Raw genomic sequence first — 138,055 nt, forward strand, 5'->3', positions numbered from 1 at the left:
TCAGCCACGAATGTCAGATCCTTGAAAGCAGGGTTTAAGAAAGAAATCAGTTGTTCCCCATGTTCAGAAAAAAATTTTTAAATGGTCTGTAATAGAAAACAGGAGAAAAATAAAGTAGTCCATTCTCAGGCCTTAGCACAGATCACCAAAAACTGCAACTTACATGAGAAGGAAATCTTTGTGGAAATAAAAAAACACCAGCCAAATGAAAAAAGCAAGGGCTATTTATTTATTCAGAGCTTGCTAATGCAAAGGAGTCAACTGCTGTCACTCCAAGGCAGGCAGAAGAGCAGGAAAGTTTCATAGTCAAAAATGAGAAGACTTCAGGTGTGTCCTGAATGGAGGCTGCAGGCATGGGAATGCTGGAGACAGGCTAACTAGAAGTGGGGTGTCCTGGGCGATTGGTTGGAGGTGCATATTCAGCTTTCTCTAATTGGTCCTTGGTTAAAAACAGAACACAAATTAGGGAAGCTGTCAGTTATTAATCAAGTCCTGGCCATTTTGGACCAATCGTTACAGAAATGTTTGTTTACCCTTCTGGATTGTTTCTAGAGATAGCAGTCTGGCTCTTTGCAAGTCTGACTATAGTGGACTGGTTCCCTGGGCTGATTTTTGTAGATAAGAGGTTGGTTTCCTGCGCAGGTCAGTGCAGCTTGTGGGTCAGAGTTCTAGTTCTATATACAGCCTGGCCATTGTCCATTTGTATATTCAGTCTCATCTTTCAGACAAAGACAGACTGCTGTCTGTGGGCAGCTGAGCTGCAGCCAGCAAGGTGATCCCTAGCATTTCTAAGAGCCACTTTGGGAGACAGTAATCCCTACCACTTTGCAGAGAAGTGCATAAGGACACACCCGTTTGTGTGAGCATATCACTGTTAGCTTGACGCCCCAAGGTGGCAAGGAAGGAAGGGATGTGATGGAGTCCTACGAGAAGAGGAATGAAACTGTGCTCCATGACTCCCAGCCCAGCTGTAGGATGGAACCCCACGGGCAGCTCTGAATAAATAGTGATGCTGGCCCCACCCCACCCCTGAAGATTCTAATTTAATAGAGCAGGGTCAGGCATCAGTAGTTTTTCCAAACTTCCCAGGTGATTCTAACAGTGCAACCCAGATTGGCAGCTACTAATGAAAACTCACAAACCTTTGAGAGACGCTGGGAGCAAATATTTAGCAATTAGTGAAAATAAAATCAGGGTATGAAACCATGACCACTTTCTCAAGAAGCCCCTAATCTTTCAGTCTTGGAATGTTGGGCTTTAGAAATATAAAATACAGAGTAAAATTAAACTACAGTAATAGTTCAGATCGTTGCACGTAGGCAGCAGTCATGGAGTGTGAGCTTACCTACCAGAAATGAAAATGCTACAGGATCTAAACCCTGGGCATAAGGAACAGATAGGACTCTTAAAATTGCTGTAAAAACCACCAAACTACACTTGTTATGAGCAGCATTCTACATTTTTATTTATTTTTTTCTCTTCCTTTTTTTTTCTTTCAAAGATTGGCACCTGAGCTAACAACTGTTGCCAATCTTTTTTTTGTTTCTTCTTCTCCAAAAGGCCCCCAGTACATAGTTGTCTATTCCAGTTGTGAGTGCCTCTGGCTGTGCTATGTGGGAGCCTCCTCAGCGTGGCCTGAGTGGTGCCACGTCCGTGCCCGGGATCCAAACTGGTGAAACCCAGGGTCCCGCAGCAGAGCTCGCAGACTTAACACTCGGCCATGGGGCGGCCCCTCTTCATTTTTACTTTTAACCATTAAAAATTTATTTTTTCTATTTAAAATGCTATTTATTATAATATATTTCTCACGGATTGTGTGTGATGTGTTGGTGTGTGTGTATGTGTGTGTATATTCAGTCTGAGTTTGTACATTTCTCCAACACTTTAAACAGAATTCAGAACTGCATTTGGGGTGTGTAGACTCCAAACCTCAAAAGAATCATAACATACTCCACACACCTGGTCTCTACTTTTTGTTTCTTGTCAATTCTAAATTTTCAAATGTATCTGTTTATCTGAATTTGGTACAACACCACCCCCTGGTGGAAATCTATAGAAAAGAACCCACACGATTTCACTCGGGAACTTGAATTCTGTGAGGGATGATTTAGATGTTCTCATACACTGGTGTGTGCTCTCTCTCCCTCATTCTCTCTCCCAGTACAATGCTCTCGTCAAACAAAATCATATGCAAAAGCTCCATGAACAAAACACTAAAAACGGAGCTGTGCTGGGGGCTTTCTGTTTCCCACATTCTCATTGCCAACCCCACATCTCCCTCTAGGATGTCCAAAATAGAACTTACTATCATTAAACATAAGTCTCCTCCCAAAAAAGTTAAAATTAAAATCACATCTATTTCTTCCAAGCTTCCCTGCCTCAATGAATAGCGCCCCCTTTACCATCCTCTCAGGCCCAAAGCCCTCCCGAGCCTTCACAATACACGTGAGCAGATCAGAGGCTCCGAGTCAGCCCAAGGCAAGACACCAGGTTAGATTTACTTAATCCAGCAAGTCCCGAACGCATTTTATCATGAGACCCGTTCCCCTCCTCCCCAATACTTTTTAACAACTTGCAGAAAACTCTTTGGTGATATTTCATTGAGAATGATTGTTCCATTTTAATTAGCAAATTAGCTCTTTGGCTGCACATGCTATTCACTCTTCAGAAATGCTTAGGCAAAGTCACCCATCCAACAAGCCAGCTCTCAATCATGTGTGGTAATGGAAAGTTCGCCCCTTAGGTGATTGACCCCAGACAGCTATTGAGTTGATGCCATGCCTGTAGGCAACTTCATCCCTTTCTCCTACCATCATTACCAGCCAAAGGGAGGAAGAGGTTGCCAGTAGAACTAGCAGGAATCATGCTTTGTCTTCCATTAAATATTTAATAAGCTTGAATTGCATGATCACTGTGTAATTTTATTTAGAGGAATTATAATGTTCACTTGACTACAACCTAACAGCAACATGGGCAGCTCTGTAACTGACAAGGACTAAGTGTTTTCCATACGTTATCTCCTCCCGTGGATTTATGAGCCAAAAAGTGTCATAATCTCTACAATTTCCAGCATCCATACAAATTAACATAGATCCCAGGACACCAGATCTAAAAGAAATCTTACTTATTTTTAACAAAAATAGAGCTTTATGCTCTATGCCATTAGTGCTAGACTTATGTCTAATACTAGATTAGATTAGTGTAAGTCCTAAATCTGCCGATACATATTGCATCATTTTTAATTTTGAAAGCAAAGTCATGTTTAATTAAATTTTCATGCAATGGAAAAGTTATTTGAAGCTGTTCTGGTGCTGAAAGTGTATTTTGATCAATAGTCTGCGGGGCCATTTGCTGTCATTTCGTGTCATCTACAGCTTTGACTTGGGGGCGGGGCTCCCGAGGGCTTGGGCACACTCGTTCACCAGCCTGGCAGCCTCCAGAGCAGTTCCCCAGTGCATGGAGAAGCCCCCGCTCCCGTGGCCATAGTGGTGGACCACAGGCAGCCTCCGGCTGTCCTGGGCCAGGAGCTCTTTCTGCAGCCGGATGCCTGGCCTGGAGGGCCTCAAGCCCACCTTCTCCCTTATGTCGCAGGCTCTGTGGAGGGACGGCTCAAGAGCACAGCATCGGGAAAAAATATCTCTGCTAATTTCTGCATCTGGGGACAGATTCCAGTCTCCTTTTTGCCTAGTTCCACCCAGGGTTACGTTGGATGTACCAGGGTAAATATATGTCAGCCCACTCCCATCTCGGATAAAATGCTTCAACCAGGGAGCCTGAACTTTGAGCACTTGGCCCCTCACGGGGAAAATCGTCGAGTCTCCTGCCAGCTGTCTGCTTCCAAGGCCTGAACAGTTGACCACGATGTCGAAGGACGGGTGAAGCTCCCACAGGTCTTCTATTCGCTGGGGGACCATCAGGCCCCCGCTTCTTTTTACCCTGGAGAGAACGAGAGACCTGAGGTGAGCCTCAGCAGCTTCCTGCTCAACCCCTCACAGGAAGTGATGGACAGGATCACGGAAGCAAGGGGCCCCAGCAGCCAAATTCCAGCCAACGACTGCCCTGCATCCTAGGAAACTGGGGATTCCTAAAGATGAACCTAAATAAAAACGTATTGGAAAAATGCAAAACAGAAGAAATTGTATGCCTTGTCCTTCTTATGTTTAGTAGAGTTTCTGTATCATTCTACATGCTAAATAAATACCAAGTTAATCTGGCATTTTAAATACCCAAGCATTTCTTGTTTAAGCCATTTATTTAGCAGCTAAATTTACTGCCTGGGAAATTTTGTCTCATGTTGTTAACTCTGGCATGTTCCTTTGTATTAGTCTGGTCTCCCTAACTAGACGGTTGGGACAGAGTTCACACGCCCCCTCGTTACATTGACCACAGGGGTCAGCACAAGAGGAACACAGAAATATTTGCAGCTGGTGGACTAAATGACAGTTTAGTTGGTAATGATTTTTTTGGACAAAGTACATCAATAACAAAAAGAAATGGCTTATCTAAGTCCTGTATTCTTTTTTTTCAAATTGTGGTAAAATACATATAACATAAAGTTCACCATTCTGACCTTTTTTAGGCGTACAGTTCAATGGCATTAAGTTTAATACACTCCCATTGCTGTGCAACCACCACCGGCCATCTCCAGATCCTTTTCCACCTTGCAGAACTGAAACTCTGTACCCATTAAACAAGAACTCCCCGGTCCCATGATCTTACTCACAGATCATTTGTAGAAGATATAATATGGATAAAAGACTATCAGCAACTCTATTCAACACATGCAGGTTGGATGCCCGGATGTAAGGCAACACTAAGAGGGACCAGAAATGCGTGCAGCACACTGCCCTTCCTCAAGGACTGACCAAGGAGCTGGGAGGGGGAAGTGTAAACACCCAGCAGAATGAAGCAAGTTCCGAATGAGAGGTGCTGTAGAATCAGAAAGCACGGGTTTACGTCCCAGTTCTGCCTCACATTAGCTTTAAGGTCTTGATCAATTCTCCTCACTTCTCTGACCCTCAGTTTCCTCATCTGTGTCATGGGGGTGATACCTCCCTTGCCTGACTCAGAGGATGGCTGTGAAGTTCAAATGAAACAATTGGCATGACAGTACTTCGAAAGATATTAAGCATAATAAATTCTAGGGGACTGATATTAATAAATTATAAATTTCTCAAGGGAAGAGACTACGTCTTATGCCGCTATGACCCAGCTCAGGCCCCAATACCTAAAGGACTTGACATAAGTGTTGGCCAATACTGACGACAACATGAAATCCTGGTTTGAGTGTATGATGGTTAATTTTATGTGTTGACTTGACTGGGCCATGGGGTGCCCAGATATTTGGTCAAACATTATTCTAGGTATTTCTGTGAAGGTATTTGTGGGTGAGATTAACATTTAAATTGGTAGACTGAGTAAAGCCACCTGCCTCCCTAATGTGGGTGGGCCTCATCCAATCAGTTGAAGGCCTGAATAGAACAAAAAGGCTGACTCTCCTCCTGCCAGGCTGTCTTTGAACTGGGACGTCAGGTTTTTCCTGCCTTCAGACTCGAACTAAAACATCAGCTCTTCCTGGGTCTCAAGCCTGCCAGCCCTCAGACCAGAATTACACCATTGGCTCACCTGGGTCTCCAGCTTACTGACTCACCCTGCAAATCTTAGAACTTATCAGCCTCCATAATCATGTGAACTGATTTCTTATAATGAATATATGTGTGTGTATATATATATATTTTTTACATAATATATACACATATATTTTATATATACTATATAGATAGATATTAATATATACATCCTATTGGTTCTGTTTCTCTGGAGAACACTGACAAATACAGCACGACACCACACTGGCACCCTCTCTCTCCAACAGCTACAATTCAGGCCTGTTCCATGGAGAATCTGGGAAGCGTTGACACCAGAAATGCCAGAAGAGTCCTGTTACCCTATCTGCCCTTGAGAGAGCGGAAGCGGTCATGCCAGCAGCTCTGAGTACCATTTGCCTTCAAGGCCAGATAAAGAGAGGCTTAATGCTGAAAGGCAGCATAAGAAAAGGCAGAAACTTCCAGAGCATAAATAATAGGTGTCTGAGAAAGTGGTAAATGACGGCATGGTTTGACAGTTGATTTTAACTTAGCAAGGAGGAACTCTTTGAAGTGATTCTCATTTTCCACTCCTATGTTTTGACTGGAAAGTTCAGCTGAAACTTGCATTAAGATCAGCAGGAACCTGGCTGTCTTCTGACACTGGTTCTCATTTCTAGAAAATGCTGCAGGTGGATGAGAATGGGAGAGACCCACTGCTGCTCATTGCGTCATAGGCCCTGAGTCTAACGGCTCAGTTTGCTATTCTGTAAAGTAACAGCATTGGCTCCTATCACTGGCTTTCCAGCTTCTCCCTCATCTGGCTGAAGGAGAAGCTGCTGGAGGAGATGGGCCCAAGAGGTCTCCACCTTCTCAGTCTCTGCATCCCACCCCCAGCCCTGCTGCCCTGCCTCTGAAGTCTCTCCACCGAATAAGAACAGTTTGAGACCTCTGGCTTAGATTTCTTTATTATCCAACAAATACTCGCTGAGGGCCTGTACTGTGCCAGCGGTGCTAGGCTAGAAGAACTCAAAGGCTACCCCTTGCTCTAAGATCATAGAACAAGGTGGTGCACGTACTCTCAAACACAAGCTGTTATTTCAAGCAGCAATGCTCCGAATAACAGAACTTAAGTTCTAGGCACTGGTACTTTGTGCAACCTTGCTTGTTATTCAAAAATCCATGGGAGACAGTGTCTCGTTTACCTGAGGCGAGGAAACCAAAGAAAAGAATCTGGCAACATCCATACTTTGGGGCCACCCAGAACCCACAAGCCAATGGACTACTTTCTGGTGTAACTAGAAGTGGTTAAAAGAGAGACAATGAGGCTGGAGCTACTGTCTCGTCTGTTTTCTAAGTAAAATAGTTCATAGACGTTAATAGTATTTCATGCAGAAAATTTTATGGTCAGAAGTTTTCAACTCTCTCAGCAGAATAAACAAGTTGGGAGCTAAAATTATATTTTTAAAATATATAATAATAGATGAGTGTTTTTAAAGATAAGATAACTGTGTAAAGTTATTTTTATTCTAACACTGGCATAGACAGAAGAGTAAATGGGAATTTTGTGGCACTACCGACTAACATATTGCAGTGTGTTTGTAATCTTTAAGATAGTGGACACACAGAAAAGACTTTAAAAAGGAGTTTAGGATGGCTCTCCTCTTGACCAGTCATGTGGCCTTAGTCAAGTTACTCAGCTCTAAACTTGAATCCTCCATCCACAATTTGGAGATAATAATACTGACTTTATAGGCTCATTGTGAAAATAAAATGAGACAACATCTGGAAGAAGTCTAACACAGTGCATAACGCATTGAAGTCGCTCAATGAAGTATTTTTAATAAGAAAAAAATCGAGTTTAGGGATGCGTTACACTACTGTAAAATGCAAGACCCGATGTCTCATATACGAGTATGTGTGCCCTCCACACTCATGTATTACTCACATCGAATTATGTTTTAGAGCCTCTGTGAATGACAGTTGTATTTTAAAAAAATGTTTTCCATTGATCATTATTTGGGCATTATTTTTGTTTTGCTTTTAATGGATTGTGGATCCCATGTGTTGATATTTAAACATTATATTCTGTATTCCAACCATCCTAATTGGAACTCAGAATTATTCTCCTAATTCAGAGAAACAAGGGAATTTACCAGCCCTGGGATTTGAGCAAATTTCTTAAACTCACTGAACTTGTTTCCTCAACTATAACTTAAGGATAAGACTGCTGTGTTCACAGGGTTTTTATGACAATTATGCAAGAATTCAATAAATGCAAATGTCCTTCTTTTCCACTTCAAGGGCACTCTGCTGGTTGAGCTCCTGATGACAGTCCACCCCCTACCTGGAGACTTCTTAAACTATCATAAAGGATGAGCTCTTGGAAGGCCTGTCAGGCTTCCTGTACTGGGTCCCTCCTAGGCCTTGTATCCCAGGGAGAAACTTACTGAATGTGCCCAGGGACCAGTCATCCTTGCACTGTTGCAATGTGACCACATGGTAATGCCCAGTTGTTATTGTATATCCCCTGGGCAATGTATCAAGATGGCACCAGGTGTAGGAGGAGACTGTACCTGGAAGCTGGATATTAAATTGGGTGACCAGCACCTACGAGGTGCTTTTACAACCATATGAGGTAGTTATTCTGGAGGTTTTGGGTGACATGGTTGGGGGTATAAGAACCTTGGTGACTTTCCTCTTGGGGCTTCCTGCAACTGAGTAAGACTTCATCCTGAACAGAGAGAATACCATCACCCTAAACTCCCATGAGGAAATGGGGGAAGGGGAGATTCAAGAAGCTGTGCACATTCAATAGCCCCAGCCCAATGTCATCACCCTCAAACCTAAGAGGGTGCATTTTCATCAAACCTAAAGTCAGCCCTCTGCCGGACCGCATCAGCCTGACCCTTAAACACGAGGATAGCTGTCTTCAGGACCCTTCCTTCAATTCACTGGGAGTTTCAGCAAGGGGGGAAATTGAGCCAACTGTGCCACTGAGAAGAACAAGGGCTCCAATAAGCATTTCTTTAAACACACACACACACACACACACACTCCACCTCCCAGGAGCACAGGGCAGTCCCCTCATCCCCACCCTTCTCCTGGGACTAGAGGCAATTCCTGCACCCCATCTCCTGACCCCTGCCACAGCCCAAGCCATGTGAGAGAGAGCACTAAACAGGGAGGTGGGAGTTCTGGTGTGGAGACCTCACGCGGGGATGGGGGCCACAGGGGAAGGACAGGACCCTGGTGAGAGGGAGGGGCTGTGTGGACAGCAGCACCTGGCAGCAGGGGTTGCAAGAGGGAGGCACGACCTCGGAATGGGAGGGCAGAGCAGGAAGGGGGTGCAGCCCAGCAGGAACAGAACGAGGGGCGCAGCAGAGCCAAGATATTGTCCTGGAATCATCGTGCACCTGGAAGGTGCTGGCTGAAGCTTAGACCCTTATTATTTTTGGAACCTACTGAGTAGAAACCAGGGGAAAAATTTTTTTTGTCATTTAAAATTTCTAAGTGCTTTCCGTCTTGCCAAAGGTAGACATTTAACAGTTCCCTTGTTAACATTTTAACAGCTTGTACCTTTATTCTGGGAATGTTACCCAAATGGACCTGTGAGTTATGCAAATATAAAGTAAAAGCTCTCACTTAGGCATCTAAGACGGCTTTGGGGTGAGAAGGAGCATGATTGTGTGTGGGAAGGTCAAGATGCTTCTCTGCAGATCAGATTGCTTTTGGAAAATCTGTGTCTCGGCCAAGGATGGAGGGAGGAGGGGATGGCACAGTGTCCACTCCTAAGCTGGCTCCTTGGACTGGCTGGGGCTTCCTCTGTTAGAGGGCGACGGCCAGAACCTGAGGGGACTGATTCTGAGAGACTCAGCAGGGCTGGCCGAGGGGGGTGAGGGGGGAGGGTGTTCAGAGCTGGGAAGAGGACATTTCTCCCCATTTCTCCCAACCTCTGCATGGAGCCCAGCTCCTCTCTGACCCCGGGAAGGACCAATGACTGGACACAGGATCTATAGTTTAAAGTTTGGTGGAATGAGGCAAACAGCATTGAGTTTTTGAGTCCCTATGCGAGGATAGCTTGGAAAGGAGAGAAACAGTGAAGAGTTAGGAAGCCATTGCCAAAGTTGTGGAGAAATGCAAGGACAGCCAGAAGAGGATGGTGGTCGAGGACCTAGAGGGGAGGGCTGGATCTGTGAGATATTTTACATAAAGAATTCCTTAAACCTAGTCCTATTGTTATGTATTATTTGCATATTAGACATAGTCAATTAAAAAAATTAATTCTTGCTTCAAAACCCGAAGCATGACTCTTTATTAACAGTAATCAGAAAATTAACTATTTCCAGTCTATTTGTCTGAAGATGAGGGGAAGAAAATAAGAAAACAAATTTAAAATCTCAGTTGGCAAACAGTACTATACATATAGATCCAGGGGAAAACCCACTATTTCTTCACAGTGACACAATGTAGGTGTACCTAAAATAGCTTATCATAGTTAGAATTTTAAAAATGCATTTTAGGTTTATAAAGCAACTAAATATCTATACATATGGTCTGATTTTGACCTGACAGCCTCATCTCATCCGATGATCCTATTCTTCATTCATTCCTTTGCAATGCATTTTCTAGTAAAAGAAACTGCATTCTAATTCCCATTTCTCAGAATATCATCTCTGCCTTGTCCACTCCGGGAACTTGTATTAATCGGTCTAAGCCGTTCGGGCAGGGAGCCGCCTCTGGTCCCTTTGGGGAAGGAGGTATGGATGAGGCCCAGGGTTCCTATGGGCTGGGTGGTCCAGGAGGGGAGCAGCCGTACATCCTTAGTCCAGCAGGTGTGGTTTCAGGAAACAAGTTCACCTCTGCAGCTGCCTTAGGGCAGCTACTGAAGCCCCAGTGGAAGCCCCAAGAGTACGGCATCCTGCAGATTCCATCCACTCCCTGCTAACCTTGTTGCCATCATCAGAAAACACAAACACCAGCATCTTCCACCTTCCTGGCTGGTGCCCTCCCACTTCATCCTTGCGTAGCCAGGAGGAAAGAGGAGTGGTCTCGTTAGACTGCGTCTGGGACCATCTTTTGCCCATTGCTCCTCTGGTTAGGGTCTGGGCAGCAGATGCTGGGAGGGGGAGGAAATCCCTAGAGGCCTCGGAAAGGAAGGTGTGTGCTGGACACAGGGGAGCAGGGGTCTGCTGTACACAAGAAGGGACCGTGGCAAGTTGGACAGCGGTAAGGCAGGGACGGCCTGTACTCTTCCTGATGTACAATCTTTATTTCTGACCAACTGCTGAGGGAGCCACAAGAGTTTCTTTCTTAGGCACTACTGTGAGTCAGGCCAAATAGGAGAACAGGAGCCAGGGGAGATGGGAGATGGAGGGCTGTCCCAGAGAAAGTAAGAGAGAGGACTTATTAGATGAGCAGGAAGGAAAGTACAGGCAGAGAAGCCCAGTGCGGTCAGTGCTGTGGTCAGGGCTGTGGTCAGCGCGGGGCCTCATCAGGGCCACAGAATAAGGCCTGGCCTCCTGGAAAGAAAGCAATGTTCCTCAGGTATAGGGTCTCCAGCACAGAAACGGGGCCCCCAGCTTCCTGGATGTCATCAAAGGAAGGACATTCCTGGTTCCACTGGGGATGATTTATTTAGGTAGAATGCCTGGCCAAGAGACAGGTTCAGCTGACTTATGGCCTCAATGATTCATTTCCTGGAAGCGGCAAGTAAAAAGCAGCAGAATATGACTCCACTGGCCGAAGAGATAAAATATGATCCTCACGGCTGATGAAACCTCAGGGCGTTTCGTTTGTTTGTTCGTTCTGGGTATTATTGGATATATGGTTTCTGTTTTTGTGTTTGTTTTGAGAGGGAGATGATCCTTTCTGTTCCCTGAAAAATGCTAAAGATCTAGTTTGCGGTTAAAAACATTTTTCTCCTGCTTGGAAGTTGATATTATACTCCAAAGGATGCAGCTTAGGTTGAAGCCAGGGGGGTGCGGCCTGCAGAGTGAAATGCCCGTTTTTGAGCTGTAACACGGCAGGCTGAACACCCACATCATGTGGAAGGGGCACAGAAGGCCGCAAAACAGACCCTGGTGTGAGGAACAAGCAGAGACCGTGTGGCTTCCCAGCTGGGTTGCCTCGGTGGAGGAGAGTGGGGGGTAGCCCACAGAGTGAGCCCCGGGGGTGCCGCCCCCCACCATGACGCTGCCCTGCCTCCCACCTGGCCTGAAGTCCTCCCCTGAAAGGCTTGCCTTGGGCATAGAGGAGTCCCTACCCTATGAAGCTTCCTGCCAGAGGAAAGGGGACGTGTGGCCCACTTCCTTCTCCACGTTGGCCTTCTGGCCAGATGCCAGGCCCTGAGGGAACGGGGACACTGATCTCCACAGAAAGGAGGCCCGGCCTGCTGTCCGTGCAGGCCCCACGTTGGGGGTCAGGAGGAAGCATGACGTATCAGGGGCACGAGGGGGTGCTGAAAGGTGCGACGGGCAGTTGCTAGGACAAAGGTCTCCTTCTCATGACTTCCCTGGAGTATACCGTGTGCGCAGTCTGCCCGAGGCCCTCACGTCCCAGCCACCCCCATCCTCCACTGTCATGGCGGACGTGCATATCAAACAAATGGACTGGAAAAGGCCACCCCAGGACTCCGTGGGGGACAAGAGCAGTTCCTAGGACCTCTTCTCCCTGACTCTGTCACCTAAAACCAGACAGGAAAGAGCATGCTCCAAGGCACGAACACCAGCTGGCTGGTCATCAGGCCGATGGCATTGCGGTTAGGAAGTGGCTCCCACTGGCACAAAGTACCACTCACTATGGGGTTATTTTAAGTGGAGTAAAATGCTGACAGCAGGCTTCCAAGTAATGAGAAGGTAGTGGGATTTTTTTCCCAGGCCTTCATCCCACAGTTAGAGATTAGGCCTGAAAATGAGGTTATTATGGAAATAAGGAGGACTATTTTCTAGGTGATACTTTAGAAGCAGGCAGAACAAATCATTCAGATAATTTTTGCTTCCATGTGAAAATGGTTGAGGGTGGCCCCAGAGTGAAAACATTCATTCCTAGCCAGAGTGGGAGAGCAGCTGGAACGGCAGGCGGACCGGGGACTGGGCCTCACTCACTGTCCAGGGTGGGGACTCCCCCCCTCCCCCCCCACCCAGGGAGGGGCTTTCCACTGCTCAGGGAGCCACAGGTAAACTGGAAGTCTCATGAAGACTCCTCAGAGGAGGGGACACACAAATAGGAGTGAAGCTGGCTTCCTTGCTCCTGCCCCCTGCCACAGTGGCACCCCATCTGTCACCTCTTCAGGTGCCCTGAGCCTCCTGCTCCCTCTCTGCCCCATCAAAACTCCCCGCCTCCCAAGGACTTTATCTGCTATCTGCTGCTTAAAGCAAAATGAAAGCACGTCTCTGTCAATTTAAGTCTTCTGTCTAGACTTTATATCCAGTGCTTCAGTGATTACCCACAGGCTCAAGACTCTCACTAGCATTTAGAACTTACCCTGGCTAATCTGAGTTGTACCTTTCTTCCACTGGGCCACCTGGAGGACCCAGCTCTGGCCCTTCTCCAGGCATGCATGAGAAATGGACGTGTGGGGCTGACGGATGTGCTCAGCCAGAGCCCTGTCCCTTCACTTCCAGTCTGTGGGAGAGGGATATAAAGGACCTTACTGGGGCAATTGGCAAAATGTAGATAAGGACCACAGATTATAGTATCAATATAAATATCTGGATTCTTACCATAACACTGTGTTTATGTAAAAGAATACCCTTGTTTCTAGGAAATGCATATGGCAATATTTAGGAATAAACAGGGGTATAAATGGGGCATGATGTCTCCAACTTACTCTTAAAAGGTTCTGGAAACAAATGTATAAAGAAGAGAGAGAGAAAAAATGACAAAGAAAATCTTAGGAATCTGGATGAAGGGTTTACAAGAGCTCGTCCATTTCCTTTACTTCTTGTCCATTACCAACCCTGACCATGTCCTGGCCATCCGCACACAGAGAAGCCCTTGGCCAGCCCTTGGCAGTCTCTGTGATGGGAACAAACATTCTGCAGCGTTCTCCCTTACCCACCTCTTCCTGAACTGCCAGAGACCACAGGACTCCAGCCGGGTTTCTACAGACTTTCCTGAATGTTGAGACAAAACTCCAAGATACAATAGAAGCATACAATAGAACTGAGAGTAATAACGAACCTTCAGCCAAAGAAACTAAAAATGCCAAACATAATAAAACTCTCTAATGACACCTTATTTTTTATACTCAACATTTTGTACATGTTCTTCCATTTTGGTTTTTTATCATAGTCAAAAAAATTATGCACCATGTTGACAGTAAAGCTCTGCCACTTTTGGCATACCTAATAATTTCCCCTTATCTGAATTTAATAAAAAAAATATGATACCTCAACTTCAAATCACTAGCAGTAGCACTTGCAATTTTCTATTTCCAGTCATTTTTATAACATAAGGACAAAAATTAATACTCCATATCATTGGCACCCAGAAAAGATGCTGCTGCTGCTGAAACTTGAATGTTGGCTGTTGAGCAACTCCATCATGTGGGCTCAGAACGTTCACCTATCAGCTGATGCATGCAGGTTCAAATCTGGCATACAAACAGTGGTTTATGGGCCAGTGAACAAGGCACAAAAGTGTAGGTTTTATGAAACTGGAACTTACAAAAGTAAAATGTCCCATATAAACTGCCAAGACGTAAAAGTGAGAAGAGCACTTACAAAGCTACAAAAACATATTATGATGCCCCTGACATGAGCCTAACAGACTTAGGCTCCCTCCTCTGTGCCCCCATTCCACCCTCAAAACCTGTACTAAACCCTCACTATGTGTGTTACTGTAATTGTTCATTAACATATATAAACACACACACATATATACATACATACACACCATCACCCCCAGGAGACTAGGACTTCCTTAAGAACAGTGATGATATTTTATCCTTTTTTGACAGCTTCTAGCACAGTGCCAGGTATATTTAGGTTTTCAACTAAGAATTGTGGAATTAATGAATTATGTGAATGAATTATCCTATAGCCCACATCTGGGACCAGATCATTGTTGCCACTGCTTACCTCATGTCACTTTTCCGACATTTACATAATAGTTCTCATTGTTCCTATTCATCTACCAAATATACAGATTTTGGGATTGGAAGTGCCAATGTTTTACAACTTTCAACACGTATGCAATTTTCAGACTAAACTGAAGAGAGATTTATTGATGTATCTCAAATAAAAATGCTCTTGAGGGGGCTGGCCAGCCCTGTGACATAGTGGTTAAGTTCAGTGCCTTCAGCTTTGGCAGCTTTGGTTTGTGAGCTCAGATCCTGAGTGAAGACCTAGACCACACATCAAGCCATGCTGTGGCAGCAACCCATGTACAAAATGGAGGAAGATTGGCACAGATGTTAGCTCAGGGCTAATCTTCCTCAGCAAAAAATAAAATAAAATAAATGCTCTTGATATGTTTCCTAACTAACTGGAAACAGGAAACAGGAAGTCCTGAAAACCAAGCCAAAATGCAAGGTCAAGGCATTTTGGGCTGAACTTGGTCAGGAAGTAAATATCTAACTTAAATAAGCTCTCAGTTTTAGAGGTCTTCTTTGTAATAAAGAAAATAATGAAGCTATATTCTTTGTCACTAATGAGAAAAAAATTCAAAAATAATTTATAATAAGCCTAAGATTCTCTCATCTAAAGAACTAAAGTAAATCATACGATTTTACAGCCAGAAGTGTATTAAACTTCTCCATTTTATGGTGGAAGAAACTAAGATAGTGTTTCAATAAGTGAGCTTTACTGGGGGGAAGGAGACCAAATGGTGCATCAAGGTGCCCACTAGAACTAGAAGATGGAAGTGTTACTAGTGTGGTGTGACTCACTCCTTGTGACACAAACACTGTCTTAAGATTGTGTGACAAAGTCCTAGACATTTGTGAGCAACAAGATGCAATGCAAAAGAGCTCCAAGGGACCACAGAGAATTTTCAGCATGTATTTTCTGAACAGCTATGAAGTTATTTATGGCTATGACAGACAAAGGAAATAGCAAAGAGGCATTTCAACTGACCTTTTCTCCAACCATGGGAGGTAGACAGGGCCTTCACATTTCAGGGTTGTGAAAGCCTGACCAAACACATGTTGGGGGAATTTCTTCAGCTCAGCCTCGGTCATCTTTCGAAATCCCAGAACCACATCAGCCCAGAATGGCACTTCTTCAGTAGGCATGCTCCTAAATATCTGCCAACTCAAACAGATTAAGTGGAAAATTTTCCTGAAATTTTGTGAAATAGCACATTTCTAGTGAGCCCCGTGTGACATTCTCTAGGAATTTAAAAATCATATTCCTATATACATAAAGAGAAAGATCTATTCTTCCATTCTCTTAGGTTCATATAACTCAGTAGCTAAATTTAAAATATTCATGATTGGGGCAAATAAGACATTTCAAAAGTAGTGCGTCTCTTAAAGATTGAATTTAATTCTCTTTTTCTGAAAAGCTCTTGCTCAGATTTTCTGTATTTACTTACGACTGCATGTGTGAGGAAAAGTTTTTCTGTTTTGCATAGTGCTTTACATAAATTGTAAGCAAATTGTCAAAAGTTTAAAGGTTGGATTCAGTTCTGAACAAAATATCTAAATGGAATGAGCAATGGTGGGTGTACAGGAAGCAAGGGGGCAAATTAGGAGTTAAGTTGTAGGTCATCACTTCTAGCTCTCAATAAGAGAAGCCAAGAGCTTTCAGGGGGAGCCCTGTTATCATTACGTCACCAGCGTGGTAGGGGGTTGATGAGGCTGGAATAATATTGTTGTTAACAAGAAGCCTGTAATAGTGCTACCAATAGCTGCTAGGCATATCTGGATTTATAAATATTGGGTTGTTTTCATCAATAGGAATAAATGTTGTAAATCATGGCTGCTCTAAAAAAGGAAAATCATTGAACTGCTGTACATGGTTGCTAATGATGTGGTCAATAATGTACCAGAATTTATATCTCTAAATAATTCATTCAAAGCAGTCCCTGTGGAAGGTATAAATCTTGTTTGCTGCAAGGCTGTACACTGGGTCCTCTTGCTGTCTCATTCTGCACGCTCCCCTGGGCTAGATGGCCCTCTCCCTGCACCACCATCATAGGTCTAACACTCAGAAGGCTCCATCTCCAGCCCTCTTCTCTCTCCTGAGCTCCACCACCAGATCCAGACCCATGTTGCCTACTCCCCACTGGATAAGTCTGCCACCACGTCTCATACATTAACCTCTCACACACTCTTCCCCTACCCCTTTCCCCAGTCTTATCCAACTTGGAAAACAGCACCCAATCCACCATGTGCTAACACCAGAAACTCAAGAATCATGCTCAACACCCTCCTCTCTCATCCCCTACATGCCATCAACTATTGAGTCCCGTCAAATCTCCTCTTAAGCATTTCTCAAATCCATCCACTCTCTGTCCCCAGCTATCAACAACTAATCCATCCCATCATCATCCTCTCTTTCCACAAATCTGTTCTCCACACCACAAACAGAATACTTTTGAAATGCAAATATGATCAGTTACTTCACTGTGTAAAATCTCTCAATGGCTTCCCATTACCCTGGAGTTCTTTAGTCCTTCTACACACCTCTGTCACTCTAGACTCAGGTCTATGCATGTGCTATTCTCCCGACCTGGAATGCTGCCTCCTCTGTCCCTGACCCTGTCTCTGCCACCTTCATCTCTACAACATCACCAGACTAACCTACACTCATTTGGATGGTCTCCATTGAAACATCACTTTTTTCCTGGTGGCTTCTCACAACTTCCCAGAGCAAATTTATTCTCCAGTACATGCTTCCAGAGCACCCTGTACTCTTCCCTTGGTAATCTGTGTCTCATTTGTAACTCATTGGATATAGGACATTCCCTACAGACTATAAGCTGCATGAGGGCAGGACTACGTCTGCCTTTATTAAAAATTCACTCAAAACATATTTATTGAGCATCTACCATATGCCAAGCAGCATGAACTACATCGGTCATTTCTATATCCCTAATACCTAGGAGAGTACTGATACTGGTAAATGCTGATTAAATTGTTTGAAGGAATGAATAGATAAATAATGCTATATACTTACGCCAAAGAGGCACAGAACATTTGTGCCCTTGTCTTCACTTGACTGATTCAAATCTTTTTTGGAAGCAAGTGCGATAAAAATCATTCACGTGAGGGAGATAAATAACTCTCTTTTAGAAAAGCTTAAAGTACACTCTTTTTAATACCCTCAAGGGTGGCAAAGTCTTACTATTGGAAGTACATTTGCATTTTGGATACAGAAGTTTCTGAAAATTACTTAGAGTCAACATTTGTGCATTACACCAGGTCACATTGGTTTTGGACAAAAAAGTGTGACCATAAATCAATGAGAACAATTTTTCTATGTGGCTCATCAACTAACTCTGGAGACAGTTATAATATCAATCCATCTTCAGAAGGCACAGAAGCAAAAGTTGCTACTTTGGGTAGAGACTGTAGGAAATTAGTGATGTCAACATCATTTGGTGTTTGTGATGGTGAGGGAGGGCAAGAAGAGGAAAAGGGTAGAAATCTGCCTGATGCAGGTGTGTTCACAGCAGGAAATGACAGTAGATCAGGCTTGACCTCAGAAGAGAAGAGGGGAGGGTCTGGCCCCATGGCTGAGTGGTTAAAGTTCCCCATGCTTCACTTCAGCAGCGTGGGTTCAGATCCCGGGCACTGATCTGCTTCACTCATCAGCCATGCTGTGGCGGCATCCCACACACAACATAGAGGAAGAGTGGCACAGATGTTAGCTCAGGGCTGATCTTCCCCAAGCGGAAAAAAGAGAAGGATTGGCAACAGATGTTAGCTCAGGGCGAATATTCCTCACAAAAAAAAAAAAAAAAAGAGGAGAGAGGAGAGTTTTTTAAAACAGGAGAAAAGATGCAGTGGTTTTGCGAACTTAATAAAAGGCAGACATCCCTCCACTCTTCGGACAAGACCGTGTTATCACACAGTTTAACACAGATGCCATATGTGTTACACCGTAAATTAAAGACAGAAATTAGAAGTGACAGAATGGTTACTGATCTCTGTTTAAGAAGATATAGAAAGGTATGGTCATATTTTAAGTGCTAGTTATGTTAAACAGCACATAAATAGGATTTATTTTTTAAAATCTTTCACTTAATTATGCATGTCTCCTGAAATCAGATATTAAAAATCAAATATAAGTGTGCTAACCATTTCAGAAATACTTTTTCCTAAAAGGCACTTCAAAGGGCAACTTTAGTGACCTGCAAATTTACTTTTTGGAACATCTCATGCTCCAGGGACACCAAATAAATAAGATGTCCCTATCCTGGACATCTGCACCCATTCCAATATCACACTTGTTTGCTTTTTCCATCAGCCACATCATCTCACAGAATCCAAGCTTAGTATTTCCCTGCTATATGTTCTTCTAGCCATATTTGCAAATCACTGCATAATCCCTGAGGAAACTCAAAATAGTACCTGTGATGAGAAACTGCAAAGGTTGTTTATTGTTAAAAAGTCTAATACTAAAACTTGTTTTTCTTGAGTTCTTTGGTCTAACGCCAAAATGTTCTAAATCCTCCCACATCTAATTCAGCACTCGGCTCACAGCAGATACGCAATATTTTATGCTGAACTCTAAAGTCTGTTAAGATCATTCTAAATTCTAAAATAACATCAGATTTCCTCTCTTACCCAGACACCAGATAAACACCAGCATCTCCAGCTTCTGCAGAATTGGCAATTGAAAATAGGTGGTCAAAGGTCTCTCTAAACCACTGCTTCTGCTTGTGAACGGGTGTGTCTGTAATCACGGAGAAAAGCAAAGCAGAACAGAAAGGAAAACGATGATAATGACTATGCTTCACACAAGCTCCTTCCTAGAAAATGGGAAAAAATTAAGAGGAAGGGAGGACCATTCAGATAAAGTACCACATTGTGGTAGAGAATCTGTCAGCAACCAGAGTTTTGGATGTTGACACATGCTTTGGGCATCCGCTCATATAATGATTAATTGACAGAGGGGAAATTGATGACTCGGGGCAAAATCTGACATGGGAGCCAGCTGGAAAGCGATCTTTGGTACAAGGTGCATTCCAGAGATCCTCAAAGTGTCCATAACCAATCTGAGCAGAAGTTAGTTCACGGCTGAGGCATCCAGCCAGCCATACAGTTGAGACAATAGGAGAAAGATCCCCAGGCCTCTTTCCTGAGGGCTAAAGATGTGGTGGGTGACAAGGGGAGATTGGTGGGGCCCAGTCAACCAGGACAGAGAACAGACTGCACATCGATGGGAAGCCCAGCTTGCTAGCCCTTCTGAGACAAGGAAACAAGGCCGGCATTGCGGAGCTGAGATCCTCGGGAAGGGCTCCCCACAGCCTCATCCAAGGCTGCCATTACTGCCATCCCTCTCCACTCCATGAAGCATTGACCAGCTTAGAGTAGCATTCCCAGGGTCACCAGAGGCGTGCAGGGACCATACCAGGCACCACCTCTCTGTCAGAGTCCTGTGGACCAAGGCTCCCTATCCCCCAGGCATCCCTGCCAGAGCATAAGAGATTGGACCCAGACACAGCTTCTGGAAGAGTGCCAGGCCTGCAAGGGAAGCGATGAGGGTCAGGGTTCAAGACGAAAAATAATAGTGTCCAGTGTAGACACAGAGAGCAAGCATAACACACAGGCACAGACAAATCCACCTGTGGGGGAAGTATTTGGACACCTGATCCCTGAGGAAGGGTCATGAGGGAGAGCCCGGAATCAGGCCAGGGACTGGGGAACAGTAATCCTGAGGGGCAGCTACAGGAGGAGCCACAGAGGAGATGAAGGAACTGAGGCGGAGAGGATGCTGGTTCAGCTCTGCTTGGAGAGATGTCCCTGGAGTCCACAGCAGAGATGAAAAGGTCCCTGGAGATGTCCTGCTCCCCAGACAAAGCCCCCAGGTCAATGAGGGCGTTCCAGTGGCAGGGTTTTAAAACAATTTACTTGCTAAAGAGCCAATAAATATGTTTTTTGATAGTGGATCTGTGCTGTCGTCGCTAAACGTGTGCCCATGTGAACTCAACACTATATTCCAAAATTGCAGACTGGGGGCCGCTGGTTTAGAAATAAGGAAGAAATAAATAATAAGCTGCAAAGAGAACTAAATTAGATCTCATAAGGATTAAACCTCAATAATCTAGGCCAGTGTATGGGGCTGTATTGAAAGGCATCCCCTGGTTCCCATCCCAAACCTTAAAAATAAAACAGTGGCTGTGACTTGTATGCTGCAGAAGTCATCCCCCCAAAACAGACAATTCCAATTCAACAGTGGGTAGAGGAAACCTCATGACCTAATTCATGTTGAAGTGCTGGTAAAAGAAAACCGTAGCTGGAGTAGCAGTAATAACAATAGCAAATGCTGATATAGCATTTCCTGTGTCCCAGGCATGGTTCTAAACGCCTTAAACGTAGTAGCTTATTTAATCCTCACAACAACCCTATAGGATGGGTATGGTCCCCATGTGGTATTGACATTTATGATCACAGAACGTATTTACCACTGGGGCTGGTCTGAAAGAAGCCCAAAGAGAGGACCAGAGTCCTTATCTAGAAGCATCAGAGAAAAAGACCCGGATCCAAGGGCCCCAACCACCTGGGCAAAGGGTGAGCTCGGGCCTCAATGGCCTGGATGAGCCTGCTTCTTTGAAGATGATTCCATGACTATCAGCCAGCCCTCTGATAGCCTCACATGGGCCTGGTGCAAACGAAGGGGATCCTGGAAAGTGGACACAAGAACTCGGGTCACAAGAAAGGCTCCCGGTGTGAACTAGCATTCTGAAAACACACTAGGCTCCTGCGCTTGTTCCTTGCGAAGCAGCTCCCAGGAGGTACTCCACATCACGGGTGCTGCTAAAGCCAGGTTCCTGGACCTGCAACAAGGCCACTGCCCTTCCCACCCTGGCAAAAGATGGGTTTATTCTCGGTTAGGTGAAACAGGGGGTCTCTGGACTAGGAAACGCCAAGCACAGGTGAAGGCAGGGATACCGTACTGAAAACAGGAGAGCTAGGAAACCCATGTTAAGATGCAGCCCTCTTCTCCTCTCACCTTCTAGAATGCTGCCAGCCAGGCCTTCACCCTCCCCAGCCAGGAGATTACAAGCCTCTCCTCTGGGGAACAGGACCTGCCCAAGAAGAAGGACTCAAATATAATGACATCAGAGGTTCTCCAACTAAGCAGCCCCGCCATCTACTCCAATGAGGCTCACGACAACAAACCCCAGGCAAGCACTCAGAAATTCCCACCCACTGTTTAGGGTTCTATGCTTAAAAGTCAGCAGACAGGTAAAGATGACCGCATGGCTAAGGAAAACCAGCAAGATGAAAAATGAGAACATCAAGCAAAAAAATTAAAACACTTGGACACAAGAGAAACTATGCAGGGAGAAGAGACTTTTAAAACTATTACTAGTATCTTCAGAAAGGTAAGAAAAGATATTGCAACAACAGAACACAAATAGGATATTATAGCAAAGGAAAATTCAGAGAACAAAAAAGGGCTTTACAATACTAAAAATGCTGTGGTAGAAGGGAGCTGAAATAGTTCAGTTGGGAGAGCATTAGACTGAAAAATGCTATAGTAGAAATAAAAAATTCAGCAACAAGGTAAAAAATAAAATTGAGAAAATCTCCCAGAAAGTAAAACAAGAAGAGAAAGAGATAAAAATAGGAGGCCGGGGGAAGCTAAGAGAACTGAAGGACCTATCCAGGAGGCCCAGCATAAGAGGAATTCCAGAGAGAGAGACAGGTATCAGGAAGGAGAAGTCAACAGCTGAGTAACTCAAAAATGGCTTCTTGAACGGAAGAATGTGAGTTTCCAGATTAAACGGACAGGGCCATTTTCACAGACTAGATTCCTGTTCTTTGTAACTAAATCTTGTAACCATTTGATGGTTTAAACTATGTGCATGTACAACTTTGATTTAAAAAATAAAAACTAAAATGAAAGGAGAAAAAAGAGAGTGGAAATGCGCAGTGGAGACAGTGAGTACAAACCTCATTAGCTGCAAAGTGATTTTGGTTCCTATTTAATGCTCTTTCCCTCCACCTCCCATTTCATGAGAAAAATAGAGACTGCAAAGGATGCGTGGACATGTTTCAAAACATCAATGCATCTTTAAGGCTGAATACATGTTGACCGATTGTTTTTATACTGGCTTGGAAGTTAGGATAATTTTGTTTCCATTACAAGTAGTTTCTGACTTGATGGTCATTGCTGGTATCAGTGGAAGACTCAGTTACCAGTTGTGGTAGTGCTTAGTGCAGTTCACTGAGTACTGGCTGTCCATTTGAGAACCTGATAGAATTGCGCTTCCTGGCCTCCTGCTGGGGCGGGGGGGGGGGGGGGGGGGGGGGGGGGGGCGCGGAGCACGTGACTAGCACTGGCCAATGAGCTGTCATCAGAAGTGATGAACGTCCTTCCTGCCCAGATGAGACCCCCCGGGAGCTCCCTTCCTCCAGGTACAGGTATTGACATTCAAGATGGCGGCTGCTCCATCACCTTAGGTCCCTGGGTGACGAGCAGAACCCTTGGTGATGCGCAATCAACATATACTGAGAGCAAGTAATAAACCTTTGCTTTTTTAGCTGCTCAGATTTGAAGGCTGTTTTTGTCCTGCAGCATAACTCAGCCTTTGCTAAGAGATGAACCAATAAGATATTAAAAGGGCACACCACGCTTGCTTACGTGCACATCCAGCTGTCTTTGTCAACAGAATTCCACCAACATCCTTCTATCTAACATCTATGATGTCCGACAGAAGAGCTAAAATCCCTCTCACCTGGATAAGCGTGCGGAATAAGTATTCCGGCTGCCACATCACTCGTCGTATCGGGAGTAAACTTGTCTGCAATGACGGTAACGGAGCATCGTGGGACCAGCGTGGGAATGCACACGGCGGTCGAGAGCCCCATCAAGCCTGCGCCCACAACCGCAATCCGGACCGTATCCATGGGCCTGTGAGGAGGGAAAGCGTGGGCTGTCAACCTCGCTTTAAGGATTATTCCATCCAGTACAAAGTTTGGTCCGGAGGGTTCTTTCCTTAGGTCCACATCCTCTCAAAAATAAGACCTTTCCTGTCAGCGTTTCTCGTGGGCTAATGAGAGCTTTAAGCTCTCTTTCCATTAAATGTTGGGTTACAGGCAACCAGGACTCGACAGAGTTTTAGACATTGGGGCAAAACTGGCCTGAAGTCACCTTTAGAGCACAGGACAGGTAAGCGGGTTTGCATTTGTTGGGGGAGGGAAGGGGGGCGGGCATGTCTCCCATTCCACTCCTTTCCTGAACCACTTTCCCTGTGGGCACAACCTAGGGAAGGCTGATGAAGAAAGCGAGGCGACAAGAGCACCAGAGCTGCTGTCTCTGCTCTCAGGAACTTGCTGAGGAGCCGCCACTGAGAGGACACCACCCACGGGCGTTTAGAACTCAGCTCTTACTGTCTACAAGGTTGTTTTTAATTATAACAAGGTGACAGAAGGTTTGAACAGCGGAACCGGGCATCTCCTCTTCTGCTCCTCACTCTCAGCAGAAACCGAGGCTCCCCCCGCCTTTTCCCTGACTGGGTCGCTGCCTTTCCCATCCCCATCCTCCCCCACCTCGGAGATAAGATTCCTTGGTGGATTAATCGGGTGCTGATTCTGTAAACTGGGGAGGGACCCATGGTCTCCTAGCCTCACCTCCCTCACCTAAACCAGGCCAGGTGAAATCTTAATTAGCTCCTCTAGGTTACCCACTGAGGTTGTCTCGTAAAGGGGGCTTCTTTCGAGAGTCCGTGTGGAAACGCAGGCAGCAGACATCCAGGAGCCTGGGCCGGGCATCCGGAGACCGGCACCCAGCGTGGGCACTAGGGGATTGATGGAGACTCAACACCCTCTGCCCCGTGGCTGCTGAGCAGCAGGAGTCCCCCGAGCCCTGGTCCGCTGTCAGCTCCCCTGTCCACGCTTGCTTCCCTGCTTGTCTTTCCACTTCTGTTCTTGCTCTCTGCCTAACTCTCTCCAGGTCTCAGAGTTAAACTCCAGAGACAGAAAATGCAATTAGTCTACTTGGTCATTGCCATCCCTATTGGACGAAGTTCTAGCACCAGTCCAGTTTATTGGACTAAGCCAGCCTATAAATCTGCCCTTGGCACAGTTGCCCTTCCCTGTCTAATCAGCAATAGCCAGGGCATCAGGTCATGTGGCACAAATCATGGCCGTTTGCAGGTAAAGATTGACCTTTCCTCAGGAGGGGGTGGGGCACTTCCCTCTGCCGTGAGCAGGACAAAGCAGTGGCGTGGGCTCGGCTGTCAGTGCTCTCTTCCTGCTCTGAAGGTCTCTTGCACTACGATACTTAAATTAAAATCCTCCAAGGAGGCTTAATATGTGTAATTTCTATTTCTCAAACTGTATATGCATTTCCTGGGCCATTAGTTAATCCGATTGCTCCCTAATGGGCGGTCTAGCTGAGAAGGAGCAGGATGCCAGGGCAGAGGGAAGAGAAGAGAAGGGTCCAGGGAAGGGGCAGGGGAGAAGGCAGCCGCCTGTCCCCTAACTGGCTTTACTGTTTCACACTGGCCTCCCCTGCCCAGCGGCTTTCTCAAAATAGCTCTAATAAATTAAGTTGAGAGGGAAAGTAATCCGTGGCTGAGAATGACCAGCTGCCCGGGAGGAGAGAAGTGAGCCAGCAAGGTGGGTACATCTTGGCCCTGTCACCTGTGAACTGCTGTCACCTGATCCCATTAAGGCATACCCCCCAAACTCCCAGAGTATGCACAGAATGACCCCTAAGCCATAAGCAGGAGGATTCAAGTACCTGTCTCTGAAAAAGCAGCCTTGGAACCCACAGAAGGCTCTGGCACCAACACTTGTTTTCCCAGTGAGCAGTTGGTCTCGTGCCCTGAGAGACTGAGGGAAAGCAAAACTGCCTCCCATTGGGGAATTCACTACGGGCATTCCCTCTAATCTGACTCTCCATTGGCCTGTACGCCTGTGTCTTTGTCACTGATTCTCCTGAGAAAGGAGCGATTGACCTCGTCTTGTGAGCTCCTGGAGCTGTGGCTCTGCCGAGCCTTTGGCAGCTGGTCCACCCTTAGCAGCCCTTCTCTTCCTAGTTTACAAACCCTCCATCTCACCACCAGCCTGGGATTTGTAGGTGGAGTAAACGATGGGTGAACCTGTCCAACATCCAGAAGCTCCAGCTAGAAGCAAACACTGGTTTCCTCATTTGGTGCCCAGAATTAGCTGCCCCCTCCCACCAGTGCCTGGCTCTGCTGGGTTGGCTGGTGAGGGTGACAGTGGGGGTTGGGCGAGGGCAGAATAATGACCTGATTGAAGTTAAAAAATTATTCAGGAGATAATCTAGGATAAAAACCAAGCGATTCCTTAGCCTACATGTTCAAAGAAGGGAACCAACATTTTCTGGGTGTCCACCATGTGCTAGACACTTTACAGACAACAAGTTTGTTTACAAGGAGGCAGTTTGATGTATCAAGGAAATGACAACAATGTTGTAATTAACATGTACTTAGCGTTAACCATGTGCTAGAGATATGCATGACACCTTATAACACACCACGTGAGAGGTAGGTACTGTTATTTTTCCCATTCCATAGATGAGCAAATTGAGGCTCCAAGAGAATAAGGAAGGGCCCAAGGCCTCTTAAGTGGCAAAGCCCAATCTGAATGTCAGACTCCGAGGTTCAAGGTCTTAACAACCAAAGTACACACTGTGGTATCAGGAAATCTGTCTGTTTTACCTTGAGCAAGTCACCTAACTTCTGAGTTTCAGTTTCCCCATTTGACAATTGAGAATGAACTAAGATTTCTCTTGCAAGTTGTTGTGAGCATCTGCTGAATTAAGATATGCAAAATTCTTTGTAAGGTGGTATATATTATATATTTTATTGAGCACCTACAATAAAATCAATCAACAAACATTTACAGAGCAGGCACTCTGTCCAAAGCATACTGCAAGGACTGTGAAATACAGAAGGATTTCTAAAATCATGTTTTCTCCCTCAAGAAAGGAAACAAGGCAGGATAAGACAGTCCTCTAGTACGCAGCACAAACTGTAGGTGGCGTGAGAGCTCAGGAGAGAGGAGAGCATGGTGGACCCACGAGGCCAGTCCTGGGGAGAGGATGGGAAATGAGGAAGGCGCTGAAAAGTCAGTGAGACTTGGATGGACAAAGAAGAGGAGGGAGGGAAAAACCAGGAGGGAGGATGCTGTGAGCAAAGCTGCAGAGTCAGGATGTTCAAAGAGAGCTGAGGAAACAGCGGGTGGCTCCAGGGGGAGGTCTGTGCAAGAGCAGAGTGTGAAAGTGCTGGAAATCTGGTCAGATGGAGGACTGTATTTGAAAAGCAATGGGAGCCATGGAAGGTCCCTGAGAGGGCGTCTTCTTCTCCCTGCCCAGGTCAGGGCTCTGCTTTCCTCTGCAAAGCAAGAGGAGGAGGAAACATTTAGAAACGAAACCAAGAAAGCTGTGTGTGTACAGCTAACAGGGCTTTTACTTTTTGCTACACAGAACTGTAGCGACAAGACTTGAATGAGGGGTCATTCAAGAACTAGTAGGAAAACCACTTTAGGTGTCATTGAGGGTGAGAGTTAAAAGGGGCCTCTGGGACCGTCTAGCAAGATCTTATGTTGTCATTTCACAGTCGAGTGGATGAGGTCCAAAGAGTTGAAGTGATCTCCCTGAGACTGCGGCCGAGCTCAGCTTCACACTCCTCCCCAAGAATTTTCCAGAAACTTTTCACCTGGGCTCCAGAGGTCCCCAGAGCCTTGCGTGCGCAGTGTACTGGGGGCCTCCCTGCTCACCCAGCCGCTCCTGCTCTGCTGTCTATGGTTGTCAATGGCTTGTGAGGTGATAGCCTTGCTGGGGTGTTAGTCTGCCTGTAAATGAAGGGCCTCAGCCGACAGAGCTTGACTTCTTCAGAAGGCTATTAAGGAGGCAAGGCTCACGGAGCCAGGGATTCAGCCACGTATGGCTACAGGTTGGGGCAGGGAAGCGAGGAAGGAATGAACTCAGAAAGATGCAAGTCTCCGATACATTGGCTACCCCGACTCCGGGTGCAGAAGTGGGGCAGAGGCTATAATTGAACCCTTCCTTGCTTGTAAAATAATAATTTCAAGACTTACTGGAACATCTGTAAAAATCTCCAAAGTTTGATCCCCGATGGGGTAGGTGAGCCCAGGGAGAAGCAGAGAATGAATGCGAAAAATGAATTTACTGAGGGAACTAGCAGTTGTCAGTAAATATTGATGCAGTGTGGACTTTAGAGATAAAATGAGCAGCCATTACTGACTTCTGGCAAATTCGGATAAGACATGAACACCCACAACCCCCAAGACACCCTGTTGGGGAAAGTGATCACGGACTCTGGCTTCCATAGTTCAGCTTTCACAATCATAGATAAGAAAATACTCCTCTTCACCACTGCAAGAATTTACTAAGTACCCCTTTGCATATGTCATTTTACAGAATGAACTGCTTGTACTTAGTATGTTTTCAGTAAATATTTGATAGGAGTGAGAGAAAGGGGAGTCCCTCAGAACTGATCATTCAATTGAATACATTCAGAGAACATTTTCAATCTGAACGTCCCTCACAACAGACATTTTAACAGCAATTCAGGGGAGGGGGAAAGATTCAGCTTTTGTGGGGTCTGAAGTTTATACAGTTTTAAGAGTCCCCTTTAGGGAAAAAAACTACAAAATCATGAAAATAAGAATGCCTGTAATCACTTTGATGCATCTGACAGAAGAGAAATGTGACAGAAAGGAGACAGAGTGGAAAGAGACAGTGGTCTTGACTGATTGCAGTGAATATATTTTACTTTTGCAAAATTTATGAAATTTTGCAAAAACTTATGAACCCATTACTAAGGTCTCTCACAAGAGCCTGTGCAAGTGAGAGAAGTGAGCTTGAAGATTATGCTTCGTTGGCTTCACAGGAAGTCTTCCCTACAACTACCATAGGCCAAACCAATCAGCAGAACCATCTAAACTGCAGCGTCCACAAGGGGGAAACAGTGCATGTTGTAGGGCACAATCAACGCAGGACAGTGACAGCGTGATGGAGGATTGACAGATTGGCCCCAAATGTCCGCTGGCCAAGACCAAGACTAAACAGGACACTGACTACGCTTGCCTTGACCTAGTGGTGAAATAGTATACAGAGCATGGAGAAATAGCATTGCACAGTATCAGGGCTGTGCAGGGTGGCATTAAATAATGTAGATATAGTATTACATTTCATCTGCATAGTCCCATGAGGGGCATTTTATTATGATCTTGAATTTTCAAATGAGGGGGCTGAGATAAAGAAAGGTTGATTTGCTTAACTGGGAGGGCCCACAGCTAGGCTTTTTTTTTTTTTACCCACAAGCCTTACTGCCTCTCACACTTCACTGCCTAGTCAAGTCAAGTTGATGTATGGACTACAGTTAAACAGAGTTGGTAACAAGGTCACCTGCCTGAAGTTTACCTACTTGTATGAGGCTTATTCTCTGAGCTTTCCAATGCTATAGTAAAGTATTCCTTGAAATAGTTACCAGAGTCAGATCTGATGTGCTATGGCTATTCCAACTATCATAGATACATAACATTACTATTTTTCAAGTGTAAAATCAGAAGGCTGTGTATATTAACAAATGCCAGAGGAACAAAATGTGTTTGGTGTCCTGTATGACAAATATCTGGAACTGTTATGAGGAAAAGCAGAATTTTTCTCCCAATAAAGAAAGTTTTTTTATTTCCTTTTGACTTAAAAACATTTTTTTTTATCAAGGTTGCTGGATATAATAGCAATATACAAAAATCAACTACCTTCCTTTATGCGAGCAGTAGCAGTAGAAAATATATTAGAAATTTAGTGTTTCTATTTGTAATAAAAATATATACCTAGGAATAAAGGTAACAAGAAAAGTTCACGATTTATGGAGAAAATTATACTTCATTGAAAGATGTTAAAGCTGACCCAAGTAAAAGGAGAGATAACCACGATAATGGATAGAAGGGTCAATACCAGAAATAGGGTAAATTTTCCCTACAATTAATCTAAAAATTCAACTCAATTCAACTTGAAATCATGACAGGCATGCTCAGTAGTATCAGTGGGAGTGTGGGCCCCTGGGTTGCTGGTCTGCAGTGAAAATAAGATTTCTCACGAGCAGTGGAAGCAGAAAGCGTAGGCTTGTGGGCTCCCAGGCCAATTCAGGCAGCAGCCTCTTGATCTCTTGGTAACTTCTCCATTTTGTTCCATCAGTTCTTCCGACACTTTTGTAACCAATTCCCTGTATTAAATTCCTCTTTGCTTGAAATAGCTCAGATGGTTTCTGTTTTGCTGGCTGAACATTTACTGACACAAATACATACAAGGATGTTATGGATGGAATGCTGAGGTCATGAGGGTGGGGCCTTCATGATGGAATTAGTGCCCTTATGAGACAACAGAGAGCTCATTCTCTCCCTGTATGGGCACAAAGAAGAGGTCATTTGAGCACACAGTGAGATTGCGGCTGCCTACCAGCCAAGAGAAGAAGCCTCAGAATGAAGCCCACCCTGCCAGCACCTTGATTTTGGACTTTCAGCCTCCAGAACTGTGAGGAAGAAATTTCTGTTGTTTCAGCCCCCAGTCTGTGGTATTTTGTTACAGCAACTCAGTAAACTAATACAGAACATAAAAAGAAAGTCAAGAAAATATCAAATATTAACTAAGAGAAAAAATCTAAATGACAGTAGAAAAACAGGCTGATGATGAGGAATAAAAGAAAAAGAGACAAAATAAGAGATGAGAGAAAAATAAAGAAATGTCTTCCTCCTTTTTTCTCATATCCTCCTACTTGTTTTTTTTTTTTTCTTTTACAAAAGGAGAAAGGTTTTTGGTTTTATTATTGTACAAGTGGAAAGGCCAAGTGAAGAAGTGAGCAATTATCCAGGGAACTGAATTAATATAAAAAGTGTAAATAATTCAGGTCAAATCTCTTTTTGCCCCTTAGCAATGCTTTTTAAATGACAGCATCTATACACTTGTCATAATCTTCCTTTTACTTGCCTCTGCAGATAATATTACTACCTCATCAATTCTAATATACTGGACTTAAGACATATCCAACAACTAAATTTCAGGAGCAAAGAAAAAAATAATGACCTTCTGATGAAACCATAGTAAAGAAAAAACCAAAACCTATGGGAAATTTATGTGAAATGCACCTTGCTAACAGATAAGATTATGCCATAATTTTACAGTTGAAATGTTCAGGATGTTAAACCATTTTTGCAAAATATGGTTTTAAGCGAAGTTGGGGAAACAAAATTTAGTACTTAAAAAAAAAGAGTAAAATCTTCCTGAAACTTATTTTTGTAAGAAGGCAAGAATCCTAACGTTTTTTTTTTTTATTGGCAACACATCCAGATGGTACTTAAGTCAATTTCCTGGATGGTCTGCAAATTTAAAAAGTTTGCAATGCACTAAAATGCCACGGCTTCTCCAGATTAGGAAGGAGACTTGAGAGAATTTGGTAAATTTAGGAATATGAATGTGAGACTAGAAAACTCACTCCTGACTCCTAGCAGATGTGTGCCACTGGACTGAACCAAACTCAAGCACATTTCTCAGCACAGTCAAGCCGTCTTTGCTCAGGGTGTAGAAGGTAAGATATCTTCTCTGCACCTATAGTTTTTATGGTTAAATTATGAAAACAAACATTTTTTGACAGGACATTTCTGAATAAGACTTGAATTTAGGGCTACGATTCTCAAAAGAGGGAAAGGAATATCAGAAATAGAATCTTCAAGGAGCTTTTTTAAAAGAAATCCACTTTCACATGTCCCCTTTTCCCAGTCGACAGTCCCCGGGGGGAAGGAGGAGGCCCCTGGTACTGATGGGAGTAGGTGACATTCCCTCAGGCCTGCATGGTGGGGGTGGAGAGAGGTTGAGAATCAATGACCTAGAGGAAACAGTAAGGAAAAATATTTTGTGGCAATAAGAAAGCATGTAAAAAAATGAGAATTCTCATCTTGGTTTTTGTTTCTTTTACTTTTACAAAACGATAGTTTTAAAACTTTCTTACAAAATTTTTTTGTAAAAAGACGTATAAATGACATGGGGGAGATGAGAATATATTTCTCTAATACAAAGGCATGAAAGTAAACAATATTTCAGGTGCGAGACAGCACACATGGCACATTATTCACTAAGACCAGCATCCTCTGAGTGAATCACTTCTCTTTCTTCCAACGCAGTACTATTGGCTGTGGGAAGCAATTCGCCTGAACTGCTATCTTTCGCTGCATCCAGCTTGGCAGCCTCCTCCCACGTGGTTGCCAGAGGCTTCCCGAGCGTTTCTGGAAGCATCAGTGTCAGCACGCCACTCACAAAGGCCACAATCCCAAGAAGCAACTAGAAGGAATTAAAATAATAATAATAATAATAATAATAATAATAAGTGACACATCAAGAAAGAAATGTACCCTTCAGAAAATAGTAGCCTCTAGAACTTTCTCAGAGGGCGACAGAATTGAATTTGACATAAAAGTTGTCATTTTTATTCCTCGGTGACAGTTATGGTTACTTATGCTGGATGGGGAGTTCTGGAACTCATCGAATGGGCTTAATCTGATCACTCATTAATTCATCATTAGCCACTGTGGAGCACCTACGCAATAAATCCCAGTTCCTGCCGGCATTATCATTCTTGCAGGCACTGTTCTGGGAGCTACACAAAGAATAAATCTCTGTCCCATCTTCCCAGACTCCAGAGTCTTTTTTTTTTTTGAGGAAAATTAGTCCTGAGCTAACTACTGCCAATCTTTCTCTTTTTTGCTGAGGAAGACTGGCCCTGAGCTAACATCCAGGCCCATCTTCCTCTATTTTATATGTGGGATGCCTACCATAGCTTGGTTTTTTGCCAAGCAGTGCCATGTCCACACCTGGGATCTGAACCGGTGAACCCCTGGCCACCAAGAAGCGGAACATGCACACTTAACCGCTGCGCCACAGGGCTGGCCCCCAAGACTCCAGAGACTTATGGAGAAACCCACCAGTTGAGTCTTGTATGGGGACTTGATGGTCAAGGACTGTCTTAGTCAACTCTGTTCCTGCCCCAATAATTGGTAGGCTGTCAGCATTTAATAAATGATGGGGAATGAATGCGTGCATGCACCAATCAATGCTTCAATGAACCAAAACCTACAGAATTTAGCGGGAAACACAACAAAGGCAATGGAAGCTAATTGCTTTTTTGTGGGGGAACGGCCATCTGATTTCCTATAAAAATTCAGTATTTCTTTACTTTCCAGATTTTGACACATAGAAGGCAACCTTCTAGACTAGCACCAACGTGTTTCCCTTTAAATATGCAAACTATATTAAAAATTAAAGTCTACAGATCTATTCTCTGTTGATCATTATGAAGATATTGGGTGCATTTTAGCACTAAATCTCTACACAGTCTGTAAAAATGCATTCTGTCCTTACATAATTTAAACTCCTTTAGCAAAAAAATGCTGCCTGGGAAGAACCCATAAAAATAAATTAAGGCATGGTTTTTCTGATAAATCTACATACTTGGTGTTTTTATAGCCTCTGAGAATGAGAAGCATGAAGCGCACAGAGCAGCAGTGATGTGACGTGAGGCCACATCAGTAACAGATGTGACCTGGGAGGACAGCTTTATATTTGCTTTGCAGAACGCTGATAACCTAATTCTCAGAAATATGTGACTAAGCCTAGAAGCAGTAGTGGAATTTAAAGTGATATTCCAAAGGGGTTTGAAAGGCATTGTCTAGTGTCTTGAGACAGAGCAGGTATAATCCACTAATGTAGACACCCCAGAGGAGCCCCACATCGGGGTCTGAAAAACACAGAAGTCTAAACGTCTAGAGAAGTCTAAAAACACGGAAGAATTAAATGGAAGATCCAAGAGGGGACTAGATTTTTCTTTTTAGCTCAGTAGTACAAAGGATAGTGAGGCAGTAAACAAACCCATAACCCTCCAGCTCCCCTCTCACTCTAAGACGGAGGCCTGGTCTCCTGCTGCCCTGGCCAGCTCCCTCCACCACCACAAAGGTCCCAACAAGCCCACCTCCCCACCTCTCTGTCCCTGGCCAGAAGAAGCCCTTCATCCCTTCCAGCTTCCATCGCCCCTCCCCTCCTCCTCAGGGGTCTCCCTCCATGCTGCCCCTCCTTCTCACATACTTTTGAGCTTCTCCTTTCCAGGGTTATTTTCCCTTGGGAAGAATAAAAGTTCTCAAGCCTCTTATAATCTCTGTACCCACCCTGCAGGGGAACTTATACTTGCTACGTGTGTGGCCTTGGGCAAGTTACTGAACTTTTCTGCTCCTCAGTTTTCTTATCTGTAAAATGGAAATAATAATACTGCCTGCCCCAAAGGACTGAAAGGATTAAGTAATCCACTTAAACGAGTGCCTGGCCCAGGGTAAGCAGTCAATAAATGCTAGTTATCATTACTGCTACTTTATCTTATAAAACGAGCAAAAGAGGGCCTCCGCCTTGGCCCACACCCACTCCAGCCTCTGGCCCATCCTCTCCACAGCAGTCACTGCTTCCTCTCTCAGTCTCTTCCGGTCCTGCCCTGGCGGCAGCGTGGCACACTCCTGCCACCCACAGAAGCTGCTCTTCCCAGGCCACAAATTCCTAGCTGCCAAATCCGAGAGATGTTTTCCTGTCCTGCTCTTTCTAAGCCGCTGTCCTCTCCTGCCTTCTCACCTCCTCTTCTCCTTTGAGATTCTGGTCACCTCCCTGCCTCCCTCAGTCTCTGCCCTGGACCCCTCCCTCTATCACACCTTAAATGCGTTGCTCCCAGGGTTCTGCTCTTCAGTCTCGCTCAGTCCTCCCTCCCCTCATCATAAGCCGACTCCCAAATCTGTGTCACCAATGGACCGTCCCCTGAGCTCCAGACCTGTAGAGGCATCTGCCTCCTGGTCACCTCCCCCAGCCATCCTGCAGGCATCTCCCACTCAACACACACAATTCCAGGGCACTGTCCTTCCCCACCTCAACACTGTTCATCCTCTTGGGTTCCCTCCAGCCCTGAGATCCACTCCTGCACCCCTCCACCCGCTCCACCAAACCCAGCTGGTCATCAGGTCCTTTTCCATCCTGTCCTCTCCAACCCAGCCAGAGTCCAAATTCACTTCTGTTCTGACCTCCTTTGAGATCCTTGCTCATCTTTCCAGACTTCTCTCCTGACTCCCACAACCCACCCTGGGTGCTAGCAATAATGCTTGCACCCAAACCCAAAAGGCCATGTTCCTTTCCCCTCTAAGCCTTTGCCTTTCTTTTCTCTCTGCCTGGAATTCTCTTCTCTCCTCCACCAGGCTGACTTTTACTGGCCCCTCAGATACAGATCAAAGGCCTCCTCGTCCAGGAAGCCTCCCCTCCGGCCCTCGCCTGGGTTGGTAGCCCTCTCCTATAACCCCATTACCCCTCATCTCTGGGGCTTGTGATGGTTCTGCTCTTCTGCCCTCCCCACCACGCTGGCTGTCTCTCAGGACAGAGGCTCTCTCTTTCATCTCTGCTCCTTAGCATAGTTCAAAATCAACACTCAATAAACCTTTGCCAAATGAGCTGATGAGTACAAAAATGATATGAATTAGGTATTCACTTTTTTTTAGATTACTAGAAAATAAAGGTTGATAGTAAAAGCATCAGAATGAGTGATTTTCATGTGCTTCTTTTTGAAAGAGAAAATACAAACTCGTCTTCTCAGTTAGCGTTTCCATTCCTCAAAATGAAAACCCTGCTTCCCGGGCAGTCTGATGTCCACAAATAAGCTTAGTGAGAAATTTAATAATTTATTTCTTAACCATTAAAAACAACAAGCAACATCTGTTGCATCCAAAGGACGCACATTCACAGAGTATTTCTGCAAAATACACAAGACCCTGCTCACAGAGGTTGTCTTGGGGAAGGGGACTGGGGTGGTCAAGGTCAGGGGGAGGCGGGGCTCATCCCTCTGCATTATTCCCTTTTGTCCTCTTTGTTTGCTTAACCTGGGAAAAGGTGTGGTATCTGGGTTTGAATCAAAGCTCTGTCGCTTTTAAGGGGTATGACCTTGGGCTGACAACTACTTTCTGTACGTCAGTCTCCACATCTGCAGAATGGGGACAGCAATAAACAGACTCTGCACTCTGTGAAGACTAATGTTTGTAAAGCACTTAAAATAGAGCCGTCACATAACAAGTACTGTTTAAGTCCCTGTTAAATAAAAGTAAAAATCCCTTTTAACTCCATAGTCCCTAATTGACTCTTATGGATGTCCCTTTAAAAAAACCCTTTATTTGGTTTTTTAGTAATTTTATAGCAGTTTGCTTTTATAGATCTATCTTCTTCAAAGTGTTTCAGCTTATTGTTTTAAAAAACACCTTTCCCATTTTCATCTCTTATTGACAATAAGGAATGCAAAGTGCTAGCACAAAGGAGATGCTTCTAGAAAAGTCCATGCCCTAAACAGGATGGTGGACTCTCCAAAAACATCTCCCTCTGCAGGCCGGGCAGCCCGAATCAATTCTCAACCTCAGAGTGAGCCCAGGAGGAGGCTGGCATCACAGCACCCCAGTCAAGCAAAATTGACTGCTCGCCTGTCACTGGGACAGGACAGGACCACGCTCGGCCCGTGAGGCCAAGAGCAGACGCACACCGCCTGTGTGTGTAGGCGATTCCAGGCAGCATCAAACTCTTCGTTTCATTACTTGTGAAGTTTTGTTACAGTGTATTTTAGAAAAACACAGAACTAGTATAACACCCGTGATCTCACTGAGATTACTGGCCAGGCTATTTGATTTAAAATATTACGTAAATTATAACACGAGTGGCACACAAGGTGAGGGAAACCCTTTGCTGGACCCACCCATGGGGATACAAAATGCCCAATCCTGCAAGAGTTCAACAATTTAACTGGGGGACAAAGACACACATGCAAATAACAAAGCCAGCCCGTGACTGTGGCCTGGGAAAGGAGCGCACGTGAAATGCTACACAGACGTGGGAAAGGTGGGGGGGTGGGTGATTGGATCAGGGTGGCCCTCTTGGAGAAGTGGGGCTTGCTCTGCGTCATGAACGACACCTGGGGGCTGCGTCATCTAAACTCCTGCAGTGTTTGGCCTCGAACCAGCCGTTGGGCAGAGGCGGTGCAGGAGGATGAACTGGGAGTGAGGCAAGTGGGTCCAGTTCTGGCCTCATTTTTCCAGCTGTGTAAGTCACAGCCACTAAAGCTCTGGGGCAGCCTCATCCAGAAGATCCTGGCCAGGCAGCTGCTCTCCACGGAGGCTGGGGAGACCCCGTGAGAGGGACCGTGTTGTGTCAAGGCCATGGACTTGATGGAAATACTGGGAAGAAATCACTGCTTTAACTCATCTTAGGGTTCCAGGAGCCCTTCAAGGCTCTGTCTCAGATGAGTTCACGCTTCTGAGGCAGCGTGAGTCCTAACGGTTCTTGGATTTACCTCTTAAAAACTAAAAAAAGGTCTATATCTGTCTACCTATGGCAAAATGTGATATAAGTATAAAAATGCATAAAATAAATGCACAGTTTAAGAATTACTCATAAAGCAAGCACATGTTCTTTGTTTTTTTAAAAAATTGGCACTTGAGCTAACAACTGTTGACAATCTTTTTTTTTCTTCTTCTTCTTCCCAAAGCCCCCTGGTACATAGTTGTATATTCTAGTTGTGGGTCCTTCTAGTTGTGGCATGTGGGATGCCACGTCAGCATGGCTTGTTGAGCGGCGCCATGTCCGCACCCAGGATCCAAACTGGCGAAACCCTTGGCTGCGGAAGCAGAGCACTCGAACTTAACCACTTGGTCACGGGCCGGCCCCTGCATCACGTTCTTGATCACCCACAATAAAACACTGTTTGCATTCCAGAAGCTTCCTCTCCCTCCTCCACAGTGGTCCCGGTTTAGTCACTTAGCCGTATCTGTTTTCCTGGTTTTAACACCACTTTCATGGCTATAGAATGTCCATGTAAACCTGTTCCCATTCTCTTAAAGGAAAAAAAGGGGGAAAAGATACATGGACGTTTGGCAGGGGGATGGGAGAGAAGCATTCTCTGCTGAGGGCACGTTTAGGCAGAGGCGTAAGAGGAGAGCAGGTGGGAGGTGAATGAGAACAGGGTGAGTGTGGAGAGGAGGGGAAGTGTGTGAGGAAACAAAACAAATAGGGACAATCGGCAGGGGGTTGCTCTGGAAAGAACTGGAATATCAGGCAGAGTTTGCATTTTATTCCGAAGGTGAGGGCGCAGCTGGATCAGAGCTGCGGTTCAGCACACTGTTCTGATGAGGTAGGGGTGGTGCAGCGCAGGGAGGAGACCCTGGAGCGAGGCAGAAGGTGAAGAGGAACTGAACCGGAAGCAGGCAAGCGAGGGTGGTTTTGAGAGAGGAGGTCAGGATTTGATGTCATGGATTGGGAGGAAAGGGGGAAAGAAGAACAGAGTGAATAAAAAGCTGATGCTAAAGTGTCATGCTGGAGGCCACTGACTCTTAACCCAAAGTGGGAGATAGGAGGAGGAGGAGGGAATTGAAGTCACCAACCAATTCCATTTAGGAAACGGTGAATTTGTTGCAAGACACCAGGAAGACTATCCATGAGGCTAGTGGAGGGATGGTTTGCAGCTGGGAAGAGAAGTCAGAACTTAGGAGAGGTTATCCATGCAGGGATTGGCAAAGACGTCTAGGACAGCTCTTGGAGAATGAGTCTATTTCAGGGGCAATCAGAGGAGGAGGAGCACTGAGAGAGGGAACGGCCTGGAGAGCTACAGCAAAGAAGTGTGGGGGAGGTGGGGGAGGGCCAGTAGACCCAGAGCTCGCCCCAAAGGCACTGCAGCACCTGGGGCCACCCCAACCCCATGCCTCCACCCTCCTCATCTCCAAACCCCCCCACCCCGCCCCGTGTCCCATCTTCCTCCTGACCAGAGCATCATGCTAATTCCAGGTGTACAACAGTGCTCCACATGAGTCCCTACCTGTGGAAATCTGCAAACTGAACACAACTGCTCTCACTCTTCATAACCCGGCAAACAGCTCATGCTCCCGGAGCCGGAGGAGGAGCCAGAGGAAGCCTACAGGAATCCAGCCCATGAAGAGCCCCACACGTTTCAGGTAACCGGAAAACCACAGATCCCTAAACCTCTGCATCAGGCACCACAGAATCCTTCAAGGCGCAGGCAGCCTTCAGAATTTGCCTTCACCAGCAGGCACACAGTGGGAACACAGAGGCGAGGGCTGGGGGTGGGAGGCAGCCTGCGATCCAGGGGGAGGTGCCATCCAGGCAGAAGAGCCATCTGGGAGGAGGAGCTCGGGCTAGGCTAGGCCAGGTGATGGAGACCGAGGCACTTAGGAACGACAGAGACCAGAGGTCTCCCTGTGCAGTCCTGCTTCATGATATGGATGAAGAGGCCCTTCTCTGGCAGGCAAGTTTAATTAACAGCTCACCAGTGGTGGAAGGCAGTTGACAAACAAGAAAACAGCAACCACCGTCCTGCTTACCGACTGGTGAGCTGCTGATAAGGTTTCTACAAACCCCCATAATGGAATTATAAATTGGCTTCCAATAAATAAACATGTAGAAGGCAGGTAGCTGCTGTGCCTTTCTGCTGTCTCAGTAAGGTTCTATAAGCCGATGCGCACCTGTGGCATGAAGATCCAAACGCTGGAGAGAGAAACGCAGAGAGGGGCCACGATGCTCCCCACACGGCACACCATGCTGCCACTTCCCACAGCCAGCGACCTGAAAACATGAGGAGGATTAAAACAGCAGCAAGAAGGCAAGACAAGCAGAGCATGAATATTGTAGAGAGTGATGGCAAGACTTCCTGTAGCCTCCGTCCACCCTCCCAGCAGAGAATACATAATAAAACTGAAGCTCAGCCTAATATATTTGGAAATAATTTACTTTAATTTTTTAAGGGGCTAGCCCCATGGTGTGGTGGTGAAGTTTGGTGCACTCTACTTGGGCAGCCCAGGTTCATGGGTTTGGATCCCAGGCGTGGACCTACACCACTCATCAGCCATGCTGTGGTGGTGACCCACATATAAAGTAGAGGAAGACTGGCACAGATGTTAGCTCAGGTTGAATCTTCCTCAGAAAGAAAAATAAAAGAATTACTCGTGACTTATATCCATGTTCTGTGAAACGGTGATGTCTCCAAGCATGCAGATAAGACAATTCAAGACCAAAAAAAAAGGGCAAACCATTCTTCGTCTGCTATGCAGATGAGGCTCTTATGAATGTTCATGCAGTCTAATACTAAGGATAACATCAATCTTCTAGAGCAGGAATTTGTCTGGAGTAGGGAGTGGAAATTTGGGAAAGTAAAATATCTATATCTATGGGACATTCTATTTCAATTTTTTAAAGACAAGCAGTATCTTAATGTGCTTTTCTTCAAAAGTTACTTAAAGAAACCTTATAGAATGTCCAGTAGGAAGGAAAGACTATGCTTTTCATGCAAATAAGTATCTCTTATTAAGAGCAAGGAAAGAGGCCCCAGGAGAAACCAAACCTGCCAGACACCTTGATCTCCCCGGACTTCCAGCCTCCAGAACAGGGAGAAAATACATTTCTGTTGTTTGAGCCACCCAGCCTTTGGTGTTTTGTCATGCACGCCCTATCAAACTAATACAACTGACATCAGAACACCAAGACACACACTCTGAGAAAATTAGCCTTGAGTCATACAGGGAGTCAGTGGGAGCCAAGTGCATTTGAGATTTAAAATGGCTTTAGGATAACAGGGTGTTATTTCAAAACAATTTCTTTAATAGCCTTGCTGATGAGGTATCGACAAAAGCCACGGATTCAGAATTAGCATCATCTTATAACTTTGCAGCATCTCAGAGCTCTGGTAACGTCTATGGAAAGAAAGCGTTTATACCTAACGGCCAAATATTATGAAATGATGAGTAAGTGAAAGATAAGAAAACAGAAAAACAAGTGACTCTCACCTTACGAGGGTCGGATATAGCTCTGCTGTATAAAGGTAAATGAGGCCAAATGCTGCCCCGATAGCAAATTTCCCAGCCATAGTTGCCCCCACGCTCCAAATATGGTAATCCTGAAAAAACAAATAGCAAAATGGACCATGATAAGTAATATTTTTAAAAGAAACATATAAAATCTTTAAAACTTTCTAATTCTCCAGTATTTTTCAGAACAATGAAGAGTTTTATTTTTCTGTTTGAGTTTATTTTGTCAACTCTACTCATGGTCTGCAAAAGCTTTCCATCTTTATGAAATTTAGAGGAAGGTTTTATTGTACCTCCCCCCAGGCTTGGAGATTTCAAATGACAGCCATTTGGGAAGCTGACTTTGGAATGAGACACACCCAGACAGTGCTGGTTCCACCAGTAATTGATCCAGCAGAATGAATCAAAGAGCCATAAAAACAAATTGTGCCCTTTGTGGCGGTAATCCCCTAGCTTATAAATGATCTTCAGAAAATAATCTCAAAGTGGTAACTAAACTATTACAAGAGACTTTTTTTTTTTTTGGCTGATGCATTCCTCAACAGCAAAACCTCTCAGTGCCTCCAACTCAGTCTCGGTGTCCCTAATGTGCGCCACTTCCAGCACTGGCTCACAGACAGCTCCCATATTCCATCCTTTTCTCTCCTCCCCTATCTGCCAGCTGGATGTCGAGACCCAGGTGACCTTGGAGCCCATGTGTTGAGGATGCCAGTGCCTTTGTCAACCTGAGTCCCTGAATGACGCCATGGAGCCAAACACCCCCTTCACCACTCCCACTGTCACCAACCAGGTACACCCACATCGAACTTTCTGTGAGTAAAAAGTAAATGTCTATTGTGTGAAGTCACTGAGATTTGCGGATGCCTCTATTAAAGGAGCTAGTGTCACCTTAATTAATATTGTAGACAATGTGTTGAATGAATTAACGTGACTTGAAAAAAATTGTATTGTGTTGACACTACCATTTGAGGAGAAATTTTACTAGAGGGGAGAAATTTATGGTTAAGGGTTAGTGCTCTTTTTCTATAAATCCCCATCAGCCACTTTCCTGTCTGCTCCGTTATCACTGGTGCTTAACCACTGTAGAACTCCAAGATTCTGGGTTTCCCCTAAATCTTCACCAGCTCCAGGGCAGCTGCTATCAACTCAACTAATATAATTGCAAACTACTTAAAAACACAAATCCAAGAAAGGGATAGATGACATCCCCTCAAATTGGCAGAGGCCTCCTTGTCCTGATGAGCTTTACTGCATTCATGTCAGTTGTATACCAATCACCTGGAAATTTCAGTTACAGAAAACATTCGATTCACCAACCCTGATAATTAAGTGCGGGGTTACTATCAAAGGGAGTCACTGGTTGGCTTAAATTAAATATCAAACAATAAGCAAATTTTAAAATGCCTTGCCCTAAATGTGGAGACACCATTGCTTAATAATTATATAATGACTGGAGAAAATGATGTAAAATAAGAAAAGGGAAACACAGGTTCTGATAACGTTTATTCGGGGAAGAGGCAGAGTGCTTCTGGATGAAGAGGTAGTCTAGGGATGGAGTTGGCCAAAATACAGAAATTCGAGTCATTTCAGTAGTTTACGGCAGTGTTTCTCACTAAAAATGTGCATTTATGCACACTAGGAACTGGAAACTACTAATCTACCACAATGAAAAACAAGACTGTTTCAACTGGAGCAATCTTGACTCCAAGACTCATCGTATCCTTCAGCCGTCTACAGGGCTCCCTCCTTCCTTCAGGTTCCTCATCAAACGTCGCCTTCTCTGAGAGGCACGCCATCCTCGATCACCCCAGATGATATAAATAGTGCACAGGTGTGCCCCCCACCCCTGCACCACCACAGTCATTCTCTATCCCTTATACCGTTTTGTTTTTCTTTATTTTACTTATAGAAACTTGATTCTTCAGCACCTGGCACATAATAGATGCTGGATAGATCTCTGCTGAAAGAATAAATGAATGAAGGTTTAAAATGATGATAATCCCTGGAAGGCGTGATCTCCTTTCTTCTCTCAAGATTACTGTGTCTACAAAATACAACACTGGCCATCTCTGGGAAGTGATGGATTATGGGCTTTTTTTTTTTTTACATTTCTTTTTTTCCTTAAATTTTCTACAGTAAACATGTACTACTTAAATAACAGAGAAAGTATGATTTTTCAAAGAAAACATATTTTTAAATATTAGGTATATACTCTGTCCATATGTCTGAATTGATCTTCATACTTACCGTAATAGACTAAAAGTTCTCCCATCAAATTATCATAGTCCCTAAATAAACATAAAATAACTCACGTTGGGGATCACCATAATCACGCCACAGATCAGTGCAGTTGAGATAAGGGAGAAGGCCAGAATGTTTCTTCTCCCCAAACTGTTCATCCCCACGCACACGAACACGTAGGCAGGAATTTCCACTGCACCTGTCATTGAGCCAAAGGGCCGTGTATTAGCCATGGCATCCAGCTGTACGAAGGAAGCCTGCCTTCTAACCCCCTATCCACAAGGAATGATCCGCCCTCTCCCAGCTCCCAGGGGCCTCTAAACACCATCCAATGACTTCCTGAGAGGCAGGAAGCCCTACCACTTTTAAACTGTGAAATGCAGTAACGTTCACATAATCCACCTAGTGCTTATCCCCTGTCTTAGGGATCTCATCCCCTACTAGGCTGGAAGCTCCCCAGGACACGCACGGCATGGTGTCTGGAGGACCAGCCTGTTGAATGGATAAATAAGTAAATTAATAGACAACATTGGTAATTTCTGATCTTTGGTTTCTTGTGCTTGGCAGAACTAGAGGGAAATTTTTCTATCAGCAACTTCAAACTTAGAAGCTAAAGTAGAAAACTCAGTGTCGGCTAGGTCCATAAGCTAATGATAATTGCTTGATGGATTTTAAACCTAAAAGTAAACATTTCAAAATGTGATATGAGGGGCTGGCCCAGTGGCATAGTGGTTAAGTTCAGCGCACTCTGCTTCGGTGGCCTGGGTTCGTAGGTTTGGATCCCGGGTGTGGACCTACACCACTCGTCAGCAGCCATCCACATACAAAACAGAGGAAGACTGGCACAGATGTTAGCTCAGAGCCAATCTTCCTCAAACAGGAAAAAAAAAAAGAGGAAGATTGGCAACAGATTTTAGCTCAGGGCAAACCTTCCTCAGCAAAAAATAAATAAACAAGTAAAATCTAACATGAATCCCCTGAGGAACAGGAACTTTGTCTTGGACCTCTTTTTCCTCCCCTGCACCAAAAAATTAAAGAGTTGAATCCATTAAGTGCATAATTGACCTAAAAGCCCTTCCCTTGAAGAAGCAAAGTTTGAATCTTAGGTCCAGAGCAAAAAAGCTTTCTATCTATCAGCCAGAATGAAACAGGGAGCACGCAAGAAGATCTCTCAGCAAAACCAAGCACACTCAACAATCTCCTTTGGGAAAATGTCACTGTTTACCAGCCCAGATCTTCCACAGCATGCAAAGTTCTGTTGTTTCCTCCCTCTGCAGCTCGCCTAACCTCAGGACGTGATGCCCCACTGCCTTTTAGGAGGGATGTGCTTTCCTCCACTCAACCACGGAAAGTTACAAGCACCTGGAGAGGCAGGTCTGGGTGGACAGGTCTCCCACAGCTTCTGCAACACGTCATAGGGGTGCACGCATATTTTCTGAGTGAACCTCCTTGGCAGGACATCAGAAATTAAACTCCGTTGCAGCCACTTAGATAAAAACTGGCTCAAGCAAAGGCAAAAAAGGACATTCGGAGCCCAGTTGGAGAAACAGTCTCTCTCCCTCTCATTAACATGAAAAATAAACAGCTCCGGACCCTGCTGTAAGGTCCACGCTTGCGGGCCAGGACAGTACGTGCATCTATTACTGTACTCTTTTTTTTTTTTTTTTAAGAGTTTATCAAGCACTTTTCAAGATCAACTAAGACAATGATCATCAAAAGAGCCTCATTCGAGTGGACCTGGATTATTATCCCCACTTTACAACTAAAATGAAATGATTTGAGCCAAATGAGTAAGGGACAGCTCAGGGACTGGACAAGAGGTCTTCGGGAGCCAAGGCCTCTTTCCTGCAGCCTCCGTCCATGTCTGACCCAGGGCTCTCCTCTGTACAGGACTGTGTGCAGGGCCACCAACCAACTTGCCGGAGTCTAGCAAGGCTGGGCAGGAACTGTGAAACAGCGGAAGAGACATTTAAAGTATATGACACTGATGTTTCTTGAGTTGTTGCTTCAGGATACCAAAACTACATCTAATTTTTGGCTTGACTATGTCTGGGATAGAAAAGATGCAAGCAATGAGGCCCAACCCTTCTGGGATTAGGACAATGTGCCATTTCTTTCTTCACTTTATAATATATGATCTCTCTAATTGCTCAGACCCCATTCTGCTCCCATCACCACATAACCCCAACGGTGTGTCTTGAAGCTCCTGAAGCATTTGTCACTTGCAAGCAGCACAAAACCAGAGCTGAAATTCCCACTAGCCCCAAGCCATCTCAGGAGATGAAAACTTGTTCAAAAATTTCACAGCATAGCAGTATTGACTAGAAGAACCTGTCAGCAAGAGGATTACTGGGAAGGGTAATGACATGGAAAATCCAAGACAGTAGAGAATATAAAAGCATGGATCTTTGTCTTGGAAACATTTTTATATTTATGAGATTGCCCAGCTTCTTGAGAATTTATATCAAAATTAAGAAACTATATCATAAAGATCTAAAACTCCAGCTTTCCTAAGCTTTCCCATACCCCACCCCACTTGACTCTCCCACCATACGCTGCGCTAAGAATACTGCATCATTTCTCAAAGTGACACACAGAATGGGTTTGAAGGCAAGATGGGCTCCTTCTACAAACTTGTTGGTTTGCCCAAAAAGAAGTTCTTTTCTTAAAATGATTTCTCTGCTAATTCCTGCTGTGCTATAATAAACAAAAGCAGATGTGTCATCAAAGCACTTTAATGAGAAGATATAATATCCATGTATAAATATTTTATTTATTTTATTTTATTTTTGAGCAAGATTAGCCCTGAGCTAACATCTGCTGCCAATCCTTCTCTTTTTGCTGAGGAAGACGGGCCCTGAGCTAACATCTGTGCCCATCTTTCTCTATTTTATATGTGAGATGCCTGCCACAGCATGGCTTGATAAGCAGTGTGTAGGTCCACGCCTGGGATCTGAACCAGCGAACCCTGAGCCACCTAAGCAGAGTGTGTGTACTTAACTGCTACACCACCAGGCCGGCCTCTGCAAAAAGTTTAAAGCAAGATTTTCTGAGAATAATATCAAATACAGACAGCCTACATGGAAATAACCAGGAGTTAAGACTAGATGGACAAACGCAGATTTCCAATATTTCTCTCAGGTTTGGCATGAATTTGGTTTTCTCTGGGAGTCATGTCTCAGGCTCTCCAAGCAATATCTAAAGCCATTTTAACCTGCTACTAAAATGAGAGAATCATGACAATGCAAATGACAGTTACAGGATTTAAGTTATTTTGCTGGCTAAAATTGCTGCATTAAGGACATTTGAAGGTAGGAAGATATCAGAACATCTCCAAGACATATTAAATTTTAAAAGGAAAGCAACTTACGAAGAACAATATGCTGTGAATGATCTCATTTATGTTAAAATAGAAAACCTTTATCTGCACAAATGTATGGAAATGCACAGAAAGAGAGCTGAAAGGCTACAGCCAAACATGGGAGTTACCCCTAAAAGAGAGTTCTGAGGTGGGGGTGGGCTTAAAGGAAGGAAGCAAGCAAGGAGAAGAGGCAGAAAAAGGAGAGACCAAACTCTTCTGACGGTTAGCACCTTTTGAAAATTAAATATATGTATGTTACAATATAATAACACTTAAAAGAGATCATAATAATAGAGTTGATAGTATTGTTCCTGGTAGAAAAAAGACAATAAAAACACGGTAGGAACTTACTTCCATGCCACACTTAAATACAACGTAACTACTTACCCATGAGGAAGAGGTTTAAATATTCATTGCCTCCTAAATTAACAGAATTCAAGGAGAAGGAGTAGAATCCCAAAGACCCCGTGAACCAAATCAGCCAGAGAGTAAGAGTCCTTGTTCCAATATTCCAGTCATAAAACAGATCTAGTAGGTTGTGCTTCTTAACTTCAGTGGGCTTGTTACCAACAGGACCGTTTAGATCCAGTGACAAAAGTTCCGCCAGTTTACAGGAGCTGGTCCCATTCCACTTGGCGATCGTATCGACTACCTGTTGTGCTTCTTCATATCTTCCCTCTGAGACAAGCCAAAAAAGTGTCTCCGGGAGCATCCAACAGCACAGGACAAAGGGGACAGTCATTGTGGAGAGGACTATCTGATAGATCCACCAGGTCCTGACCAAGTAACCCGTCAAAGCCACTACCATCGCTCCAATTGCAAAAAAGGAATGCATATGGATGGATGCCCACGTCCGAGATTTCAGGCCAATAAATTCTGTCACGTAGACAAACACCACCACGAGATAGCCACCTGCAGCCTGAAAAACAGAGGGGGGAGGGTGGTCCAGACTTAGGGTCACATTTACAACGACCGGGGAGTCTGATCTCTCTGCAAATTATGCACAGGCAGGAAAGAAAATGACACAATTGTTCTCTGAAACCTATATCACATTTATAAAATGGCATTTAATCCAATTCATCTTTTTTTTTTAAATGGGTCCTTTCATTCTTCCTCTACCTTCTTCAACCCAAATGAGCGGTTATATATGATATAATGCTAGACGTTGCCTTTTGTTTCATTTAAACGTTCCCTTACAGTGTGAATTTATTTCTCAGTTCCTTGTAAATGTGCATATCAATTAATCTACATGCAAGCAGTCCTTATTATTAAATCCTAAATTGTTAAATGGGGACAAAAAACTTATGGTAAAAACATGAGCATAAAAAATTATGAACAAAAATAAATGGGGACAAAAAAAGCAGGAAGAAAAAAGATTTGATCAAAACTTTATTTTGACAGACAAAGAAAAAATAGACATATTGTATTTCATGAAAATTAAAAACTTCTGTGCATCAAAGGACTCTATCATCAGAGTGAAGTCACATATCTGATAAGAGATTAATATCCAGAATATATGGTGAACTCCTAAAACTCAACAACAAACAATCCAATTCAAAAATGAGCAAAGGATGTGGATTTCTTCAAAGAAGATATACTAATGGCTAATAAGCACATGAAACGATGTGCAATGTCACTAATTATTAGGGAAATGCAGTCAAAACCACAATGAGATAGCACCTCATAGCCATTAGAATGGCTACTAGCAAAAAAATCTCCAGAAAATAACAAGTGTGGCCAAGGATGTGGAGAAATTAGAACGCTTGTGCACTGTTGGCGGGAATGTAAAATGGTGCAGCTGCTATGGAAAACGGTATGAGGATTTCTCAAAAAATTAAAAAATAGAACTACCATATGATGCAGCCATCCCACTTTGGGTATATACCCAGAAGAATTGAAAGCGAGGTCTCAGAGAGATATTTGTACACCCATGTTTATAACAGTATTATTAACAATGGCTAAAATGTGGAAGGAATCCAAGCATGTGTCAACAGACAAGCAGATAAGCAAATGTGGTATATATACACAGCAGACTGTTACTCAGCCTGAAAAAGGAAGGCTATTCTGACACATGCCACAACACGAATGAACTTTGGGGACTTTATGCTAACTGAAATAAGTCAATCACAAAAAGACAAATATTGTCTGATTCCACTTACATGTGGTATCCAGAGGTGGCCAAAATCATAGAGACAGAAAGTAGACGGTAGCTGCTAGGGGCTGAGGGCAAGAGGGAATGGGGAGTTACTGTTTAATAGATATAGGGTCTCAGTTTTGCAAGATGAAGAGTTCTGGAGATGAATGGTGGTGATGGCTGCACCACAATGTGAATGTACTTAATACCATTGAAGTGTACACTTAAAAATGGTTAAGAGGGTAAATTTTATGTTATGTGTATTTTACCACAATACAAAAACTGGGGGAAAAACCCTTTATTTTGAAAATAAGCCTAGCTTTAACTTAACAAAATTTGGATCATAATAACAATATGTGGTCATTCTTGGAATAAACAAAGAATGAATCAAATGATGGATTTTCTTGGGGGGTGGTGGTGAAGGGATTAGAATTTTTCCTCCAAAATTATTTCACATTTGACTTTTATAACACAAATCATAAACTTAATTTTTGTAAAATTATTCTAGGGCACGTCTGATTTCCCCAAAGGCCTCTCTCAGTCCTTCGATATTGAAATCATACTCTTCCGAAGGTTCATCATGTCATCATCCCGGTGGATGTTAATTTCTTCAAAAGTTAACTAGTCTAGTTCTGCCAGATCCCAATCGGTCAAGGGATGTGGGTAGCATTCGCAGTTTTCTCCATTGCTTTCAAAGACTTTTTGTAATCAAGCACCTTTTGTAAGACCTGCAATTTCACCTTGGATCAGAGAGTCACAAATAGGCTAGCCTACAAGGGACTTCGTGTGATGAGAGAGGATTGACACTGGGAGTAAGAAAGCAAGGAGGTGCCTGATGGAGACTATTGTGTTAATGGTCAGTTTAATATTTTCATGACAACAGCTTTTATTTCCTCACGCAAACCTGTAATTGCAAGACTCAGATCCCGAACACTGATAATGAGGACTCCTGTGTGCAAGAATCTAATTGTTTGGTAAATGTTTGCTGCTGTTACAGCAAAGAAAGAAAGATTGTGATAACCTTCAAATACTACAAATTTCCCCCTTAAGTAAAGAGTAACATCAGTTCTCAACATGTTTTCTCAAAGCTAATTCCTTCTGAGTCCACTCCCACCTCCTATTGGTTACTTCTGTCACTGGGTTCAGACAATCCATACGCAACTGCCTAAATAATTCCAAAAGACTCCTTGAATCCATTGACATCTGTCACCTCTACTCATCACACTCTCTTCCTCACATCTATCCTGACCCCACCCCAACAGAGCAGCCAGAATGACCACTTAACCCCCCGAACCCCTTCAGTGGATTCCCATTGCCTCCAGGAAATCAACCAAACTCTTTATTATCCTACAAGGCCCTGCTTAATACCCCCTCCCCTTCAGCCTCATCAATGTATTTCACCTCCCCTCTATTCTCCAGACATCTGGACCTTCAATTCCTTCCCGTCTTAGGGCCTTCTTACTTACTGCTCCCTCTGCCCGGAATGTTCTTCTCTTACCCATCCCTCAGGACTAAGCAGCCCCTGACTCTCAGACACTCCACCTCTCCTCCCACCATGGGACCCCCTCTGCACTGTTACTCTTCCACTGTCAACATTGTATGTATTTTTGAAGATGGCCCATCAATGTCTTGCCTTCCCACTACACTGTAGGGTTACTGAAACAGCCTGGTCTGGTTTACTTAGCATGACACTCTGTAGGCAGATCAGTAAACGTGTTGAGTGAATGAATCTGCCTGCATCTCCCCTACTCAGAATCCTACCATAAATACATTGCCCATGAAAATCAAAGGAAAGAGCCACATTTTACAGATGTAGTCTACGGGGGGCTATCTCATTTTCTCAGCTCTGGAAATCGATACATTGGTGTTTTGCAAGACTGAAACAGATATTTTCAGAATTATCCTCTGAAGTCTTCCCAAAGAGGACCTGCATACTTTCTCAATACCTGTACCTCTGTTGAACTGTCATTCCCATCAGAAGGTCTCACATCAAATCTCACTCTGCAGTTACACAGCTATTTTCTCTCACTCTGTCTTCAGAGGAGACAGAACTGCTGGTTGTTATCTTTTGTGGTAAAAACTCTACTACATATATATATTTACTAAATATATATATTTATTTACTTTTATTTTAAAGGGCAACACATTCAATTCTGCTAATTTTTTTTTTTTTATGCATCCTCCCTATCCTTGGCCGTCTGTCTGTGTGGCCTCCCAGGAACCCTTTCCAGCCATCAATGAAGACTCCAAAACTGAACACACCACCTTGCTCTGTGTGGATGCGGGGACCTCTTCTAAGACTGAAGTCCTTGGCTTCTCTCCAGACCCTTGGATCATCCATCCTGGTGAGAAGGGAGGCATGCCCTGCTCTGCATTCAGCAAGCTCCCAAGTTCTTCCCAAAGATAAAAACTTCACTCCATTATCCTTGATCAGTGACCTCCAAACAGAATCACTGCTGCTGGTGTTTGGTAGTTTGGAAGCTGTCTGGAAGCCTCACAGGTGTGGAAACAGCTTCCTCACTCACTGGTCCACTTCCAATAATCGTCACCATTATAAGGAGTGCCAGGTGCTGTACCACGGATGTTTAGTCTCACTGAATCCTGATAATGACCCAGTGAAGTAGGTATTATTTTCTACAGTTCACAGCTTAGAAACTAAGGCTCAAAAAAGATAATGTGTTTGCCCAAGGTCACACGGCTAAGAAGCCCACATAAGACAAAGCTGGTATTCACATTAATGCCCTTTCCACCAGACTCCCCTTTCCTCATAACACAAAGGCCTGATCCTTTCTTGTTGTCCTTCTTACTGCACAGTATACAAATGACTCTCTCAACCATACACCTTCACCATCTTCTTGGCTCATGCATACAGGGCCTGACTAGACCAATATAGTTGCTCAGATATGAAATAATGCCTTAGTAATTGTGGAATGTGGATCATGCGCCAGGCACAGAGTCAAACAAAAAGTTTCTGCCTAGGAAGCAACAATTGTTCATTTTAATGAATTCCATTCTAAACCCAGAGCATTAATATTCCACAGAAAGATTTCTGCAGTGGCATGAACAAGGATTAGTCCTTGCGCTCTCTCACTGGATTCCAAATGAGCAGAACTAACCAGTTAACGTTTAACGTGAAAATACTGCAGTAGAATTAAAGAGGAAAAAAAAAAAAAAACCTCACAAGACTCACCATAGCAAGAAGAAAGCGTGCGGCCATGAAGCTGTAATAATCGAATGTGAATCCCGCTGCGACACCAAAGAAAATCATGCCAAGGCTTGTGGACCACAGCACAAGGCGTCTGCCGATCCTGAGAAATAAGAATCACGCAGTGGAAGAAGCAAGGTACGCTTGAAATAGTTCAAACATCCACTCCAATTCAGGAAAGATGAGTGTTACCTATATTTTTCATAGCTGTGTATTGCATTTACTTTCAGCAAATCATGAGTTAACACATGAGTTCTTCAAGAGGCCAGTTTTTCCAGAGGGGCCTCTACCTAATGGCTAGTATACATACCTGATGACTCTGGGTGACCCCCGGAGGGCCTCCTAACCTGGGATTGGAGGGAGGAGGGGGATTTGTCCTTTTCCTCCCAAGACTTCCATTCTCTGACCTGTTGGGTCATCTTCCCTGTTGGGCTGGCTCTGCCTACTAAGCTCGTCTGCAAACAGAGGTCTGGCTACATTCTGCGTCTAGAACAAGGTGCTCACGTGCCCTGTATAATTGAGGGGGGCATTTCTTTGTCTAAAAAGCAAACAAATTATATTCCTGACAGATTTTTAAAAATTGAGATATGATTCATATGCAGTAAAATTCACCCTTTTAAAGTATACAATTTTAGTATGTTCAGAGTTGTGCAATCCTCATCACTATCCAATTCCGGGACGTTTTCATCCATCCGAAAAGAAACTCTGGCCCAGGAGCCATCATTCCTTATTCTCTGCTCCCTCCAGCCCCTGACAACCACTGATCTCTGTTTTTGTCTCTACAGAGTTGCCTATTACGGGCATTTCATATAAACGGAGTTGCCCAATATATGACCTGTGTGTCTGGCTTCTTCTACTAAGCACTATGCTTTCAAGGTTCATCCACATTGCAGCCTGTATCAGTACTTCAGTACTTTTTATGACTAAATAACATTCCATTGTATGGATATACCACATTTTGTTTATCTACTCATCGGTTGATGGATATTTGGATTGTTTCCACTTTTTGGCTATTAGGAATACTACCACCAAGAACATTCATGAGCAAGATTTTGGGTGAACTTATGTTTTCAAGTCTCTTGGGTATATACAGAGAAGTGGAGTTGTTGGCTCATATGATAACTCTATGTTGAACTTTTTGAGGAAGTGCCAAACTGTTTTCCAAGGTGGCTGCCCCATTTTTACAATCCCACCAGCAACGTAGGAGGGTACCAATTTCTCCACATCCTCCAAAACACTTGTTATCGTTTGTCTTTTTGATTATAGCCCTCCTAGTGAGTGTGCAGGAGTGTCTCATTGTGGTTTTGATTTACATTTCCCTAATGATTAATGACGTTGAACATTTTTATGTGTGCTTATTGGCCATTTGCATATACCCTTTAGAGAAATATCTATCCAAATCCTTTGCCCATTTTTAAACAGGATTTTTCATTGTCGAGTTATAAGAGTTCTTTATATATTCTGGATACTAGACTCTTATTAGATATATGATTTGTAAATATTTTCTCCCCGCGAGTTGTCCCTGACAGATAGTTTTAAGGCAAAAGAACATGGTCCTGAGATGCCAAGCAACAGGTTTGCCTGGTATAGCGGAGGACAAGCAAGCAAAAAAGAAACTGTCATAGTCACACCTTCAGCCTTCTCTGCTCCCACACAGGATTGTTGGCCCTACACATGAACGTTTCCCATCTCATTTGAGCCCTGAATGCCATTTACAACTATTTTTTATGCATCCTGATCAACCCTCTCTAGCACCCCCAATGTCTTCACTCAGCAGATAAGCAGTCACCTCCTGCAGGGAACAGAGACCATGAAAGAAACAGCCCCACAACTTCCTGCCCTGCCCACTTGTCAACACAACCTGCGTCTGCATTCAGCCTGCTCTTCTTCCCTCCTCTCTAGAAATACCTACCTTTTTCTAAATGGTTTTTGGAGAAAAAAGCTTTGCAAGCTTTGGATTGGATCACACCTCTTCCTACCTCCTCTGAGACCTTATTCTACTAATTACTTCTTTTTCATCTATCTTTCCCACTCCTTTGACTCTTTCCTTTCAGTTTAAGTCTCTTCCAACCAAAGACAAGAACCTTCTCTGGATCCCATCGCTCCTTTAGCCGCCTTGCATCTTGCATTTCCTCCACTGACAGACTCAACAGAAAGGAAGAGCTACTTCCCCAGCTCCTACATTTCCTCAGCCAATGACCGAGACCAGGCTGCACTTGACTTTTCTGAGATCGCTGTAGAGGCCCCGGGGACTTCCAGGTTGCCTCTCTGGGTCCTTTTCTGCCTGTCTTCTCTAGTGTCACTGACCTTGCCTGCTCCTCGGCGCCCTGCTCTCCCTCGGCCTGCAACACAGCACCCTCCAGGTCTGGCTCTCTTCTCCCCGATGGGCCACCTGCCTCAATGCTGGCATCTCCTAAAGTCTTCTTCCACACACTTTCTGCCCTGTGATGTCATCTACTCCCCTGGCTCTGATTCCTCAATATGTGCTATTAACTGCCTGCTTGCCTTAGGGCCTGGCTGCTCTTCTCCACTTGGATGCCCTGCAGAGCTGCCATCTTTTGTTGTTGTTATAGTTGGTATTGATTTTGATTTTCCCTTTTTTTCTTAATTTAGGGAGAGTACATGCTCGTTGGAAAACATGCAAACACGTTTCCCGCTCTTCTAAAGCAGCTTTCTCCCTAGGATTTCCTGAGTTGGTCAATAACATCAGCTGCCTTCCAGGCTCCCAAACCTTAATGCGTTCCTCCCCTGACTCCTCTCCTTCCTACATATTGGTCACCAAATTATGTTGGTTTTAAAATGCCTCCCAAATATGTATCCATCTTTCCCTCTCTGCTTCTCCTGTTTTCATTCAAGCCTTCATCATTTCTTACATCATTCCTCCCAATAGGCCCCCAACCAATCTTCCCAACGTCGCCCCATCACACCCCCTGCCCCTTCCTAGAAATAAAACAATCCTGGTCGTGGTTCTGTCTCTTGTCGTTTCCTTTATCCATCCCACGCTTCTTCCAAACTGACCTCCCAACCATTCCTGGAACGTACCAGGCTCTCTCCTGACACAAAGTTGCTCCTTCCCCTTGGAAAGGCAACCTGATCTAACATCCATTGCCAACCCTCCTCTTTTTTTGCTTGAGGAAGATTAGCCCTGAGCTAATGTGAGTAACATAAATGTGAGTAGTTACTACTTTAAGAGCATTTACCACACTTCATTGAAATTATCTGTTTAGAAGTGTGTCTCCTCTACTGTTAGCTCCATGAGGATGGGATCAGATCTTATTTCTTTTGCTTTTTTATTACAATATATCATACATAAGTAAGAATATATAAAAAATATATATGTAATTTAGAGAATAATAAAGAATCAAACACCTATGCAATCACAACCCAAAGTAAGAAAGAGAGCATTGCCAGCCTCCCAATAGCATCTCTCACTTCCCTTTGTGATTTCAACCCCCTGCCCACTTCTAGGAGGAATCATTATCCTAATTTTGGCGATAATCAATTCCTTGGTTTTCATTCCATTTTACCACTTTTATAAGCAACCCTAAACAACATAGGTTACTTTTGCAAGTTTTTAAACCTTCTAGAGTGGAACAGTACCATATGTACTATTTTATGACTTGCTTCTCACACTCAACATTATTTTTGGAGATTCATCTCTTTTTTTTTTTAATCTTTTTTTTTTTTTCCTTTTTAAAGATGGGCACCTGAGCTAACAGCTATTGCCAATCTTCTTCTCTTTTTTTTCTGCTTTTTTTTTCTGTCTAACCCCCCCGCCCCCAGCACATAGTTGTGTATTTTCAGTTGTAGATCCTTCTAGTTGTGGCACGTGGGACGCCACCTCAATGTGGCCTGATGAGCAGTGCCATGTCCACACCTGGGATCCAAACCAGAGAAACCCTGGGCCACAAGAAGCGGAGCGCACAAACTTAACCACTCAGCCACGGGGCTGGCCCCTCATCTCTGTTGTTTTGTGTAGCTAGGGTTCGTTTATCTCACAGCCACATATCCCACTGCAAGAAGATACTGCAATATATGTGTCTATGGCATGGCTGAAGGATGTTTGAGTTGTTCACAATGCCAGGCTGTTAGGAACAATGCTGTAGGAATATTCTTATGCATGTACCCATGTGGACATGTGCCAGAACATCTCCAGGGCACATGCCCTAGAACACGTGGGTTGTATACATCACCAACTTCTCTGTATAATGCTAAACTGCTCTTCAAAGTTTTCCTGATTTGCATTCCCAATGTGCATTCACACCAGCAGGCTGAGAGATCCTAGTACTCCATACTCTCACCAACTCTTAGTATTATAAGACTTCTTACTTTCGACAACTGGTCACAAATAAATGGTATGATTATACATCATCAACACCCTTTTCATCTTTTCATTAGCCATTTAGATTTTTCTTTTATGAAGTGACTTCAAAACTTTTCTCATTTTTCTATTAGGTTCTGTATCTTTATCCTATTGATATAAAAATCCTTTGACTATTCTAGATCCTAATCCTTTAGTTATATGCAAAGCAAATATTTTCTCCCTCTTTGTCTCTGGCTTGTGTCTTTCTTCTCTTAATGGTGTCTTTGATGGACATAAATTATTTGAATGAAGTCAAATTTATCCATCTTTTCCTTCATAGTGCTTTTTATGTCTTAAAAAAAATGTCCTTCCATTAGGTTCTGAAAATATTCTCCTTATCTCCATAAAGTTATATAGTTTTGCTTTTCATATACACACCTGTAACCCTTCTGGAACTGATTTTTGCACTGTAAGGTGTGAAGAAGGGACTCCAATTGTGTTTTCTTCTATATGGCTAGACAGTTGTCCCAACATCACTTATTGATCTTTTTCCTGCTGATGTGCCATGCCTTCTTGGTCCCCTAGTTACGTCTATGAATGCACTAGTCTGTTTCAGGATCTTCTAAGGGACCATCACAATATATCTGTTATACCTTAATGATTTGATTCCTGAAGTTTGTCATTTTCTCCATAGGGGGTTTACACACTTTTTGTTAGATTTATCCATATGTATTTTATATTTTTAGGCTTTTGCAATAGCATTTAAAAATTTTTACATTTGTTACTGGTATGTAGAAACATAACTCATTTACATATATTGATAATATATCCAGCAAACTCCCTACATGCTCGTTAATTATAATAATTCATCTGCAGGATTTTCTTCATACAGAAATGTACTGGCTGCAAATAATGACTTTTTTTCTTCTTTCTTTCCCCTTATGCCTTTCTTCCTCCCTCTCCTCCTCTTTCTCTTCTTCTCTCTCTCTTTTGCTTTATAGCACTGCCTAAACTCTCTAGTAGATTGCCAACAGAAGGGGTGTTTCACACATCCTTGTCTGTTCTGGATCTCAAAGGAAAAGCTTCTAACATTTTGTAATTAACATATTTATAGTATATCTTTTTGCAGATACTCATTATCAAATTAAGGACATTTTTAATTTTTATCATGAATGGATTTTGAAATGTATCGAATGCTTTTCTTTTATTTATTGAGTCAATAATACAAATTTTGTCCTCTAACTTGTTAATGTAGTAAATTCCACTGGTTGGCTTCTAGTATTAAATACGTTTCAGACCTTATCTCTCTGCTTCCATGAATTTCAATCTCCCTTATTTTCCATCTCTTTGTCTCTCTGAGTTTTATTATTGGTAATTTTTTACTTAGCTATCATCCATTTTACTAATTTTTTCTTTAGCTGTGTATAATAGGTTGTTAAAACTATCCAGGAAGTTTGTTATTCACTTATTTTGGTTTTTGTTTCTAGATGTTCTAGGTAGTTACTCTTCAATTTTATGTCATTTTTAAATACAATTTCCAGATTTTTATCAATATTTTCAAGTTTGTCTTCTATTTATTTAAAAATAGTAAACAGTTATTCTATTACTTATGCCTGATAATTCCAGTATTTGAAGTCTTTATGCAGAAGTCTCCTTCTGCTTCCTATTGCTTCTGCTGATTCACACTCATGTTGCCTTTTAATCATGTGTTTTGGCCTTGACCAACCGACCTATTTTCCTCCAAAAATAATTTACGAGAATCCCCTCAGGCCTAGGATGATGGCAAATGTCAGGTCTTGAATTTGGTTTTACTCTACTTTTAAGTTAATCTGTTAATCTGTTACTGTTTAATGGATGCTGGCAGAAGACCCAAGACTCCTGGGACAGAGATAAAGGAGATCATTACTTACAACACAGCAAGAACAACAGTACTAGCACAACACTAGCAGAGCATCAGCATATTTGTGTCAGCTCCCCTTGCCCCCAAGTCCCACAGGAACAACACAATGGGCTCAGATGACACCAGCACATGTAGTAGGCTGCATTAGGGAAGAAAAACACTGAACTTGAGAAATCTACTGCTCTTATGGCAAGCAGTGAACAAGCCCACTCTTTGTCTGTGGTAGAGAGAAGACATTACCACATCTTTGAAGGTTATCAGCTGCCTAAACAACTCTGAGAAATGGCCCATGTAAAAGGGTGGTCAGGAACTTGCAGTCTTGCACACCCAGGAAGATACACAGAAGAGTCCAAGAGACCCAAGGAGGGAGCCTCTCCACCACCTTCTTAGGTATTTTCTGCCCATCTTACAGTCAGTGAGCTCCAATTGAAAGCAATGATTCATAAGAACCTCTAAGATTTTCTACTTTGTTCCAAAAAAGCCTATTTTGTTCCCCTCCCCACTGACAACCTAATTTCTACACCTCCCAGGAAGACAGCTGTGGAGAAGAAGATTTGTAAACACTAAAACATAACTTCAGCCACCCAATAATAACTAGACTCCACTTCTGCTCCAATTTCATTATTCAAATGCCACCTCCCGGAGGGGATGTGGGTGGTTGGGAGAAAGACCTGGCGCTCCTCCCTTTAAACTTCCACAATCTTTGCCTCCATTGCTTTCACTTCTAGTATGGCCCTGGCCACAACAAAGCCCTATAATTTTCCTTTGGACATGTTTGTCAGCCCCAGTGGACTGGCACACCCCAAGGGCAGGGATTTCTGACCTAAGTTGCTGTCTTTAGGTTCCCAGTACTCAGCACATGCCTGTAAAATTCACAACTACGGGAACCAAATAAGCTCATCGCTGTGCTTTAGCACAGGTACTTAGAGTGTGGTCCATATTTGTACAGAGATGAAGTTTGCTTTAAGAGCTACACATTCATTTTAATGTCCATTTTTTAAAAATTATGACTGATATAACAAACCCACAATTTCATAAATATCACTGCTTAGGACTAGGCTATACCTCTTAAAAAGCAAGTCTATTTAAAGAAAAAAAATATTCAAAATAATAACCAGTATCTATTGAATGATTGTATGTCCAAGGTACTTTTTCTGTATTAATCGTGCAATAACCCTTTGAGGTGAGTGCTATTATTTTCATTAGCAGCTTACAAACGAGATTCTGAAACACAGGTGAGGCAATTTGCCCAGGGTCCACAGGCAATAAATGGTAGAACCAGGACTTGAACCCAGGCAGATTGTCTTCAGAACCCATTCTTTTACCATTATGTTATTTTGTGCCCCTAAATAACAGATAGCAAAGAGGTAAGAATTTAGATAATAGGTATGAAAATGACTAAAGTTTTGAACATAATTCCCTGTCTCCTAAGAAAACCAGACAGAGCAATGAACCCTACACTGATGCAACCATCCTAAATATTTCATTTTACCTGTCAGAAAGGTAGCCAAAAATCACCGCTCCCAGCAGGACTCCAAGCATAAATATGGGCTGGATCAGCCTTGCGAACCATTCTCGGTTACAGACCAGATCCCACTCGGTCACCACGGTGCTGTTCCACTTGCTTTTGTCATACATGTAGCCATCCGAGCAAGGAAAGCTAGTCTTATGGCCAGTATAATCATAGTTCAAACTCGACTTGTTATCCCTCCAGAACCTGTGACACTTTGTGAGCTCCCAGATGTCACCATCCTGTAGCTGCACTACAAGGCGGTCTTCATGTCCTGTGGAAAACAGGGTCCAGATGTCCTCCGACCTCCAACTAGAGATATTGCGGAAAAGAACCTGACTCATGTTGCCTGGGGGCCTGCAGATATGCCGCGGGGACACTGTCAAGAACACAGAAGCCAAGTAGTGGATACCACAAGAGATGTTCTGGAAGGCACATATAAAATAGAGGAATATCTGGTATCTGCAAAGAGAAGAAAAGCAGGTTATTTTATCTAGCCTATGGGCTAAAAAAGAACATGAGCAAATATGAAGGGTCTCTATCACGTTTCACTTAATATATATACAGATGGATCAATACAGAAATAATTATGGATGTCTGTATACATAGGCTAGTATATACACATATATTACATAGCTCTCTCTGTCTGTTGAGAGGGCCTAGAAGCAATGACATCCCAATAGCAACACACACACCCAGTGCCCAGATCTCGGCTTCTAAATACTATTCTCCAAAAAGGAAAACTGGCTGATTCTAAGATTAGGACAGGGAGAATACAAAATAACCCTGGAGCATCTTGTAGTGTCAGAAAGTAAGGAAGAGCTCAAAATACAAAAAGATGGGGGCATGTCAAAGAGACACAGGAGTCAATCTGAAAGAGCTCCCAATGGCCAAAGCTGAAACAATTTTAGCAGTAAAATAAATAGCATAGTATATCCTAAAGTATAAAATAAATATACAAGTCCATACTGTGATTGTTAATTTTATGTGTCAACATGACTGGGCCAAGGGATGTCCAGATAGCTGGTAAAACATTATTTCTGGGTGTGTCTGTGAGGTGTCTCAGAGGAGATTAACATTTCAATCTGTAGACTGAGCAAAGAAGATCCCTTCACCAATGGGGGTGGGCATCATCCAATCCCCTGAGGGCCTGAATAGAACAAAAAGGCTGAGGGCATCTGCTTGGGCTGAGACATCCATCTTCTCCTGCCCTCAGACACTGGTGCCCCTGGTTCTTGGGCTTTCAGACTCAGACTGGGACTTACGAGACCAGCTCAACACAAAGTTGACATAAGGGAAGCCATATTGTAGAAAAGAAACCATATTGTAACTTTGAATGACCTCTGATTAACAAACCCAGACATGCTCTGTAGATTTTATGGCCCCTCCCAGCTGCTATAAGTTGATAATTTGTTCTTTTGAGCTCCTTAGGAATGTGATGACCCCCAGGCACAGAGTCCATGTTGATAGCCATCATCAATGACAAGTGAAAGATCAGGGTATAGGGCATTGCTCTGATCTCTGATGCATAGCCAGTAAAACAAAAGACTATCAGGAACTGAGACCAGACGTCTGCCCCAGCTGGACATCAGATGGAGGTCCCACTGGGATGAGGTCTATTTTTCAGGGACTGTTAAAATTTGGGTTGTCTATACTCCTTATGCTTCTGCTCAGATACTTGATTATAAAATGTGCCTTTAGATGTTGTTCCAAAACTGTTGAGTAAGGTACAAAATTCTAATAATGTAAAATGTCAACCTGAAGCTGGGAACAAGAGAATATTTCCAAATGAGTGCTAAACAGTTTCATTCCTCCAACCCAGATCTATGCCCCCAATTCAGCAGGAAGTAGCTAGATCGGTCGTCGCCCTGAATCCCTCAAGAATAAGGAAAGACCAAGGAATGGGGGGATTGAAACTGGCAAACAGTTAGTGATTGATGATTAAGTAGCTAGGAACTAAAGTGCTTTTTCCTTTTTGCAATTACTGATTATAGCTTTTAGCTGTTCCCCTGCCCACTGTTAACTGAAACACTTAGGCAATATGCTCTCCAACTCCCACTAGGTTCCTGTATGGATAACATCTCCCTGGAGCCTGGATCACCATGGTAATGGGTGTGTGAGCTGTTTTCAGGAATTAGAACCCCTTGTCCATTTCAGGCTAGTTGAGACCACCAACCCATCAACTGGGCCCACACAGATGTCTGATAAGCGACCTTTTGATGTCAAGAGACTAAAAACTCCACCCTCGGATCATGCTAAAGCTGCCATTTTGTGAACATGTGTCCTATGAAGAGGCATGGAGTCTGACCACGCTTGCATAGATCATCAATTACCTTACCTCTCCTCACTTCCTATCACCTATCTCCACATTTCAGACCACCTTGTCCCGCTATCCCATAAATATCCCTCAGTCCTCATTTTCGAGGATGTGGATTTGAGACTCATGTTCTCGCTTCCTCACATGGCTGCCTTGTGATTAAAACCCTCTCTCTGCTGCAATCTCATCGTCTCCATGTTTGGCCTTCCAGGTGGGGGGCAGAAATGAACCTGGTGCGATAACACCATCTCAGACTGGGACTTACACCATCAGCCCTCTGATTCTCAGGCCTTTGGACTCAGAATTACAGCACTGGCTTTCCTGGGTTTCCAGGCACATTGTGAGACTTCTTGCCTCCATAACCCTGTGAAGCAATTCCTATATTAAATCTCTTCTTATCTATATCTGTATCTATCTATCTATATCCTATAGATTGTTTCTCTGAAGAATCCTAAGAAATATGCCACATTGATATAAATAAATGATTGAACAAATAAATAAAAAGGAGAAAAGAGACAAATCTGTCTCATAGTAGAATTCCAACTAATGTCTGTAGAGATTCCCCCTCTCCAGGAGACAGAGCTTAATCTCCGCTCTTTACTCATGTGGGTGGGCTAGAATAGAGGAGGAAGAGGGGAAAAAATACTACGTTTACAGTGGGGAAATCTGTCAAACTCTATCATAACCAAATGTTGACGGTTAACATCCCCAGTGATGTTGTGTGGCTCTCACGAAGCCCCTCATATGATGTGATGAAAAGGCACTTCCCCTCTGTGGCCTTTTTTCCAAAAACCATAACCCCAGTCTAATCTTGAGAAAAACAACAGATAATTCCAGTTTAGAGGGCATTCTACAGATTGCTGGCCAATACACCTAAAGACTGTCAAGGTCATAAAAAACAAGGAAAGACTGAGAAACCACCACAGACCAGAGGAGAGTGGGCTAACATGACAGCTAAATGCAATGAGGTGCCCTGGGTTGGATCCTAGAACAGGAAGAGGACATTCATGGAAAAACTGGTGAAATGGACACAAAGTCTAGAGTTTAGCTAATAGTAATGTACTAATGTCAGCTTCTCAGTTTTGACAAACGTGCCACGGGGGAAGTAACACGTTAACGGTAGGGGAGACTGGGTGAGGAGCATAAAGGAACTCTTTGCTATCTTTTCAACTTTCCTGTAAATCTAAAATTATCCAAAAATTAAATTTATTCAAAATTTAAAAAATAAATGCCACGTCTCCAAATTTACAGACTCAAACCAACAGCGACATATTTTCTGAAATAAAAATTGTCTCACAGGGACGACTGGGCCCATAGGACAGCAGGGTAGAATACATGAAATTTGGACTGCCCCACAGATTTCAAGCCCTGGAATTGAGTCACAACAGAGTCTTTGGGCAGGTGATTTCACTATTTAGATTTCAAACAGAATCAGTTCAGACAATGAAGAACATTACTATAAAACCATTATAACAGGAGGTAGAAAATAGGTCCTGTCAGATCATGCTGAGGCAAAATTGCACTGTCGACACATGGGCTCTTCATCTCCCTGCCTCCTTTCACACCTGCCCACCCACCTGGTCCTGATGCTCCCTCTCAGTGCAACGTGCTTCTGACCATCCTTTAGCTCAGTGGTTCTCAAACTTGTTGGTCTCAGGAGTCTTGACATTCCTAAAAACTGTGAAGATCCTAAGCCCTTTTCTCCATGTGGGTTATATCTATCAATATTTATGTATTAGAAATTAAAACGGAGAAAATTAAAAATATTTATTACTCCACTTAAACACAAAAATAATAAGCCTATTGTATGTTAACATTAAATAACATACAGCTATAGTTTTTAAAACAAAATTAGTGAGAAAAGTAGCACTGTTTTACATTTAAAACTTGGATTAATAAAAGACAGCTCGTTTCTCATATCTGCGTCTGCTTCAACCTGATGTCTTATCACACGTCATTGAGCTTCTGGAAAACTCATTGTACTTTCACAAGAGAGTGAGAGCAAAGAAGGCAATGTCCTAGTATTACTATGAACATAGTTTGGGCCTTGCAGACCCTAGACATCTGCAGATCAGTTTGAGACCTGCTGGTTGAGCTGCCTCCTTCTCTAGTCCCCTCTCTCCACTCCCACCTTGTTCCCTCCACACCAACCACCCACTTTCAGCCACTCTTTCCCCTTCCTGCCTGCTTCTCTCAGTTCCACCCTTTCTATTTGCTTCCCCCTGCTCCATTCACACTCATTTACTCATTTTCTCTCCCTATTTCTTTCTTTCTCTTCTCTGACCACAATATGCAACTGAAGTACTGTTCCGTTATTTATGTTGAGTATTTTTTCCCCTCCCCAAAGCCCCAGTGCATGGTTGTATATACTAGTTGTAAATCCCTCTAGGTCTTCTATGTGAGCCGCCCCACAGCATGGCAACTGACAGACAGGTGGTGTGATTCCATGACCAGGAACCAAACCTGGGCCACCGAAGCAGTGAGAGCGCCGACCTTTAACCACTAGGCCATCAATGCTGGCTTTATGTTGGTTTTTTAAAGAACACCAGGTGAATGTCTTCTATTTCTCTATCAAATAAACAAACAAAAAAAGCCCCATAAAAGGTTAAATCAAAGTCCTATAAGGGTAGAAATTGTGGTTCAGTCACTTAGTAACTCTGATAGCACCTAGCTTGGGGTGTATCGCAGGGCATAGAGGATGTCACAGAATATCTCAGACTGGAAATGAGCAGCAGTGAAGTTTATGCATACTCAGTGCTCTGGTAAGGAGAAGTGTCCAAGAGGCCAGTGTATCCAAAAACATTTGATTGGGTTCCCCATTAGTAAAAAGATGAGTGTGTGTGTGTGTGTGTGTGTGTGTTTGCACAGACATATAAAATGAGCATATACACATACACATAGTCATATAATACTGAATTAACATATTACGTATGTTGAAATATAAATTCATATATGTATATTTACTTCTCTACATACATTCATATGCAAAATGGGTGTTTCTGTGGCACTCCCAAGGATCATCTTTGCCCACCATAAGGGTGAACACACCCAACTTTGGACACTATCGCAAGTGACAATGCTAGGCAAAGTCACAGAAGTGGTGCTGTGAAGCTATCAAGCTGGTGACCTCCCCAAGTCCTCCAGATGACTGCCAAGTTGGTACGTGGCCACCATTCCTCACTTCTCATAGAACCTCATAGAGATAAATAATAAGCAAAGTTGAACTGGTTTAAAGGATTGTGGCTATCAAGATGCCACGGGCTGGTGGTGTTGGCCACAGTTTCAAAGTGGAGCTCTGTCTCTGGCACTGACCCAGGTAGCTAGTTCAGGGAAGAAAAACACAAAGCAAAAGGCAGACAGGAATTAAGTGGCTTTTTTCTTTAGCAATGGAAGGAAAGGGAGACACAAATTACTATTCTCAGGGTCTCTTTGGAATGAGCAGCCAAGAGAAAAACCTAGAGCCCCGAAGCTTGAGTCCTCAAGCTAATAGGAGTCAGCTCTGTTTTCTCAGAAAAGGTGCCCCTGCAAGAAGAAAAATGACAAGAAATCAGCCTCAATCTATTCCATACAGAGACTGGGCAGGGACAGCAGGCTGAGAAGATAAGTCTGAGTTGCTGTGGCTCCTTAAGACTCCAAGAGGCTAAGATCAAGTCTCGAACAAGCGGTGCTTGAACCCTCACCCCTGCAGGTCACAAGCCCCCATGCACTGGCCACTGGATGTCACTGCAGAGCCCAAGGTCAGGCTCTGCCTTTGGCCTGCACACGCTATGCCACCTGTGAGCACGTGGCATGACTGGAGGGTCGCCTGCTGCCCGGCAACAGGCTCGTGCAGTCAGGGGACATTTCCTCCTTCCCTGGTGTTTTCTCAGGCAGCATTTCTTAGACTGCAGGAATAATCACTAGCCAGGACAGCTCTGCTAGAGAATTCCACCTGAGTGGTTCTGCTTCCATCAGGCAGACTCCAGACAGGCCTGTTCTTACACAGTGGAGGTCCTCATGGCCCCACTTCTCTCGCCCAGGCTACACCTGTTGCTGATGCTGTTCTGTACACGACACCTTATTCGGCATTGTCTTGGTCACTGTACGTGTTCTGCTAACACCTCACATCAAACCACGCTTTACAGCGTAAGCCCTTTCCCATTCATTATCTCATTTAAGCATTGCAACATACTTCAGAGTGTGTGGGCCAGCTGAAATTTACTGATCAAAAACTCTTTGCTTCAGATCGCTGGGAAGATGGCAGCATAGGAGAACTCTGAACTCACCTCCTCCCATGGACACAAGAAACTTACAACTGCCCTTGGAACAATTACCCCTGAGAGAGAACTGAAAACTGTATAAAAAGAACCTCCACAACAAGGGACAGTGCTGACTGAGGTGGAAGAGGCAGAAATTATTTTCTGGAGAGGAAAAAGCCACATTCCAGCCACAGCACTTCACAGCTGGGAGCAATCTTAAGGTGGTACAAAGCTTTTCCCAAAGGAGTGAGGGATATGAGCAGCAGAGTTTACCACAATGAGCAGCTTTTGGACTCAGCACAACTGAGACGAGTGTCATAATATCCAGCTTTGCTGGCTATTAACTACAATGGGGAAGACCCCCCCAGAAAAGCTATCAGACATAAAGGATAGAAAAGTCTGCTCTCAAAGGGCCCACACACAAATTCACCCATTTTGCAAAGCAACACAAAATCACCAGAAAGAAAGATGAGCAGCCCTTTGGTAAAAACGGACTCACTTGAGAGGCTCTAGGCACATCTTGGTGAGAGGTGAGACCTCTCCAGGCTGAGACCACCTCCCCAGGGACTGAGACATTGGCAGGAGCCATTAATGTGACCTAGTACTGGCAGATGCCATTGGAGTTCTTCCTCTAGCCTGTTAGCACTGAGACTTGCCCCACCCACTAGAACACCCATTTAATCCAGCTCAGTCAAAGCAGGCAGCCTGCCTTAGGAACTGGCCCCACAGAACAGCAGGCCCTAGGGCAACCTGTGGGCCCACATAGGCTGGGTAGAGCGACCTCTACAGTGGGGTGAGTGGGTCCCCCTCTGCGGGGCAGGGCATGCGTGAGGGACAGGGCATGTGCGAGGGGCAGCCTTGCATTGGTAGAGTGTGTGGGGCCTCTGCAGTGGGGCAAGTAGATCCACTTCAGTGGGTTGGGGTGTGAGCATGGGGCAGGACTGTGTTGATGGGGTGTGTGAACCTGCTGATGGTGGGGTTTGTAAACTGTATCAGACTTGTGCTTCTCAAATAGCCACACAGGGGATCAACGCCACATTCCAATGCCTGACACAATTGTGTGCTGTCACACCTGGGGCCAGCCCCACCCAGCTGCACTCCTGAGAGAGCTGACAACAGCCTTTCAGACTGGAGGCCTACAGTAATTGTAAGCCCATGAGCCTAGCAACCAGCCACACTGGAGGCCTACTCACTTAACAGAAAAACTGTAGCAGGAATGTGCTATTAGAGCTTGTAGTCAACTGTGCTGGGGCTCCTCACACTTGATAAAGTGGCTGAAGGGACCAGAGCAGCCACCCACAGCTGAGCATTACAACCAGACAGCAAGGGGGACAGCGTAGCCTCCCTGGGCACCTGCAGCAACAGCAACTGTGCCACAACAGAAGGACACATGTAGCCCACACAGGGGACACTCCTGGAACATTTGGAACTAGTGATGAGAGGGAAGCCCACTGCTGGGCCTCATAAACCCTCTCTTACATAAGGCCACCTCTCCAAGATCAGGAGACATAACTGATCTACCTAACAGATAGATATAAGCACAGAGAAAGAGGCAAGATGGGGAGACAAAGGAATGTGTTCCAAATAATGGAACAGGACAAACCCCTGAAAAAGAACCAAATGAAACAGAGATAAACAATCTACCTGATAAAGAGTACAAACAAAAAGTCATAAAGATGCTCACTGATCTTGGGAGAACTTCAATAAAGAAGTGGAAAATATAAAAAAGAACCAATCATAAACGAAGAATACAATACTGGAAATGAAAAATTCACTAGAGGAACTCGATAGCACAGTAGGTGATACAGAAGAATGGATCAGTGAGCTGGATGAAGGACCAGAGGAATCACCTAAGCTGAACACATAAGAGAAAAATGAATTAAAAAGAACAAGGACAGCCTAAGGGAACTCTGGGACAACATCAAGTGCACTAACATCCATGTTGTAGATGTGCCAGGAGGAGAAGAGAGAGAGAAAGGGGCAGAGAATCTACTTGAAGAAATAATAGCTGAAAACTTTCCTAACCTAGGGAAGGAAGCAGACATCCAGGTACAGGAAGCACAGAGAGCACCAAACAAGATAAACCCAAAGAGGCCCACACCAAGACACATTACAATTAAAGTGCCAAGAATTAAAGATAAAGAGAGAATCCTAAAAGCTGCAAGAGGAAGGCAACAAGTTACACACAAAGGATACCCCATAAGGCTATCAGCTGACTTCTCAGCAGAAACCTTACAGGGTAGAATGGAGTGACACAATATATTTAAAGTGCTGAAAAGAAAAAACCTATGGCCAAGAATACTCTACCCGGCAAGATTATCATTCAGAATGGAAGGAGAGATAAAGAGTTTTCCAGACAAGTGAAAACTAAAGGAGTTTATCACCAAGAAACAAGCCTTACAAGAAATGCTAAAGGGACTTACTTAAGTGGAAAAGAAAAGACCACAAACAGGAATAAGAAAGTTTTTTTTTTTTAAAAACCAATAAATTAACTGGTAAAGGCAAATACACAGTGAAGGTGGCAGATCAACCACCTGTGAAGCTAATGTGAAGGTCAAAAGACAAAAGTACTAAAATTATTTCCATGATAAGAGGGTAATGGATACATACCCACAAAAAAAGAGGTTAAATATATCAAAAATATAAAATGTGGGAGGAGGGGAGTAAAAGAGCAGAGCTTTTAGCAAGAGATCAAACTTAAGAGACCATCAACTTAATATAGATTGCTATATATGTAGGTTAGTATATATGAACCCCATGGTAATCACAAAGCAGAAATGTACAATAAACACAGAAAAAATTAAGAGAAAGAATGGCTGGCCCAGTGGCATAGTGGTTAAGTTCACGTACTCTACTTTGGCAGCCCAGGGTTCACAGGTGTGCATCCCAGGCATGGACTTACACACTGCTCATCAAGCTACGCAGTGGCAGTGTCCCATATACAAAATAGGGGAAGACTGACACGGATGTTAGCTCAGGGACAATCTTCCTCACCAAAAAAAAAAAAAAAGAGAGAGAGAAAGGAACCCAAACATAATAATAAAGAAAGCCATCAAACCACAAGGAAGAAAGCATGAGAAGAAGAAAGGATCAGAGAAGAACTACTAAAATACCCAGAAAAAAAATAACAAAATGGTAATAAGAAGTGCATTCTTATCAATAGCTACTTTAAATGCCAATGCCCTAAATACTCCAACCAAAAGGCAAAGGGTGCCTGATTGGATAAAAAACAAAACCCATATATATGCTGTATATAAGAGACATACTTCAGACCCAAAGAAACTCACAAACTGAAAGTGAAGAGTGAAGGGATGGAAAAAAATACTCCAAGAATATGGTAATGAAAAGAAAGCTGGCAATACTTATATCAGACAAAACAGACTTTAAAGCAAAAACTGTAAAAAGAGACAAAGAAGACCACTACATAATGATAAAGGGAACAATCCAACAAGAGGATATAACACTTGTAAATATCTATGCACCTAACATAGGACCTAAATATATAAAGCAATTATTAACAGACATAAAAGGAGAAATAGACAGTAACATAATAATAGGAGGAGACTTTAACACTCCACTTATACAAATGGATAGATCATCCAAACAGAAGATGAATAAGGAAACACTGGCCTTAAATGACACATTAGACCAGATGGACTTAGTAGATGTATACAGAACATTCCACCCCAAAATTGCAGAATACACATTTTTTTCAAATGTACATGCAACATTTTCCAGGATAAATCACATATTAGGACACAAAACAAGTCTCAATAAATTTAAGAAGACTGAAATAATACCAAGCATCTTTTCTGACCACAACAGTATGATACTAGAAATCAGCTACAGGAAGAAAATCAGAAAACCCACAAAAATGTGGAGATTAAGCAAAATGCTACTGAACAACAATTAGGTCAACAAAGAAATCAAAGGATAAATCAAAAAGTACCTGGAGACAAATGAAAATGAAGATACAACTTGCCAAAATTTATGGGATACAGCAAAAGGGGTTCTAAGAGGGAAGTTTATAGCAGCAGAGGCCTACTGCAACAAAGAAGAAAAATCCCAAATAAATAATCTAGCAGTGGACCTAAAGGAACTGGAACAAAGAAGAAGGAACAAGGTCCAAAATCAGTATAAGGAAGGAAATAATAAAAATCAGAGCAGAAATAAGTGAAACAGAGACTTAAAAACAATAGAAGAAAAATCAATGAAACCAAGAACTGGTTCTATGAAAGATAAACAAAATCGACAAACCTTTAGCTACACTCACCAAGAAAAAAAGAGAGAAGGCTTTAATAAATAAAATCAGAAATGAAAGAGGAGAAATTACAACAGACACCTCAGAAATACAAAAGATTATAAGAGAATACTATGAAAAGCCAAATGCCAACAAACTGGATAATCTAGAAGAAATGGATAAATTCTTAGAATCATACAAACTTCCAAAACCGAATCAGGAAGAAATAGAGAATTTGAATAGATCAATTACTAGTAAGGAAATTGAAACAGTAATCAAAAATCTCCCACAAAATAAAAGTCCAGGACCAGAAGGATTTCCTGGTGAATTCTACCAAACATTCAAAGAAGACTTAATACCTATCATTCTCAAACTATTCCAAAAAATTGCAAAGGAGGGGAAGCTTCCTAACTCATTCTACAAAGCAAACAGTACCCTGATACCAAAACCAGACAAGGACAATACACAAAAAGAAAATTACAGGCCGATTTCACTAATGAACATTGATGCAAAAATCCTCCACAAAATACCAGCAAATCGAATACAATAATACATTAAAAAGATCATACACCATGACCAAGTGCGATTTATTCCAGGGATGCAGGGATGGTTCAACATCCACAAATCAATCAATGGGATACACAACATTAACAAAATGAGGAATAAAAATCACATGATCATCTCAACAGATGCAGAGAAAGCATTTGACAGATACAGCATCCATTTATGATAAAAACTCTGAATAAAATGGATATAGAAGGAAAATACCTCAACATAATAAAGACCATATAAGACAAACCCACAGCTAATATCATTCTCAATGGAGAAAAACTGAAAGCTAGCCCTCTAAGAACAGGAACCAGACAAGGGTGCCCACTTTCATCACTCTTATTTAACATAGTATTGGAAGTCTTAGCCAGAGTAATCAGGCAAGAAAAAGGAACAGAAGGGATCCAAATTGGAAAGGAAGAAGTGAAATTGTCACTATTTGCAGATGGCATGATTTTATGTATGGAAAACCCTAAAGAATCCACTAAAAAACTTTTAGAAGTAAATGAATATGGTAAAGTTTCAGGATACAAAATCAACATACAAAAATCAGTTGTGTTTCTATACACTAACAACAAAGTAGTAGAAAGAGAAATTAAGAATACAACCCCATTTACAATGGAAACAAAAAGAAGAAAATACCTAGGAATAAATCTAACCAAAGAGGTAAAAGATCTGTACCCTGAAAACTATAAAACATTGTTGAAAGAAACTGAAGACACAAAGAAATGGAAAGATATTCCGTGCTCTTGGATTGGAAGAATTAACACAGTAAATGTCCATGCTTCCTAAAGCAATCTACAGATTCAATGCAATCCCAATCAAAGTCCCAATGACATTTTTCACAGAAATAGAACAAACAATCCTAAAATTTATATGGAACAACAAAAGACCCCAAAAAGCCAAAGGAATCTTGAGAGAAAAGAACAAAGCTGGAGGTATCACACCCACTGATTTCAAAATATACTACAAAACTATAGTAACCAAAACAGAATGGCATTGTCACAAAAACAGACACACAGATCAATGGAACAGAATCGAGAGCCCAGAAATAAACCTGCACATCTCTGGACAGCTAATTTTCAACAAGGGGCAAGAACATACAATAGAGAAAGGAAAGTCTATTCAATAAATGGTGTTGGGAAAACTGGACAGCTACATGCAGAAGAATGAAAGTAGAGGGGCTAGCCTGGTGGCGTAGGGTTAAGTTTGCACTCTCCACTTCGGTGGCCCAGGGTTTGAGAGTTCAGATCCTGGGCATGGACCTACACATTGCTCATCGAGCCACACTGTGGTGGTGTCCCACATACAAAACAGGGGAAGATTAGCATAGATGTTAGCTCAGTGGCAATCTTCCTTAAGCAAAAAGGAAGATTGTTGACAGATGTTAGCTTGGAGCCAATCTTCCTCATCAAAATATAAAAAAAAAGGATGAAAGTAGACCATTATCTTACATACACAAAAGTTAACTCAAAATGGATTAAAAACTTTAATGTAAGACCTGAAACCATAAAACTTCTAGAAGAAAACACAGGCAGTATGTTCTTTGACATTGGTCTTAGCAGCATATTTTCAAGTACCATGTCTGACCAGGCAAGGGAAGCAATAGAAAAAATAAATAAATGGGACTATGACAAACTAAAAAACTTCTGCACAGCAAAGGAAATTATCAACAAAACAAAAAGACAACCTAACAACTGGGAGAAAGTATTTGCAAACCATCTATCTGATAAGGGGTTAATATCCAAAATAAAGAAAGAACTCATACATCTCAACGACAGAAAAACTAACAACCCAATTAAAAAATGGGCAAAAGATCTGAACAGACATTTCTCCAAAGAAGATGTTCAGATTAACAACAGGCACATGAAAAGATGCTCAACATCATTAGCTGTCAGGGAAATGCAAATCAAAACTACAATGAGATATCACCTCACTCCCATTAGAATGGCTATAATTAACAAGACAGGAAACAGCAAATGTTGGAGAGGGTGTGGAGAGAAGGGAACCCTTGTTCACTGCTGGTGGGAGCACAACCTAGTGCAGCCACTATGGAAAACAGTATGGAGACCCCTCAAATAATTAAGAATAGATCCAACTATTCCACTGCTGGGTATTTATCCAAAGAACTTGAAAACGCAAAGGCATAAAGATACACACACCCCTATGTTCACTGCAGCATTATACACAACAGCCAAGACTTGGAAGCAACCTAGGTGCCCATCAAGGGATGAATGGATAAAGAAGATGTGGTATTTATACACAATGGAATACTACTCAGCCATGAAAAAGATGAAATCTTGCCATTTGTGACAACAGGGATGGACCTTGAGGGTATTATGCTAAGCGAAATAAGTCGGAGGGAGAAAGTCAAATACCATATGATCTCACTTATAAGTAGAAGATACAAACAACAACAAACACATAGAGACAGAGATTGGATTGGTGGTTCCCAGAGGAGAAGGGGGGAGTGGGGAGGATGAAAGGGGTGATGAGGCACATGTGTGTGGTGATGGATGGTATTTAGTCTTTGGGTGGTGAACATGATGTAATCTACACAGAAATAGAAATATATTACACTGTACACCTGAAATTTATATAATGTTATAAACCAATGTTACCACAATTTAAAAAAAAAACCTCTTTGCTTAGCAAATTTCTCATATAAATAAAACGGAAAGCTAATCTTACTTGAGAAAACAGTCCATATTTACTAATTCCTTTTTTAAAATCAAGAACCTAGAGTCTCTACTTTGCTATAAGGTATTAGACAAATGGGTATTACCATCTGCCCTTGAAAGCAATAAAACTTTACTGCCCTAAAATTAACCGGCACTCAACATCATAAAGACATCAACTTTCTCAAAATTAATTTATAAGTTTAGTTTCCAACGCTGTCTGTAACTGCAAAACCTTGGAAACTTAAATGTCCTCCAACAGGATATTAGTTACATAAACTACAGTAAAAGTATAAATACTGCCTGGGGGAGGTGCCAGAGGGAAAGAGCAGTGCGAGGTTTTTCGCTCAAGGCCAGCTCCTGGGGTCCAAACCAGATGGAGAATCAGACGATCCAGATCATTACAGTGTGGAGTTTATGGTGGGCTGGCGTCTAACTGCCAGATGCCGTGGCAACAAAGACTTAGGCTTCAGATCCTCCTGACACCAAACCCTGTTTGGGACCTAAGAGACATCTCATAAAAACCATACTATATAGATATGACTGAGAATGGAACATAAATTATATGACGCACATATTTGCAATTCTTTGACTCCCCCACCCCACAAATTGCAACTCAGCAAACTACAACACAGCCCCTGCAAACAGCAGATGGGTTTTGGTGTGTGAAGTTTACCTGCCTGCCCCTGAAGGCTTCTGGGTCTGGTAGCCAAGTTGTCTCATCCTGGATGGAGCGGCTCCACTGCTGAAAAGCTCACATTCTGCTCTCTGACCACAACCTCCCACCCTCCCAGCTCCCCCCCCCCAACCTGGTCCCTCCCACTGACCCCATCTCCAGCACCATCCGGGGGGCCAGTCTCTGGATTCTACCAACTTTTCTAGTTTATGGCCGCTTTCCTGGCCTGAGTTCCTTCTCCAGCCAGCCTTGAACCCCGCAACTGTCACTAGAACACCCCAGCCCCCAACAGAGCACCCTCCCTGGCAGGCCTCTGAAGCTAGGATTTGTCTTCTCTGCCCCACCGCTAGCGACTGTGGTTCAGGAGGTCGGGGTGGGGGGAATCCAGGACTTCATACAAACTTTAAAACTTCCTAGGAGACTCTGATACAGACGAGAAACACTACCTCAGGAAATCAAATTCTCTGGTTTAACTATATGCTGATACAGGGTTTGATATTCAAAATATTTAATAATTGTTGTGGAGCAACTGGAACTCTCATAAGCAGCTTGTGAGGGTGTAATTTGTTGCAATCACTTTGCAAAACTGTGTGGCAGCTGACCACATGCACACCCAGTGAGAGAGCAATTCCTCTCCTAAGAATACATCCAAAGAAATGGGTACACAAGTACACCAAAACACATATATGAGAAAGACTATTTTTAATAAGCCCAACCTGGAGGCAATCTAAATGTCTGTTGACAGTAAATGAATAAACTGTGGAATATTCATCCTATGACGCACTATACTGTAATCATCAAACTACCGTGACACACAATATTGGGTGAATCTCACAAATACAATGTTAAACAAAAGAAGTCAGACAGAGAGTATGTAACTTTTTACTCCATTTATATAAAATTTAGAATCTGGCAAAACAAACCTATGGTATGAGATGTGAGGACAGTAGGGAGTTTGGGGGAGAAGGAGGGGGTGGAGCTGGGGAGAGGGCATGAGAAGGGGTGATCTGGGGGGTGGTAAAACGGATGTGTTCACTTTATGACGATTCGTCAGGTCGTAGATTATGGTGCATGCTTTTCTGTATATACGTAATGCATCATTTTAAAAGTTTTATATCTGCAAGACCCAGGGCGAGGGAAAAGTACTCAGCCATGCCCCTGCTGAGGCACGATTGGAATGGGAGCCAAGGCACACCCAGTCCGTCCACATGGTGCCTGCCAGCTGAATCTCCACCCTGGATGGCCACCCAATCCATAGTGACAAGGAGACTTCTTGCTTGCACAATACATTATTTACCCAAATGCCCGGTGGATGTCTCGACCTGAATTCCCACGAGACTCAAAGTTAGAGTCTCAGAATCCAAGCCCGAAGGCTGCCCCAGCTGGAGTGTAACTGTTCCCGAGTTTAGGGCTCCACCATCCACACAAACCAGAAATATGGAGCATAGGGCATGGGTGAGGGGCCCACATGGTCCTTCCCACTTCTCCTTCATGCCCTAGGGCGAGGAGGTCCCTCATCTGTTGAAACTGTCCCGTCCTCCCTGCTCACCCTCCCCCTGCCTAGGTCCAGACTCTCATCATCTCCACCCGCGCTCTTTCCTGGGTCTTCTCCAGTCTCCTTGCCCCAACTCGTGCACCTCCCATCCTGCACAGTGACCTTCCTAACACCCAAACTCCTTAGCATGACATGACAAAATATTCTTGAGGATGATTGTAATAAGCTTACCTCTCACCTGCCTTCTCCCATCCCCACACTTTATACCCCAGAAATAATAAACCCCTTAGCAGTCCCAAACAAGCCCTGCTAGTTCACACAGGTACCCTTCCTCAGTGCTGGAAAGGTCCTGAGCATTCTTTCAACTCACATTTCCCTTTCCCGGCTGCTAGGATAACTTCTCAAAAAAACAAAAGCCTACTTCCCTAGGCGTCTAGCTTTCTAACATGCCACTCTCTCCCTTATAAAGACTGTGGTCCATCAGGTGTCACCCATGTGCCCAACCTAAGGCCCTCAGGACAACAGACACAGATACAATACATCCCTGTGCCCCCAGCTTGAGAGGCACTGATGGAAACAGAATCGTACAGATATAATTGGCGAAAACCCAGAAGCAAGGAAAAGCAAAGATGACCAGAACTCTCGGGAAATGGACCCCTGTAATCGGGTGAAGAAAATTAATTTCAGTCCTAGATTTAGATCATTCTGTGCACAGAACATAACTTGTGGTACCCACTGTGGGTAAGAGCATGGGCTCCAGAGCCAGATTGAAGAGTTTGAATGCTGGCTCTGTTACTTACCACCTGGGACCTTGGGCAAGATCCTTAACCTGTCTGTGTTTTATTTGCCTCATCTGAAAAATGGGTTGTTGTGAGAATGGAAAAAGTTAACACGTGTAAAGCACTACGACACCTTGTAAGTGCATACAAGTGTTAGCTCTTATCATGTTCATAAGGTGAAGTCAAAAAAGAAGAGTGAATGGGGCTGGCCCAGTGGTGTACTGGTTAAGTTCACGTGCTCCACTTTGGTGGCCCGAGTTTGCAGGTTCAGATCCTGGATGCAGACCTACATGCCACTCCTCAAGCCACGCTTCGGCGGCATCCCATGTACAAAATGGAGGAAGATGGACACACATGTTAGCTCAGGGACAACCTTCCTCAAGCAAAAAGAGGCAACAGATGTTAGCATAGGGCCAATATTCCTTAACAACAACAAAAAGAGTTTAAAAAGGTTCATATATCAAAAAAAAAAAAACCCACTACCTATATCCATAGATGTAGGTCAGCCACAAGGCTCCACATTCCAACCCTGAAATTTTACACCATCTCTCCCCTTTATCCCAAGACAACTCAGAGATCCAGGTTCTCAGATCCCCCCAAGCCAGATGCCTAAATCTCAGTCTCCTCAGTTCCCTCTGACATGGGGCTCAAGCTGTGAAGTTTATGGAACCACACGTGGCTTCAGGACCCGTCCTGGAAAGGCTTTTTAATTGCCCTTAGGTGTCCTGCTCTCCTCTCTTAAAGGTGATTAGGACAGTGCTTCCTCACCCTGGACATGACTAATGAGAAGTGAGAGATAATTAGGTTCTCTAGGTTTCCTTAAGACTAAACAATAATATGTAATAACCTCCCTTTCTATTTATAAACAATAAAGAGACCCATTAGAGCAAATACCAGAAAAACTGTGGGCTACTGTGTTATAGTCACACTGTTTCCACCTCCCGCTGTAAGCACTGGCTGGTTACCCTTTTCCTCCCTGCAAGCCGCTTTCACAATCAACCCTTCCCACCAGGATGGGGACTCAGGTAACAACAGAAGCGGCGGTTTATTGAGAATGTAATGAATGATAAGACTCTTGCATACATTATTGTGGCTGGCAAAGAGTTGTCTCCCAAAATCCATTACCCCCCTTTTTCCACCATGGCAAGCTACATTCGACCATGTGGGTGAGGACAAGGGGAGCCGCTGCCCTAGGTGCAGAGAGGGAGCTCCATGCTGTGGAGGGTGGAGCCAGTTGGGTCCCTGGATCACCCCACGGAAAAGAACCTAACCCTGGAAGATTACTAGAAAGGGACAAATTTCCAACTGAGGGATCTCTTTGTTATAGCCCCTTAGCCAAACACCATCTAATATAACTACCTTACTTACTCCTAAAACACATGGGGAAAGAACAATGTTAGTACTTCGTAACCTCATTGGGTTACTGTGAGGATGAAATGAGAGGCTTGTGTAGTCCTTATAATAAGCATTTGCATACTATTATTACCCCCATTTTACAGATGAGGAAGTGGTAAGTAAAATGCTCCAGACCATATAGTTCATACGTGGTGGATCCAGGACTGGCACTCAGAGCTGATCTTGTAATCCCCATACTATTCCACTTCAAGAAGGACAAATGAGATAACATACAAAAGGCCTGGCTGAGTGCCGGGATTGGTACCTAATTGTGCTCTGCAGAGAGTCACAGTTGAGATAATGGCTGGGGAGACTGATGGACATCCAATGACATCCAGCTCTGCTCAGCTATGACTAGATTTGTGACTGAGCCAAGAGCCCGGGTCTTCTCCTGTGTAAAATGACAGTGATAACACCAGTCTCATAGGGCTGTGGTGACGATTAAAGGCAGTAACGTGCAGAATTTAGGATGGAGCCAAGCAGACTCAGCATTCAGTGAGCAGGCATCAGGGGAGGCCGGGGACAGCTACGGCCGCCTGCCCTCCTCCGCCCGCTCCTCTGCTTCCTTTTTGCAGACGCTGGGAATTATAACCAACATTTGTGCAACTTTCCACCTTGGAGAGCAGTACCGCATCATCCCTTGGCTCCAGCCTGGGAGGGAATGCAGGCAGGAATTACGATGATTCCCATTTTGTGGATAGGACACCAACACACAAGCTTCCCAGAATCAATTAGATGTAAGTGGCAGGCCAGGATTCAGACTTAGCTCCAAATGTCTGATCTCACGCTGCATGGCCGCAGCTGCCCCTCCTCCCAAAACGTTCCGGGTCTGACAGAGGAGCGTTTCTCCATGAATGAATGAGTGAATGAATATACTTAAAATGTTTACAATTAATTTGACAAATGAAAAGAGGGAGCCAAGTGTACAAAGGTTAAACCTCGGTCCCACCATGCTATTGCTGTGGGTCCTTGGCCTTAGCAGCCTCAGTTTCCCAATTATTAAAATAAGGATTGGGACACCTCCTTTGGAAGATCCCCTGGGCATCAAATGAAGCAGCGTGTGTAACCACCCGGAGCAGTGCGTCTGGCACATACTAGCTTTCTATAAACGGCAACAAACTCTGACTAACGGTTGTCCTGGAACAATACCTGCCAGGCAGGCACTGAGAGAGACCCTGCGGCGGGCGGGGGCGGGACAGCACAGCAGGCGTCTGGGGAAGTGAAAGAGGAGACGGTTTGGCGGACCAGAGAACCGAGCACCAGCAACAGGCGCTCCTCCACTCCTGTGACCCGGCCTCTCCAGCCAGGCCTCGCGACTCCGGCTCCCGCAGAGAGCGCGCCCCAGGTCCCACCTGCCGGGCAGCGGGCGCGCCGGCCTCGCACCCACCACTCCCGAAGCGAGCCCCATCGCCCCTCTGCTGCCTGTGCGGAGGTCCCACTTGGGTCCGAGAGGACAAGCCCAGCTGCGGGCCCGGAGTCTGGTCGCAGGTCTCCCGACTTCCCTGGGTCAGGAGGGGTGGAGAGGTTTTCGGATCTCGAGCGCAGTGCAGAACGCCACTGCCAGGCACAGAAGCAGACCCCCGGCGCCTCCACCCACGTGGCTCCCGTTCCCCCTACGCCGTCCTCCCTCCCCACGTTACCCCCACCCCCTACCTGCCGAAGTGCCCCACGTGGTCAAAAACCGGCTCCACGTTGCAAGCCCCCATGGCGCTGCCGAGCACTGCACTCCGAGGCGGGACGCGCCGAGCTCGCCGCGCGCCCGGGGCTGCGGGCACCGCGCCCCGCCCCGCCCCCGCCGCTCGGAGCCACCCGGCCCCGGCCGCCGCCCCCCCCCCCCCCCCCCCCCCCAGCCTCTGCGTCCCCGCGCGTCCAACCGCTCGGGCCGCGCGCAGGGCTGGCCTCCGTTCCTCCCTCGATCGCTCAGCTCCTCGTCCCCCCGAGCAGCCTCCCGCGCCCTTCCCGCCGCCCCGTGCCACCCTTGACTCTCCCCGTGTCCGCTGGGGGCCGCTCTCGCAGGAAGCCCCGGCGCTTCGGGAAAGGTGGTCACCCGACTCCGAAAGGCGGGGAGGCAGAGGCCGGGGTTCGGCCTGGGGCCCCGAGAACTTCAGAAGAACGCGCTTTACAGCTGCCGCGGCGCCCCCAACTTCCGTGCCTAAGCACCTCCGGCAGTACTTGGTTCTGTCCGTTTCTGGACGCCACTCTTGACGAGCGCAAACACCACCGTCTCAGAGACGTCCAACCATTTGAGGGCCAGGACAAGGGTCTACAGGCGCAGAGCATAAGGAATGGCTTCTGAGGACCCCGAGAAGCGGCAGGATCTGGCAGGGACGCGTTAAAGATGTTACGTTCACCAAAGGGCGAAGGAACTCCCTGGGTAGAGCCTGAAGCAGAATGGTAACAACAAACTTGTGCCTGAATAGGATTTGAAAAAGAGAGGAAACGTCATCTCCCAGAGTGCTTCTCTCACCTACTTGTCACAGAGCCTGAAATAACACCGTTGAAGATTGACTTATTTTTGCTGTGTATAGTCCGCTCTAGACATTTTCTTTTGAAATGCAAATACTCCTGGAATGATTAATCCATTAGGTAATAAATAATTTGGAGTGGATTTTTTTTAATTAGCTAGATTCCTGCTGACTAGAGAGATTTAAGGTGGGAAATGCTGGGGAAGTACCAGGTTGGAAGGTGGGGGTGGGGAGGAACAGGGAGTGAGAAGCAGTTTTGCCAAGAGCTGACCCTAGGAGGAAAGGTGGGGGCCACCGCGTCCAGGCAAGACCCTATATTACTTCAAAGCGCCAAACAGTTATTACCTGGAAAAGATATGGCGAAAATTGAACTTTTATCTGCTATTCTAATTACACCAGATAGAAATGCCACAACATGGATAAAACGGACCATTTCCTTGAAAAACACAAACTACCAACACCTACTCAAGAAAAACTAGATAACCAGAATAGCCCTATATCTATTAAAGAAATTGAATGCGTAGTTAAAAACTTTTCCACAAAGAAAACCCCAGGCCCAAACATTTAAGGAAGAAATAATACTGATTCTGCGTAAACGCTTCAAGAAAATTGAAGAGTAGGGAACGCCTCCCAATTCATTCTATGGACCAGCATTATCCTGATACCAAAACCAGGCAAAGACATAAGAAACTACAGACCAATATACTTCATGAACATAGATGCAAAGATTCTTAAAATCTTAGCAAATTGAATGCATCTTTATATAAAAAGGACAATACATCATGACCAAGTGAGATTTATCCCAAGGAAGTAAAAGTGGTTTAACATTTGAAAATCAATCAACATAAATCACCATATTAACAAACAAAAAAAGAAAAATCATATGATCATCTCAGCAGATGCATTAAAAGCATTTGACAAAAACCCCACATCCTTTCATAATAAAAACACTCAACAAACGAGGAATAGAAGGTACTATGATCTGTATCTATCCGCGGGACACTTCTGACACCAAATTGTAGGGGGTTTTCTGCCACAATTCTCCCACCAACGATCAATTCTCCAACTTTCCGAACGCCAGCTGGGTGACCCACAATTTAATTCAATTCTGACACTAAGTCAGCATCAGATCCACAAGTTAAGGGCTCAGTCCCACAAGACTGTCCCCCACTTCAGATGCCAATCACAGGTCCCAGGCCTCCCATAGTTCTGATCAACTGGCTATAAATCAGAGATTCCTACCACCCCCTCCTCAGGTTCCATAATTTGCTAGATGAGCTCACGGAACTCAGGAAAACACTTTAGTTACATTTACTGGTTCATTATAAAGGATATTATAAAGGACACAGGTGAACAGCCAGATGAAGAGGTGCATAGGGCAAGGTATGGGGCAAGGGGCACGGACCTTCCATGCCCTCTCCAGACATGCCACCTTCCCAGCACATTGATGTTTTCAGCAACCCAGAAGCTCTCCCAATCCCATAGTTTAGGGGGTTTATGAAGGTTTCATTACATAGGCATGATTGATTAAATCATTTCCCATTGGGGAACTCCATCTCCAGCCCATCTCTCCTCCCCAGAGGTCAGGGGTTGAGGTTGAAATTTCCAACCCTCTAATCATGCCTCGGTCTTTCTGGAAACCAGCTCCCATTCTAAAGATATCTAGGGCCTCCGGCCAGCAGTCATCTCATTGGCATGCTCATCACTCCGGAGATTCCAAGGGCCTTAGAAGCTCTTGTGTCAGGAACGGGGACAAAGACTCAATGTGATAACAAGAAATTCACCTGTCCCCTTGCCACTCAAGAAATTACAACAGTTTTAGGAGCTCTGTGCCAGGACCTGGGAATGAAGACAAAATATATATTTCTTATTATATCACAATATTACGGAAGGGAGTTTCCTCGACCTAATAAAGAGAATCAATGAAAAGCCCATAGCTAATAGTAGTATACTTAATGGCAAAGAAACTGGATACTTTCTCAGAAGATCTGGAACACGACAAGGATGTCCAATCTCACTGCTACTATTTGGCCTTGTACTGGGAGTTCTAACCAGGGCAATAGGCAAGAAAAAAAGAAAAGAAAGGACTCCAGATTGGAAAGGAAGAAGTAAAACTGTCTTTATTCACAGATGATAAGATCGTGTATGTAGAAAATCTGATGAAGTCTACCAAAAAAATGTTATTAGAATACGTGACTTTAGCAAAGTTGCATGATACAGCAATCAATTATATCTCTATATACTAGCAATGAACAACTGGAAATTGAAAATTTTTTTTAAATACAGCTTTTAATTCACTAAAAATTTAAATACTTAAGGTTAAATCTAACAATTAATGTGCAAGACCTATACACTAAAAACTAGGTTTGTGTATGTATTCTGCAACTTGCTTTTTCCCCGTGAATATTTGTTTGTGAAATTCATCCATATTTATATGTGTAGCTCTAGTTCTTTTTTATTGCTACATAGTTCTCCACTGTTCCTACATACCACAATTTACTTAACCATTTTCTAATTGATGGACATGCAGATTGTATTCAGGTATTTACTACAGCAATACTACTATAAACAATTCCTTGGCATATATACTGGAGTTTTTCTAAGGTATCTACCTAGGAATGGAGTTGCTGTGTTTTAGGGTATGCACAAAAAGTTTGTTAAGTATTGCCAGCTTGCTCTCTAAAGTAGGTGTACCAATTTGCCTTCCAACCAGAAGGGTATAAATGTTCTAATTTCCCCATATCTTTGCCAATACTTGGATCATCAGCCTCTTAAACATTAGCCAGTTTCAGAGATTTGAAATGGTATTACATTGGAGTTTTAATCTGCATTACCCTAATTAGTATTGAGGTTGTACATCTTTTCATGTGTTTGCTGATGATTTGGGTATGCTCTTTGGAAAATTTCATATTCATATTTTTGCACATTTTTCTACTAGGTTCTTTTTATTTGTTTTGATTTGTAAGCGTTCTTTGCATATTCCGGATACCTATCCTTTGCCAGTTAAGTGTTACGACTAATTGTATTTTCAATCTTTATGGTGTTTTTTGATGATCAGAAGTGGTTTTTTTTATTTTAATTAAATCAATTCATAAATGTTTTCCATTATAGTTTCTGATTTTGTGTCTTGTTTTTAAAATTCTGCTTTACCATGAGGTCACAAAAATATTCTAGTATATTTTCTTCTAAAAATTTAGCCTTTCTTATTTAGGTCTTAAATCCACTGGCGTAGATTAACTAGGTTTAAGGTAAAGATCCAGTTTTGGTTTTTTCCATAGTTACAAAATTGCCCCAGTGCCATTTATTGAATACTCCATCCTTTTCTCTGCATCGTCACCTCAGTCATCTATAAAGTTTCAATTTATGTATGGATTTGTTCTGGGCTCTCTAGATCTGTTCCATTGGTCTATTTATTTTTCCCTTTGCCCATGTGTCTTAATTACAATGGTTTTATACAATCTTCTCCAATAAATATTTTACTACTACTACCCCAAAATAGATCTAAGTCACCACAATCTCCATGTTGCCAAATTCAATGGTCAATTTTCAATCTTTAATTTACTCAATCTTCGCTGTTAAAGAATAATTATTTTAAAAGTTAAAATCATGACTCACGTACACACGACTCAATGATTTTATTTTACTCATTAATTAACTAGGGAACTAATAAGATGTTACAATAAGTTCAAAGAAGAATTCGTTGAAGCCCATATCTAAAAGCAATAAGGAGTGCTAGTACAGATTTATGAATAGGCGCCAAATCGGTCTATCCACAGGGTGAATTGCATTTCACTGATTCCACCAGCGCAATTAATTGCATCCCACTGGACACAATTCATTTCTATGGACAAGAATTATTTGCATTATCAATTTTCTACAACTTACAAAATTGTAAAATAGCTCAAAGACAATGAAAAATAAAGATAACCCTAAAGGGTATTCTAGACAGATATTCTAATTTGGGGTTTTTTTGGCCCATTTCAAAGTCTTTCACAATGTTCACTGGCAACGCGTGTCAGTTTGTCCTTGAAATGTCTTCCTTGGCTTCAGTGCCGCCCCAATCTCTTGATTTTCCTCTTCCCTTGCTGCTTGCTGTATCTCAGTCTCCCAGACGTTTCCTCCTCTTCCCATTTTCTCTCAATGTTGCAGTGCCCCAGGGCTCTGAGCTCTTCTCTTCTCTTTTCACACTCTCCCTCAGGAGCATCGTGCAGTCCAAGAATTGGCAAACTACAGTCCATGGGCCGAATCTGGCCTGCCACCTGCTTTTGCAAAGAAAGTTTTGTGGGAGGACAGTCATGCTCATTCATTCATTCATATATTGTCTACGGCTGCAGGCCTGAGTCGTTGTGACAGACTGTATGGCCCAGAAAGCCTAAAATTTTTGCTATCTGGCCCTTTACAGAAAAAAATTGCCAGCCCATGATCTAGTCCTATGGCTTTTGAAACGTACATAATGACTCCTGGATTTATACACCTAAGCTGACCTCACCTCAGCACTCCAGACTTGTTAATACCACCATCTTCTCCACGCCTCCATCTCCTGTCTAAAAGCCACCCCAATCTTACCCCGGCCACCTTCAATCCTGCTCCTCTCCAGCACTTCCCCATCTCAGTAAATGGCACCACTTGCACCCAGCTGCTTTCGGCCAAAACCCTTGGTGTCTTTTTTGACTCCTCTCTTGTTTTCACACCCCACAACCATTTCCATCAGAAAATTCTGGTTGCTCTGCCTTTATGATGGAGCCTGATTCTGAACACTTCTCTCCACCCCCACGGCTAACCTCCTGGTCCAGAGCATCATGTCTTGCTTGGCTTATGCAACATCCTCCTCACTGGCCTCCTTGCTTCCTCCCTTGTTGCACACAGCAGGCAAGTGCTCCTTAAAAATATAATTCAGATCAAGACACTCCCTTGCTCAACAGCTTCCTAACACGTTTAGAATAAAATTCAAAGTCCTTACACAACCTTGGTTGCTTCTCTGACTCATCTCCTACCTCTTTCTCAACCATACTCCACTCCAGCCACACGGGCCTCCTCGCTCACCCTCTACACACCCCAGTCCCCGCACTTTACACTTGCTATTCCGTCTACCTGAAACTTCTTTTTTTTTTTCCACTTCGACTTTCTGTTTACTTTTCAACTTAAAAATATGTCCCCCCAAATAAAACAGCCACAGCAATAAAACCAAACAAACACCCTCACCCCCAAGTCTGGAACTTTTCCTGTAACTTTTTTTTCCCAGCCTTATTGACATATAACTGACATAGAACACGGTGTAAGTTTAAGGTGTACAACGTGATGATTTGATATATGTATATATTATGAAATTATTACCACAATAAAGTTAGTTTAACACATCCATCACCTCACATAATTTTTTTCTTTTGTGATGAGAACTTTTAAGATCTTCTTTCTTAGCGACTTTCAAGTAGACAGTACAGTACCGTTAACTGTAGTCACCCTGCTGCGCGTTACATGCTCATCACTTATTCATCTTATAACTGGAAGCTTGTACCCTTTGACCATCTTCACCCATCTTCTCCACCTTACCCTCTGCCCCAGGCAACCCCCAATCCACTCTGTTTCTACAGGTTCAGTTTCCTCTCCCTGTGACCTCTGTCCCCAAGGAGCCACATGGCTCATTTCCTTACTTCAGCCAGGTCGCTGTTCAAACATTGCATCTTCTGAGAAGATTTCTCTGCTTCTCCTCAAATATCAATCCTCATCACTCTCTAGCCCCTTACCAACCATCCCACCCTATTTTATTTTTCTTCAACCTGAGATAGATAGATAAATGCACAGATAGATAAGATAGATAGATACAATTGGTATCACTACTATAGAATGTAAGCTCCATGAGGGCGGGGACTTTGACATATGGTAGGTGCTCAATAAGTATGTGTGGAATGAATGAATGGACGTAATCCAAACATAGGGAATAATGAAACAAAATTTAAGCAGTTTCCTAAGAGCACCAGTCTCTCCACACACGAATGGAGAAGATTAAGGGCCTGGCTCAAACCCTACCTACCACTCAGGCACGTCTTGTGATTTTCTAAAGAGGAGCCCACTAACAACACACTTGCTTTCTTACAAATCCATTTTGTGGGTCATTTTAACACAAACACAGGGAAGACATATTTCTACCAGCCAGTGGCAGGGGGTGGGGGGATAGAGGGTGGAGAAAGGCAAGGGCCTAAGAGAAAACAAGGTGTGTTCATCCTTCTAAATCCAGAAGGAGTAGTTAGGTGACTTAGGATCCCTGGCATGTGACTAAATATTCTGATGTCCTGTGGCCCCACAGCCAGTCTCCAGGTCTCAACCCCGATACTGGCACTGGTTGTTACAAAAAGTATGATGTTTTGCAGCGTTACCTTTGAGACGACTGGAGTGGAAATCTGGTGACTTCAAACCACCAGTCTCTGCCAAGGTCCCTAAGAAATGCCTTTAAGTGACTGTGCCATAAGCCCTGGAAGACATTCATTTGGCCCCATGTTCAGATCAAAGTCCTTAAAACTCAAAGGAGGAAATAATTGCTTCTTGGTAGGGTAACCTTGAAGGCTTCTAGAAGGATTTGACATTTGATTCAAGATTTGAAGGATAAGTAAACATTGCCAGGCAGAGGCGGGATAGGGACTGTGTTCAGGTGGAGAAAATAGCCTGACTAAAGGTCTAGATGTAAAAATCCAGGGCCTGAGGGAGGCCATAGTGTGGAGCACAGCAGCAGAGGGGACGGGAGCAGGCGTGGGTCGCACTCAGCCTGGTACCTGGGCACAGGAACTACTGGGGACACCTTCCTGAGCAGCCTTGGAAGGCACCGTTAAGTTCAAGTTCAAACTGCCCACTGGCAAATTCTATTTGTGCCATTAAAAACTGCGAGACCTCCGGCAAGGCACATTTCACCGGTGTCATTTCCCCATCAAAGTGGTTGAAAGCAACAGTTCTGCCTCATGGGGCGGTGGTGAGAATCAAACGAGCTAAGTCATGAAAAGTGCTCTAGTCATCGTTTCAGTTGCCAATAACGGCAAACCTAACTCAAAGGAGCCGAAGTAAGAAAGGGACTTTTTTGACTCACTATGGGAAAAGTCCAGAGGTAGATCTGGCTGCCTGCGTGGTGGGAAACCAATGTCATCAGGTTTCCCTTTCTCTCTCATTCCTCATCTCCTCTGCTCCTCTGTGTAGATTTTGATCCCAGAAGAAGACAGAAGCCCACTCTCCCACCCCTACAAGTCAAATTTCAGAAAGCTGGGGGTGGAGGTGGGGAGAGTAGAGTGCTCTGACTGGCTGGCCTGTGTCACATGTTCAGCTCTCCGCAAGAGCAGCCCAACAGGACCTCCGGAAGCAGGGACACACACCTTTACTGGAGAGGGATTCTGGTTGGGTACATAACATGTAGAAGCTTTTAACAGCATGCCTGACCCATGGTTAGATGCTTAATAAGAGCTAATGCTATGAAGATAGGACAAGAAGTTGATACGTGAGGGCCAACGTGCTTGGAGCCTTGAATTCTAGACTAAAACTATCAAGCTTTGGTTAATAGGCAGTGGGGAGCCACTGAAAACTTTGCCCAATGCGGTGAACAAAGTATGTGTTTTAGGAAGATTGATCTGATGACGGGGTGTGACAGAGGTGGGAGGAGGGTAGAGAAGTTGGTGGTAGGACTCTCAGCTGGGAGGTGATATATTTGGAGATCAGTGTTCAGGATCCAGGGTAAAGAGATAATAGTAGAAACGAATGAAGGGGATTCCCATTCAAATGGCAGAGAAGGAAGAATGGCAGGCACTGGCAACTGGCTGCCTGGGGAGGGCACGGAAATGTAAGGAGGTGAGGAGTATTTAAGGTCACAAGCCTGGGTGACTAAGAGGATGGTGGCCTGGCCATGCCCGTTCCTCTCTTTCCTCCCTATTTTCATCTTCTGTTTCTGGGATGATGCAAGTTTCTCTCATCCAAGACAGCACAGTCTTTCTCTGGTGAATCTCACTCGAACACCCACCCTGGGTGCTACCTGCAGCAGCTGTGAAAGGATTGGTTCACAAATAAATGTAATATGTTAAGAAAGATTCAGGTGAATAAAACGTTTTCCCTCTCAGCATAAAAGAAAAGCAAACAGCGGATTTGCAGAATGTGCAAAAGATTTGGAATAACTGCTGTAAGTCTCTTCTAAGAGCGTGAAATGAATAAAAGCTTTGGCTAGGAACCTTGAATGTCATCATATACCGGTGTTAGAAATGTAAAGAGTATAGCAGAAGATGGATTTCATCTGCTTCAGGAGAGAGGTGTGAAGTGTGTGTGTGTGTGTGTGTGTGTGTGTATTTACAGGTCTGTGAGTGAGCTGACGGAGAACAACTGACACCCCGGAAGCAGCTGCATGTCACAGTGATACTGACCAAGGTAGTTGAAAAATGAGGAGCAAGTCTGAGGAAGGAAAGAGAGAGATTTTCCTACTTCTGCTTCTGAAGTGTGTTTCTGATGGGGTTGGGATTCTAAGAGGAGGGTTGCAGAATGAGGTACACAGAAACCATCTGGAAGCAACCTGCCCCTGTTCCAGGGAGCCCTCACCCACAGCAACAGCTTCCCCACGCAGTCGCCATGATGGATTTCTTTTTTTAAGCAGTGATGAAAATTTGCCTTGTCTTTCACGTCCGTGACTTGAGTGTTTACTGAGTCTTATGAAAACTTCACGAGGGATTCCAGTCCCTTACTCCATAGTATGGGAAGTAAAACTAAGTCTAAAACAACTGAAGAAGTTATGGCATGGCCTGTTACTGTCCGCCACTTTTCGTCTTCTTCCATAATATAATGCCCTGAAAAAAGACCACACGGACAGCAGCACCTCACATAAAATAGAGGAAGATAGGCACAGATGTTAGCTCAGGGACAATCTTCCTCCCAAAATAAAAAACAATAAACACCACTCAGGGGATAGCAGAGTAGCCAGTGAGGAACCTATGTTCTCGACAGTCTAGCACAAACCCAAATAAGGCAAGGACAAACGATGTTATCCAAAAGGAAGTGAAAGACCCCTCTGCCCAAAAGTTTCTCTCTGCCCGTCTGCTATAGACAACTGACACAGCGCCCTAGGTGTCCGGCTTTAAGAATGAAGTCTTTTGCCTTGAAAGCACTGGCCCTCTCTTTCCTTATACCAAACACTCACCCGTCCTTCCTAGTTCAGCTTCAGCGATGCGCCCCTCTTGTGAAGCTTGCCATGATCCCCGCCCCCAACTCTCTTTCTTGCCTCCATCTGTCTCTCCAGCAGGGAATGACCATGCAGCTCTCTAAGCACTCATCTTCTCCAGCCCCAAGAGGACAGGGGCCTCATCTTTTCAAGGTTGCATCCCCAGCACCATACCCCGCAGTAGGTGCTCAATAGATGAAGGAATGAGTGTGACGTCATGGAAGAGTCATTGAACTTGGAGTTAAGTGATCTTGCTGAACAGGCTTCTTGGCTGCTGAGCTTGGGGAAGAGACACAACTCTTTTGAGCCTTAGTTTCCTCATCTGACAAGTAAGAAAAACAACCCCCCCACCCTTCCCACCCATCGCAAGTTTGCCATGTGAGATGAGGTACTTTAAAAACCTTTCAGCCGGAGCAGAGCCCCGAAGGAAGGAAACCTGAGGACACACTGGTCCAGCCCACTCATTTTACAGATGATGAAACTGATCCTCAGATGTTTCTTTTTCATTAAAATTTACCCTCCCTAGACCCAGGCCAGTCGGAGCTTGCTCTTGGAATCTGACCTGGAAGCAGGAATCTAATAAGTTTGTTTCTTCAGAAGTTAATAATGGATGTTGAGAGTGTGAGAGTACCTCTCCTAGAAATGTTTGCACTTCACTTAAGAGATACACCATCGCGGGGTTTCTTTCAGGTCTTCGAGCAGACTAGTAGAGACGTATTTTGGCTGGGACAGTTTCCAATCTTTCCCAATTTGCATGATATAAATGGTTGTCACTCTATGTATACTATGTCTTGCACTGATTACTGGAGAAAAACTACATTACCGTTGATCTCCCACAAGTGCCCCATGCCCCAAAGTCTGGAGGATTCACCTTTTTTAATTATGAAAACTGGAATGCTCAGACGCCCTGAAGTCGCAAAAGCAGTAAACATCTTCAGAGGGATGAGAAAATAATCATGACACATTGGCAAGAATCTTCATATAGATGTGAGGAAACCTGAGGCCCAGCACTGACCCCAGCAAGTTATGTGAACTTGGCTACCTCAGGCTTTCTGAGCATTTCCCTCTCTCCAGTATTTTAATACCCTTTAGCGAGTGCGCGCATGCGCGCACGTGTGTGTATGTGTGTAGATCAAAATTCAGAAGGTACTGCAATATTATAGGAAATATATATTTTGTCTTTGTGTCCCCCTCCAATCCACTTCTTGGCACAGAGGGCCTAAAACCCTTGGAATTTCCTGAGTGAGGAGTGGGTCTTTGTTATTCATAACAAGCCCCTTCCAACCATATCTGAGTTTATGCTAATGCAGTGACTGTTTTTGGTCCTCTTGATGGCTTCAGGATAGGGGTTGGTCTCCCGAAAGACCAAGCCTTCATTAGAGGGTTGGAATTTTCAGCCCACCCCCAACCTCTGGGGAGAGGGGAGGGCTAGAGATTGAGCTCTGTCACCAATGGCCAGTGATTTGATCAACTATGCCTAGGTAATGAAACCTCCATAGAAATCCCTAAACATGGTTTGGAGAGCTTCCAGGTTGGTGAACACAACTGAGTGCTGGGAGGGTGGTGCACCCCAACTCCACAAGGACAGATGTTTTTGTACTCAGAACCCTTCTGGACCTCACCCATGTGCCCCTTCATCTGACTGTTCATTTGCATCCTTTATAATAAATAGGTAAATGTTTTCCTGAGTTCTGTGAGCCATTTCAGCAAATTATCAAACCTGAGGAAGGGGTCGAGGGAACTCCCAATTTATAGCTGGTTGGTCAGAAGTATGGGTGGCCCAGGACTTGTGACCGGCATCTGAAGTGGGGACAGTCTTGTGGGACTGAGCCCCTTAACTTATGGCGTATGACACTAACTCCAAGTAGACAATGTTGGAATTGAATTGTTGAACACCCAGTTGGTGCTAGAAAATTGGAAAATTACAGAGGTATAAAGAGCAAACAGCGAAAAATCACCTTTACAGCCATATCTCCTACCTCTTTTTTTCCCCTCCCTGTTCCCAGAGGCAACTGCTATTATCAGTTACTTAGTATTATAGATTGAATTGTGTCCCCACCAGAAAAAATCATGTGTTGAAACCCTAACCTCCAATGTGATAGTAGTTAGAGGTGGAGCCCTTGGGAGGTAATTAAGTTTCCATGAGGTCCTGAAGGTGGGGCCCTCATATAGGGATTAGTGCGCTTATAAGAAGAGACACCAGAAAGTTTGCTCTCTCTCCACCATGTGAGGACACAGCAAGAAGACAGCCATCTTCAAGCCATAGAGAGAGCTCTCGCCAGAACTTGACATGCTGACACCCTGACCCCAGACTTCCAGCCTCCAGAACTGTGAGAAAATAAATTTCTGTTATTTAAGCCCCCCAGACTATGATATTTTATCACAGACCAAGCTAAGATGCTTGGGTATCCTTTCAGAATATTTTATGCATAAACAAGCAAAAATAAACATTTATATTAGTTTCCTTCCTTTTTTCACACAAATGGTTCTGTACCTTGCCATACTGTATCTTGGAAGATAGTCCAAGTCGTTACATTTTTTTAAATAGCTGCATTATTTTTCCATTGTATGAATGTACACAGTTCATTTAACCAAACTTGTATTGCTGGACATTTTGATTGCTTCCAATCTTTTGCAATTTCAAATAATGCTACAATTAATAACTTCACACATATGTCATTTGCACATAGGAGAGCTATGGTGCTGAACTAGGCTCATTTTGCCCACTGCACAGTATGCTAATCACCGAGACAAATTTTACAGTGGAGAAAGAGTTTATTCACAAGGCAGCCAAGCGAGGAGAGGAGAGAACAAGTCTCAGATCCACGTCCCTGAAGATGGGGATTAGGGATATTTATGGTACAAAGTGGCAGGGTGGCTGAAGTGTGAGCTTAGATGATTGGAGGGAAGGTGAAGTGAGGTAACAGACGATCGGCACAGGTGTAGTCAAGCTTCATGGCTCTTCCGAGGACACATGTTCACACAAAGGTGGCATTAGCATGAGCTGAGGGTAGAGTTTTTGGCTCCCTGATGTCAAAGAGTCCACCCATCAGGCATTCACACAGTGCCATTGATGAGTTGGTGGTCTCAACTGGCCTGAACTGGACAAGGTGTTGACTCTCAGTTCCTGAAAAACAACTTAATCATCCGCTACCACGGTGACCCAAGCTTCAGAGATGTTATCTATAAGGAACCTGGTGGGAGTCTGATAATATATTGCTTATATACATGACTTTTAAGAATCATCATTAATGGCTATCTGGACACCGGTTTCAGCTATTGGTTGGCTAAATTCCTAGAAATGAATTGCTGGGTGGAAGTATATTTATATCTATAATCTTGATAAATATTGCCAAATTCCCCTTCGTAGTCATTGTGCCAATTCACACTCCATTTAGTATGTGTAATAATGTTTATTTTTCTCTCACTTTCACCTACACAGTTTGTTAGCAAACTTATGAGACTTGCCAAATTGACATGTAAAATGTTACTTCTTTATAGTTTTTCTTTTCTTCAAAAGGAATGGATAGTTTTTCTTTTATCAAATACCTTCTTAGTACCTACTGGAAAGATGATATTAATTTTCTCCTATCATGATAAATTTCCTAATATCAAATAGTCCTTGCATTCCTGGAATTCTTAATTGTTAATGTTATTATTCTTTTAATGCGTTACTGAAGTCTATTTGCTAACATTTATGTTGGATTATTGCATTAATAGTCGTAAGTGAGATGACTCTATGGTTTTCTTGCGCAATAATTGTTGCACATTATTATCAATGTTATGTCGCCTATATAAAATAATTTGGATACTTTTTTCTCTTTCTATACCCTGGAACAGCTTAAATAACATTAGAGTCATCTTTATCTTTCATAAAATTCCTCTTTTTTGATGATTCCTTGCTTTACTAACTTTTTCAGTTAATCAACTATCTGCTGGTCACAAGTACCTCAGACAAAACTATTTTTATTATTTCTAAATTGTGTGAACATACATTACCCTTATAACCACAAGGACATTAAAATGAGGAAATAATCATAGAAAGGTGCAAGTATCTACATTCAAAAATTTTAAATACAGTATTATTTATAATAGCAAAAAAGGAAGCAACTTGTGGGCTTAATGTTCACAGGGGACTGCTTAAATTATGGTGTTTTCTATATAATAAAATACTATGCAGCTATTGAAAATAGTGTTTTGTATGGGAGAATGGGACTTCTATTTTTTTCTACACTCCTGAATTGTCTAAAGTTTTTACACTAGAAAATTGTTACTTCTATAATCAATAATATATAAATTTAAAGTGAAAATCAAAGTGATGGTGTGGTTGCATATTTGTTAACATGGACAGATGTCCACAGTAGATAGTAATGCATGTTTCAGAGCAATAGGACCCCATTTTTGTAACATGTGTTTCTATAGTTACAGAAAAGTTTAGAAGTGATTTTCTTGGGCTCTTGGGATTTTGGATGTTATTTATTTTTTGTTTGCGTTTATTCTTCAGTTTTTCTAGGGTGATTATAAACTATTTAGATGGATGGATGGATGGGCAGATAGATACATAAATGGATGAAATGCCTTATTTCAGGATTAATTAAGAATATTTATAGAATTGACTGGATGAAAGGTCAGGAATGCTAGTTGGCTCCAGTCCCCCCAAATAAGAAGTCTCCTAGTACAAACCACTGGTGAAAAGAAAAAAGTATTCTCTAGGGCCCCTCCATACTTCCGGCCAGGGATTGGAAAGTGAGAACCCACCATCTGGCTGGGCTGCCTCGTACCATAACTCTGACTTTCCAGGCCTGGGGTGGGGCAGGGAGAAAAGAGGTGTCTTTAGGGACAAAAAAATATATAGACCTCATCCTACATAAGGCCACAGACCTTAGATGTCCTCCATCTTCAAGGGAAGAGTCGGCTAAATGTGTAAGTGCTATAAACCAGAGGCTTTAAGTGTGGTCCCCGACCAGCAGCACCAGCATCACCTGGGGACTTGGTAGAAATGGAGAGTCTCAGGCCCCTCCCTAGACTAGCTGAACCAGAGGCTCTGGGGGTGGGACCCAGCAATCTGTGCTTAATCAGACCCCAGGTGATTCTGAGGCCTACGAACACTTCTACAAATATCCCCAATCCAAGATGGTTTCTGAGGCAGGGTGGTCTAACTGCCGAAGGGGAAGAAAAGTCTCCTCCTTTCTAAGAAATCTTGGAAAGCACTACTTGTTCTCAGAAAATTTCCAGAAAAGTTTAAAGTCAGTACATTCGCAAGCTGAAGATGATTCCTGAGTTCCAGGGAACTACTTCCCATGTTAATCAAGCCTTTTAACATTTTCCTGAGAGTATTTAGAGTGGGATCCTAGAATAACAGAATGTCACAGCTGCTTGGACCTCAGAGATCATTCTGGAACAATCCCTTGGTTTTTACAAATGAAGATGCTGTGTTGACAGAGGTAACTTGGCAAACAGCAAAGTACAAATAAGGTAAATGCTGGTTTGTTTGGATTTGTTTCCAGCAGACCCCAAGCGGCCCCCAAATACGGTTACTTATTGATGTACCAAAGTGTCACCCATAACAGCCAAATGAAGGAGCTCTGAGAGAAGCCACAGAGTCTGCAGGAGTAAGATCTTCACCTCTCCAGACCAATGACAACAATCTCTAGACAAACCTGACCAAATTCATCCCCACGAGCTTTCATACTGAGAATCAATTTTAATTAATGGCAAAATTCAACAGGAATCCCAAACCTTTCCTGGAAAGGCCAGGGTGAGCAGTCTAATTCAAATATTTTCCTCCCAAGTAATTTCACACTAACTCTTTCCTAAAATGCATTTTCTGGATCAACCTTTAAAATAAACATATGCTCTTCAAGCATGATAGAGAATGCTGAGTTATGTTTAATGCTTCTTAAATTAATAACAATCTTACATCAGGCAGGATTTCTTACGTTCGTTAAAGTTCTATTTCAACAAATACCAGGGACATAGGCAATAGATAATTATATGAAATGAGTGAGTCCGTGGCCAAGGCTTAGGTCATTGTGTTATTCTAGAAACGTGTTTTGCTGTTGTTGTAATCATATTTCTGGGTAGGGTCTTTTGAGTTTATGATTTAACTCCTCCATGGAGCTTGGACTCCTCCATGCAACTTTCCTGTATGTTCAAGTAAAAAGAAAGTGTAATCATTTTGGAATCACAGTACTGAAAAGAAGCATTTGTAAATCAACGTTTTTACATACAAATTGCTTTGCTGATCACTGGAGGCACAATCAGAGAAGTTAACAGATAGTCCCTGCTTTTAAATGGCTTCATTACCGATAAAACATTTGTCAGACTCACAGGCGGAATTGAAAGCTAAGAAAGTTCCAACAGGTTTAAATCTTTAGTGGCCATGCCATGTTTTCACCATTAGATGTCCTTTCACCCCCTTTTTCATAAAATATTTTCTTCTGGGAGCAACTTTCTACCCTATCTTCAGCAAGGATAGATCCAGGTTTTGTGAAGCTTCAAGTTTATACAATTTTGCAGAAATCACTTTAGAGAATAAAAATTATGAATACTAAATTATTTAGAGTAAGAAAAGACATCACAATACATTATAAATTTCAAAAAGCTGACCAGTACAAAAAACATCACAAAATCTTGAAAACTAACCTAATATATTTTTTTTACTCAATGTTCTGACACTCTCTGTAACGCTTTTCTCCTCTATGACATTGTTTGCTGGACCAAACTTTACCTGAAGCCGACTACCTCTGGATTTTTCTATTACGTAAGCCAATATTTCTCTTTATTGTTTAAGCTACTTTATTTGCATGAAATCCTAATTCGTACAAAGATATATGGAAAACTCATATTAAGCTTTAAGGATAGATGGACTTCAGCTCATGAAGAAAGGCACTAGAGGATTTATTCCAGCTTGCAAAGAATAGAATAGTTTGTGTAGTCACACAACAATTCCCTTCAATAGCAGAGGGAACTTAGAATCACCTAACTTTTAGCTCTATGTGATAAACATAATTGAACCACACAAGGATATGTGGGAAAATAAAAACATTTGTAAGGTCAGAACAATAAAACAAAGATTATTATTGCCTTTACCAAGTGTTTAGTAATTTGTCCTTAATGGGAAATGGTTCCATGGCTCCTTTGATGTGGTCATCCAGAATTAATCACTGCCTAGTACTACTTCGTTCCAGTGGAATAAGGAAACAGTCTGTGTAAAGATGAAAAAAAAGTGGGGAAAAGTTTAATTGACTAAAAACTGGTTTAATTAAAATCCATTAGGTAAGGGCTTTCCTTTTTTGTTATTCTTTGATTTTAACTCTTGTACATAGGAAACCATTGTAAGATTTAATTCATTTTTTAAGATGTATTTTATTTCTTTTTTTATTGCACTAACATTGGTTTATAACATTATATAAATTTCAGGTCTACATCACTATATTTTGATTTCTGTGTAGATTATATCATGTTCGCCACCCAAGACTAATTACAATCCATCACCCCACACACATGCCTCATCAACCCTTTCGCCCTCCTCCCTCCCCCTTTGCCCTCTGGTAACCACCAATCCAATCTCTGTTGCTATGTGATTGTTTGTTGTTGTTTTCGTCTTCTACTTATGAGTGAGATCATATGGTATTTGACTTTCTCCCTCTGACTTATTTCACTTAGCATAATACCCTCAAGGTCCATCCCTGTTGTCACAAATGTCAAGATTTCATCCTTTTTTATGGCTAAGTAGTATTCCGTTGTGTATATATACCACATCTTCTTTATGCATTCGTCCCTCGACGGGCACCTAGGTTGCTTCCAAGTCTTGGCTATTGTGAATAATGCTGCGATGAACATAGGGGTACATGTATCTTTATGCATTCATGTTTTCATGTTCTTTGGATAAATACCCAGCAGTGGAATAGCTGGATCATATGGTAGATCTATTCTTAACTTTTTGAGGAATCTACATACTGTTTTCCATAGTGGCTGCACCAGTTTACACTCCCCCCAGCAGTGTATGAGAGTTCCTTTGTCCCCACATCATCTCCAACACTTGTTATTTCTTGTCTCGTCAATTATAGCCATTTTCTGAGGTGATATCTCGTTGTAGTTTTGAGTTGCATTTCCCTAAGTAAGGGCTTTTCAAAAAGTGAATAGAAATCATACTATTCAACAAGCATTAGGTAATACAGCTTTGAGACGTAAATGTGCCAGGGGAAAACAACAGTTGCTCTGAGATAGAAAATTCTGTACCACCTTCTTCAGTATGGGGAAACAAATGGTCGTTTTGAAAGTGTGTGAGCTCAGTGTGGTTCTGTTTGGAATAATGACAGAAAGGAGCCGAAACAATAAATGCAGAATATGATTTGGAATGGAATCCTGCCGGGATTCTCTGTTTTATTACTGCCAGCTAAAGAGCAGAGAAGGCCAAGCACACTAGGTTTTAGCAAATCTTTTACAATTGTGGATTATTTAATGATGACCTTCTTGGATTCACCTGGAACCATAAAAGAGGAAAGGAGCAGAATGACTTGAGAGGTTTACAAAAACAGTTAACATTTGGGATGGATTTTCTTCACAGTAGTCTGACAAAACAACTTCTCTAGTTACTGCTCATGATGGAAAAACAGATTCCGTGGCAGAATCCTGGCCCCATGGGGTGAGTCCTTGGAGAGCACCCCATCCAGAACACATTTTGCACATAAATTAGGGGACTTGTCGAAGCCCACACAGTTGGTAGCAGAGTTCATAGCAATGAATTCTGTGTAAGTTAAAAGTTACATAAAAAGGAGAGTTGAGCATAAGGAGAAATGTTTGAGTCTGTTCCAAGTTATAATATTTCTGCCTCCCATCCCCCTGCAATGCATTCGTCAGTTCTCACCACCTTCCTTCCCTACTCTCACCAGATACCTGAGAATACCCGCTGTTTCCCCAATTACTTCAATGTTAAAATTGAGACTTATTCTTGCAGAAAACTATACCTGCACAGGTTAGATGGTCCACGAGGGATCTCATCCATGATCACATCTTGACCTCCTAGCCCGGTGCCGGCTCTCAGCTCATGTTGGTCAAATGAATGCACTGCCACGAAATGTTCAGTGAAGCTTTCTCCTGTTCAGCTGGCCTTAAAGTTCTTTGGTTTTCAAAAATTGCTTGCCAGCCTGTCTTGCCAGTAGGCATGATGGTCTTTACTTGCCAATTCATTTATCTTCCACAGCACAACTTTGACCAGCTGTCCTTTATTAAAAGCAAAACTTCTCGTTCACCCCTTGCGTGACTGCCTTCAACCAACTAGCTCGTCTCAGCTGACCCTTACTTCTTATTGAACTGAGAACACAGCAGAGAAAAATTAGTAGGGAACTTTCACACACTCCCAGCACCACATCTAGCCACTCTCTGCCTTTATGCCTACTTACTCTGCTTTCCCACTGCTGTGAAGAACAAACTCTTCTTTGTTCTCCTAACTCAGGGCAGCCCTGCAACTTGTGTGCTGGGTCCCCATCTCCTCCCGCCTACTTAAGGATGTCAATCTTGCAGTTGCCTCCTCTCTCCCCCGAATTCCCCTCTCTACTTGGGATCTCTCATCTGCATTCAAGAATGTTGTAATATCTTGATCTTAGCAACCTCACTTGATTCCACATCTCTTCAAGCTACTGTCCTTTTTCTGTCTTGAGTCCACTGCAGTCAGACTTTTGCCCACACCAGCTCCATGTTGTCGATTCCTACAGTCAATTGTAAGTTAGCAGCATTGAACAGACAGGAAGCAAGGCCCCTACACTCCCCTGGTTTCCTCCTGTCTCAACAGCTATTCCTTCTCAGTGTCCTTTACTAGATCTTTTCCCCCTCTCCAATTTTCTAAATGTTAGGATGCTCTCAGAGTCTGTGGACCTCTTCTCAGTCTGCACGCACTCTCTCTTGAGTCTCACAATATTAAATATCATCCTTACTAATACCATCCTTACACTGATGGTTCCCAAATCGGTATCTTTAGCCCTGAGCTTTTCTTTAAAGCTCCAATATCTTGACATCTCCACTGGGAAGTCTGATTGGCACTTAAGCTTAAAATTTCAAAAATAGATTTCGTGATATTGATCTTCTCCCCAAAGCTGCTCATCCCCCAGTGTCCTGTATCTTAGTGAATGGTACCATCAACCTCTTAGTTGTTTAGCCCCAACCTTTGGAATCTTCTTTGACGTTTCTTTTCCTCTCATGTGCTTTGTCTAAGCATCAGCAAATCATATTACCTTTACCTCCAAAACGGACTTCATTCCAACCACTTGTCACCATCATCCTTGCCACCACTCTCTGGTTCAAGTCACTTAATACTCCTCTGGACTATTGAAATGGCCTCCCAACCAGTCTCCCAGCTTTTGTCGTTGTTCCCTAACCCCAAGTCTATCCTCAACACAACAGCCAGGATGATCCTTCAAAAGTATGCAAATTGCTACCTTAGAGAAACTCTCACAAGAGGACGTATACCAGATATTTTAAGGCCCATCAGCATGTTTTTAAAACTCAAGTAAATTATCAGTTCAAAAAAATTTCCCTTGGGTTTGTGCTACATGCTTGTAAAAAATATTGACCAAAACCAAGGTACATAATGTATATACTCAACATCAATTATGTATTCATTTATTTTAATAAAAAATGAGTTTCAAACTGTCAAGACATTTGAGTATAAATATTGGCCTTTTCTTTAAAAAAAAAAAAAAAAGCAGCAGTAGGGAGAGCCTCTATTTCTTTTATAGTCATATTATTAATCCCGCCAAACAGCGCCCCCCATGCTTCCTGCCTGCGAGTGTATAATAGTGCGTTTAACAAGCACTCACCTGAATTTACACAGTCATTTCAGAGGAAACTGCCTCCGAACCAGCACATGGTGAGGATGGCTGCTGCCCCAGCTGCGAGGCTTAGTGCTTGCAAGAGCTGATTTAAGCATTGAAAAGGACTTGGAAAATTCCAGATTTTCCCAGGTTCTGAGCACTTCTCCTCTTCCCGATATATTCAAAAGGCAAAGTCTTGCTCTATTCCTTCCGCCCCTCCAAAGAGGAAAGTTCTATGTGTTCCGTGGTGCAATTGCCCTGCAGAGAAACAGTTTGTACATTCCATGTGATTAATCTATAATTACAATGGTAACCAGAAGAGAATGGCAGCAACCAAGAGCCGGAAAAGCGTTGCAGACTTCTGTTTCTGGTAATGTTGCAGACTCGATTCCCTCGACAACCCTCCCCCTACGAAACAACTACAAATGCTCGATGAAGTTATTTAGATGTCTTAATATATGTACATTTAAATGTATAATAAAACATTAAATTGAGAGCTGTGCATGAGATACCAAGCAAGTTGTGAGACAGACTAAGATGAAGCTGTTCGACACAACTGGCCGAGAGCACAACCCACACTGCAGACACAAAACACTCCAGGAACTTTCCACGGGGAACCCCACTGGAGAGGGCTCGTGGAAAGATTTCCCCGGCAAGAGCTGCTGCCGCATCGTGAGCAGCAATGTCACCGTCTCACGAGTCTAGTAAGAGGAGCTTGCAGTAAGCCTCTCAGAAAGCTTGTTATGTGTCCCCTGAAATTGTAAGACACAGGGGACAGGTGACTCAGGGCTGAGGAGGCAAAGGCAGAGGTTATGGTTTTTGACCCGGGGCGACAGGGCAAAAAAGGAGAGTGCTCTTGTGTTGTGATGACCCTGCATTCCAAAATTTACATGGAAATGCAAAGCACCTAGAATAGCCAAAAATCTTTGAAAAAAAGGACAAAGTTGGAAGACTTGTGCTATCTCATTTCAAGAATTATTATCAAGCTACAGTAATTAAGACAGTGTACATTGGCGTAAAGGTAGACGTACAGTGCAATTGAACAGAAAGTCCAGAAACAGATTCACATAGACACAGTCACTTGTCTTTTGACAAAGATCCCAAGGCAACTCAATGGGCAAAGGATAGTATTTTCAACAATTCGTCAGCTGGTGGTGGAAAAATTGGATGGTCATATGCAAAAAAAAAAAAAAAGAAAGAAAAAGAAGAAGGGATGAAAAGAGAAAGAGAGACAATCTCAACCCTTACCTCACACTATCTATAAAAATTAACTTGAAATGGATCAAAGACATAAACATGAGAGTTGAAATTATAAAACTTCTAAAAAATAACTATACTAGTCATCTGTTGCTGAGTAACAATATTACCACCAACTTAGTGGCTTAAGACAATACACGTTTGTTATCTCACAACTGCGGTGGGTCGGGAGTCCAGGCATGGGCAGGCCAGTCCTCTGCTTAGGGTCTCACAAGGCTGCGGTCAAGACGTCAACCGGGCTGTGGCGTCATTCAAGGCTCAGTTGGGGACAGTTATTGGCAGAATTCTGTTTCTTGCAGTTGTAGGACTGAGGATTTCAATATCTTGCTAGCTGTTGGCCAGAGGCCACCCTCAGTTCCTAAATACCACTCACAGTTCCTTACCATGTGAATTCCCCAACACGACCACTTGCTTCCTAGAAACCAGAGAAAAAGAGATCCAAGCAAAGTGGACGCTAAAATCTTAAGTCACATAATCATGTAATGACACATAATTGCATACATCCCTATAGTTCTGTTATATTCTGTTTATTAGAAGCAAGCCACGTGTCCTGCCCATACTCAAGGCTAAAAGCAATAGAATAACTGAAGAAAATATATAGATTTTCTGCATTGATGGAGAAAAAATGTACATGACCATACAAATCCTTTGTTTGTTTAAAAAGCAGTTCTACTTAAAGGAAGATGGGCACGATGTTAGCTCAGGGCCAGGCTTCCTCAGCAAAAAGAGGAAGACTGGCGGTAGTTAGCTCAGGGCTAATCTTCCTCAAAAAAAAAAAAAAAAGAAGTAGTTCTACATATTTCTTGTATACTGAGTATCTTTTCCATGTATACTTTCTTTTTTTGTTGAGGTATAATTGACATACAACATTATATCAGTTTCAGATGTAGAACATAACCATTTGATATTTGTATATATTAGGAAATGATGACCACAGTGAGTCTAGTTAACATCCATCACCATATATAGTTACAGAATTTTTTTTCCTGCAATGAGAACTTTTAAAATCTACTCTCTTAGCAACTTTCAAATATGCAGTACAGTATTATTAACTATAGTCACCACGCTGTACATTACATTCCCATGACTTAATTATTTTATAACCAGAAGTTTGTACCTTTTGACCCCTTCACTCATTTCTCCCATCTCCACCTCCGCCTCTGGCAACCAGCCATTTGTTCTCTGTCTGTGAGCTTCATTTTCTGTTGTTCCAGTTCTTGGTGTTTTTTTTTTCAATTCCACATGTAAGTGAGATCATACGGTATTTGTCTTTCTCTGTCTGACATTTCACTTAGCACAGTGCCCTCAAGGTCCATCCAGGGGCCAGCCTGGTGGCGCAGTGGTTAAGTTTGCACGTTCTGCTTTGGCAGGCCAGGGTTTGCCAGTTCGGATCCTGGATGTGGACCTACGGACCACTTGTCAAGCCATGCTGTTGGCAGGTGTCCCACATATAAAGTGGAGGAAGATGGGCACGGATATTAGCTCAGGGCCAATCTTCCTCAGCAAAAAGAGGAGGATTGGCAGCAGATGTTAGCTCAGGGTTAATCTTCCTCAAAAAAAAAAAGTCTATCCATGTGGTTGCAAAAGGCAGAATTCCATTCTTTTTTACGGCTGAATAATATTCCATTGTATATGTATACTGCATTTTCTTTACCTATTCATCCATCGATAACACTTAGGTTGTTTCCATACCTTGGCCATTGTAAATAATGCTACAATGAGCCTAGGGGTACTGTAGTCACCAGGCTGTAAACAACACCCCCAGGACTTATTTATTTTATAACCGGAAGTTTGTGCCTCTTGACCCCCTTCACCCATTTCACTCACATCTCCATCCCTAACCTCTGGCAACCTCCAATCTGTTCTCTGTATCTATGAGCTTGGTTTTGGGGTCTTTTTTTTTTTAGATTCCATATGTAAGTGAGATCATACGTATTTGTCTTTCTCTGTCTGACTTATTTCACTTAGTATAATGCCTTCAAGTTCCATCTATGTTGTTGCAAATGGCAAGATTCCATTCTTTTTATGGCTGAATAGTATTCCACTGTATATGTATGCTATATTTTCTTAATCTATTTATCCATCAGTAACACTTAGGTTGTTTCCGTATCTTGGCTATTGTAAATATTGCTGCAATGAACATGGAGGTGCATGTATCTTTTTGAGTTAGTGTTTTCATTTTCTTTGGATAAATACCCAGAAGTGGAATTTCTGCATCTTATAGTAGTTCTATTTTTAATTTTTTTGAGAACTCTCCCTACTATTTTCCATAGTGGCTGCACCAATTTACATTCCCATCAACAGTGCACAAGGGTTCCCTTTTCTCCACATCCTCGCCAACACTTGTTGTCTCTTGTCTTTTTGATAATAGCCATTCTAACAGATGTGAGGTGATATCTCATTGTGATTTTGATTTGCATTTCCCTGATGATTACTGATGTTGAGCATCTTTTCATGAACCTGTTGGCCATCTGTATGTTTCCTGTAGAAAAATGTCTATTCAGATCTTCTTTCCATCTTTTAGCTGGATTGTTTGTTTTTGCTATTGAATTGTATGAGTTCTTTATATATTTTGGATATTAACCCCTTATCAGGTATATGATTTACAAATAGTTTATCCCATTCAGTAGGCTGCCTCTTCATTTTGTTTATGGTTTCCTTTGCTCTGCAGAAACTTTTTAGTCTAATGTAGTCCCATTTCTCTGTTTTTGCCTTTGTTGCCTTTGCTTTTGGTGTCAAAGCCAAAAAATCATCACCAAGACCAATGTCAAGGAGCTTGCTGCCTATGTTTTCTTCTAGGAATTTTATGGTTTCCGATATTACATTCAAGTCTTTAATTCATTTTGAATTAATTTTTGTGTATGGTGTAAGATAGGGGTCCAGTTTCATTCTTTTGCATGTGGATACCCAGTTTTTCCAACACCATTTATTGAAGAGCCTCTCCTTTTCCCCATTGTATATTCTTGGTTCCTTTGTCACAAATTAATTGATCATATGTACGTGGCTTTATTTCTTGGCTTTCTATTCTGTTCCATTGATCTATGTGTCTGTTTTTATGCCAATACCATAGTATTTTGATTACTCTAGCTTTCTAATATAGTTTGAAATCAGGAAGCATGATGCCTCCAGCTTTGTTCTTCTTTCTCAAGATTGCTTTGGCTATTCCGAGTCTTCTGTGGTTCCATACAAATTTTAGGATTATTTCTTCTACTTCTGTGAAAAATGTCCTTGGAATTTTGATAGAGAGAGCATTGAATCTGTAGATTGCTTTGGGTAGTACAGACATTTTAACAATATTAATTCTTCCAATCCACGAGCACAGAATATCTTCCTATTTATTTATGTCTTGAGTTTTTTTTCATCAATGTCTTATAGTTTTCAGTACACAGGTCTTTCACCTCCTTGGTTAAATTTATTCCTAGGTATTTTTTAATGCAATTATATATGGTATTCTTTTCTTAATTTCTCTTTCTGAGAAGTAATTATTAGTATATAGAAATGCAACAGATTTCTGTATGCTGATTTTGTATCCTGCAACTTTACTGAATTCATTTACTAGTTCTAACAGATTTTTGGTGGAGTCTTTAGGGTTTTCTATATATAACATGATGTCATCTGTAAATGGTGACATTTTTTACTTCTTCCTTTCCAATGTGGATGTTGTTTATTTCCTTTTCTTGCCTAATTGCTCCGGCTAGGACTTCCAATACTATGTTCCAATACTATATTGAATGAAAGTGGCAAGAGTGGGCAACCTTATCTTTCTGCTTTTCACCATTGAGATTTCACCATTGAAAAATCATCCATGTATGGTTCTTATTTTCCTACTTACCTCTTAAGTTCCTGAAGAATGGGGAGTATCTTATGCTTTGTAAGTCCCAAAGTGCCCAGCAGCAGTGTCTCACATGCATTAAGTACTCAAGAAATACTTGGCCATAGAGTCAGCTTGGCACAAGGGAATGTGTGCAGTCTTACGGGATCAGGGGAAGGTTAATTCAAATCCCAGTCTGTCATTTACTAGTCGGGTAAACTCAAATAGTTGCTTAACGTCTCCAAGCCTCAGTTTCCCTATATAACCTCGTAGCTTGGAGATAAAATGAGATAACGTGTTTAAACTGCCTGACATTCACCAACGGATAGCAATTACCGCTATTTATTGATGTGAATAACTATAAAATGTTATCAATGAGTAAGTTTTAACATTAAATGGAAACTTAAAATGCCAGCCTTCTGTGATGGATATTTCTTCTCATCTGCGAAAACATCGGGATTCTTCTTGACTGTTGCTCCCCTTGTGTAAGGACAGCCCCACCCAGATGTATCTGCTCTAAGGTGTGCCAGCAATGAAATGACCCTTTTTGCCAACCGACTTCTGCAGACCATCTTTTCCCTTAAACAAACTTTCTCAAAACGAGTCTGAACAATTGCTATATAAAATATATGTGTCTTCTAAATTCTAATTGGATTAATACTTCTGCCACAAGAGGGCACAGGATGACCGTGAATACTGTGTAAGACGCGGCAATCCTAAAAGTTAATATCTCACTGAGTTCTAGGAATTGTTTTGACTTGAATATTGTTTTTATATACTTGAATTCATTTTGTTCTTTAAAGCAAGAACAATTGAAAGCAGAGAATTTCCACTATTTCATTCTGGAAAATCTTTTTTCAGGACATAACTGGTTAATAACAAACTTAGCATCATTCTTCTCTGTTTAAATACTATGATTCATCTCCTTGCTGGGAGTCATTTCCTGTAGGGCCTCAAGACGCCTTCTAGCTCCAAATTACTGTCCATTCCCAGTTCTTATTATGTTTCCTGCAGGCCGTCAAGTTCATGGGTTTTATTACAGCCTTGCAAATTAGTAGAAAAAATTTACTAGCCCATAAACATTTTATCAGCTTCATCTTGTTCCTGGGAGCAGATGGGTAACAAAATAGCTGAAAGTGCTATTATGCATAACTTACTCATAGTATGAAGCTAATGATTGTTATGCAACCCATTTGTAGCTTTTTATTTTCTCCTTGCAAATGGCGTGCATGGACAGTGGATGTGGGCATGAATGTAACCAAATAAACCTGTTGCCCAACATTGCATGCAGTCTGCAGCATGCTCAGCAAGAGTGATGCATATGCAGATAGATATCATTGACAAACGGAAATCACATTTTAAGAGAAGTCCCACTGGCCCCTGCTCAAGAGAGGCCATTACTGGCCAGAACATGCCTGTTCCCTCCTCTTCCTCCTTGACCCTCTGCTCCTCCTACGCTGCACCCGGACACCCAGAGGGAGAGTGGACAGAACCTTGGCCCACTATTTTACAAAGGTTTCTGGTCTCCAAACTGAGATGGATGCTTCCGCACTCAGGAAGCTAGCGTCTATGTGGTATGTGCAGTGGTCCGAGTCACTGTCTACTCTGCCCCTTTGCAAAGTCACATGTGTTTCTTTGCAGTTGCCATGCCCATTTCAACTTAGACTTCATGTTCTGTGCCAGCCTTAATGTAGCTGAGGGTAAATGCCCTTACCCCTATATTTTGGGAATGGCTGCCCCTTTCTGTAAGAGTAGCTGTGGCTCTGTCTCCTTCTCTTTCACACCAGTTATGGCTCTGCCCAGTCACACTGGTCCGCCACCCAGAACAGGGTGGCAGGTGACCCACACAATTATTAACAATGGAAGCAGATGTAAAAGAAAAGTAGCTCCCTGTAGGCAACAGGCAGTGAGGACAACCGTGGAGAAGAGGCAGATGCCTTTTCAACTACCAGCACCTTTCCCATCTTAGTTCAAGGCTCTGAGGAAGTCAATGGGAGTCTGACTGGCCCCATTATTGGGCATTGGCTCCTGATTTGGGGCCGGACAGCTGGCAGTAATAGGATGGGGTGGCTGAGACCAGGATCCACAGTGGGTCCTAGTCCCTGGCTGCCAAGCAGAATGTGAGGATGCTGACAACATGACCTTCAAGACAGATTTCAGGACCAGTTTTTCCCAATGGATGTGCTGAGAGAGGTTAAGAGATGTCCCGTGAAAATAAAGTTCAAAGTTCCTTTGCTACAGGACTCCCCAGAGCCTTTAATATGCCGAAGCTTGTATCTCCCAAAGGGAGATATTATTTTACCAGAAAACTTCTTTCTGAGATAATGTCATACAAACCCAGTGTTTTGAGTTACACACATGGGAACTGTTTTTCTAATCATCTAATTTGGTCCAATTATTCGAAAAGAAAAAAATCACAATGTGTTGTTCCTTATAAAACAAGAACAGAAATTGTTTTATGTGTGACCAAAATTTAAAAAAAGGTTGAGGAGTACCTCTAGGGGGTTATCAGGAGATTGGAGGGGCATTATCACTATAGATCTGCAAATACCTAGAGTCCCAATGACGGATACAAAGATTGCCTTTGATCCAGGTACATCCTTATTTCAACAAGCTTGCAATGCTGCTCGGATGTCACCTTGTAAGAATTCCCAAGTTCTAGAAACTGGTTTAGAGGTAACCTTGCCCATGGTGCGATGAACGAATAAATGAAGGGGCTCAGTGTTTGTTAGGCAGGATTTGAACGTCTGATATCTCAAGGAGATATACCCAACGACTGTCTATGCTTAGTGAAGTATGAGAGACTGCCCTTTCTAAAAGTCACAGGCTAGACTATCCGCCACGTATAAATCAACACAAGTTGACGAGCTGAAAGAAGCTAAACCGATTAAAAAGAAGCACGTTGTGGGCAAATAAAATCCCAGGAAAACCTGAAATAACACAAGTTGGTGGTGTCACCATTGTCTTACATAATAAGAATCGCTGTGGTAGCACACGAGATGAGGATGCAGGGAAATGTTTTGCCTGGGTCCTTTTGCAGGTTGGGGAGTGTTTTTCACTCGTCCACAACATTTTCAGGAATCCTGATGATCTTGCTTTGCTCTGGACCATGAGGGTGATCATGAAGGATGATGTCCTTAGATTATGTCTTAAGAAGTGGGGATTGGCAAGAATTATCTTCTGAATTCCAAGTACTAGAGGAAACCAACCATTAATGTTCAGGGCTCCAGGATAGATGACAATAACTAAGTCCATATCTAATTCTGTTCATGTGATCCAGCCACAAACCTATAGACACGTTGCACCTATAGAAATTTTCTCTAGAGTATCTTGTGTGAGTACCTGTGTTGAATTGACCCAAAGGGTGACCTGCAGAGTTCTGACCTGGTACCAAACTCAGCCATCTCTTCTGAGAAACCAAAGTCTGACCTCAAGACAAAAAAAACAGAAACCAGAGAAAGAAGGAAAAAAACAAAAACTTAATCTCCTCCAGAAACCTAGCGAGAGGGACGAGGCACATACCAGTACTTGTGGCCACACGGAGAGAGGACTTAAATGGCCCAGGAAAAAAATGTGCCATTCTAAGTGGAGAAGAAAACAGCTATTGTCTAACACTCAAATAAAAAATACTGTATAAACAGCTAACAGCTGCTTTCCAGCCTTTGCTTTTTAGAGCAAAAGCCAATAAAAGAAAAGACATACTCTTTCAAATGTGGTTTTCCTTCAGGGCCCAGGTTTTCTACAACTAATTTCCAGCCCCGAAGTAGGCCTTGTTTCGGATCATTTTGTTTTGAAGACTTGAGAAAGCTACAAAGTTGAGTACAGAGCCACAGGTCTAGATGGAGGCTCAGACAGACAGACTTTGCTGTCTACACCGGGGGAAGGTGTATTCAGATCAGAGGGGATCTTAGTGTTAAGAAACAGAAGCCGGTACTCTCAAAACCCTCCTCAGTGAGTGGATATCTAAAGGGAAAAAACATTCACTTTGCACGCAGAAGTAGAAAACAAGGTGCATCTCTTTGAGATTTTGTTGTTGGGTCCCAGCATCCTTAACTACAAGATTATCAAGGAGAGTAAATGACATGGTCCATTCATTCATTGTCCACGTATAAAAGCCACCTGATAAGACCAGGAGGACTCTAATGAGCACCCATCTGGTAAATAAGGAAATTACAGGGGACTTTCAAAAGGGATATTCATATGAAAAATTACTAGCTAAGTCTTATAATTATGAAGCCAGAGGGACAAAATAACAGTGAGAGGAGGCCCGGTTTATAAACAGAAACTCAAAGATAAGGCCTTGCTTACTCCCTCCTGGGGCCTCTGTTAACGCTGTTTACTCCACCTTCAACACCAGCTTCAGTCCCTTAAAGGAAATCTTATACTTACTTTGGGTATCAGCTCTTCATTCATCTCTAACTTTTTAAATTATATATAAAAATTTATGTATGTGTGTGTATGTGTTAACACATACATGTATATGAAGAGAGACAGAACTTTAAAATTTTCTCTAATTATTTCTTATATCTTTATTTTAAATTTTGAAGCGCAGGCTATGTCTCCTGCACGTGTCTATTTTGCTGCTGTGTCCGTATTTCCTGAATATTGTGAACACGTGACATCCATTCCCAGCAGAATGGCAGAGCAGACCCTCTGAAGGCCCTCCCGCTACAATTCTACTAGATCCTGAATACAATGGGGTTTTTAACGTGTCCTGCTGGGCCTGCAGATAGCAAAGGAAGCCTCCAGAGCCCAAAGAACCAGAGCTGAGATCCCAGCAGGAGGTGGTAAGTGCAGGACAACATCAGACACTAAGCCCTGGGCCCATTGTGAGGTGTGAACACCAGACTGAAGTCTTCCACTGTAAATCCTGACCCTTGAAGGGGCCAAACCAGCCCTCGGTGTCATGGAGGAAGCAAATGGAAACCTCTTCTAGAACAAACAACTCCAACTTAGGCCCTCAGGACTCCCACAGACAGAGCGAAATGAATTCAGAATGAAAGATCGTCCAACAGCAAGAAAATAAGGCACCACGTACAAGAGAAAACAGAAACAACCACTTTGGTACTGGAATTATCAAATGCAAGATGTAAAATATTACATACGAAATATTTAAAGGAATCCTGGATGGAGTCACAATTGTGTGCAAATACCAAGAGTCTATGAAATACGACCAGGCAGACATTTATAAATGAACAATATAATCATTGAAATTAAGAACTCTAGGCTGGATTAAGCGATAAATAAGACCCAGTTGAAAAGAGAATCAGTTAACTAGCGTGTCTGAAGAAATTACCCAGAATGCAGCACAGAGAGACAGGAAGATAGAAAATATGAAGACAGTGTTAAAACACAGAGGGTAGAGTGAGAAGATTTAGTATACTAATCATAGGAGTCCCAGAAAATACTAGAGAGAATGGGTGAAAAGGTAATATTGAAAGAGAGAGTGACGGAGAATGTCCGGAACCGCTTGCTGTGAATCCACAGATACAGGAAGCACGATATACACTACAATAAAGGCCAGCATTCTTTTTAAATTCTACACTCAGACACATTGCACTAAAACTGCAGAAGGCTACACTCAAAAGGAGGGTCTTATGGGCAAGAAGCAGAAAAAACACAGGTCACCTACAAAGAAACAATTAGGTTGTCAGCAGACATTTTTATACAGCACCAGAAACCAGAAAACTGTAGAACAGTATCTTCAAAGCGATAAGAGACAATAACTGAGAATTGCATGTGCAGCAAAACTACTTTTAAGAATGTGTGAAATAAAGAATTTTTAGATAAACATCATACATGATCAAAAAAACAAAGAACACGGAGGGTGCTATGCTTAAGCTTCTTTCTGGGACATCACACCAAGAATGCTTTTTTGTGAAAAGAAGATTTAAGTACGAGGTTAACATTTACTTAGTTGAATGACAAAGAGGGCCTTTCGTGCTCCCTGACTCTCTGGGAATTCAGGAAACAATTGAGTTATTGGTGGCTTAAAATGTCAGAAAGCAGAAATCACAATGCACTTCCCACTCTCAATTACTTGAAGCATTGTCTGATTTTGAGGCTATTTTTGAGAACTAAAATGTTTTTCTAGTATATATTGTGTAGTTTCCACGTGCTTAGCGTGACTAATGCATTAGTCACAAGTTACAATATGAGACTTTCAAGAAAAGACAGACTTGGTCTCTGGAATGATTTTATTCCCAACACTTAGTCCCCCCACTTCAACCAATTCTTGCCCCCGCCCCGAGACTGGCTCTGCTCTGGGCAGGAGGTACCTCCTCAGAGGACCTGCTGCTTCTTGAAGTCTTTCCTTCAGTCAAAATCTCCATCCTCCTTCTGGGGCAGACATTCCCCCTGTATTTCTCATCCCCTTTCCTGTAATCTTTTATCTTCCAGTGGGAAAATGGGTGAGCCCAGCTGCTAGAGAAGTATGAAAGGGAGAGACAAGGGGAAAAATTAGGTGAGGTTGATGCAACCTCAACAAAGATGTTTTAAGCTGTGCTTTTTGCTAAATGGAAAAATGGGAACCAACCCAAATATCTCCAACAATTAGGAGCTAGCTATGCAAACATTAGCATATGAATAAAACGGAATATTATATTGCCATGTATGATGATAAATGTAAGACTGTGTGGACAGTGGCTACATGTGGCTTATGGGACTACATCAAACTGTTTGTGTAAACTAATGTCAAACTCATAAACATAGAGCACAGACTCAATCATGCACAGGGGTTATAACTATGTAAGAATCATGTAGATGCAGAGCTAAGAATTGAAAGAAGATATAGAGCCTTTAACTTACAAAATAATCTATTATTTATTTATTAGGATTTATTAAATTTATGGTGAAAGTGTTTTTATGTTGTTTTTGTTGCTCTCGTGATTCTTATATTTTTTCCATATAAAGAAGGCTACATTTTTATTTTAAATGGTGGACTAAAAAACTATGGTGAACATGGGCCAGGCTGGTGGTCTGACAGTTAAGTTCACATGCTCCACTTCAGTGGTCCAGGGTTCACTGGTTTGGATCCTGGGCACAGACCTATTCACCACTTATGAAGCCATGCTGTGGCAGGCATCCCACATACAAAGTAGAGGAAGATGGGCACAGATGTTAGCTCAAGGCCAATCTTCCTCAGCAAAAAGAGGAGGGGTGGCTGTGGATGTTAGCTCAGACCTAATCTTCCTCAAAGAAAAAAAAAATATGGTGAACATACTAGTTAGAATCCAAACAGGAGACAGAAAACACACAGTAATTTCTACAAGCAAAGTCAACTATAAAGAATTATTAACAGGGGCCAGCCAGGTGGCACAGCAGTTAAGTTTTCTTGTTCTGCTTCTCGGTGGCCCAGGGTTTGCCAGTTCAGATCCCGGGTGCAGACATGGCACTGTTTGGCAAAAGCCATGCTGTGGTAGGTGTCCCACGTATAAAGTAGAGGAAGACGGGCATGGATGTTAGCTCAGGGCCAGTCTTCCTCAGCAAAAAGAGGAGGATTGGCAGTGTTTAGCTCAGGGCTAATCTTCCTCAAAAAAAGAAGAAAAAAAAAAAAGAATTATTAACAGGGAATGGGAGTAACCAGAGATTGGTTTGTAAGAAGTAAAGCTAGCACTGAGGAAAACAGGAATAGCAGACACGGAGAGCAGCTGTCACCCCTAAGACTGAGATAGAACATTCAGGAAAAGGCTGCCTCTTCCCAGGGGTGAGATCTAGACCTCATTGGGGTGTGTACAGCCGGGGCTTTCTGGGTAGTGGGAAAGTTCATAAGGGGCCACACTGGTAAGACCTTCCAGAAGCCTGCTCTCTGGAGTGCTCAGAAAGCCATCCATGGGTGGGGTACCATGTCCCAGAAATCACTGCAAAGTTACCTGGTGGGATGCCAGGGAAGCCATCCAAGGGGAGGTACCCCACTTTGGGCACCTTGTTGTGAAGCCTCCAAGGGGGGCTCCCCAACAGAAATCATTCACAGGGAGGTGTCCACAGAAAGGCACCACTGCTGCTGGCCGCCTGCACAAAAGGCTGTGCGTGCCGCAGGAGCCTGACGAAGCAAGCCCACTGCAGCCAGGAAGAGAGCCCCCACTTCTCCCAGTCCCCCACCAGGAGCCTCTACTGACAAAGCTTCACACCACGCTCGCTGGCAAAGGAGAACTGCCTACGGGGTCCAGGTCCATTACCGCAGAGCTAGTAATGAAGGGTGCATTTGGAGCTGAGAGGCAACAGATCGGCAACTGTCACAGTGAATTAAGCTGATGGCTATACATATGTTCACGCCCGCTTGAAGCCCTGGATTTTCCCATCAGAGAGACAAGCTCACGCAGGAAGCCTGAGCTGCTATCAGACAGCTGAGCAACAAGGTTCTTAGCCTCCTTTGGTGCAATATCTTTTATGAAAGCCCACTAGCTTGCCATGTTAATCATTTCTTGTCTACACCAAGGCAGGCTGCTCCAGAATCTCCCCAGTCTTGTGATTTAAAAAATATATATAGGGGCCAGCCCCGTGGCTAAATGGTTAAGTTCGTGCGCTCCACTTGGGTGGCCCCGGGTTTTGGCGGTTCGGATCCTGGGCACTGACATTGCACCACTCATCAAGCCATGCTGAGGCGGTGTCCCACATAGCACAACCAGAGGCACTCACAACTACAATATACAACCATGTACTAGGGGGGCTTTGAGGAGAAGAAGAAAGAAAAAAAAAGAAAAAGAAGATTGGCAACAGATGTTAGCTCAGGTGCCAATCTTTAAAAAAAAAAAAAAAAATATATATATATATATAGCAATGCAAATATGTTTTTCAGGTGTGTCAAGGAAAATAATGAATTAAGAATACTGTAAATAAGTTTAGTAGCTAAATAAATGCCAGTCAAGGTTGTAAAATTTCTGCAACATACTCTTTGACAATATAGTGACCAAGGTCCTGGGCTCTGAGCCACCTACTAATTGTGTAACCTTAGACAAATTACATCACCTCTCTGTGCCTCAATTTCCCCATCTGTAAAGTGGGGATGATAGTACCTAATTCAGAGAATGGTTGGGAGGATTAAGTGAGTTAATACATGTATAGCTTTTAGGACAGGGTGGCACATAGCACATAGTAAGCACTTTAGAGCACATAGTACGCACTTTATATGTCAGGTATTATGAATAGTTGAGAATGGTTAACACGCACACCCGTTTATGCTAGACCCCTCTCAAGTCCTCTACAATCTCCCTCACTCTCCTTCCTTAGAATAATGACCTTCCTCATAAATACTGCTCCTAAGGGACACCCGGGCACAGTGCAACCGCAGACTCACGCAGTGTAGCCCCTCAATTCCACTGGGCACGCAGGACACCAGCTTGTTCTTCTATCATCAACTCTGGACAGAAAGGCCGAAAGCCAAGACAAGTAAACTGGCCCCCACATAACTGCTCCAAACAGCTTGGGGCCTGGCAGTACCAGTGGAAGAGCTTGAAAAGAAAAACAACCAAAAACAACGCACAGGCTTGTCTTTGTCATGGCTGACCCAGCTCACAGCCAGGCACGGAAACAGAGCAGCTTTATGAGAAAATGCCTTTCTTTCCACGCAGTAATTGAATCCAGTTGTGGATTGAGGTTGTACATTAGTGGGGTTTAAGAAAGTTTTGCCTCAGATACGTCGACTCCAGCTGAACAATCTTTTATTTCTGTTAAATACTCGTTGAGCAGGGTGTTAAAACATCCAGGCGCAATATAAGCCTTTGGAATCCGGCTCTCACACTCACCCCAGAGAGACGCTGGGAATCCTTTAGGCTCTTCAAAAACTAAACCTCCTGGGTGGAGTCCAGGACACCCCTCTGGACACTGAATTCTGCTTTGTAGCAAACAGTGTTTGGGGTAGTTTTAAGGCAGCTGAATGCTTAGAACACTTTAGACGTCCACATAATTCCTCTTCGAGGGGGTTCTCCTTGTCTCACAACTGGCTTTCTCCTGAAGAATCCTAAGGGGGAAGAGCTTGCTTGTGGCCGGGACAGGAGGTTTCAGACTCTGATTTGGTTGCATCTTGTCCTGTGGCTATTGCTGCCTGCTGACAGCATGCTTTGCTCTGTTAATGAAATGAAACAGTCCCTATTCTAAACTGCCACCCACATCAGGACAGTAAGTCTCACACCGCCCAGCTGGAGTCCTGCTCCGGAGCCCTCGGGGGTACAGATTCCAAGGTCTTATCCAGAAGCTCTTCAGCAAGGCCTGCATTTGAAAATTGTTAATTACTTCGGTAGTCTTGCAATCATGAGACGCTCCACGTGGGAAGTGGAATGGGATATGGGTTAAGTTAAAAAAGAGCAAAGTTTCTTTTACAGACATAAAAGCGAAAGAGGTTATTGGGCACCCACTGTGTGTGCTCAGGCTTCTGGAGGCTTCGCTGTGCGGCACCATCTCTCCCGTTCTCAGGCACTGTATGAGCTTCCAGCTTCTCCCTGAGAAAGGCTTTTCCACCCATATGGGTCAGGATGCTGGGCAAGGAATAAATGGCTCACTCAAACACAGGAGAGAATCGACTAAAGGGACAGTCATCTCTCCCTGGTTGCTGGGAGCCCACCTCCCCGTGAGATCCCCTCTGTCACTGGAAGTCAGAAGGACTGGGATAGTCGAAATCAGCAGCTGACATGCAGAGCACTTAAGATGGAGGGCCCATCTCCAGGCCTCCCCAGAGCTCTCCCCTTTGCCACCTGCTGCCCAGCTTGGTCACAGGCCCCCTTGTCACTTGGTCTGTGGGGACAAGCACCAGGTGCAAGCTCCCAGGGATGATCTTCCCTAGAAACTCCTGGGGACCACGTTGGCTCCACTGTCACAGCTTAAAAGATGGAAGGTGGGAGAGAGAGACATCAGTACTGTAATCTTGGTTGATTTTCTAAAATTGAGTGGGAAAGAGAAAGGAAAAAATGAAGACAAAGGGAAATTATTTCTGTGAGTGAAATCCTGTTCTGTTTATTTGAGCCCAAAGTTTCTATACTAATAACTAAGTGCTGGCCCGTGCAGGCCCTGGGCTGGACACAGACAATAAGATGCCCCAGGTCTGTGTCAGGACCCCAGGCTATGGCCAAATATCCTCCCCTGCACCCCAGAGTCCCCACCCCCGTATTAGTCTACTAGGCTTCTGTATCAAATCCCACAAACATAGTGTCTTAAAGCAATAGAAATGTGTTCTCACAGTTCTGGAGGGGAGAAGTCTGAAACCAACGTATGGAAAGGCCATAACCTCTAGGGGCTATAAGGTAGAATCCTTCCGGGCCCCTGCCAGCTTCTGGAGACACCAGGCACTCCCCAGCTTGTGACTGTATCACTCCCATCTCTGCCTTTTTGTTCACATGGGCTTCTCCTCCTCTCTCTGTCTCCTCTTCTGACTCTTGCAAGGGCACTTGTCACTGGATTTAGGGCTCACTGTATAATCCAGATGATCTTATCTCAAGATCCTTTAATTACACCTGCAAAGACTCTCTTTCCAAATAAGGTCACATTCACAGTTCCAGGGGTTAGGATGTGCACATATCTTTTTGGACACCACCAGTCGACTCACTGCACACCCCCATCTTCATTCTCTCCCTCCCTCTGGATCCTCACACTCAATCTAGAAACATGCTCAAGTTGCCTCATCAAAAGAAAAATAGGGCCAGGCCTGATGGCCTTGTGGTTAAGGTTCAGCACACTTCGGTGGCCTGGGCTGGGTTCCCAGGGGCGGAACCACACCACTCGTCTGTCAGTAGCCATGCTGTGGTGGAGGCTCACACAGAAGAACTAGGAGGACTTACAACTGGAATGCACAACTATCTACTGGGGCTTTTGGGAGGAAAAAAAGAAAAATAAATTCTTTCTATCCTGTTACCTTTTCCAGCTGTGCCATCCATCCTTTTGTTCCTTCACTCAGAAATCAAACTTCTCCAAAGTCTGTATTTGCTACCTCCATTTCTGACTTACCACTTAATTTTTTCTCTACTTACTTTTTTTTTTTTAAAGATTTAATTTTTCCTTCTCCTCCCAAAGCCCCCCTGGTACATAGTTGTTTATTTTTAGTTGTGGGTCCTTCTAGCTGTGGCATATGGGACCCACCTCAGCATGGCTTGATGAGCTGTGCCATGTCCGGGCCCAAGATTCAAACTGGTGAAATCCTGGGCCATTGAAGCAGAACATGCGAACTTAACCACTTGGCCACAGCCCCAGGCCCTCTACTTACTTTTTAAAGTGATTTATTATGATATATTTCAAGAAAAAAGTGTAGAGAACAATATGACTTTTAAAATATTTATATTTTTCTCTGACTTAGTTTTTTTGTGGTAAAATATGACATAAAATGTCATTTTAACCATATTTAAATGTACTATTCAGTGGCATTCATTATGCCCACTTCCTTCCCAATGCTTTCTAATTTGGCTTTGGCCCTCACCCCGTCCTGTTCTCTCAAAGATCATTAGCTTCCATCCTCCACCCTCTCAGCCCCCTTACCAAAGTGGACGCTGCTGACCACTCCCTTCTTAAAACTCTTCCCTCAGCTTCCCAAACCTCTGTTCTCTTCTGGTCTGACTATTTCTCTAACCCTTTCTCTCCTGTCCTCTAAGTCCGGATTCTTCAAGCACCTTAGTTTTGATTGCTCCCTTGGAAACCTCCCAGGTTCTCAAAGAGTCTTAAGGTTTCAACTGACTCCTCAATGCAGATGACTCATTTAAGCTGAAGCCTGGCCTAAAAACTTAGCTTATAGCTTAAGCCTCTGACTCCTGGGCACACATTTCCAGCTGTCTTCAGACCTCCACCTACAAGTCCCATTGACACCTCAAACTCAGTATGTCCAAAAGGGGATACATAGTCTCTTCTTTCAAAAACTTGTGCTTCCCACATGTTCTCCCCATGTCTCTGCGTGGCACCACCATCCTCCCACTCACCCAGTGCAGAAATCTTGGCACCATCTTTGCCCTTCCATATCCACGCTGATCCTGTCATTTTTATCTCTGCAGTACCTCCACCCACCCCACCCCCCTGACATCTTTCCATTCTGACACTCTCCTGCCTCCCTTCTTCAGCCTGGAAGACAACGGTGGACCTCTCTCAGTTTTCTCTCTCTCCACTCTCTCTATCTTCCATTCCATTTCACACATTGCTAATATATTATTCTTCTTAAAACACAGTTCTGATCCACCACATTTAAAACCCTCAGTAGCTCCCACTACTTTGAGAATAAAGCCTGAACTCCTCAGCTGAGCCTTCAATGCCCTCCCTGAACTGGTGCTCACCCTCTCCTGACTGCCAGGTACCCCTTGCTCCAGCCAAAGAGATGAACTGTCTGTCTTCTGGACACATCCCACGCTTCCTTCCGTACTTTTCCCCATTCAAATATGGGTTTCATAGTCTTCTCAAAGACCTCTTTTCTTTCTGTTAAAGTATGAGTAACAAAACAAGAGCTACTGACTGAAGAGAAGATCGCCAAATTCCACAAAGTGGAGTCATCCACCTATTATTTCCTGTACCAAACAGAAAACACGCTCCAGATCATCCTTATCTGACAGGGTTACAAACAGAGCTTTGTTTGTTCATGGAATTCACCAGCTTTGAGAGGAACCATCAGCTTTTGAGACCTCGAGCGTTTTCTTGATGACTCACCTGTTGATGAGAGCATCAACTTTCCTGCTCTGAATTTCTGTAACAGAGAAGGGGTGCTGGCAGCAGATAAGAGGGTAACAAAAACTATCGCTTCAAACTCAAAATCTCGTGACTGAGAGTTCCAGGAAGTCAAACAGTGTAAAAATGTGATACAAAAGTTAAAAGGAAACTTCAGCCTGCAGAAATCACTGGAGGCGCGAAAAGGATAGAATGCAAGCTGTTCCATTGGGTGCTTATTTCTTGTGCATTTCAGTTCCCAAGCCCTTGACCTTACCAGAAGATGGCATCAGAATGCTTTTAAGAAGCCCACACATGCCCCAATCCAGCCACATCAATAGGAAAGAATTCTTTTGGAAAACCTAGGTGTGGCATGCTTTGATCCATTTGAAAAGACCCAAGTAGTTTATCTTTCTGTCTACATAGTATCTAAAATTGTAAATTCTTCTTCTGGATCCCTTTTCCATTTAGTGCTGTTTCTGTCTCTGGGGCCATTGAGGTGTTCAAAAGCAGCTGAAGCTGCGGCTTCTGAATGTGGAAAAGCACTTTGAGCCCTAAAAGCCTTCAGAAATTCAACAAAACACAAGTTTAGGGAACTTTATGTTTTCTTAGCAGAGATATTCCAGCAGATACAAGCTGGGCTTGAATCACTTGGCGGAAGTTACTAAGTATGTCACTCTGAGAAAACGACTTAACCTCCCTTGGCCTCAATTTCCTCATCTGTAAAATGGGATTATTAAACTACTTTGCAGAGTTGTAGTAAGGGTTAAAAATAATAATAAGTGAAGAACCTAGCTCAGGACCTGGCCCTGAAAACGTTCTCGTTAATAGTAAAATTGTTTTTAACACTGTAAATTGAGGTGGAAAGGAAGACCGGATTGGCCTTCATTTAGAATCCTTTTTGTGTTTACAAGACACATGAGGGATTTTTCTTTAAAGAGAAAAAAGAAAACCTGCAGTATTACATACGCTAATATGTGCCTTTCAGATTTGGGTCTACACAATTTTCTTATTTACTTAATATTCTTTTCAGTCATTCCTTAAGTGTGACTCTGACACTTATTCCATTTAAAAGAAAAATCTTCATATAACACATTTTGTCATATTTTCTCCTGCCATATGCAAGGAACATTTCACTCTTTTCCTGAGATAGATGTTTCCGAGATATTCCCACTGTTCCCAGAGCAGAGCTCAATTTTTATCTAAGGCTCCCCCTCTCACTGACTTTTAGTTCCTGTGGGCTGCGTGAGGCTTCACCCCCAACTCCAAGGCTCCCACAAGTGGCCCAAATGTGGCCAATCAAAACATTGCATTCTCAGGGCTGGCCCCATGGCCGAGTGGTTAAGTTTGCACACTCCACTGCAGGCAGCCCAGTGTTTCATTGGTTCGAATCCTGGGCACGGACATGGTATTGCTCATCAGGACACGCTGAGGCAGCGTCCCACATGCCACAACTAGAAGGACCCACAACGAAGAATATACAGCTATGTACCGGGGGGCTTTGGGGAGAAAAAGGAAAACAATAAAATCTTAAAAAAAAAAAAATTGCATTCTCCAGCCACACTCATTGGTTCAAAGATGAGCATGTGACCTAAATCAATCCAATGAGAGAGTCACTAGGGAATTGTGGGAGCCACTAGAAAAGACATTTGCTCTTCCTTGCTGTAGACAAATCTGACAGGGTGTGAAGGTGAGGCTGCTGCAGCCATGTTGTCACCACGTGGCACTTGGGGGTGAAGCTGGTACAAAGAAAGGAGGGCTGAGCAATGGAGAGAAGGTTCAAAGCCCTGAAACAGAATGGGATTTGGAGCACAGGAGGGAAATAGGCCAGAGCTGACATGGCAAAAGAGGCCAAAGGTGAAGAAACTAAAGGGTGAATGGGGAGAAAGAGAGCAGGGGAGCCTGGAGAGAGAAGGGCTGTATTAAACAGGCAAATGAAGGAGAAGGACAGGAGCAGCTTCTCCAGCCTTCGCTGTGGGCCAGCTCCACCTACGCCTTCACCTCCTGCCCAAAGTCCTCCTCTATCACGGAAACTCAGTTACTAGCCATTAAACACGTGTGACCTCCCTGGTACAGCTTCCTTTTTGGAATTTATTCAAAGGAAATTGTAATAATATACACCAAGATTTATGTGCCAGGGTGTTTATTGCACCTTATTTAAGAGAACAGGAGGCTGTGAACAATATAAATGTCCCACCACTGTCTGTGTACACAATATTAATCCACTTTGTGTTTGTGTATGTCTATATACATATATATATATTTCAAACACTCACCCAATCTGAGAAGAAACACACAAAAATGTTATTAACGTGGCAGTTTCGTGGTGAGATTATTGGAGGTATTTGTTTTCGTACTTATCCATTTGCTTTGGTATGTTCTAATTTATTCTACTGAGAACATGTAGAACTTGGAGAGTAAAAAGGAGATAAAAGAACCAAATGTCAGGGATTCAACTGGGGTGGAGGTCAGCCGCTGCTGACTTGTGGCCAAGGGCTCTCCCCAGGAGAGCCAGGTAGGGTGCCCACCATCACCCCATCCTCAGGCAGAGACACCACCACTTGTGGCCCTCCTGTGGGACCAAGCTAGATGGCAGCTGCCAAAGCCTAGTGATGACCCTAAAGCTGAGCTTGGACCCAGAAACCACCCCTCTGCTGAAAATGGACACGTGGCATGGAAGGCCTTTACTCACTGGACCAGGTCATTACCCTCTCCCGTTTTCCTTCCAGGCAGAGAGGCCACAGACTAAAGAACAGCTGCAGAGAAAAGGCACCAGCCCAAGGACCAGGTGTGCTGGGAGGAGAGTAGTGAAAGTGGCGTGGTCCCCTGAGCCCCTCCCTGGCGTCTGTAGCACCTCACCCACTGTTGGGAACCAGCTCATTAAGATGAAAAGCATCTTCACAAAGATAATTGTGCAGGTGGCAGGAAGATAGTTTTGGTTTTGGGGATTTTTTTCCAAGACACGAAAGCTTTTTGCTTTTCTTAAACACTCCTCCCAAATGTACTCTACCAAGTCTACCTTCTCCGATGAATAATCGATCTTTGAATGGCATCTTAGGAAGATTCATAATTTTCCAGTTGTTTTTGGATACTAAGCCTCTGTACAGTTTAAAACATCAATTGCAAACTTGATTCTATTCTCACTTCCTCCCCTGCCCAGTCCATGCAAAGCGAGCTTGGACCTGGACGCACCCTGATTGGAGGTCTATTTCCAGGACAGCCCCGCCCCGACTTTCCTCTTCCAGGACTGGCTCCTTTAAAGAGTTGAGCAAAGAGGAAGGACAGGGAAGGGACAAAAGGTCTTATACCCATAGACCACTGCTATAGCCAGATGGTGGCTGCTGCTGCTTTGGCCGACGTGGACTGACTGTTGATGCCCCCCAGGAGGTGGGCATCCAAAGGCTGGCTTCCGCTGGGGGATACATATGAGTTCTTGAGAAGGACTTGCAGGGCAGGGGTATGGCAAATCCAGGTTCAATCCTTCCGTGCCCTCAGCCCCCATCACTGGGTGTATATTCTACAGACTCTTTGAGTTCAAGCTCCCTGGGGAGTAGGGGAGAATTGTCTTGGGATGGAGCTAGAATAAGCCTATTACTTTCTAAGCGGCACGCACTTGAACCTCAGGGAACTCCTTCCCTAGCCTTGACAAACTGGGTGTGTTCAGACTAGCCCCTGCAACCCTTCTTTCTGCCTTCTCTTCTTTCTCCAAGACTCTTCTCTGCTCCTAATGATGTACTGGTCAATCAGCAAATGCTTTTCCTAATCAAATGTCCAACTGGAGAACTAATTTACACCTCAATCTTTATGAATGATTTCCTTAGAACCCCCTCACTAGAGAGGAAATACAGCTGCCCCCATTTTCCATCCCCACAGGAAGGGGAGGAATCACCTCTCTGCATACCCACTCCACTCCGATGACTCTTAGATTGACGATGACTCTGTCTCCTTCCTCGTGTTGTTAGATACAAGATGGTGGTTGGTGGTAATAGGGCACATCCGTCTCCTCTTAGGAATCCTTGGTTCTCTGGCTCCTGTGTATGTCAGCCCAGGTCTTGAGAACTTCTCTTTTCTCACGTTTGAGTCCTCTTAGCCAAGACCAGAGCAACAGAAAGAGTCCCACTCAATAGCTTGTGACATGTTTAAGGTAAATAAATTTCCATTTCCTTGATTCCTCTGTGTAGAGCCAGAATTTTACCTGGTATCACTTTCCTTCTGCCTGAAGGGCTTTCCTTTACAGGTCTGCTGAGGAGCAATTTTTCCAGTTTTTGTATATCTGAAAAAGTCTTTTACTTGCATTCATTTTTGAAAGATATTTTTGCTGGGCATAGAATTCTAGTTTGACAATATTTTTCTTTCAGAACTTCAAAGATTATTGTTCCTCTGTCTTGTCTCTTGCTTTGCTTCTGACAAGACTCTGCTGTCATCCTTATCTTTGTTCCTCTTTCAAGTCTCTTTTTTTCTCCAACTACTTTTTGCTCCTCTTTTTTTCTCTACTACCTTTAAGATTCTCTCTTTATCACTGGTTTTGAGTAATTTGATTATGATGTGCTTTGGTATAATTTTTTTCACGTTTCTCTTGGCTTGAGTTTTACCTTGTTGAACACTGGATATTCTTTTATTTTTTAAGTTTCTTTATTGGTCTAGGACACAGTTAAGTTACTTGGAAACAGTTTGATCCTTTCAAGACTTTCTTTTAAACTTTGTTAGGAAGAACCAGGGCAGCCTTTAGTCTAAGGCTAATTAGGCCCCATTACTGAGATAATATTCTTCTGAGTATTCTACTCAATGCCCTACAAACTATAAGGTTTTCAACTCTGGCTGGTGGGAACAGCAACTATTCCCTGTCCTGTGTGAGCTCTAAGGATTGTTCCTTCTAATCCTTTTGGGTGGTTCTTTCTCTGGCCTCATGTGGCTGCCTCACATGCATGTGCTGATCAGTATTCAGCTGAAGACTCAAAGGGGACACTCTGTAGAACTCAAGAGTCCTCTCTCTGTGCAGCTCTCTCCTATCCATATTCTGTTCTGTGAATTCTAGCTTCAGTGGCTTCCCTGGGATTCCAGCTGCATCTTCTCTATCCAGGGACATTGCTGGGCTCCACCTGTATTCCCCTTCCCAGTGCTGTGGCCTGGAAATTCTCTCCAGGCAGTAAGCTGGGGACAGTCATAAAACTTGCTTCATTTGTTTCCGTTCTCTCAGGAATCACTGTCATGCACTGCCTGTGGTCCAACGTCTGAAAACCATTGGTTCGAATATTCTGTTTGGTTTTTTTACCTGATTTAGAATCCTGGTTTTGTTGTGCATTTCCTGAAATTCCCAGAATCATGATGTTAGCTCTCAGATGAGCTTTAGAAATCATGTAAGTCCCTACCTCCTATTTCCCAGTGAAAACGTTGAGGTGGGAGAAGAGATCAGCCTGAGTTTGTGGCAGACTCTGAACTGGCCAGGTCTCCTGACTTCAGATGGGAGTTTTTTTGAAAGAAGTGAGCCCCCAGGAGAGGAGAAGGAAGAAGGAACTTTGGGAACTTCAAATCAAGACTCCTTTGTGCCAAAGAATAGGTGGGGTCAATTGCTCTTGACGTCTCACATCAACATGTGCCATATTTTTTGCCTTCGATGATGTTGGCCCCTTACCTCGATTTCTGCATTGATAATGTGGAGGCTTCCTTTCCCTCTGCATGTCCTCTACCAAGTCAGTCTCCCAGAATAAATGAAGGATGTTATGGAATCTCAGAACCAGGAAGAGGCAGATAACAGAGGGTTTGAGCTCATACCCCAAAGACTTCCCAAGGGAGTGTGAAGATCATCTGAGTCAACATATCACTTTATAGACAAGGAAACCGGGACCAGACAGGTTCACTGGTGTGCCCAGGCAGGGCTAAGATCTTGGTTTTGCACTCAGATGCCCAGCTCTGAAAGATGATGTGCTTAAGTGTTCAACAGTCAACTCTTAATGGTGCTGTATTTTTAATATACGTTCAGCTCATGACATTGTTTACCTGCAAGAACCACTCCAAACCCAGCTGGAATTCTGTATCAGAAACTTTTCCAAGTTTTTTTGTCCCTGTTTTCAGAGTATGCATAATAGTCTTTTTTGCTTGTTCATCCACACAGCAGGGTGAGAATTCCCCGGGGTCCCTATGAGAGGAAGTTTTTGGAAAAGAGGACTAGTGTCCAAGAGAAGGAGGAGGAAGAAGGAAGGAAACAATGGAAGCAATAAGCCCATTTCTCAGGTCATTTAAAAAGTCTCTAATTTGGGCACTTTAGATAAGTATCTATTTTTCTTTGCTTTAGGTCCTTTTAAAGGAACTGTCCCCACCCCATTTACTTTAATACAATACTAAGCACACACTTCTCAGCACGTAAAAAGTCAGGACATTCCAGGTTTTGATGCACGGGGCAAACTTCGCTTTGCCTTGTTCACTAGTCTTCACAATGGAGCCTTTCATTGCAAGACCACATGGTTCCGGGCAACGTGACCGAAGAGCTGGCAAAGGCTCCGGGCAGCACAAAGGAACGGAACTTGTTTTTGTGCTGCGAGTGCAGTGTTGGTGTTTGGAGTTACTTGCGATCGCTCTTCGGTTCAGAGCCAGGGCAATGGTCTGAACCGCTCAATTGCACTGATTTACCCCTTTTCTCTACCTCTGCAGTTGACCGGTGGCCAGAGCTGAGCCAGGCTCCCAGGGAAGAGGAGGAGGCAGGGCCAGGCCAAGTCCACCTGGGAAAACACACAATATATACATACAAAAAAATGTTATAATGGTCAAAAAATACCCCTCTGTACATTCTGTGGTCATTACTGTAACTTCTTTTACGAACTTGTAAATTTCCAGAGCGAGTTGAATTAAGCAGAGTCTGAAATTGTCACGTAGATAAAAGAGTGGGGAAATGAAATTGGGTCACCCGGAAGATCTTCATGCAAAATACACTTTTTATTCAGCAGAAGGGAGAACTATTTCAAACACTGTCTTTAAGGCAAATTTAATGGGTGTTGCCTAATACTCCCCACACTGCCCCTAGGCATGAGGTGGTGCCTCCAGGGACTTTTCATCTCAATCCACAGGAAAAGGCCTCAATTTGGGTGGGAAGGGGGAAGCAGAGGACAGCTGGGCTGGAGTGGCGTTCTGTCCATTGATTAGTCTTCATTTCTTCATGAGGACAGTAAAACCTAACCAGGCCTTCTTAAAACAGCAACCCCAAAACATGAGGGGGTCCTGATGTGCATTTTAAACCATCAATGATTCACTATATTCAGCACAGTTTTGGGGACTAGTTGAAAATGGTACCCATCACCTGGAGTTTATTGAACATCTACTGTATGTACCCCAGACACTCTGCTATCCTCCACTACCACAGTTTCACTGAGGAGCAGTTGCCAAGAAAATCTAGAAAGCTATGAGAATATTAACGACAAGATAAATGTTGTTTATCAAATTCTTACTCTGTACCAGGCTCTTCACATGCCGTATCTCATTTAATGCTCAAAACAATACTGTAAGAAGGGGACCAGTGTATCCCCCATCTTTCAGAGGAGGAAACAGGCCCGAGAGGTTAAGGAGGTGACCCAAGTTCACAGAACTAGAGCCAGGATTCAAACCCAGGCGACGTGGACCCATAGATCATGCATGTATCCACCAGCTATTGTGCGTAGTCGGGGAACAGGAGCAGGAGGCAGAAAAGGGAGGAGAGGCGTAGGGAGTGGGGTTGTAGTGAAGGTGCTGGGCTTGGATGACATCCCCCATGAATCTCCCAAAGCCAGGATGGAGAATTCCTCTCCACTACAACAGAGGGAGAGACTACAGAGAAGAATAACCTGCTCCAAATGAGAGAGAAAAGTGTTGATGGCAAAATATCCGTGAGACACTGCGGTTTATGCTCTTTGTCTTTTCTCTCTGGCTCCCTTAGCAACAGCTAAGTAACATCCACGTTCGCCGGCTTAACGCAGGGACTTGACTGTTCCTCCAGGCAGCGTTGTCACTGCTACACAGAAATGCATGCTGATCGCTGCTCCGTGAAGCACGGGAAACATCACCGGGGTCTGCCCCGCGGAAAAAGACAAAAAGCAGACGGCAAGATGTTGAAATTTCAAGGTTAGGCGAGAACAGAGAAGAAAGCACAGGTTGTAAATTATTTTTTGAAAGATGAAGCTCCTAACAAAATCCTAGCACTCACCAAGGCAGACAGCAGAGGAAGTGAAATGCGAGGGGAGAGTGTGGTGATGAAGCCTGCTTTGCCACAACATACTGCTGCTGCCACATTTTTCTTCAGCGTCTGAAAATATCAGTCTGTAAAATACATATGCATTATTTTTTGAGACGTGTGTGTCTATAGCCTCAGGGTTGAAAAACAAACAACTCTATTGCCATGAGCTCATGCTGGAGTCGGTGTAAATTGTTTCCCCTCCTGTTGTATGATGTTTCTAATTAGGACGATTATGGAAGATGAGCTTTGTGGGCTGTTGAATTGGCTCGTTGTGCTAATTGCAAACTGAGGGCTCTGTGCTGGCCTGTGCTCGGCTGACCTGCTTCTTAGAGGCGTCACCAGATGGAGAGGGTAACCCCCAGTCTTGCTCCCTGATGTCCCTCATCAGGGGAAACACTGAGAGGACGTGCTCTCGCCCCCTCACCCCACCTCTCCTTAAAAACAAGACATCTTTCCAAGATACGTGAAAAGATGATGATTGTGGTTTCCAGTTTGCCCTTTTGCTCCAATAATAACCTTTCATTACCAAAAGTCCATTTTGAGGTCATTTCTCTACGAAGGAACTGTTTACCTGAAAGGAGTAGGGTGAACAATAAACACTAGCTCCTCCCTCTGCATCAAGGATTTTCGAAATGTCCCAGTTTGACGTTTGTGAAGTGAAAGTGGAGTCAGACCCCGCTTCTCTGAAACGCTGAGGGCTTGGAGAAAGGCGGTGGTTCAGCACGTGAGTCTCCCTGGCTTGGCCCGCCTGCCCCCCACCTCTGACGTGCTTCTCTGTCCAGCTCAGAGACACTTAAGAAATCGACCCTCAACCACCTGAGGAGCTGACTGTGAGCGGGTAATTCTTTTCCACAGGTAAGACCTCGGTCGTCCTTTTGAGAACTGTCTGCCTAATCCAGGCCTTGTGCCCTGCCCGGGTCTAGCTGTGGTGGGCGAGGCACAGAAACAGAGTTGGCTTGGCCTAGAGATCTTCTCATCCTTGGTCTCAGAGGACCCAGTAAAGGTTCCTTGTTGATCTAGCAAAACATTTCCATTGTGGGACCTGGAGGCGTCGGAATTTCAAGGGTGGTGGCTGGCTGGCGCTGAAAAGCTTCCTCAAGGGTGTCTGATAAACTCAGATGAGGTGATGGCAGTGGTCTCGGGCAGGCTTCCCGTTGCCTCCGGCCGGCTGTATCACTGCCTTGTCCAGGCCTGCAGAGTCCGAACAGCCCAGCCCAGAGAGCAAAAGCCACCTTGGAAGAAGCCCAAGCCGGGACGGAGAACCTGACACAGCCAGAAAAAAGCCCCGTCATGGAGGCCCCAGGGCAAACCCCAGACAACGGGCGGATGCTTCCACCTATGAGTCCGTTGGCAGCTCCCTGGGGACTGGGATAGGACAGTAAGTTCCCAGAGCCAGCAGGACGTGGGGTTCGCGGATAGTCTGGCTGCAAACCAGGCAGAGGAGGCGGCAGTGGACTGCTGCTCTGAACCACAGAGGCACTCGTGCCTTATGCCTGTGGTTTCCCAAGGCCCGTCTGGATGCCCCATCCGCGACCTAGTTTTCTACCTAAGCCGAAATGAGAAAAACAAGCGTGGCATAATGAGTTTTTCATTAAGCTAAATTTGTGTAATTTTAAAGAATTGCCGTTTGTTCTTGGACTATGGCCTTTCTACATTTTTGGTAGAAAAAAATGTACTTACTGTTAAGAAACAGATGGGAAAATACAGTAGATGTGAACATTTTTGGTTTTGCACCTATTTATCAAAAGAAAATATAGCAACACTATGTTGGTGCTTGGTTTTGTTTGTTTGTGAGGTTGTTTTTGTGTGCGTGTGGAGTAGATTAAAGAGGGTCTCAAATTCTTTGTTACTTCTCTCACTGCTTTGCCTCCCCTTGAAGCTGGGAGGCCTTCGTGACTTACTCGACTATGAAATGTGGTGGATGTGGCAGTCTAGACCTTGTGAAACGAGGGCATAGGAAGCCTTGCAGTTTCCTCCCAGGCCTCTTGGAACTCAACGGCCATGCTGTTAGGAAGTCCAAACAGCCACGAAAAGAGGCCCAGAGAGAGAGGGAGCAAGGTCCCTGGCCTGGAGCCCTGCATGAGCTCCTGATAGCCAGCACCAAGCTACGAGTCACTGAGTGAGCCCCAGTGGAGATGCCACAACTGATGCCACCTGGAGCAAAGAGGAGTCCCAGCAAGCCCTGCCCAAATTACAGACTTGTGAGGAAAATAAATGACTTTTGTTGTTTTAAACTGCCAAATTTGAGGATAATTTGTTACACCAAAGTAGAGAACCAGAATAGCTTGTTTATTTAGTTTGTGAAATTCAGAAGTCAGAGAACTGCTGGCTCACCTTGCTTATTTAACATCTATATTAGGCAGAATAACGGTGCCCCAAAGACCTTCACGTCTTAATCTCCAGAAACTGTGAATATGTTATGTTACATGGCAAAAGGGAGTTAAGATTACAGATGGAGTTAAGATTGCCAATCAGCAGACTTTAAAATAGAGAGATTTTCCTAGATTATCTGGTTGACCCAATGTAATCGCAGGAGTCCTTAACTATGGAAGAGGGAGGCGGGGGAGGGGGGGGGGGTCAGATGAGGCAGCATGAGAAGAACTGGACCTGCTGCTGCTGGCTGTGAAGATGCACGAAGGGGCTACTGGCCACGGAATGCGGATAGCCCCTAGGAGCTGGAAGAGGCAAGAAAACAAATCCTCATGTAAAACATCCAAAAAGGAATGTAGTCATGCCAACGCCTTGATATTAATCCAGTAAGACAGTGTCACTTCTAACCTCCAGACTGTAAGAAAGTAAATTTGTGGTCATTTGTTAGACAGCTGTAGAAAACTAGTACAGCGCCTAGTGTAGCTTACTACATATGTACCGTTGACGTTTTAGAGTCAGAATCGATGGTTAAAACCGTCTAGGATCCTGGTTAGTGCCAGTTATGAAGATGGGAACGTGTAAGCTCACAGATCCCAAGGTCAACAACTAATAATTTGTAACGTACCCAGGACTAGAACTTTGGTCCTCAAAAATGGAAACTCCGGGAGGAAAGGAAATTTGCAGGCTAGGGGGGCCTGTTTTGTTCAACACTGTTAACTCCAGTGTCTAGAACAGTGTCTGGAATATGGTAGGCTTTTGTTGAATGAAAGAATAAAAACCACGAATTCCTAAAAGTTCTGTTTCAATCACTTGCCCCAGTAAAATTACCAAAAGACAAAAACCACAGCTTTTTTCAAGACAAGAAGAGTCTCCATTGCATCTTATATTTTACATCAGGTTATGTGGCTTTTAACAATGTTCTATTTTAAAATCTCATCATTTGTTTTATTTTAATTGTAAATTATTATAGTTTTATACAGATACTTGGTACAAAATTCAAGAAGTATGAAAGAATACAATGAAAAATGTTTTATTTTCATCTAGCCACCCAGAGGTAACCGCAGTTACCACTTTCTTGTGCATTCTCCCGAAGATATCAAGCCACATCTTTGAGAGTTGAGAGTCTGAACAGTTTTAAACATGTATAATGTAGTCATTGGACTTTTCCATTCTCCTCAGCACCTTTGTTGTAATTTGTCACCTTGGGTATGATGGCTCTGAAAGAGCCTGAAATAGTCCCTGTACTCGGACAGGACCCAACCAACAAGGCTGGCCCCACCTGCAGCAGTCAGGGGTCTCCCCAGGCACCAGGGCCCACACAGACCTCTGGGCATAGAGCTTATGTTGGTTATTTAACCCCAGGACTGGTTAATTGAGGCTTAGCTGAATTCGAGGCTTTGTCTCATGTCCCACAGCTCGTAGGAGAGGCAGGAAGATCTCAGTTGTGTTCTCTGGACTCACTGTGCGGTAGCTGATGTTTCTATAATATAGTGTTTCAATCCTGGGGCACCAATTCGGTTAAAGAGCTAACTGGCTCCTTTTCATGAACCGCAGTCCAAGGGATAGCCAGTGGGTATCTCAAGATGCCAGGCGAGAAGGTGGGAGCAAGGAACAGAGATGCCCTTCATCCTTCCTCAGACATTTCACTCCCTGAGTGAGATTCCCTGTTTATGAGTGGATCTCTTGGAACCACACACCTCCCCTTTGCAGCACTGTATCCTGTTATTTACATTTACAATACAATCAGACATTTTATATTACATATAAAATACATTTGCAATAACTACAGCGTAATTATTTGGTTAAAGTCTAAACATGTCTCATTTGGACTGGAAGCTTCCTGAGGGCAAAGACAGTGCTTCTTTTGTACTCATCGTTGTATCTCCATCACCTAAGGCAGCATGTGGCAAGTGCGTGCTCAGTACAAATGTGCTGAAGGAATAAATAAATGAGCAAGAGTCAATCCTTGTGTCAAATGCCAGGCATTAAGTCCTCGATATGGATTTTCTCCTTCAGTTCTTACCACAACCTTATGAAAACATGTTGTGTTATTACCTACCTTTACATATAGGGAAACTAAGGCAGAAAGTGCTTAGGTAACTTGCCCACAATTGCACAGCGAATGGCAGTGTGGCACCAGAGTCTACCTGCTTAACCACCACGTTACATTGCCTTTCTATAAAAGTGTTGGGAGGGTGCCTGAAGAGTGAGAATCAGATGTCAAAGAAAGCAACAAGAGCTTGCGGAGCCAGAAAACAGAAGCATGAGCAAGACCAGGGACATGGGAAGCAGAGAAAAGCCGCAGACCAGTCGTGGGTCTGTGAACAGTGACCCTGGTGCTGTGCATCACAGGAGTGAATAGAAGACTTGACCTTTGAGTCAAGACCTTGCAGGGAGATGGCAGTGGGAAGGGTCAGCTGCCCCAAGGGAGTCAGGGCTTCACCAACACAATTGGCCTCAGTGGAAACTGTCGACACACCAGCACACTAGTGACTCCAGAGGCCCTGCCCTTAGTGGGCTTCTGCAGCCTCCTCAAGGGCCTGTCCTCGTCTGCTGTCCCAGGCCCCTCCCTCTCAGGTGCCCTGCACACTTCCCCCCAACCCAGGGCCTCTCATGCCTCTGACTCTTGTCCTGTAAGTGGACTGTTCTAACTCTCAATTTCTGTCTCGCGGCCTCTTCCCAATCAGCCAGCCTCCACTGTACTTGTCGGAAGCTCCTTGCCCAGCCGCAGCACGCTTCAAATTACTGCTCCTCCCAATAAACCAGGCCCAGCATGTTCTCCCATTCAGATAGGGACATACTGCGCATGTGGTGCTTCTTGTCGTTTTATTTTGTCATTTGCCCTGAATGAGAGCTGCAGTGTGGTAACTATTTGTATGAAGTAACCGTGTCGCATCATAGAATTCTTGAGTATTCATTATTTACCCCGGAGCTTCGAGGACCCAAAGCTGTTTTTTGACAAGAAGATAGAGGCAGTTTTTAGGTCTGGTGTAGAGATGGCTTCCAAGCACGAGCAGAATCCTGCAGGAAGCTCCCTTTTGGGGACCTAGACTTCTGGGCAGTCGGCTCTCTGAACTGGCGCTGTGTCAGTCATTTGCATTTTAATTTAAGTACCAGCCATGGATGTCCTCTCCTACAGTTATCAGCACTTCAGACCTTCTGTCTCTATGTAAGCAGACGCTTTTTGTTAAAGGAATTTGAGGCATTGTCAAATAGGTGGGGAGGCATTTGGGGCCCAGGTAGAGAGGGATCGCATGCCCAAGCCTGCCACCCGGTCATCAGCAGCATCAGCACCAGTTCAGTGGGTCTGGCTCAACTGTTGCAAAATGTAGCCGCCAAACGTGCCCATTCGAGTCCAAACTGAGGCGGGAGAAGAAGGTCCGTGTCACCAGAGCTGTGAGCCAGAGTTTCAGGGAAAGTGGGAGATTGATAAGGAGACAAATAACTCTATTTATCAACCATTGTTTCCTTCTGCAAACTACAAAACAAAATATAAAATGAAATATGAAATAAAGCTCCGTTAAAAATCTCTACCAGTGCTTTCGGAGGTGGACTAGCTCCGGTCTCCCGCCAGAAGAGACGGCGTTTCTCAAATGCGCGAGAATCTCCTTCAGTCTGGTGCTAGAGTAACTGTTTATTTATAATAATGTTCAAGGTCCCAGCTAAGAACAGGGAATGAATTACTACTTAGGAATTTCTCTTTTCCGCACATGTCATGCTATTTCTAAAAATTGCCGCTTTGATGACTTCATTGTCACATTTCCTTCAAAGAGGAGCTGAGTGCCATGCAAATTACAAAACCTGACTCATGTCCTTGTGTCCCCGTCATGCAGGAAAAGTGGCTCCTCTGCAGGGCTGGGGGGCTGAGAGGTCCCCGGTTTTCACCAAGGACTCTGCTTGACCCCTGCTTGTCGGTGGTAAAGAGGAGAGGGCATCCTGTCACATTTACTGTTTACTATTTTTTGTTTCATGCTTTTATTTCATAATTTACTTTGTAGAAAATGAGAAACATCCTTTCTTTGTGAATCTTTCACCTAAATCAATATTTCTTCTGCTCCTGTGTACTCCAGGAATTACTGAAAGAAAATTCTTTATATTGCTTTTAAATAATAATATTTAAATTCTTGTTGAAGAACTAAACTGTGTTCATTATGAAAATTTAGAGGAAAACAAACTGCCCATAATCCCAGGATCCAGAGACAATCATTATTCAAAACTTAGATTACCAAGATAAACCCTTCTACATTGTGAGTATTATCTTTCTATTTATGTTGGTGGGTTTGATTTGCTAATGCTTTGTTAAGGATTTTTATATGTGTGTTCATGAGGAATCTGGATTTACAGTTTTCCTTTTTGTGGTATCTGTGTCTGGTTTTGGTGTCAGGGGGATGCTGCCCTAATAAATTGAGTTGGAATGTTACCTCCTCGTCTGTATTCTGGAAAAGATTATATAGAATTGGTATTATTTCTTCCTTAAATGTTGGTAGAATTTGGCAGCGAAAACATTTAGACCTCAGAGTTTACTTTATTGAAAGTTCTTAACTACAAATTCAGTTACTTTACTTGTTATAGACTTATACAGAATTTCTATTTCTTCTTGAGTCAGTTCTGGTAATTTGTGCCCTTCATGATGTTCCCATAAAATCCTTTTAATTTCTACCAGATTGGTAGTGATGTCCCCTCTTTCACTGTTAATGTTGATAATTTGTGTCTGGTGTCTTTTCTCTCTCTTTTTTTCTTATTCAGTCTAGCTAAAGGTTTATCTTTTTTTCTTTTTAATCTTTTCATAGTTCATACTGATTTTCTATATTGTTTTTATGTTTTTTATTTTACTGATTTCCATACTACTGTTTATTATTTCCTTTTCTCCGCTTACTTAAGGTTTCATTTGTTCTTCTTGTACTAATTTCTTAAAGTGAATATTGAGGTAATTAACTTGCATTATTTCTTTTTTTAAAATATAGATATTCAGTGTTATAAATTTCCCTCAACCACTGCTTTAGCTGCACCGCATAAATTTTGATATGTTGTGGGGGGTTTTCCATTAAATTTATAATGTTTTTAAATTTCCTTTTTTATTTCTTCTTTTGTCCCTGGGTTATTCAGAAGCTCATTGTTTAACTTCCAAATATTTGAGATTTCCCAAGTCTCTTTTGTTGATGATCTCTAATTTAACTCCATTGTTGTCAGAGACCATCTTTTGAATAATTTCAATCATTTTAAATTTATTTAGATTTGTTTTATGGCCTAGCGTATGATCCATCCTGAAGAATGTTTCACGTGCACTGAAAAAGAATGTGTATTCTGCTGCTGTTGGAGTATTTAGGTCTTCTCTACCCTTATCGATTTTCTGCTCAGTTACTCTGTCAATTAGCAAGAGTTGAGTATTGGAATCTCTAATTATAGTTGTGGAATTGTCAATTTCTTTCTTCAGTTGTGTCAATTTTTGCTTCGTGTATTTGGGTACTCTGGTGTTAGGTGTGTATACCACTTATAATTATTATATCTTCTTGATTTATTGACATTTTTGTCATGATGAAATACCTCTGTATGTCTCCAATATATTTCTTATTTTCAAGTTTATTTATCTGATATTAGTATAGTCATTCCAGCTCTCTTATGGTTACTGTTTACACAGTAAATTTTTCCTACCCTTTCACTGTCCACCTATTTTTATCTTTAAAGTTTGTCTCTTATAGACAGCATATTATTGGATCTTGTTTTATATCCAATGTGGGAATTTTTGAATTTTCATTGGATCATTAGTAATGTAATTTAATGTAATTTTATTTTAATGTAATTATTTATAGGATTGTATTATGCCTATTATTTTGCTATTCAATTCCTATATGTTGCAGATTTTTTTGTCCTTCTCTTGCTCTTTTACTATCTTCTTTCATGTTAAACATTTTAAGTGTAACATCGTTATTCCACTGATGATTTTTAAACTATTTTTAATAGTATTTTCTTATGTATTTTATTTTATTATAAAATAAAATAAATAAAAAATAAAATTTTATTATAAAATAAAATGTATTTTATTAGTGATTGCTCTAGGCATTAAAATATACATCTTACTTTGTTACAATCTAGTTCAAGTTAATACTGACAATTCCAGTAAAATATGAAATTTGCTCCAATATAACTCCATCTCACCCCTTCCTTTATGCTACTATTTATATATTATACATATATGTGTTATAAGCTTTAAAATGGTGTTATAGCTTTCCAGAATATTACAGTTTTTAGAGAAATTAAGAGAAGAAAAGAGATCTATTTATAAGTCCTTTATATTTACCTACGTAGTTACCATTTCTTGTGTTCTTCATTTCTCTTTTGGATCCAAGTTACCATCTGGTGTCACTTCCTTTCAGCCTGAAGAACTTCCTTTAGAATTTCTTGTAAAGCTAGTCTAGCAGCAAATTCTCTCAGTCTTTATCTGGGAATATCTTTATTTCATTTCAATTATTAAAGGATAGTTTTACTAGATATAGAATTCTTGGTTGACAGTCTTTCTTTCTTCTTTCAGCGATTTGAATATATCATTCTACCATGTTTTGACCTCCATGGTTTCTGACAAGAAGTTGACCATTAATTGTATCATTCCAATGCACGCGATGAGTCATTTTCTCTCACTGGCTTCAAGATTTTTCTCATCTTCAGCCTCCAGTAGTTTGACTCTGATGTGTCCAGGTGTGGATCTCTTTGTATTTATCCTACTTCAGGTTTGTTGAGCTTCTGGGGTCTGTAGATTAATGTTTTCATCAAATTTGAGAAATTTTCAGCCATTATGTCATTAAATATTTTTCTCCCACTTTTTTTTAGCCTTCTGGGACTCCAGTTACATGTTTGTTGGTATGCATGATGTTTTCCCACCAGATTCTGAGGCTCTGTTTATTTTTCTTTTTTTTTGAGGAAGATTAGCCCTGAGCTAACATCTGCTACCAATCCTCTTCTTTTTGCTGAGAAAGACTGGCCGTGAGCTAACATCCGTGCCCATCTTCCTCTACTTTATATGTGGGACACCCGCCACAGCATGGCTTGCCAAGCAGTGCCATGTCCGCACCCTGGATCCAAACTGGTGAACCCCAGGCCACCAAAGTGGAAAGTGTGCACTTAACCACTGCACCACCAGGCCAGCCCCTGTTTATTTTTCTTTAATCTTTTTCCTCTCTGTTCTTCAGATTGAATAATTTCTAATGATCTGTATTCATCTTCACTGATTCTTTCTTCTGTGACCTCCTCTAGTCGATTTTTAAATTTCTGTTATTTTGTATTTCAACTCAAAATTTCCATTAGGTTCTTTTTTACAATGTCTATTTCTTTATTGAGATTCTCTATTTGTCAAATCACTGTCATTACAGCGTCTAATTCATAAGCATGATTTCCTTTAGTTCTTTGGCTATATTTATAAAAGCTGCTTTAAAATCTTTGTCTGATAAATCTAACTTCTAGGTCTGCTCAGAGTCAGTTTTTATTGTCTGCTTTTCCCCCTGAGTATGGGTCACACTCTTTTTGAAGTATAAATCAGATTTTCCATTTCTTCACATCTCCTAACTTTTATTGGAAACTTGACATTTTAGGTGACATACTGTAGCAACTCTGAACTTTGATTTCTTTTCCTAAGTTGGTTATTAGCATTTTTATTAACTTGCCAGGACTTAATCCACAGAAACTGTGTCTCCTGCAGTGGCCACTAATGTCTCTACTCAGTTTTTTTGTTTTTAGTTCTTATGTTTAATTTTTAGCCTGGCTCTCTAAGGATTGTTGCTGTGTCTGCATGGTTTAGTGGTCAGCCAATGATTGGGCAAAGGTTGTGCTCAAACACCCTAAGCTTATAAGACCCATCTCTACTGATGGATCTGTGTGTTGGTTGCAGAACACATTCAGATTTCAGTCAGTTTTCAAGTCTACCGACTTTTCCTTTCTTGCGTACTTTCCCATGCATGTGTCATATGCATGTGGTCGACAGAGATCAGTGTAGCGCTTATAGAGCTTTTCTATGGCTCTTTCATTTCTAGGATTTCTCCATTAAATTTCTGGCTCATCAACTGCTCCCTCCTACCAGGACTGCAACCTCAGGCTAGCAGAGCTGCAAGTTTCCCTTTTTTAATTCCTACTGAGTGTGCTGCTTTTACTGACAACACTGCAGGGTGTGGGTTTTCACCTTTCATTCCAAATCAAATCCACTCCCCTCTGACCGTGAGGCTGCTGGTTTTCACAGCAAGTATTGCCTTGGTAAAATTGCCAGGCTAACTGTGCTCGAAGCACAGGCAAGGGAGCCTCTCCAGGCACGAAGGTCACAGACTCTCATCATTTTTACATAAAATTTTAGCAGCTTTTCACAACTAAATGCTTCTCAATTTGTTGTTTCCCTTTGGTCAATTTCCAAAGCCCTGAAATTGATGGGGTTTTTTTACAATTTTGCCCAGGTTTATATTTTATTTCTTGGGGTGAAAATTTGCCAACCTCTCCACTCTGCCATAGCCAGAAGTCCCACCCAATACATACTTTAAAAATGCAAGCACACTGTACACCCTGTTTTCTACACTAAAAGTCTATCTATTCTAGATTTTCGGTTTGATTTGTGCATTTGATAACTTGGCTTCTTTTCATTGATTTTCTAAGTTCCCTAATTGAACTTTTGGGATTTTTCACCTCCTTTGACCTAGAATCCCTTTTAAAAAAAAAAGAAATCTTAAGTGATCATG

General features: G+C 43.1%; 2 protein-coding genes and 3 long non-coding RNA genes across 15 annotated transcripts; 2 read left to right on the plus strand and 3 right to left on the minus strand.

Annotated features, from left to right (window-relative positions):
- Positions 1–206: 206 nt before the first annotated feature.
- DDO (D-aspartate oxidase) lies at positions 207–30,033 on the minus strand. Of its 10 annotated transcripts, none has more exons than XM_001916542.5 (5): positions 25,454–25,889; positions 23,445–23,620; positions 19,324–19,432; positions 15,665–15,841; positions 207–3,936 (listed from the first exon to the last, which is right to left on the minus strand). In XM_001916542.5, the coding sequence occupies exons 1-5, from the start codon at positions 25,591–25,593 to the stop codon at positions 3,369–3,371; spliced, it is 1,170 nt and encodes a 389-aa protein (XP_001916577.2). In that variant the 5' UTR covers positions 25,594–25,889; the 3' UTR covers positions 207–3,368. The 10 variants fall into 10 exon arrangements, with proteins under 10 accessions (XP_001916577.2, XP_014590047.1, XP_014590050.1 ...); XM_014734561.3 differs by lacking the exon at positions 25,454–25,889 and adding an exon at positions 24,397–25,190; XM_014734564.3 differs by lacking the exon at positions 25,454–25,889 and adding an exon at positions 24,349–24,823.
- Positions 23,052–29,396, plus strand: LOC111775339 (uncharacterized). The gene is made up of 2 exons (XR_002810944.2): positions 23,052–23,878; positions 23,976–29,396. It is a non-coding gene; the product is annotated as an uncharacterized lncRNA (long non-coding RNA).
- Positions 30,034–30,107: 74 nt separating the features above from the next.
- LOC111775340 (uncharacterized) lies at positions 30,108–42,781 on the plus strand. Of its 2 annotated transcripts, none has more exons than XR_011422137.1 (5): positions 30,108–30,241; positions 30,703–31,292; positions 38,594–38,760; positions 41,288–41,438; positions 42,536–42,781. It is a non-coding gene; the product is annotated as an uncharacterized lncRNA (long non-coding RNA). The 2 variants fall into 2 exon arrangements; XR_011422138.1 differs by having other exon boundaries at positions 30,149–30,241; positions 31,216–31,292; positions 41,288–41,416.
- On the minus strand, positions 31,660–79,438 carry SLC22A16 (solute carrier family 22 member 16). Its single transcript, XM_023650920.2, has 8 exons — positions 79,301–79,438; positions 59,263–59,742; positions 51,553–51,670; positions 46,616–47,147; positions 42,939–43,066; positions 40,606–40,715; positions 39,289–39,388; positions 31,660–32,041 (listed from the first exon to the last, which is right to left on the minus strand). Exons 1-8 carry the CDS (start codon positions 79,351–79,353, stop codon positions 31,829–31,831), a joined length of 1,734 nt encoding a protein of 577 aa, XP_023506688.1. The 5' UTR covers positions 79,354–79,438; the 3' UTR covers positions 31,660–31,828.
- A 15,720-nt stretch (positions 79,439–95,158) lies between these two features.
- Positions 95,159–114,594, minus strand: LOC111775341 (uncharacterized). Its single transcript, XR_002810947.2, has 5 exons — positions 114,465–114,594; positions 100,108–100,359; positions 98,260–98,605; positions 96,380–96,494; positions 95,159–95,431 (listed from the first exon to the last, which is right to left on the minus strand). It is a non-coding gene; the product is annotated as an uncharacterized lncRNA (long non-coding RNA).
- Between the last annotated feature and the right edge of the window lie 23,461 nt (positions 114,595–138,055).

This window comes from Equus caballus, chromosome 10 (genome assembly GCF_041296265.1).
Source record: "Equus caballus isolate H_3958 breed thoroughbred chromosome 10, TB-T2T, whole genome shotgun sequence".
NCBI lineage: Eukaryota > Metazoa > Chordata > Mammalia > Perissodactyla > Equidae > Equus > Equus caballus.

Coding starts and splice junctions, on each gene's coding strand:
- DDO (XM_001916542.5), bottom strand. CDS start 25,593: ATGCCCGTAGTGAATTCCCCAATGGGAGGCAGTTTTGCTTTCCCTCAG. Junction 19,433..23,444: donor TATTCCGCACGCTTATCCAG/GTGAGAGGGATT, acceptor CCGTGATTACAG/ACACACCCGTTCACAAGCAG. Junction 3,937..15,664: donor CTCCCATGGTTGGAGAAAAG/GTCAGTTGAAAT, acceptor CGTTCTCTCCAG/GGTAAAAAGAAGCGGGGGCC.
- SLC22A16 (XM_023650920.2), bottom strand. CDS start 79,353: ATGGGGGCTTGCAACGTGGAGCCGGTTTTTGACCACGTGGGGCACTTC. Junction 59,743..79,300: donor CACGTGGGGCACTTCGGCAG/GTAGGGGGTGGG, acceptor TTCTCTTTGCAG/ATACCAGATATTCCTCTATT. Junction 39,389..40,605: donor CTATATCCGACCCTCGTAAG/GTGAGAGTCACT, acceptor TCATGTTTTCAG/GTCGCTGGCTGTGGGAAGTG.